Genomic DNA, 140,121 nt, shown 5'->3' with positions numbered 1-140,121 from the left:
GGAATCACAAAGACAAAACATACAATAAATGAAAAGATCAATCAATAAATGATAATGTAAATAGCATTGTATGTTAGACATACTGATTAAATGATCTAAATATCTAGATTATGAGTATTGCTTAATGATTTGAATATAGCACTTTTTAGTCTGGAGACATTCATATCCTGGTCATATTATATTGCCTTACTGTTGTCCAATTGGTATGAATATATCAAAATTATATGAAGAATTATCAATTACCATCTCAAGTATTTGGATAGTAATGTTTTCAAAAATATTGAATACTGAATAACTGAAAATTGAATACATTGCCATTTGATACATATCATAACCTATTCTGATAACATAAACAATATTGTCTACAATAGGACTTTACTACAATCATTTTAAAATAGTAGAACTTTCTGCACATAATGACAATAACATGAAATAACATGATGCTGAGATCACTTATTCTATCATAAGTATGTAATGTTGCATAAATATGGAATACAGCAATTTAAAAAAAACTCACTTAATATTAAAACAACAACAACAAAATACAAACTTAAAAAGGTTTGAGCAGATTCATAGAAAAATTATGAGTGGTTTTAAAGTTAGACCTGAATGCATTGTTTCCAAAGAAAAGTCAAACACAATATTCAAAAGAGGAAAGTAAAAAATTTGAAAAACCAAACTGATTATATACTTTTTCTTATAGGGTTCCTAATTTTAAGACTTGTCAAATCAAAATATCGATCCCTGAATTTTTCAATTTAAAACTTTTTTTTTAAAATACTCCTTTTCAATAGAATTTCTTAAAAAAACTTAAAAATCAGCACTATTTAGAAAATAAAAAATCAGCACTTATTAGAAAATGTACATACTCAGCCATTTACAGCATCATATAAATAGCAGCTGTACAGACAGTCAAAAACATTGTATGTTTTTTTTTTAAATTTCTATATAAAGAGAGATAAACTTTTTAGCACTATTTTGTGAATATGAGTATATTGCATAATATTTATAAAAAGTTACAACATAATTCACTACATTAATAACACTTAAAACTGGAATTATTGTAAAATGCACAACAATGAAAAAATATGGTTTAACTTGTTACAAATCAATCATTCATTGTCAAATGTCAAAGCATTTTGAAATGCAACAAGCAATAGTTTTTCAATACAAAAATATCACTGTTTACAAATGTTCCAAGAATTCTCCTCAAAATAACATTGGACTGATCCAACATTAATGAAATGGTAAAGTCAATTTCGTAAGTTAGGGTGTTTACTGCTCAGATTCTTCTTCCTCTTCCTCAATCTCAGCGTAGCATTCTTCTGCTAAAGCAAAGTATTTATTTGCCAGTCTCCCCTTCATTGAAGCCATGGCTGCCTCAGCTGCTTCATTATATAAATCACCTATAAAAGAGAAAGATGCTAAGAATTTTAAACATTCAAATATTGATAAAAAAAAACTTTTTTTAATACATCCAAATGCAATGAATTTCCAAATACCTCAATGTCAATTGAACTTCTCCTTTATTAGCATGATGGTACAGCTAAAATTTCGAACATGTATTTAAGTGTCACATTTTTGAACTAACAGTGGAGCATCTAAGTAAAGGTAAAGGAGATGAAAATACAATGCAATATTATATACCCATCTAAGGTAATATAACTCTCTATCCCTATTTTACAAAATTTCCTTTGATCTTATTGACTGATAATATTTTTTCTCGGCACAGGTGAGTGATATGAAAAAAAATCATTGCTAGAAACAAAGGGTGCACATGCCTTTGACATTGTAAAAGTCTGCAAGGATACTAAAATATTTTGTATTTTGTTTGATACAAAATGTCTCTGTAACTTACCAGCAGTACTAGGGTCTTTCTTTAGACCATGACCTCCATATCTGTACAGCTCTGCCTGTTTGGCCTGTATCTGATACAGAGGATCATTAATGGTACTATCATACTCTCCACCTTCATCATGGTTGTCAGTTTTCACTGCCAAATCATAATAATGGATGGCATCCTCCCAAGATATGCTTCTGCAATTAAATTAAATAATAATAACATCAAATTACAGTTAACTCTCGTTGCCTCGAACTCGGATGACTCAAAATTTCGGATGAGTCGAAGTTTTCACGTGGTCCCGAACTTTGCTCCGTATAAATGTATGTAATTTGACTCCTGATGAGTCGAAATTGGATGAGTCGAAATTTCGGTTGAGTCGAACTAAATTTACGATCCCAAGGTTAATATAAGCATTCAAAGTTCATTATTTATCTTCAACTAATACACATATGTCAAAACATGCATTTAAATGGATTGAAGAGTTAATCTGACAATACACGTGTAATTAAATTTCCAGTCACTGACCATTGTATTGATTTATGACATGTTATTTCCACGAGTGTTTACCTAAGATTATCTTTTAAAGATTTTTTAAATGTTCACAAGAATGTTTACAAAACAATTAATTGTGATTTACACTAATGAGCTTGGGTGTGTATAAAGTAAGGATTATGACTTCCGTTGATGATCACCTCAAAAATACTCAATCAGCGTCTTTAATCTTGTTGTACTTTCTTTCGAAAAGAAAGAGTGCGATAAAACATAATGAAAGACCATCACATACAAATACATCGATCTGATATCAGAATATCAATCCCCTTCCCATATTCACCCGGATTTATTTTAGCTTTACCAAGCCAAGCAAGAGTTGTGTCCCTTGTTCTGTCAAACTTCCAGTTTTCGTTTGAGTGGAACTACATGTATCTCGAAATATTTCTCTGATCCGGCTGACTTAGAGATAAAGAGAGTCGACTGTATCTTACTTTGGAAATTGTTTCATTAAAGTTGCTTGCAACCATCATGACAGGATAGGGTAAGGATTGCTATAATTATTCATTTGGAATTGAAGATTTAACAATTAAACAATGCAATATTGTAATTGAGTTATCTCCCTTTGTCCATATTATTGGTGTTATACATGTACCAACATATCATAGTAAGTCACATGTTGTAAGTGTAATTTCAAATAAAACAGTTTTCTTGGTAAGTAGGTAAAGCACATTCACTACATTGAGTGTATATCTGAGTATAGATAATTGATAAATTGTTTGGAGAGCATCAATTGTCATTGCTTTTTCAAAAGTAACCCCTTGTCACAGACACATATCTCTGTAAGCATCTCTAATATACCTCAATATAAATCATTAACAATTTTGAGAAATGACATTCAAATGCAAACTTTTGTTATATTTTGAGTCCCCTGGGTTGTCTTTCCTACTGAAAGTTATCAACAAAAAGTGGTGTAAAACACTTATTTCTGTTAAGGAATTGATTTATACCAGGCCTTACAAGAAGGTCAATCGTAAGTATTTCGTAATCTAACAGAGAAATTGATATGTTGAGATACTAAATACAAAAATTATCAGTTTATGAGGTTATCATTACCAAAGTGCCTTTACATTAAGGGTTAAGATGCTCTTTTTCAATTTATGTAGTATACTGGTACATGTATAATACCTGTTGGTATTTAGTCCTTCTCCAGTTTCAAAGGCTTTAGCCATGTATAACATAGCTCCTCTATCTCCTGCTTCAGCAGCCTGTATCATATACTGTAGGCCTTGTTCTCTATTCTCTTCTGTTTGCTAAATAAAGAAACAAAAAAATACTGTGGATTCATTATTATTCATTGGATACCAATTTTCGTGGGTTTCCTAGGTACAGGTGAACGACAAATTTTAATGTTCAACAAATAACAAATTTAAAATAGGCTTTGTTTTCAGAGGTCAGCAAACCAAGAAATCAAATATCCACACAAAATGCAAAATTTCCTCAATCCACGAAAATTGATACCCACGAAAATAACTGAATCCACAGTAGATTGATTTCACTTTTCTTTCATAAAAAATATTATTTTTATTGAATTTATGTTGGTCTTTTCATTTCTTTTACAAGAAAGGTGGCAGTCTTGTAATGAGAAAGGATAGCAATGAAAAGTCATTCATTCAAAGGGTTAAATGAAAGTCAGAAACTTGTATCAAATATAATCATGTGCATGTAGTGAATTAATGCATTACTTAACTTATAATAGACCTTATAGTTTGAATGTTTTTAAAACAAGAAATGAAGATAAACCGTTTTTCTAACTTTCATTTTTTTTCTTAATATTTCTTTTTCTCTGTAAAATTGTAAATGAATAATGTGTTTTGTATGCAAATAATTAATAGAATATGGATCAGATAAACCTATTTACTGTACCTCAACAGTGCAATTAGCAAGTACATCTCTTTCCAAATCCAGATACAGTTTAGCCATTGTAAGAATAGCTTCCAGCTCCCCAAGTTCAGCAGCATGTTCTTCATGAAAGATGGCTGACTCCCAGTCTATATTTTCTCCAGTCAAGTCGTCACCAATTACAAATCTTCCTACTTCATGGTACTTAGCCATCTCATGGTGAACCTAAAAATAAAACAGAAGACAACTTAATTATAATTTATAAATTGAAAAATATTACTTGAGGTTTTAAAAATCTCATTTAATGGATGGAAACATAGATGAATTATGGCCAGCCCAAAAATCTATTTTTGTACCAATTGAGAAATTTTAGCAGGGATTCAAAAAATCGTGCTGGAGTTAGATTCTGAAAAAATAAAAATTCACATTAAAACTTTTAACGATACTATTTTAATACAGCATTTCCTGAAATGGTAGTTATGTATCTCTAATTTTTGTCAGTTGTATACATTCACAATAAAAGTCAATGCAAAATTACTAAATTTACAGTAACTTAATCTTACTTTAAATGTTTAAAACTTCTAAAATCACCACTACTTTATGTTACCTCTTTTTTTGGTGACTTCTACCTGCTGAGATTTGTACAATATTTTGTGTAGCACATACCTTTCCAAGGATAGAATCTCCTATTCTGAGATTGTTTAATTTTCTAAGATCTTTCTCTAAAGCCACACATGATGGTCTCGCTCTCTGTGCTGCCATTCTTTGGAAAATAAATCTCTCTTCCTGCAATTACAAATATAATATTGTCCATAAATGGATAAGCTTTGAAAAGAAAAATTGGCTAAAAAAAATCAAAACAGAATTCAAATTTACACTTCTAAAAATAAAATATAATTTCAAAGGTTAGGCAATCATACTGTTTTGAATTTTAAAAATCAATAAATAAAAGAGATGATTTAAAACTGTCAAATATAAAGCAACTTGCAGAATAAACTTTTTCTCACTTTCTATTGTAGCATTTTCAAATAGCAACTTCATCTAAACTTCCAAAAATATCAACTTAATATTAAGCTGTTATGATATATTTAAAGTAGTTTTTAGGCTAATTTGGTAAGTCATTTATCAAGCATCTTTTCAGGCTTCATGTATGTTGAATTTAGCTTCAAAATAGGTATAGCAAAAGAGTTTAATAACTAACGTAATGGATGCACATCATTCCAACAGTACAGTTACCAAATTACACAACCGATGTTCTCAATGCATTGGCATAGACCTTAAAAACCTTTTCCTGTTAAGCTTATCACAATTAAAAAAAAGTTGGGACATTTAATGTGTAAAAAAATTTAACAGTAAAAGTGTATATATTTTACACATTATTATTGAAAACATTTTTTAAAGAGACAACTTAAGTTAATAGACATAATAGTAATTTACATTCTACAACTAAGGTCTATGCCCAACTATTACAACCAACAATTCAGTCATGCACCTTACCATCCAACAAACCTATCTAAAGAATGAATTAAATAAGTCATATACATGTATCTTTTTTTTCAGAGTAAGGATATACATAATCGTTTTGATTTTTATAGGTCAAATACAGTTAAATTTTGTCAACCATAAAAACTCTATGCATACAAAAAATTTTGGCTGTTCTGTTGTACCACCTTTTGTGTTTTTCAATAATAATTAAAAAAAACTACCATTTTTTTCCATCTATTTTTTACAATCTGAGATTTACAAGATGCCTGAAAATGCCCAGTGGTATCATTTGATGTCAAAAACATACATATGACGTCACTGAGTTCAGTTGCCAAAGACCACAACATTATTTAGCCAAATATTCTTTTTACACCGAAATAATAAGGACTGATTTGTTAATTTGTCATTATAGCAGAGACAATCATATTATATTTAAAGCTTGGCTTACGTAAAACGTGGGTTTTAATTCCCAACCTGTGTTTACCTGGATGTATGAATAAGGTGGGGTTAAGCAGAATAGCCAATTTTGTATTTTAAAATACATTTGTGCTAAAAGTAAATATACTGTAATTATACTAGTTAATAATATATAGGTAGCCATATTAGAATCATCCTTACATATGTAGAGATATAATTACATTATAATTATATGTTAGATTTTAGCATTGAGCTTGGCTGTTGAATGGTACAGGAACACACTAACTTTCAACCAACATTTACAGGGTAACACAAAACCAGACAAATCTAATACCCAGTATATCTAGCTAGCTATGTAACAGGATACCTTATACATGTTATGCAATTATTTAAAGATTTTAAGGATACAAATATTATGTTAAATCTAAATATACATTTATTACAATTTTTTGTCAAGGAAGTGAAAGATTTAGTTTCACTCCTTCAGTTTGACATGAGTGTAACTGTGTTTTTTAATAATGTACGGAAATGTACTAATGAAAAGATCAATGAATCTTAATATTCTTCCCACATATCACAACAAAGTTCAAAGATACTTTCTAACTCAATTTTTATACCAGAAGAACATGATCTTTATAGCTAGGCACTCAGTGTAAAAGTTTAATTTTGAAATGTTACAAAAACACCACTAACATGTAATACACAATGTTATTGGTTTTTTTTGTAAAAAGTTGCCATTATACGGTATACATATTTTTAGAAAAAATCAAAAGAGTCTTTGATAATTCAAACATTTTTATCATAATTTCATCTTGGAATTTTTATTTGGTAGTAATTTAAATTTTGGGATATTAAAACTGTTGATAACAATACCTTTTACATTTTTTACGTAAATCTAAGTTACTGAATGCCTAAACAAGGGATTTTTTTTTTATTTTCTAACTCTATCCATAAGTGCACTTATTTTCAGGACCAAAAGCAAATTAGTAAGAAAACAATGGTGAGAGAAAATTGATAATCCTGTAAAATGTGAAAATAAAGTTACAAAAACTAAAACATCTCAATCAATACTAGTTTATGCAGTAATGTATGTAAGTAGGTGTTCTTATTTTATCTAAATAATAAATCGTGATTTTTTTAAAATTAGGATTTAAACATAAAGATATGATGTGAATAATGCAAGCAATCAGGAAATCAATAGAAATTCTTTTAGGAAGAAGACTACACCTGAACTTTGACACAATTTTGTGTATTTCTACCAAAAATATTCAAAAAAACTAATAAGTACGATAATGTTTTCTATGCCAGATTTAAAATACAAAATTGCAGCAATCACCAATATAAACTGCAAAATTGTTAAACATTTGAATCTAAAACTTTTAATTCATGAATTAAAATTTGTGTACTGTAAATATAAATTCAGAAATGATTGCTATGTTTTATTATTGCAAATAAAGCGGCAGGGTTAAAATCGCATTAATTTATACTCGCATTTTAAAATTAAGAATATATGACTTTAATAGGATTTTTCTCAATATCGCAAACATTAAAATTGCATATTAGTCTAGAATGACAAAATTTAATTATAAATGCACACAATAATTTCTGAATTTACGTTATTTAAAAAATCATAAAAAATTTAACAAATGCCTTTCATTGTCAAAGTTCAGTTGTACACAGAAGTTGATACAGATGCAAATATTCATTCTTTCTCTATTACCTTTTGTTTGTGTAAATCCTGTTGCTTAGATACTGAATTCTCCTTTAAAACATCCAGATATATATTGGTAAGACCCAGATATATGTTTTTAGCAACCTTGAAGTCAAAACAAATGTTCTAAATACATGTGCACTAGTGAGTAAGAGATATATGAGCTGTCTCTAATAGATATACCTTATACAAAGTGCATGCATACATGTACATGTATAAGACTTCCATTGATTTTAAAACATGAAAATTTGAATAAAAGATGAATTTAGTCTGATTTGTAAGGTTCTTTAATATGTTTTATGAACTCAATTTACAAACAGCTACTGACTTTCCGTAGAGATTTTTTACCAGCAAACTGATTTATCAATATTCATTGGCTTAAGGTGGCTCGTGGGTACAAAAATTTTAGCAAAAAATTAAACCTTTATTTTTTTCATTACAAATTTTATTTTTTACACTATTAGTTGTTACTTTATGATATGGTACCAAAAAAAAACCAAAAAATCATTTGGTTTGGTCCTAGATGACTTTAAAAATCGAAAAAAGCTCCAAATTATCTCCCTTTGGTGCAAAAATGCCATTTTTTTGCCTTAAATTTGAAATATCTTTTTTAACTCATCGGTGACCTACATTTTTTATTATTGTTTTCAAATAAGCTGTACATAAACTAAATAATTGTAAAATTTAAGCGATTTCTTATATTAGGTTATTTTTTTATTTCGATATTTCCTCTTTTTCTCCTATTAGTTCAACAGAAAAAATGACATTAACAAAAATGTATGCTTCTTCCAGAGGCAGATTTTAGCTTAAATGAACCGTGACCCCACTTTTTTATTTCATTTTTCTTTTAAGTATAGGATAAAGTTCATTTATGAAAAAATATAGCGAAATCCTATATTAGAAAAAAAAAATCATTTATACCCAGGAGCCCCCTTAAGGGCTATTTGTATCTGATACAGCTCATATAAAGATTGCAGCAAGAAGTAACTCCATGAATGAAAATTGGATTGTGGAAGAATATGAATTGCTAAAAAACAAAATCCCATCCTTTTATTATTCTCCCTGATACAATCTTTGTAGTGCAGTTTTGTTTTGACAATTATAATCTGGCTCTTTCTTGTAGCAGTACGCAAACAAAAGTTTACCCAATAAATCATGTAAAACGAAAAATTTTCAGGGAAGCAGAATATCAGAACATCTTAACTTTATGGGACTACAAAAAGGTTTAAAGCTAACATAACAAAAGAAATGAATGTAACTTAATACATATAAAAAAATACCAAAAAAAGAAAAAGAAAAAAAAAAGAGCTGATTGTTTAAACTCAAAAGCTTACATCAGCAGTTATGGATGACTGACTATCTGATTCACTCATGCATCTAAATCTAACATTGCCAGGATTGGACATGTTGACTGGACTATCTATTGACATTGGGTCATCATCAAATCCTGGACTAGGACTATCAACAGCAGAATCACTGATGTGAGACGATGTTGATCGTTGCCTTAGGAACTCAGTGATGTCAACACTCATGTCTCCTGGTGACCTTGACAATGAATGACACTGTTCCTCTGTTCCTCTTACTCGCGTCATCATGAAGGATTTTCTCTACAAAATTATAAGAAAATTAATCACACATTCATATACAATAAACACAGGACTTGAATTAGTTAGTGAGTGAATAGCCAGAGTTTCACGATAATTAACATTGATTTCTATAATAAAGTTAGTTATATTAGAATAATCAGTGTCTCAAACAATGTTATTTTAAGAAACAGTTCAAGTCTGTCCATTTATTGGTGGTTTTTTTATTCATGAAAAAAAATGTCTTCCTCTAAAAAAAACATGGCACCCCTGCTAGTTAAATAATTCATCCCTAATCTGATTTTTTTTAAAGTTTGGCACCATTGTTAAATATGTACCTGCAAACCTCATTAGCTTTTACAGCTAATACATTAATGCTAGCAAGACAAATCTTCGTTTGGCTTGCTTGCTTTGCTTGTATCAATGTTTGCTCAAGCATGGCAATTAAGATAGGCGGGGCTTCAGCTTTGTATACATCATACTTAAATTCTATTGGACGGTTTTGTTTGAAGTTAAGGAAACTAAATTTTAAAACATCACAGGATGACAAATATAAAGCGCAATCGTAGAAATGGAAGCCAAAAAAATGTATTTGTTTTTTTCTCGAAGATATGCATTTTCATCATCCAACTGAAAAGACTGTCGTCAAGTGCTTTTATGTCTTCGACTTGATATCTAACTGTTCTGCTTAACTATGTAAAAGATAAATTAAAAACTTATGCAAATGGTTGATTTTTTTACAATAAAACAGTCGTATTTGCGAAGAAAATTGTTATTCTATTTGTTTTTATTCACTTTAAAAAAAAATCTTATTAAAGTAAACATAACAGAAAGCACTTATCGCCTCCTCTATAAACAAAGAATAATCAGTTTGAAGGTTTACAAGCAAACATTAATCCAAAGTGCGCAATATTCAATAACAATAGACATAGTAAATAAAATAATTAAGTCATCCCCCCCCCCCCCTAATTAATTTATCCCTTTTATTAGAAAATCAAATGCACCTTCTTTATTAGGGTGTGTTTGAGATGAATATTTTGTGTTGAAAACGTACAAAGAAAGAATATTTGATACATCATCTCGCTTCAGATTCTATCATTTTTATATAGCAAAGCTACAGGTTGACGTTATAACATAAAAAAGTCTCAGTACTAAAAGATGAAATATATGGGTCAAATGAAATAACTATGTAATGTATCACTCGAATCACTAAATCAGAGTAGGTGTGTTCGAATAGCTTTTTTTTACTAAAAGTACTTGACGACAGTCTTTTCAGTTGGATGATAAAAAAATGCATATCTTCGAGAAAAAAAACAAATACAATTTTTTGGCTTCCATTTATGTTTTAAAATTTAGTGTGACTGTCCTTAACTTCAAACATAACGTCCAATAAAATTTAAGTATGATGTATACAAGCTGAAGCCCCGCCTATCTTAATTGCCATACTTGAACAAACATTGATACAAGCAAAGCAAGCAAGTCAAACAAAGATTTGTCTTGCTAGCATTAATGTATTAGCTGTAATAGGCAGACAGGCATTTAGTTTTTTTATTTACCCAAACATCATCATTATTTTTAAAATTGATTTACAATATTTAGACAAACAGGTGATGACCAGTAAGCAGTTTTAGTGGATGCCAGGAAGTGGAAAAGCATTTGACAGCATGTAAGGTATCTTTACAAAAAAGAAAAGTTACAGTAAACATATTAAATCAATGCTTTGCCAAGTAACAACTAGAAGCACTTTTTTGTTCATAGTGTTCTTGTTGTTTTTTTAACACTGTTGTTGTTTTATCCATTGTCAATACTTTTTCTGTGTACTTTACCCCATAATTTTTATATACAAAAAAGATTTTTTTTTTTTTTAAACCTAATTTAACCTGTCATTTTTCTACTTTAAAATGCCTGTACTCAGTCAAGAATATAATGATTGTACCTTTGACAGTTTTTGATTCATAGGTGTAAGTGCTCTTTAAATTGCCTTTGGTCTTTGTGAATTTTCTGTATTTATCAGGTTCTGTTTTGCTATCTCCCTTTTTGCAACCCATTGTTATTTGCAGTTTATGGCTTTAAAAAATCATGCAAAGATGATTCCACTTCTGTAGCAAACAGAGGTCATGAACTATGTTATTGCCTGAAACCATGGAAATACCTTTTTCTTTCTAATGAAAACTCAATCAAGAACAAAGATAAATAGAAACATTGAGGGAAGTCTCTAATTTGTATCAAAAACATACTAAAAAGTAAGCATCCTTAAAAAGCACATAAGCTATTTAAAATTTTGACAAGAACTGCTGGATTATAAGCACAAAAATTCCTTTCTTTACAGTATATCAGCTAGCTTGGGGTTGCTGGAAGTGTATAGCAAATGAATATTGGTTACTCATACACATCATTGCTTAAAAAAAATTGCTAATTTCCCATCATTAAAAATGAAGGAAGAAAGGTGAATATACAAGAAATTGTACATCAACTATGTTTAATCTAAACGAAATAGCAATCAGCAATATAGCAAAAATTCAAAGTTGACATGAACAGAGAGAAATGTAAACAAATATTACATCCATTTATCCCTACAACATGTGGGGTTTCATAAGTAAGCAATGTCTGCCACTATTTAGCTTGCGACAAGCTGCTCATAAACTTACCCGAGCAATATACTTGAAAAGCATAAGATAACAATGTACAAATTAGATTTTCAAGATTTTGAAAAAACATTAATTGTGGAGAAATCCAGTTTTAAGATCTGTGACATCATGAGCCAAAAATTTAAATGTTAAAATTATAACTTTGAAGAAAACATTACAAATGATATTGTTAAAAAGAAAATAAATAAAGCATGTTGTATTCATATCATCTTGTAAGAACTTTTAAAATTACACAGGGAAACAATTTGTTTGATTATTCTTAAGGGTCATTTGATAGGCATATTGGTGGAAAATTATGATTCTTAGTTTAACCTCTACTCTAACTTGCATACTCATTTAATGGTAAAAAGCAAATTGCCCAAATAATTCATATTGTAATGTTTGAGCATAAACAATATCTTATTTTTCAAAATGTACACAATTATACAATAGAAATATACCGTTAGATATATAGGGGTTCTTAAACAAGAAGAACTTATACATTTACAAATCTGTTTTGTTTAACCTTTTCAGTTATATTTCAGGTCTATAATGTAATGGATTTGTCTTTGGGAGCACATACCATGTGTAGAGAAGACCATGGGACCCGCAATGTATCAGAAGTCACATTGTATCTAAGGTCGACATCACATGGCGACGTCACCTTATCTTTTTCTTGGTAACTAGTAAATGTCAAACTACAAAACTGTTGTGTATTTTATCAGAGTTATATTATAAGATACCGTCCCCACACCATGTGCCTTGTAAAACTGAAAGAGTTACAGACTAGAAAGAGATGAGCAATTGCCACTGTGAGAAAAGCAAAGACAAAGAGAATTGAACTTAAATTCAAATGTATGTGAAATGTTCTTGAGTGCACTACATCAAAGCAGATTATAATAAATTTTTTTATGTTAGTTGGTCTTTTCATATTTTGATATAGACATCATAAGTCTGGCACAATGTAATAGTAATGCTATTAACCTGTTTTCTAAGAAAATCTTGATGATTCTGTAATTCTTTTGGTGACAAATCAAACTCAGTAAGACTCAAGCTGTGGCAGATCTCATTACAGACATGTGAATGGAAAAAGAGAGCAATGCCTTTAGCTCCCAAGTTACCCTCGTTATACTCTGTACCATCAATAGTATGAATCTGGGGGTCAGTATATAGGTCACCAACTCCCTGGATATCAACAACAATAAGCTGGTGGTCAGATCTCTCAAATGTAAAATGACTCAAGGCCTGCAACAGATTGTTAGATCATGTTATCACATGCTGTTTTGAATCATACAAATCAATGACATTGGGTTTTGTTTTTATTATTAATATTTAACATACATTAATATATGTAATATAAAGTTTATTACACTTGTGATAAATCAATAAAGAACATATGTACTGATTTTGCAACATATGCGCTCGGTATAAACACTTGTTATGAAACTACATAGATATTAAAAATACTTTGAAAAGTGTAAAAAATTCTCTGATTTTTATTCTTTTCAGTTATAAGTTAGATATAAGAAGATTTGGTATGAGTGCCAATGAAACTCTCCATCCAAGTCACAATTTGTAAAAGTAAACTATTATACCGGTAGGTCAAATTACGGTCTTCAACATTGAGCTTTGGCTCACACATGTAGTGAATGTTTTTAATTATATTGACCTGTTTTTCCTTCATATTGACCTAATATGGACAATAAAATGCATTCTATTATTCAGGAATTTTTCTATCCATGTCAATATGCTAAGAAAATCATTAACAAGGTAATAATTTGTACAAGGTAATACTCTATAATCACCTGAGGAGTGTATCTTAATGAATCTTCTACAAATCCTGAGTTGGAATTATACTTGACATAATTGCCTTCAATATAATGTTCCAGGTGGTATAGCGGTGATCCTTTCCTATTCTTGAACTCCAAGATGTACATTTGCATCATATCAACCTGCAATGGTTAAACAGTTGTTTTATTTCACATTTTTTAAACATTTTATTGGTCCAAGTATTAAAGTTGAAATTCTTTCCATTTTTTAAAACTTAAGATTCTTCAGAAAAAAATAGATCAACAAATGAAATGAAAAGATTTCTTTATATTTTTGATATGGAAAACATTATTTTTTAAGGAATTTATGCTATAGGTTGCAGCTCAGTTTAGTCAATTATCATGTTTATATATAACAAATTTGGATAATTATAGATTATCACTATTTTGTGCATTTTTCTTAGATCTTTTTTTGTGATAACTTTTCATATCATGCTACTCGCTTGAGATGGAAAATTATCATCGCTAGAAACTAAGGAGCCACATGGCGTTATTATTGAAATTGACATGAAATTGACGTAGTCATAGGTAAAATAGCAATAAACAGATTATCATTGGTCATCTCAACTTGATTACTTTTCTCACATTCGCCTTAACCGGCTCAAGCAAAAAAATCAATCTCGTTGAGATAAAGTTGTCAATTTCATTGGCAACACCACGTGCCACCTTAATTTCAAGCGATAATTTTCATATCACACAACTCTCCTGAGAATTGGAATTATCAGTCAGCAAGATCAAAGGAAAATTTCGTTAAATAGCGATAATAATAATTTCTGAACATGTCAAAGAAGATGCTTCATGTACAATGCTGACTTCCATAGAGTCTTTTAGGTCAAAAGTAGCAGCATTCTTACTTACTTGCATAGGTAAGTAATTAAGTTTGTGTCAAAAATTCTAATTTGCTCAATAAAAGGTGGTGGGATGGGATTAACAATAATTAATTCATGGATGGAATCACTGGTTTGGACTTTGTTTTATTTTTCTAACCTTTTTAGGTGGATTATGTCTATTAAATTCCTCTGCCCAGATTTTAGCATCCATCTGTAACTTGACATCTTGGAAGTACACATCTCTATCAACCTCCTCTATGTAACGTTTGGATACATAGTTCAAGGCATGGTTCCAGTCTTGTGAATGGGCTGAAGAAAACTTGGACAACTTCTTCCTGCAGACAGAAAAAAATCTTAATGTTTGATAAAATGATCAAATATAATTAGCAGAAAAAGTTTATTGTAACAATTTCATAACATAAAAGAAATTGGTACAAGTAATCGTATTAGATGTTAAGAGCCACATTTCCTCTCTTTGCTATTTAAGTATTAGTCTGACATTTAGGACTCTTTGTAACCTTTTTTTCATATGAAGTTGTTTGGGCTAAGCAGTCAACTTATAACTATCTGATCACAATTTTTCATGCTGGGTATAACAAGCTATCGTAAGCCTTATTTTGAATCATCCTTCCATTGTACTGTTTTATGCATGTAAACAGTTGACTATAGTTTCTCATTGTTGAAGTCTGTTTATAGTTGCCTATTTTTGCTAACATCCTCTTCATTTGAACTTTGCTGGATAATTATCTCATTGGTAATCATACCACAACTCCTTGTTATTATATGCATCCTATGTTTGTTAATATTGTCTTCTATGGTATTGTCATTATTTGTATTGATTAAAATATGCCCATTTGTAAATACTTTAAATAAAATTTGACACCAGTATCCAGGAGGAATGTTCATGGGGTTGGAACTTCCCTTTTTTCTGTTGATCAATGCTTTTGAATGTTAAAATAAAGTTAAACCCCTCCTTATATAAATGGTTGGATCTGCCCCTTCTATTTAAGTAATGTTTGGTGAATAATAAACCGGGTTAGAGACCCAATTTCATTTTCTTCAGAAAATAGAAAAGTCTGGACCGGTATTCTGACACAAGCTGCTCCATAAATTAACAAGTAATGAATCACCTATAAATAATTCAGTCAATTGAAATACCAATTTTTAATCTTGTTTAGTCTCTAAACAAAGTACACTTAAAGCTTTATTAGAAATGACTAAGTTACAAGATGTTACATCTATGTACTGAGTAGTATGGGTAATACATCACATTATGTAATAACACAAGAATAACAAGCATGCATCAGAACTTTCCATTATATTACCTTAATTATTACATGACATGGCTGACGAAGACATGCATATCAGCACAATCGTTTTGTACTAAGTTTCAAGTTGATGTGACCACAACATTAAATAAAATTTAAACCGGATACAGGACCGAACTAAAGAATGTATAGACCAGATCAGACCTCAAAACATATTGTTACTATGGGGCATGAAAGAGTTTTTAATACTCCGGATGTAGCCTTAGTCTTGAAGTATGCTTTGTTGATAACATGTGTCTCTTGAAATAATTACATAATCACTTATGATCAGAAGACCACTAAAAATGTATTAATTTATTAAAATAGAAAGGACAAATCAAACAATCTCTCAGTCCCATCTTCTGAGTTCAAATGTTTAGTGTCTTCCTGTCATTTTATCTATATTTATATATGTACTGAGTGTATGTTTAACACATTTTCTAACTAAAAATAAATATGGCACAGAAAATTTAACTCTATTAAAGAAAGCTCCTTATAGGGTTTATAATACATCAATAAACAATGATGTTAAAACATAATCTTCTTAAGTTTAGTTTAATTAAAACGTTCATCGATTCATAGCTATTTAAAAGTATGACAAAATCTATTTCACATTAAATGTATATGATATTTAACACAACATTTTACTTCATTATTCAAACATGAAAGGATTCATATTTATTATGCATTTCGAAGGTTATTGATTGTTCAATTTCAACAAATTTATATAAAACATGCAATTGGTAAGCAAGTTGGATTGTAAATAAAACACTTACTACCTGCTATTGACATTTAAGTTTTCAATGCTCTACAACTTCATACTTTATTTGTTCTTTTGATTTTTTTTACTTAAGCCTCGCTTATGAGTCTTTTGTAGACTAAATGCATGTCTGGCATACAAAATTATAAGTCTTGTTTCTTTGAAGAGTTTTTTCACAGCATCAAACATAAAATAATTTTCCTGCATATTCATTATGGCAGAAAAACAATCTATAAGACATGTACACTGTCCTTGGACTATTGTCAATCAATAAAGCAACCAGCCAAGTTATGAGCAGAAAAAAAAGGATGAGACTAAGTATTAACCAAACTAAATGAAGATTTAACCATCACAAAAGCAGACAATTCTTTATCAATAGTACTAAGTCTAAATAATCACATTAAAATGAAAACTATTATACAGTCCTCAATGTGACATTCAAAAGGGTAAAGGATTTTTTATGCTGAAGTAATTTTAATATTACACGTTCTGATAATCTCATTCATGACATCAAACAACAATATATTAGTCGGTGAACTTTCTTGATGAATAATGCAAAAAGCAATCATATCTCACTTTACATTAGTGATGACTATTGAAGATGTGCCTGCTATGTACAATTATATAAGTTTCTGCAGGTAAACAAATACATTACTGCAGATGTGCCTGCTAGGGAAAATTATGTAAATATTTGCAGGTAAACAAACACATTATGGTAGGCTTACTAGTAGTCTTACTCGGTTTCTGACCTCAGTTAACATGCTGATCAACATGTTTACCATCACAGGTATACTGACATGTGTATATATCAATAAATGTATTAACCAACATGACCTATCAGGGGCGGATCCATGATTTCAGATTAGGGGGGGCGCAATATTTATATTAGCCAAGCGAAGCAAGGCGAAAATTGTTTTGAGGTAATTTAAAAAAAAAATATTCATCTAAAGGGGTGCAATGTAGGTATTTCGAACTATTGTGAGGTACAATCAGCAAGAAATTATAGTTTCAAGTAGAAACCACCTAAATCCAACAGTGACAACAATCTACAATCACTAGTATCATGGACGGACAGATGTAAAACGATATGTTCCTGTTCTGCGAAAAACCTCTCAGTTATGATGGCAAGGTCTCCTACAAACTTGAAAAATCTTCAACAATCTCCTAACACCATGCAATAACTTACGCACTACATGTAAGAGATTCATTCGGCATATCTATGATTGAGTTTATAAAGCTGCAGCCCAAAACAGAAGCTGAAGATCATGCGAAATTTTTATTTTGATTCTGTGTTCCTATGCAAACCAATCTACACTTAAGACACCAGCACTTCTAAAATAATCTATATATCAATATCAGGTCATAAATATCTGTCAACCAATCCTTGAAAGACATTGGTGCTGGTAGTTGTGATAAACAGAAAAAACAGAAAAACAGAAACAAAAATAAGAAGCCCTTGTTTGCAGATCGTCAATGTGCCATTCAAAATGGTTTCTGTTATGTGAAACGAAACCGGTTCACTTAAGAATTACTTTAACACTCATAACACCATCCTCGACAAACTTGGTTAGGACGATGGAAATGTAAAGAGTTGACAGATAGACGGACGGATCGACGGAAGCAAAGTGAGACAAGACAGATCACATCAGCTCACATGACCAATACTAGATACTAGAATTAGATTTTGCAAACGAAAATTTTCACTTTTTGCCGTGATTTTAATTGTCCTTTCATAATATATTTTTAATTTTTGGATTTTCGGAGGTCGTGCCAGACTTTATATATACTGTGTTCACCACAAACCACTAAAATCAGAATGAGATGCATTTACGAAGTTATTTTTATTTTGTGGGGATCCCGGCCATGCATGTAATACGATATACATAATTCGGCACTTCGATTATCAAAGAAACTGATTATAAAAACGGCAAATACAATGTATCAATTTTAACTGCTAAAACATTTTTTTTAAATTTCAGTCAGACACCTTCCTTTGAAGTATATAATATTTATAGAACTTGAATAAATCGTAGGTCAGTTGATTAGTAAACACATTGATTCTTATACTAAGTTACTTAGCATAGAATATACTTTGAATGTTAAAAGGAATGGTCTCTTCTGATACTGAAACAAGTTGAAGACAACCCATTCTTTGCAAATTTTAGGGGGGGCGCACGCCCGCCACGCCCCCGCCTAAATCCGCCCCTGCCTATATCAATATATATATATATATGTGACCTATGTCTCTGATTAGAGAAAGACTATATATCTGTTATACAAATAATCTGAATAAATTTATTGTCCGTAAAAAAAACTACTGCTAAAAAAACTGAGGTCCTTCATTTTACAGACTTTAAATGTCATACTGTCAATGTCTAGTCTTTTTAAATCCAAGGGAGGCAGAAATCATCTAAAACAACACTAATTAATCCCGAAACTCCAAGGGATTTTCATATAGAGCTGAAATAATTTTTGTAAATATGCACAGGGAAGACTATCTTTAAGTTTTTTTACCATGAATTTCACTGTACAGTTTTCTTCCTCGTATGAGACACACCTTCTAGTAGCGATTAACAGCCATGCCAAGTTTTCATTACCCATCCACCTCCAAGGAAATTAAAAGTAAGAGAGCAAAATATACATATCTTCCAGTATGCACAGGGGTAACTAAGTTAAAGTGATTTTTTAACCATGACTTTCACTGAACAGTTTCTTCCTTGTATGGGATGCACCTTCTTGTACAAAATGTAGTGTTTAATAATCATGTCAAGTTTAGTTACACAACTACAATGTCTTTGAAAGTTAGTGAGCAGGAACACAAACACAAACACAAGCTTTTTACTATAGGCTGTGTGCCACTATTATCAACAGGGCCCTATTAACTTTATTCTTACCCAAATACATATCCTGAATAAAATTTTTGAATAAACAGGTCTCCCCATACCTTCAGGGGCATTTTACATCACACTTGCCTGTAGCATATACTTTGGGACGTACAGACTCTTTTCATAAAATTTAATTAATATTGCAGTGATCGATTTAAAAAAAATATTTAAGGGCTGTCAAATCTAATTGCTTTCCATATTATTAAAAATGTAGTGTTACATCAGAGAAATCAATTTCCAATCCAGTTTTACATAGCTAATAGGAAATTCATATCAAGCTGATGATCGATTATAACTAAAATAGACATAAGGTATTGTTACTGGGTAATACTATCATTATCAGTTTAATTCAATAAATAAATCTCATTAGTTCTCATTAAATATCTTTGATTGTACTTGATAAATAAGACAATGTTGTGATGTCTTATATTGTTTATTAAGTGGCCTTGAATTGTAATTGACTTCTTTAATACCTACAACAATGCAGTATGCCTTGCATGACTATCAGTTAATCAATACAGGATAAAAATAGATTGCTATAGATGTTGACTACTATTTCAGGTCAATGGAAAAAACTTAGCAGTCATCAATATCATCTATGGAAAAGAAATGACATCTGGTGACAATGTCTGAGTTTTAATGTTTACATTTCACATAATATAAACACAGAAAGTGTACTTCTTACTTTCAGATAGTTTCTTTAAATAGTGCAGTAATGCAGATGATATATATACAAGTACATGTAGATTTGTCCCATTGATCACCTTGTTAGGTTGTTGCTCTTAGAGATGTAGAGATCCTTAGGAAAGTTAACTGAAACTTTTTTGGCATAATGATTTTCAAAATGGATTTTCAAAATAGGTGTGCAATATATTGCTAAAGAAATGTTCTTAATTTTAAGAAACTGACCACAATTGCCTCTGCTGATGTTTGGGCATCAGTTATTAATCTGAAGTATGGAATCGTAAGAGCATGGCTCACATTAGCATTGATATTGAGACCATTACCTTTTACTTTTTGCACTCTTTTTGATAGAAATAGCAGTCTCATCTGTTGGTTGGTATGGGAATAGTCTTAAAATAGACCCCTTGGAGGCCGTTTAATGCACTATAGCTGTTTTGCACTGTAAAGGCAATGCAAATTTGGCATTTATGTCCCCATGGTTTCTTAGAAAATATAGATTTGAAATAGTTCATGATAAAAGCAATTCATAGCAAATGGCATCAATCAATTACCTTTGAAAAGTCAAAATTTGCCAATAAAAACACCTTGATTTCCAATTATATACGCAAATTGTTTACATCTATTCTAACGAACATTTTATAAACTCAAATCAATAATATATTGAAGGTGATACAGGATCAATCATTCTAGATTCCCTAGAGCTAACAAGCAATGGACAAAGTTGTTTATACCTGAATTATAAAGACTGATTGCCTGTCACTTCAATTTAACTAATGTTACTTTATCATGCAATATAAGAATTGACTTCACAGAATCTTAAGATTGAATGGATAACGGGAGATGTGGGATATACATCAATGAGGCAGAAATCTAACAACACAACAAAACCTAAACAAAACAACATTCTTTAAAACTTTCAACTAGTTCAAATTTTACAGAAATTTCTCTATTTTCAGAGACAAACTTATTAGCAAGGTTTTAGTTTTTATTGTCCTTCATTTTTTTCTTAAAGATCACATTATTCAGGAGTTACTTCGCAATTTTTTCTTCATTGAAAAACTAGTAAATTAAAGGGGCACTAGCTGTCAAATTCATGGTCACCGGTTTGACTGAAATTGTCATATTTGATTTCTAACAATGTAAAACATTTATCCAAACTATCAAAAGTCTAAAATAAACAGTTTACAGAGCATGGAGTAGATAATATGTAGGTTCCTAACAGACACCATATAATTAATTATTGATTTGACCTCAGATGACCATTTAAGCGATGTAAACATAAATAACGATATGAATAGATTAAACCAACACATGCAATTGGATTTTTATAGGTCTGTTTGGTTTTATCTTATAGATTAAAAATTTATGTTTATTATTGTTTTAACCGTATAAAAATGATTTTATATAAATCGAATCAGTAATCAAATGATTTACCGTAGTTTCACTTTCATTTTTTCTTCTTTAAATAACCTGTACACGTATTATGCATGTGTTGTCAATCTCTAGCTAGGGGTTAAATTGAAGTTCACATGAATAGGGATTTAATGAGGTCGACTAATTCACTTGCAAGTGAATGAGTAATTATCAATGTTTCTTTGCTTAATATGACAAAATTAAACTATTTTGGCTGCTTAAAGCAAATTATCATTTCACTATTTCACTTTCATAATTGATTGAACAAAAAAAAATTACTTAAGATTTTTTAGATATCTTGTAGCTAGTGCCCCTTTAAAAGACAAAAAGATCCCAATTATAGTAAACAGAAATTTAGAAACGGTTAATTTCTTTAGCAGTAGTCAGGTGCCCATACATTTGTACTATATAATCAAAAAGTCAAATAGCATATTATAACTTCAAATCAACAAATATCAAACATGAGTTGCTTCTGTATTAACATTGAGCTTAGATTTTCAGTTTTCTCTTCTCAATGTCATACATGTATATAATAAGGTTGCAATGACCCATCTGTAAGTATCTCCATTATGCTTTGCTTTAACTACATGCATCCAATTAACAAATCAAGCTTACACACAGACATGATGTGGTATAGCACAAGAACATATGCACTGTAAGAATAAACAAAGATAATTGTTATTTTCTGCGACATATATATGCCAACAAGTTTTAAAGGTCAATCTGTCATGCTGATAGTGAAGATGACCTATTTGTAGGTCGCATAGATATAAAAAAAAATATTTAAAAATTTTAAAGAGATAGAAAATACCTGCATATATGCCAAATTTCTTTGATATGCCAATAATTTTTATTAACCTACATGTATGTCACTTGTTTTCACTGTCTTATTTTATACCAACCTAGCAAAGTTGTAACTTTATAAATAGAAATCTAACTCAATTTAATCAGAAAAATGGACAGTAAGTATATAAATTTACATATAACTGCATTTTGAAAGATAACAATACCTAGTTCAAACACTGCAGAAAGGTAAATAACCTGTGGACTTGTTTGTTCATTAAACTTCAGCCAACCTGAACCCTATTATAGTACTAAGTAACCACCGTTAAAACAACATGTTTACTTACAAGAAAGTAAGAACATGAAGAAGAACAAGTACTCTACATACTGATCTATGTGTTAATATGTTTGACCTGTTCATTTGACTATTTAATCTAGAATATATTACCATGCTTGAACATTTACATTTACATCTACCTGTAGGAAATGATTGATGGATGTTCTTATAAAGTTCACTAAAAAATTGTGCTTACGACAGCATGTCTATAAAAAAATAATATTTTACGTCTTTAAAAGTGAACAAATAAAGTTGTTTAAAATCATATTTAATCACTGAACATCTCATATATCAAACTAGTTTTGCTTAAAAAAAAACCAAGCAACTCCTTCATAATGACTTTCAACCAATTCACAAGCAGAAAGTTCCCGAAAAATGTACCTGACCACAGAAACATGAAAATGAAGTTCATGTTGGACAGACAATATCCCTAATGGGCCTAAAATTTATATGGACTAAAAATTGATATGTAACTGTAACAGCCAACCTGAAATGAATGGGGCATATTGACCCACATATTCATTTATTATGTTATATACATAATATTAATACATTAAATATGACCAGTGCTATTTAATGTACATGTATTGTAACAGACAAAATTACATGTACAACTCCAACTTTTATCCGTCTTAAAAACAAAAATACTCTGTGGTAATGTATCAGAATAGAAACTTACGTTCTGTAACACTGTCTCATTGCTCCTCTTGTAAATGCCTATAACATAAAATTAAAAAAAATTCTAAGCTTTTGATTTTTAAATTTCAAAGTACCGGTACAATGTACATGTATCTCTTTGAAACCAATTATATACAAATCCATATCAAAATTAAACTATTTTATTTATTGTAAATGTATTGGTTTCAAAATGTAACCATAAGTTGTAAAGAGTACTGGTAGATGTGAATTAAAAAATATAAAAGCATAAATTTCAAAACCTGAAAAAGTTTCAACAGCAAAAATTAGAGAACTACTAGTCTAAGATAAAATTGAGAATGGAAATAGTGAATGTGTCAAAGCGACAACAACCCAACCATAGAGCAGACAACAGCCGAAGGCCATCAATGGGTCTTCAATATAGCCTGAAATTCCAGCACCTTAAGGCGTCCTTCAGCTGGCCCCTAAACAAATATGTATACTAGTTCAGTGATAATGGTCCTGTTTCAACTGTATTTAAAGAAATAACAGAATGCGTATAATGTTAGAATATATAATTGCAGTATTGAAGTTAAATACGTGTATAAATGAATTGCAAGTATTTACCTTTGTTTGCATTTTGACTTGGACTTCATCTGTACTCCATATTTTCTTGTGTGGATTATATCTATGTCTAATACACATTTCCGTTTGAATTTGTTCAATGTGGAACTTCGACCATGGATCATGTTCATACTGATCTCTTGCTCTACGAATTGCTCTTAACCAATTGATTTTTGCTCTACTAGCATTTAAGTTCTTGTTTATATCAAGTGTAATACTTGGTGCACTTAAAAGCGCTCTTGATAATCGTCTTTGACGAAGTGTCATAAAAGCCTTTGGCTTTTCTTCATTCTCACTTTCCGATTCCCTTTCATCAGATGCGTCACCTCCTCGGCCATAATCATCATCATCAAACAATGATATAGGGAAAAGCATAATCTCCCCATCACTACTGGCAGAAGATGATAGAGACATATTTACAAGTGAAAAATTAATTTAAAGAGACTAAAATTCCTATCGTTTGGAATACCATCCAGCAATTGGTTCTTTCTTGTATTCTGTTTCATTATTAACTGCAACCCATTTTGCTGAAAATAAAAATCAAGTTTTAACTGTTGTAGTGTTACTTGTCTTGCCTGAATTGATTAACATGTACACGTAATTCTGATATATATATTATCCATTTCAAAAATATGGACTTTAAGGCAATCGAAGGACAAGGTAAGCTTAGAATAGATCTGTAATATTACATCACGGAATAAAAATATTCAAGCAAATATTTCATTATATAGATCATTTCTTACATTTTCTGTTACGATAAATTTGCTTAAAACAAGGAATTATTTGAATCTGGAATAATTTTGATTTCTAGAAAATTGATTAGAAATGTATGATGAAAACTAACCCAACAAGCATATTATGATTATGTATCATGTACATGTACACACAAAAATAAACTGAAAAACCAAAATTGCACCCAATAATAAAAAACAGCAACGGAAATCTTACATGTTTTCTTATAGACTGAACAATTTGATTACTCCTGATCAACATTTGCATTATGTCTGTCTTTCAATATAGATTAACTTATATAAATATAAACAAAAAGCTCACAGTAGATGTCAATAAATATAGTTTTCACTCAAAAAGTACTCTACAGAAACATCGCCATACGTCCACAAAAAGTCATCTTTGTAAAAAATGAGTCATCAAAATATGTTACAAGCATCCATTTCTTAATAAATGAATAGAAAGTATGGAACTGTTATCAAATTGTTTTGAATATTTAAAGAAATAAAACAAAACATCAATTATTCAATTACTTTCCATGTGAATTTAAGCGAGAATGCAATTCTGATACTCCTCATTATAGAATTACATGTATGGATCGTTTGGATGTTGGTTCCAATTTTTCTATGAATCTGTATGGATTCAAAGTTAAATTGGAAGAACTATGTAGTAAATATGGATACACCTACTTAAGAAACACAGAAAAGAAACTATTATCTGGAATAAAATAAACATAGGTGAAAAAACTGCCAAAATAGGTGCAATTTGGGTACCCTCACCTAACTATGACAGTACACCTTTGTCACATATATATGACACAATTCTTTATTTATACATATTGGTATAAGGGTTTATTCTTATTTTTCTAAAGGTCCTATATATCTACCAGTAAAGATCCATAGAAGTACATGCGTAAACAAATGAAGGTTCATATACCGGTCATAAAAAAAACATAAAAGGCTAAAATATTTAATTATAATTCATGGAATTAATCCCACCATTTCCAAATAGGAATTTCTATTTAAAGAATTTTCATCACACTAAAGTAAATATAGGGAAGTATTGGATAAGTATTACATGAGCTGTGGAAAGTTGTCACGCATGCATGGAACTGTTAACGTGAAAAGAAATATATGAACTGATAAAGCATGGCCTACCATCATCAGTACCGACATAAAACAAATGCCTTTATTCCTTTACAACGTGGGTCTACAATTGACAGCAACAATCCAAATACACTGAAGTAATGTTTGTATTTCCCAAGTTTCAGTTCTATTTACAGTTTTGTTGTAACCAATAAAAAACAGCCGAGTAAAGCATGTGGTTTCTGTCCTCCAAGTTGTTTACGTACATTCGGTATATTCGGTTTACGTGCAACGAAGGTCAATGTCGATCAGACTCGAAACATCCCGAATGTTGAAAGTGTGTAATCATGATTAATGATTGTGATCTATGATTAACAAGAGGCCAACGTGTGTGAACAGAAGTAACAGCCTGCGTTAACTACGTTTTACCAGAGACATATAATAGATTATAATACGTCTCTGTTTTTTCTTCTAAAGTCTGATATTTGATTTATAACATTATAAAACATTTAGACGAATTATAAAAAAGCTAAAATAAACAATATATCGGGCATGCATGATGGGAGGACTGGGATCGAGAATATCAAGAATTTGTATAGTCCTTTAGAATATGTAGCTTCGTTTTGTGCGTATTTCAGTCTAGACAGCATCTAATTAACTATCGAGTTGACCTCCGAATACCACCGATGACCATATACGCGTAATATAAACTTAAATAAAGATATAAATAGACAAAGCGAACTCGTGCAATTGGATTTTTCTGGGTCTGTTTAATTTATATCATAGATAAGGGTGCGGGAATTCTCGTTACATTGAAAACCCATCGGTGGCCTTCGGGTGTTGCCTGCTCTGTGGTCGGGTTGTTGTCGCTTTGACACATTCACCATTTCCTTTCTCAGTTTTATTTATAGATTATAATGATTATAAACGTGCATTCATTTGACTCTGTATGGTAATTCGGACTTTTCTATTAGCTTGTAAAGGCTGGTTTCGGTTCAAAATTGTATAATATACTGAAGCTGAGACTAGAGACAACTATAGTAGTCCCAGACTGAAGTGAGTGTATAAAAACAATTTTAAAAAGATGTGTGTCAATATCATTCTTTTGGAACACAGTTTTTTTTAGTCTAATAATGGTGTAAGACAAGAAACTAGCTTAAGCCTAAATTTATTTGCTGTACACTTAAAATTCCATTTCATTGAAAACGATATGTGAACAAAGAAGTTATCTAATCATTATGTTTGTTTTTCCTCATAACAGGTTTGAATATTTGTGTTATCTAAAATAAATTATTCAGATGAAAAAAGTATATGATAACAAGCTTTGTAAGAGTCTATTATAATGGGTTCAGAAAATAACAATTTCAATCCTGGATTACTAATTTGTGTATAAGAAAACCCTTGTCTCAGTATCCAAAACTTGATTATGTATTCCACATCCCTAGTTCATCTAATTATATTCAACTTATTTGTTTAACCTATACCACGACATCAAACATACAAAAAAATCCAATTGCACGAGGTCGCTATCAATTTATATTTATGTTTATTTTTATATCGTGTGATGTTAGTTTTTAGAGGTTATCTCTATAGTTTATTTAAAGATGGCGTCTAGACTAAAATACACACGAAATTCTGATATATCTACATGATATTTTATATAAAACTGAGAATGGAACTGGGGAATGTGTCAAAGAGACAACAACCCGACCAAATTAAAAAACAACAGCAGAAGGTCACCAACAGGTCTTCAATGTAGCGAGAAATTCCCGCACCCGGAGTCGTCCATCAGCTGGCCCCTAAACAAATATATATAGTTCAGTGATAATGAACGCCATACTAATTTCCAAATTGTACACAAGAAACTAAAATTAAAATAATACAAGACTAACAAAGGCCAAAGGCTCCTGACTTTGGACAAGGCGCAAAAATGCGGCGGGGTTAAACATGTTTGTGAGATCTCAACCCTTCCCCTATACCTCTAACCAATGTAGAAAAGTAAACGCATAACAATACGCACATTAAAATTCAGTTCAAGAGATGTCCGAGTCTGATGTCAGAAGATGTAACCAAAGAAAATAAACAAACTGACAATAATACATAAATAACAACAGACTACTAGCAGTTAACTGACATGCCAGCTCCAGACTTCAATTAAACTGACTGAAAGATTATGATTTCATCATATGCATTGTTAGCTGTTTATTTCAAACTTTTTGTAACTTGGATATGCGTTTCATGTATTTGGTTTTGATGCTATATTTGTTATTCCCATCGGATTTTGGCTTATGCTTAGTTTGTTTCTGTATGTGTTACATTTTAATGTTGTGTCGTTGTTCTCCTCTTATATTTAATGCATTTCCCTCAGTTTTGGTTTGTTACCCCGATTTTATTTTTTGTTCATAGATTTACTAGTTTTGAACAGCGGTATACTGCTGTTGCCTTTATTTAGTATGTTTTTTTTATAAATAGGCAAATATGAGTATTTGAGTCATATCGGTGAAAATGATTTTGACAGCTAGTGCCCTTTAACATGCTTAATAAAGGAATTCAGTTTGATATGTGTTTGGTAGGAACACTTTTATTTAGTTTCAAAATAAAATACAAACTTTTTGGTGTTTTGATATTCGCTGCAAGTGAGTAAATATGTGTATGGTGATTGAGTTTTATTTGTCATCAGGTAGTGAATTAACTAGTCCAGATTTCGTGGAATTGAACTGCAGGTTATTGTTGTTGTTGACAAAATAGAATAATAATACTGAGTAAAGTTTGGGATGAAATTAGGCATGAATTGGTAATTGTTGTTTATAGGATTGTAATTCTAAGTTTTTTGGCTGTTATTTTGATTTTTGAATTTGTGGTTAGAATTGATATCAAAAGATAACATAATGTTGTGTGTGTGAATTATTTCTCTTTGAATAGAACTTTTGATATGTTTGGTGGTGAATCTTTTTTCCTATAAAATATCACCCCAAAGAGAAGACATGCTTACAAGCTAAAACATTGTAAAGGAGGTAACTCTTTGTGTAATTTAAAAGTTAGAAAATTAAATTGATCAAATGTAAGCAAATAAGCATAACAAAAATCCTTCTATTCAATTCTTGTTGAAATCAAACAACTTGAAATTTTAATATTTTCTTATTCAAACCGATCCACATCAGAATCCAAATAATCTAAAATGAAGGGGTTACTACAAGTATCACATAAAATTAACATTATCAATGAAGTAATTGTTGTATGATCACGAGAGACATCTTCTCAAAGTGTTATTTGGGTACTATGTGACATCTGATTTTCTTTTGAAGTGTCACCAAATCGATATATTTATGAACATAACTATATATGAAATACTTAACCACTAAAAAAAAAATAATTATCTTATGCAAGATCTATCGAATAAGTATATATGTGCTACACCTGGTGAAGAATAAGACATCTACTTTCACTCTGACATCCAAATACTCAGAGATTACAGTAACATAAATCCTCAAATACAAAATGGCCTTATCCAAACCCATGTTGGCCATACATTCTCTAATACAGTGTTATTATGTGAACAGAATCCTAAAATGTCATCGAAATGATTTGAATAGCTAGAATCTAGGAATAGAAATACCAAAAGTAAGAGAGGTTCATTACCTGTCAATATCCTTCGATAATTCTTTTTGGATTGGTGATTGAGACCATCAAAATGGAATGAGTTTAGTTACTTCCTATATAGAATTGCAGAAAGTGAAATTGAAGTAAATAAGCTCAAGATGATATCTAGTTTTAACATTCATTTCAACCGTAGCCATTACTTCCGGTAATGACTTGCATTAAGGTACTAGAGGACCAATATTAAAACAGATTTAAAGTGGAACAAATCAAACATTTATAATTTCGATCCATATTGGCCAATATGTATTAAAAAGATACCAGACGATCATTTGCACTCCTAAATCGAAAATAAATCGACAACGCCATTGCTAATAAAGAAAAAGACTCACAAACAAATAATAAAACACATGACACAACAAAGAAAACTAAAGACTCTGCAACACGAACCCCACCAAAAACTGGGAGTGATCTCAAGTGAAAGGGTACGCAGATCATGCTCCACATTTGGCAACCGTCGTGTTGCTCATGCTATTAAAAACCCTTAAATGGTCTTATTTGGTAGGTCACATTCGTGGAAAGGTAACGGGATTACAAAAAATTGAAAACAGCACGTTTAATAATTTGATGCGTCCGAAGCGCTTTTCTGGGTTTACCTTCATCAGGAACGCTCAAAGCCAAACATTTCAAATCCGAGGATGTACCGAAACTGTTGAAGAGCTATATGACAAAAATACATAAAATTGATAGCCAAATTCATCTAAAGTCAACTTTGCCTTAGTTTCTTAATAATAGTTACGACGTAAGAAATATATCCGATAACATCTGTGAAACGGATATTTCATAAAAGAGGGACGAAAGATACCAAAGGGACAGTCAAACTCATAAATCTAAAACAAACTGACAACGCCATGGCTAAAAATGAAAAAGACAAACAGAAAAACAATAGTACACATGACACAACATAGAAAACTAAAGAATAAACAACCCGAACCCCACCAAAAACTCAGGTGCTCCGGAAGGGTAAGCAGATCCTGCTTCACATGCGGCACCCGTCGTGTTGCTTATGTGATTACAAATCCGATAAATAGTCTAATTCGGTAGGTCAAATTCATGAAAGGGAAGGGGATTGTATTTACGACGTAAGGAACATATCCGATATCATTTGTGAAACGGTTATTCCATAACGGTCAACCAACTCGTGATGGCGTCCGTAAAATTTACGAAGGGATGATTTCAACTTCACCATTTGGAACTCTTGATTAAATAGCTTCCTTGTGAGCAGTAACCCTCTATCAAGAAAATCATGATAGGAAATACAAACACGGGAATATCGTATCAATTGAGAGATATATACCCCGAATGCAGGTGCTGCTGGAATGTTGCTACTTAGAAATGGAAAGTTCACAATTTGAAAGCTGAAATCATCTCTTTTGTCGTAAAGTTTGGTCTTGAACCGACCCTCATTGTCAATTTCTAGATATGAAGCTGACTTAACTGTATCTGTAGTATCCTTTATCTCCAATTCGATGGGATAGATGCGTTCCACATAGTCACCAAATTTTGAATTGTTTAGTGAAAGAACGTCATCTATATAGCGGAAAGTAGAGTTAAAGAATATTGCTAACTTTTTATCTTTCTTCCTAAGAAGTTCCTGCATGAAGTCAGCCTCATTATAATAAAGAAACAAGTCAGCAAGTAGAGGGGCACAGTTTGTTCCCATTGGGATGCCGACAGTCTGTTGAAAAACGTCCCTCCGAACGTAACAAATATGTTGTCAATCAAGAAATCAAGCATCTTGATAATATCGGTTTCAGAGAATTGTTTTTTTTTGAATCAGAGTGATTCTTTACAAAGTAGGATTTATCCCTCCCTAAGACAAGATACTTGTATCTACGTTGGCCATTCTTTTTTATGAAGCAAAGTAGTACCAACTCTTTTAATTTGTCTTTAAGTTTGGAATGTGGAATACTTGTGTAAAGAGTAGAGAAGTCAAATGTTTTAATACTGTTACAAGATGAAAGAGAGTTAGATTGTATGTACTCTAAAAGATCTTTGGAATTTTTAAGTATCCACATCTGATTCACGCCACCTCTAGAATAGGCAGTTTCACAATAACTTTGAAGCCCGTTTTTGATTGCTGATAAAATGGATGTTAATAATTTAGAAAGAGGTTTTGTGGAGCATTTGGAAGACCCAGCAATATACCGCTGTTTGTAAGGACACTTATGTAGTTTAGGTATCCAATACAGTGATGGAAGATCCAGTTCTTCATCTTTGGTTGAAATACCAAAGGAACAAAGAACAGACCTATGATTATCCAGGATTTCGTCTTTGGTAAGTGTCGTGAGGGTATATGTTGAGTTTCCAAGTGAATTGTCTATACCTAATTCGTTTATCAAGCAATTAATGTAATTACTTTTACAGACAAAAACGATGTTATTTGGGGCTTTGTCTGCGGGGACAACAGCATATTTATCATGGAGGTCGGATAGGTGTTTAGCAACATTTGGGTCTTTAAAGATTGACGTAGCATGGGCATTGATGGACCCATTCAGTTTCTTAATTCTGATTTGTATTAAGGACCTCACTGCCTTTATCCATTCGGATAGAGTGTCTACGTCTTCCTTCTCGCGCTTAGCCCATTGCCTGGCATAATCCTCGACTGATTCCATCAAAATTTTAAAGTTGTATTTCCAATTGATGGATTTAGGCTCACGATATTTCGGACCTATCGATAACACGTTTCGTAGAGAAGTGTTATTAACAATGTTAAGGTCACCGGTAATAACGTGGCCAGCAGGATTATATGTGAATAGGGAACTAGCACAAGTGCAATCAGGAGGTTTAGACTTGAAGTCGTCAATATCGAGATCCTGCAAAACGCGTTTGTAATTGAAATTTTTAGTTGCAATAGGTTTGGTATAGGTATAAGAAATTATTGGTACAGACTGGTCTTTAAAATAAGGAGGTATTTTCGATTGAACTAATTTATGATGAAGTATATTGCCAAGGTTGACGCCATCGAGACCTATTTGGCAAAGGACAGATTTAGAAAAGATCTTTTCTCTTTTTCATCTTTTCCAATGCGAACTGGCTTGAAAAGTCTGTGACTTGCAATATCCGAAATTATAGCTTGAAGTTTGTATTGGTTTGAATGAGGGTTTGTAACAGTGGATTCCAAACATAAATTGAACAGAGAATGAAGTTTTGAAAGGGGTAATGAATAAAGTTTCGTGCGAATGGGATGAATACCTAACGGTTTTTGTATGAATGGCAGCAAGTCATTAATAGAGACATCATGCAGAGAGGGTGATGTATAATGACGATGACCATGACTGCGTCTACGTCGAGGAGTCGAGTTGAAAATATTCATCACATTCACCGAGTTACACGAAGGACTAGATAGAATACCTATATCATCAATTTTGTCATTGCAGCCATACGGTGTTGCAGTTCCCAATTGTCTAATCCAGTAGTCTTCATAACAGTTAACAAACTCGTGATGGCGTCCGTAAAATTTAGGAAAGGATGATATCAATTGGGAGATATATACTCCGTATGTAGGCGCTGATGGAATGTTGCTACATAGAATGGAAAGTTCACAATTGGGAAGCTGAAATAATATCTTTTGTCGTAAAGTAGTTTTGTTTTCAACTGACCCTAATTGTCGATTTCTAGATGTAAGATATGAGGCAGACTTAACTGTATTTGGTGTATCCTTTATTAACTAGGGGGAATGATGACAAAGTGTAAAGTGAAGACCAGACTAGGTATTTCCTTTTGTTATCCATGAAAAATAACTGTCACTAACAACTCTGTTTTGAGATTCATTCAATTGAAGATCAAGATCAAAATATGGTGGTAGTACTGAGAGAATTTGAAATAACACATATCTATTCTGGACATTCGACCATCAAAACTGGCAATTTTACACCAAGTTGTGGACATGTATTTCACACGTACATCAGTTTTCCTCTTCAATTCTTTTGGTGGCCTTCTCACATATATCAGCACTTATGAAAAAAGAATACTGCAAAATCCACTTTAAATAAGACCTGGCATTTCAGGAAGTTTTCGTTGTATATCGGAACAACTACTGAAGAAGGAAGTAGATACAAAGTCACCGTCACAAAGACAAGCTTTATGAACCTAAATTGACTGATTGTAAATAACCAAGGATTTACTTTGTAATTTGATTTTATATAAAAAAAAAAAAAAAAAAAAAAAAAAAAACCAGCAACAACATGTAAATGTAAATTACATTTTCTACATTTGAAAATGCCTGTACCAAGTCAGGAATATGACAGTTCTTGTCCATTCGTTTTTGATGCGTTTTGTTTTTCGATTTTGCCATGTGATTATGGACTTTTCAAATTGATTTTCCTATGAGTTCAGTATTTTTGTGATTTTACTTTTATTGACAAATTCGTCCATGATGTTATTATGAAAATTTGATTTATTTTTTTGACTTGTTATTTAGTCTCTTAATACATTTAGTAAAAGTTGACAAATGTTCCTGGTCGTGTACTGTGATTAAAAGAAATTCGATGTCTGACAGTTGTTTTTTGCTTTTTAGAAATTGAAGTTGAATTCTGCAACTCTTGTTAGTTCTCAGACAATAAAAACAATAATATTTGTTATGAATATACCTTTTAATATTTGTAGCGACATTATTGGTTGGTATGTTTTCAATTATTGGTTTCAAACATTACTGGCAACAATCAGCATTAATTGCTATGATCATTTGAAAAAAAATGTGACATTTCACAGATACAAGTAATTTTCAGTACTCAAAGATATATGAAAAGATGCATAATGTCAATAGTGGAGAGGGTTAATCTTAAACTATAACATGAGGAAGATGTTAATCTAATATGAATATGAACAACCACATTAAGGTTATGAGGATGTGCAATGAAATCATCGCTAAAAATTTACAGTTGCTATCATAAGTTTGATGATTACTACGTTGTTGAAGTTTCTTAACATACTATTTATATGTATTTGTAAAGTGAGCATCTGGGTGACTCATTACACATTAAACTTGGATTTTTAATGTTCTTGACTCTCTCCCATACTACTGGAAATAATAGGTATTATATGAAAAAGAGAACAAAGGAATATGCAAACGCATGAGTCAAAATAAAGGCAACAGCAGTATACAGGTGTTCAGACATAAATCGATTGAGTGAAAACAAATCAGGGTAGCAAACCAAAACAGGGAAACACATCAACTATAAGAGGAAATCAAAGGAACTACAGGAACACTGAAGTGCAACAAAAACAAACGCCAGCATTTATAGAAACAACTATTTGATAACAAATGCCATTCCTGATTTGGTACAGGACATTTTGGCTGAACATGATGGTTGAACCTTGTGTAATGGCTACTCAAACTTCCTGTTTTATGACAATGTTAAAAAAAAAATTGAATGTTGAATGTTGAAATCGAACGTTGAATGTTGAAATGATTGCAAGATAAAAAAAAATAATGTTGAATGTTGAATGTTGTTCGTGTTGTTTATTCTTTAGTTTTCTATGTTGTGTCATGTGTACTATTGTTTTTCTGTTTGTCTTTTTCATTTTTAGCCATGGCGTTGTCAGTTTGTTTTAGATTTACGAGTTTGACTGTCCCTTTTGGTATCTTTCGTCCCTCTTTGAATATTGAACCAACTTGACATCCATAACAGGAACACTAAAATGCAACAAAAACATAAACAAAACGAGAAAAGACTAACAGCTGTAAACAAACCACAACATAGAAAACTTAAGGCTGAGCAACACAAACCAAATTTTAAACGAGCTGATATCAGATGCACTGGAAGAATCATCGAATCCTGCTCCTCATGTCATACCCTTCACATTGCTCATTGAAGGGTGATTCATGCTAAGAAGGATATGCTTATTATTTGGGCTTTTACCAGAAACGAAATATTTTTATTTTTTTAACTTAAGAAATACTACTATTGATTTCCTTTTCACCTGACACAAAAATCAATTCAGATATATTAACTTAATACCTTGATCTCTTACACTCAGCACAAGCAAGTTCCACTTATATCCCTGCTGTCAATGTTGCAAGGTGACTTTATTTGTACTAAATGCCATTATATCGAAAGCTAACATAGATCGGTGGAACTTTAATGATATTGTAAATAATTAAAATCTATTATATATATCAGCATTTCGTGTGTATTCTAGTCTAGACGTGATATAATTCATCACCTTCGAAGACTGCCGACGTCCACCTAACCGGAATTAAACGTAAACATGAATATAAATAGATAGTTACCCTGTAAAAGTGGACATTTCTGGGTATGTTTGTTGTCAATTAATAGGTCAACCATCGTTTTTACCTTTATAAGAATGATTTTTGTTTGTAGATTGAATAAGTCAACAAAATGGTTCATGTTTGTTTCAGTTTAGATGTTGCCATTCTTTTCCTTTTGTTTGCTGAACACGACAAATACATGCGTTACAATGTCTAGTTAATGGATTAAATTGAAGTTCACTTGATTCAATGATGTCGAATTTTTCGCCTGCTAGTGAATAATTCATCATGCCTGTTTCATTGCTTATTTTGACAAAATTGGCTGCTAAAGCGACTTACTATTTTTAATCAATGACTGAACAAAAAATGTATATTTCAACTTTCTCATATCTCGTAGCTCATGTCCCTTTAAAAAAAAATCTGACTGGATGAAGATGTGGTCTGAGATACTCAACATAACTTATATAAAACAAATGAGGTATGTAATCAATAGTACGGTAACCCAAAAATATGTTTAATAAAAGCAACAGTAGTATAACGCAAGTACGAAAGTCATAAATCGATTGAGACAAGAAAGTTAATAGAAAGAAACAAAATTACATTTTTTTTTCTCAATAACGAAGTGTTTTATTTTAAAAGAAAATATATCAATCTATTAGTTCAGTAATTTTCGTGTCTGCCCTTCCATTATGTTACTCAAGAAAAAAATCAAAAAAATGGGTTACAATTGTATCGAAAGAGAAAATCGAGTGTATCTTTTTATGTTAGGGCGTGTTTGAGTTGAATATTTTGTCTTGATATCGTACAAAGCAAGATTAATTCATACATCGTCTCGCTTCAGATTCTATCATTTCTATATATCTAAGCTACAGGTTGGCTTTATAACCTAAAAAAAATCACTGTACTTAAAGATGAAATATATGAATCAAGTGAAATACCTATCTAATGAATCACAAAAAACATTGTAGGTATGTTCGAATAGCTATTTTTTTTACTGAAAGTACTTGACGACAGTCTTTCAAACTGGATGATGAAAATGCATATCCTCGAAAAATTATAATTTGTTGTGTTTGATAACTAGGGTCTATAGTCTTTAACCACTAAAAAATCTAGTCTGCCCTTCCACGACATATTTAAGTAGATTTTTTTTAAATGTTTATGAATTTTCGAAAATTCCACCTGACAACAGATCAGACAATAGTTTTAAGTTGAATCAATGCAGACAAGATCATTAACTGATGCTCATTAGTTGATACATTTGTCTTTTAAAATACAACTGACATATATAAGGATCGTAATGGTGCCATGTGGATAAATTTATCGGTTTCAGAGAGCAAAAATTGGCAGCGCGGCATCCCTACAACGCCTTCCATTTCTACGATTGTAAAAATGAACTGGCGTAATGGGGAGATAATTTTGACGAAGTAGAATCCTGACTGAAATCCTTCAAAGAAATGATAAATTTCTTTTCGTAATTTACTCCATATTTAAGCAATGATCTTCAACAAAAATATTTATTAATAAGCTGACAATTTGGCTACAATAATGCCTCGTTATTTCTTAATGCATACTACAAATCAATGTGTATATATATACGATTCAGATCATTCATCTTCATTGTATTCAAATGCAATGAATACATTGTTTTATTTTATGATAATTCAGTCATATGAAAAATCAAACTATTCTAATTAACTACCATTTAAATCTTTAACACATATGTTAAACCGTATGTAAACAAACAGTCTTTAACAAAATGGCTTTATCAAAATCCGAGTCAGGACCACAATCAACAACTCAGTTGGAATTATGTGAGTCTGATCCTAAAATCTCCAGGACATGTTTCAACGTATTTATGTGTAGTGCATGTAAGAAAAACATTCATCCTGAAATTGAAATTGCTTGGAAACAAAAGGATTCAGATACTAGTATCAAGCAAATTGAGATTCGGGATGCCAGAGGCAGAACAATATCAAACACCCGCGACGGTCCTGCCTGTGTAGATATACGATTTGTTGAAGTATATCAAACCACATTGAAAGGTGTTTTTCAGTTAGAAGTAAATACCTTAGATGGTTCATTTTGGATTGGTGATGGAGACCATAAAAAGGAAACTAGATTAATAACTTCCCATACAGCATTGCAGAAAATAAAGACTGATGGAAATATGTTAAAAGTGATATCTAGTCTTAACGTTCATATTTATGACATGGCCATTACTCCTGGTAATGATTTACTTATAGCTACTGACGGACCAATACTGAAACAGATCAGTGGGGAAAATAAAATTAAAGATTCTGTTTATGATTTGAACCCATATCAACCTTTGTGTATTCATGTTACCAAAGACAATAATGTCATAGTAGGAGCTGGAATTGAAGGAAGAAAAGAAAGAATTGTTATAGTGATGGACCAAGAGGGAAATAACAAAAATGTATATGATGAAGACAGGATTCATGGTATTTCATTTACATCACCTTTACGATTAACTGTAACTAAAAATGATAATATTTTTGTGATTGATATGATGCACCAAGAACACAGAGGAAGAGTGGTGGTGCTTGGACAGGATAACATTATTAATACGTATTCTGGACATTCCACCATCAACACTGAAGATAGACCATTTACCCCAAGCGATTTGACAGCAACCCCTGCCAACAACGTCATTGTTGTGGACATGTACACCAGTAGTCTCCATATTCTAAATTCCTCAGGGAACATGATAACATACATTAGCACTGCAGAAAAAGGGATTGTGCAGAATCCATTTTCAATATGCCTTACAATGGAGAAAAATGTCTGTATACTGTTTATGGGAACAATTACTAAAACTGATAGTAATGAAAAAAGCAAACTATATAAATTGAGCTTAACAGGATGTTAGTTAAAAATTATGTAAGCAAATGTTTTTATTGGTAACATATGCTTAATATTAAATGTGTGTAAAACACTTAATTTAAATAAACTCATCATATATTCCATAATAGTTATCAAAAGTACCAGGATTATAATTTTATACGCCAGACGCGCGTTTCGTCTACATAAGACTCATCAGTGACGCTCAGATCAAAACAGTTAAAAAGCCAAACAAATACAAAGTTGAAGAGCATTGAGGATCCAAAATTCCAAGAAGTTGTGCCAAATACGGCTAAGGTAATCTATTCCTGGTGTTGTAATTTCTGCTTCTTGCTATGTTTTGATATAGTTATAAAGCCAGCAAATACGAATACTCATAAAACTAGTAAATACACGGGATAATAAATAAATACGGACGTCAAATATGTTGTCTGTTCTCTCTCATCACTGGTAGCGTGAATAAATGATCAATAGTAAAAATGATACTTTTATTAAACAGCCGATATGTTTCCATACAAGTACAATATTCCAACAATAATATATAATAAACATACGGGGCGAAGCTGCTAAAACAATAATCTTTCTCGTGTATTTTCGTACGGGTCAACTGGGTTTATCTTAAATATTATGTACAATAATAAATACGGTAAATAAATGCAAGGCATACAGCTAATGCGCTGCTTCTTACCTCTAGGACCCCCCGGGATGAGCCTTGCTGCAAGCCAAACGTAAACACAGCAAAGACTAACGAACGTGACGTTGCACTGGTATTTATTTCAAATTACCGGAAGTAAATATTCTAAGCAGGAAGAAAAACATAACGTAAAACGCTTACATAAAATATAGGAGTCCTCGACTCAAAATGCTTATAATAATACAATCTTATGAATGATCAAATCTAGACATATTAATTCTCCCAGTTAAGAGCTCGCAAATGAACACTTTTGGGTTCACGCTTAAAATATTGACCCAACGGTAACGTTCTGAACAATACGTGACAAAGTTGCGCCATATACGACGTAATCGATACAGCTAAATAACATAAAGTAAAACGTACGTTAATTACTCATTCAATATACTAAACACTAGAAATGACTTCTGACAACTTATATAAACTCTCTTAATATTACAATAAATAACAATATTCCTTTACTTGGAAATAACCAAAACACACATTTACAACACTGGGGTAAGAAAATCCTTAGTTTTTCGAAAAAATGAGAGGTTTTCGTTAATGTCATGCCCATTTTTTAGTTGTTCTAGCTTTATCACTGCATGGTTGCTGTGTTGGACTGAGGATGAGGTGTCAAATTAATTATTTTTTTACTTCTTGAGGCTCTTATGTTGCCATTGTCTTTTAACCCAATAAGACTTGATTTCACCTCTTTTCATTTTGTAGATTTATCTGTCAATAAATAGGTGTTTATTTGACATAACTGTGAACCCTGCTTACTGTCAGAGTTTGTTATATTTTTTTTAATATCCTATAATAATAATATAAAAAAGAAGATTTGGTATGATTGCAAATGAGAGACCAAATAACACAGAAATTAACATTTATTGGTCATCGTACGGTCTTCAACTATAGGATTAGCCCATATCGCATTGTCAGCTGTAAAGGACCCCAAAATGACAAATGTAAAATAATTCTAACGATAAAACTTATCGAATGAGTAATTTCCAAACAAATAAACGAAAAACAAATATGATGAATCGAAAAAAAACCGACCACCACTGATTTACAGGCTTAAAGATTTGAGGTTAAACATGTAAGGAGGCGCTCAATCCTCCCCATAACATGTGACAGTGATGTAACAGTACAACATACGAAACAAATAATGAAAAATACAGAGTGAACTCGGAAGGGAACTTATACATTCTCATAACAAACAGAAGTTAACTACATATCTGAGTAGTTTACAATATAGTTGAAAGACATGTCATCACCTTGTGTAAAGGGTAGATGCTACAAAGGGACAATCTAAAATCATGTCAAAGAAATTCTGACAAAACAAAAAAAAATTAAAAGATAGGGATTTTATATTATAGTATGCCTACTGGGAGACAAAGTCTTGAATATTGATTCATCCAAAAGATGTAAAATCATTTAGATTTTGGAATCATGGAATTGTCAGGAATATTTCTGTCATTAGGTAATGAAAAGCCAAGACATTGACCAGATAACAACTTTATTACACAATATGCATGACCTAAACTGCAAAGGACTTACGTCAAAAGGGATAAATGGACAGACTGTGAACGGCATAGACCCGACAGAGACAAAAAGGAGTGAAACTGTAGTGAAAAAGCTCAAATTCCCCACATCCTAACATAACATGACATATTTGAGGTCCCACTGCTGAATGCATCCAAGGTTTCATTGAGTGGGAGCATCGCACAATGTAACGTGAACCTGATGTAAAACTAGAGACTCTTAAGAGTCTGTGTTGCTCATCTGCGTTTTCAGCAATTTTTTGTTGTTGTTGTTGATAGTAAAACCACAAAAATTACGGGGAAAAAATCAAAATAAAATGTCCACATTCAAATGACAAAATCAAAAGCTCAAACACATCAAACGAATGGATAACAACAGCCATAATCCTGACTTGGTACAGGCATCTTTTTCATTTAGAAAATATTGAATTGAACCTGGTCATATAGCTAGCTAAACCTTTCACTTGTATGACAGTCGCATCAAATGTCATTACTTTAGTATATTGACAACGATATGTGATCAAAACAAAAAGACAAAATAGATAAAAATGTCACAAAATATGGCCACAGCAGTCGACATTGTTTAATAATCTTAATCACTATAAAAACAAACAAATGTACAACAAAGAAGCAGAAAAGGGCATATAGACAAGGCACATTAAAAAAAAATGAAAGAGAAGAATACACAAATAGCACAATTACATAATGGGGGATGTATAAGTAGCCACGTCGTATCTATCAAAGGAACATTAAAAGGAACAAAGACAAAGCATATTAGCAATAAAATGCTTCGCTGAGCACAGCCTGATACGACAGCAGTGGTAGAACCCTGAATAGTTTGGTTGGGCAAATTTGGACACAATATTCAAGCTTGATACTATCTGAATTTGGATTGTGATCAAATCTTTGACATTAAATATAGGTTTCATAAACAAAATAAATATGGTCAAAGATTTGACAAATTGAATGCGCAATACTGTGTTATTGAAGATTTTTCTTGGAACTTTTTAAAAATTTGATATTGATCAATTTTGAAAAAGATATGAACCCTGAAAAAGATGGACCCCCCTTTTTTAAACTTTTAGAATCACCGTTGGAGCATGAACAATCAAACTCAATCCCAGTCTTACCTTTGTAGTATGGAACCTTTTAGTACAAATTTAGAGAGATCCATTCACTTAAACATAAGTTATTGCCAGGAAACTTTAAAAATGCTTCTTTTTGGCTCCTTTTTTCCCACTAATTCCTACATGTTCGGGGCAATTACCCCTAAACTCAATCCCAGTTTTACCTTATGTGATACGGAATCATGTAATGCAATGTCAAATGTCCAATGGACTTTGCAACCCCATTTAAGTACACCATAATAGTATTTAAATAGAAAATGACTTCACAATCATGGCTAGAATTAAACAAGAGTGCACACGCTGGTATGTTTCGCCTACTTTATCAACAATTTATATTATGTTGATAGTCCTAACTATAATGCTTTACTACAACTATCTCATAAACTAAAAATGATCCCAAAAAATTAGGTCAAGGTCATAAAAACCAGACAAGAAATAGATGTTCACCTTACAATCATTCAATGCACTAAATATAGTTGACTTAAAGCTTAAAGTGTTTTAGAAAAAGACTTATCAAGAAAACTAAACATTGGAATGTTATCCCACACACCAGTCTAGTTGACCTATTGCTTATGGTAATTGAGAAAACATACAAAAACTTAAAATTATCCAATGAACTATGAAAATAAGATCAAGATAGATGATACCAGCCAGGCAGACATGTACACATTAGAATATTTTCCTTCACCGAATATAGTTGACCCGCTGCTTACAATATCTGTGAAACGGACCTAATTTACTAACTTCAACCTTGATATTAAAACTAATCCATGAAATTGGATCAGTTCATGCGATGATGATCCCTATCTGGCGGACATATAAACATTGAAAGGAAACAATATGCATAAGATATTTATCCTATTATTCATAATAAGTGAGAAGACTTCATGACATGAATTTTACCATAATGGGAACAACAACTTTAAGAATGTAAAAAACGCGCGTCTGAGTTTATATACTACCACTGGGTCGATGCCACTGCTGGTGGAGATTTATTTCCCCGAGGGTATCACCAGCCCAGTAGTCAGCACTTATCACTTTTGTGCTGACATGAATTATCATTGATATGGTTATATTTATAATTCTAACATGACGTCCTTCAAACGCTTTGAGTACACACCCGTGGTAAAATATGAATATATTTCATGGGCTGTTCCCATTGTACCCCCACGTCATATGTTTTTTAATGAATGAGCGACTCGACGTCATAGAACAATGACGTCAGAATATAAGCAATTTACGGGAAAATACACGCTTGTGAAACAGAAAATCATCACAACAAGGAAACGTTAACAAATGATGCTAAAATGAGTTATATTAGCCGTTTTTGTATACATATGAGACATATAAGTACAATAATAATTAGATTAATCTAAAATTATCTAATTATGTTATCATAAATAGTTTAAGCATCATCATTTATTCAGTTTGCTCCGTTATTTTACGTCAATTTAATAGTGCGTTTATATATTGGAACGGCAAATAATGCCATCACCTAGAGCGCTTCGATCCAAAATAATTGCCGTATTTGTCCTGTTAGAATCGAAATAATTCATGGGGGCTTGAATATATCTAGATTTTACCACGGGTTGTCCCTTTATGCCGATATTTTACCCCTCGCTATCGCTCAGGGTAAAATATTTGTCATAAAGGGCCAACCCGTGGTAAAATCACGATATATTCAAGCCCCCATGAATTATTTCTTAAATTAACTGTTTATAAAATTTTAAATTTTGGAAATACTAAGGCTTTTCTACCTCAGGCATAGATAACCTAAGCTGTATTTGGAAAAAACTTTAAGGAATGTTGGTCCTCAATGCTCTTCAACTTCGTACTTTTTTGGGCCTTTTTAACTTGTTTGGATTCGAACGTCACTGATGGGTCTTTAGTAGACGAAACGCACGTCTGGCGTATATACGAATTTTAGTCCTGGTATCTATGATGAGTTTATTTACTACCACTGGGTCGATGCCACTGCTGGTGGAGATTTATTTTCCCGAGAGTATCACCAGCCCAGTAGTCAGCACTTAGCACTTTTGTGCTGACATGAATTATCATTGATATGGTTATACTGTGGATTTATTTATTTTCGTGGGTACCAATTTTCGTGGATAGAGGAAAACTTGCATATTCATGGGTATTTAAATTCGTGGTTTTGAAAAAATTCACATGCATTTCTTTAGAAAATTTGCATTTCGTTGAAAATTTAAATTCGTTGTTTCCCTGTACCCACGAAACCCACGAAAATTGGTATCCAACGAATATTAATGAATCCACAGTATTTATAAATTAACTGTTTATAAAATTTTAAATTTTGAAAATACTAAGGCTTTTTCTACCTCAGGCATGTATTACCTTAGCTGTATTTGGCAAAACATTTAGGAATTTTGGTCCTCAATGCTCATAAACTTCGTACTTTATTTGGTCTTTTTTAACTTTTTAGATTCGAGCGTCACTGATGAGGAAAATATCAACCTCTAGTAATGATGTAAGTAGCACATCATCCTCCGAAAAGGGTGTTTTTTCTACCCCATATAGCAAGGATATTGGTAGAACCTCAGGTTCCAGTGAGATTTGTTTTAAATTAAAGACGTTTCTCAAATGGTAACATCATTAGATGATTCATTATGGCTTAATGAAGGAGGCGCTCATAAAAGGAATAAAATCATTCACTTCCCATACGGGATTGCAGAAAGTAAAATGCGAGGGAAATAAGCTTAAGCTAGGTGAAATATAGTTTACATTTAAAATATATGACATGGTAATTATTCATAGTAAATACTCACTTATAGCCAGCATCTATGTGTGAAACCATATAAAAAAAATTAGGAGCATGGAAAGGTATAAAAGACAAATGCATGGTGATAGGCATGAATCGAGTTTTTTTTAAGGGAGAAGGTATCATTGGAAGATACATGTTGAGATTAAGATAAAAGGTATCTCGTTTACCTTCCCAACTAGAATCACAGGCACTAGCAATGATAACAATTTGTCTGTCGATACAATGAATAATTAAGGTTAAGGAAGAGTTGTATAGTACTTGAACATGAGATCATGGTCAGAAATAAGCAATTTAAAAACAAAATTTAAAGAATTGATTGTTTTTCTATTCATTCCAAACCCAATATAGTTATAAACCACAAATTTAAACCAACATTCCGTATGTGTTATGTGATCTTATTGGAAGAATTTATATTGTAAAATACTGACTTGTGGTACATGTTTGCTTTTGGCTCCTTTTTGCCAAAAAGTCTTAACGGTTAACCCATAAAATCAATGCACTTGCTTTTTTTGGAACCTTTTGTTACATTTTTTATAGAGATCCATTTGTACATATTGTTATTGTCTGGAAACCAAATGTCTTCGAACGACGACGATGACGACATCGCCATATCATTATATGAGCCAAATGTTTGTGGTCGTATACAAATAAACAAAGCACTCATACAAAATTTCTCGCAGTTACTAAATCAAAACCATTTACCACTACACTGGGTAGATGCCATTGCTGGTGGACGTTTCGTCACCGATGGTATCACCAGCCCAGTAGTCAGCACTTCGTTGTTGACATGAATATCAATTATGTGGTCAATTTATAACTTTCCTATTTACAAATGTATGAATTTTTCGAAATACTAAGGATTTCTGTTATCCCAGGCATACATTACCTTACCTATATTTGGCACAACGTTTTTGAATTTTGGGTCCTCAATGCTACTCAACTTTGTACTTTTGGCTTAATAACTAGTTTGGTCTGAGCGTCATTGGTGAGTGTTGTGTAGACGAAACGCGCGTCTGGCGTATTAAATTATAATCCTTGTACCTTTAATAACTAATTATATATAAATCCGCTTCTCCCAGGTTATGTTTTGATTGTTGTTAAAGATAGGGTACATTTTTACGCTAATGAATGATTTATACAAGCTCACACGCCTGGTTTACCCTTTAAATTGTTATACCCGTCATGTTTCTGATGTAAGTACTAAACCGGTAATAAATTTAATTCGTTAAATCACGGTAAAGGGGACGGGATCGTAGTTACGAGTATTATGACATATCTGTCGTCATTTGCGATGCAGATATTCCACAACGGTCAACCAACTCGTGATGGCGTCCGTAAAATTTACGAAGGGAGGATTTCAACTTCTCCACTTTGAACTTTTGGTTTAGTAACTTCCTTGAAAGCAGCAATCCTCTATCTAGGAAATCATGATAGGAAATAAAAGTCTTGGTATTTCTCAAATACAATGTTATTGAATTGAAATGGTTGATTTTAAATTTACTCGGTAGATTAAATATCATAAATCAAAAGAAGTTTTAGATCAGTAATTTTCTTTTCATTTGAAATACAGCTTTACTAATATTGTCACTTACAAAATTTGGCATAATTAAAATAGTTAATGTTTTAATCTATAGGAGGAAACTTTTTAACACCATATATAGCTGAAATAAGAAAAATATTCTTTATACACATGTCTTTATCCTATTCGCAATTAGGAATATAGTCTTCAATACGTGTCAGTTATGAGAACAGGATAATATAAAAAAAATCTCCTGGATGAATACCGTACTTTGATATTTCAAGAAAATATGACTTTTTCCATTCCACAATTAATACAGTTTGCGATTAAGTGTCACTTATGTCAAAAGGATCCTAAGATATCCTACAAATGTTTAGAATGTGACTTGCTGATGTGTAGTGAATGTGAGCATAATATTCATCCTAAAATAAAAACTGCAGGGGTACATAGGATTATGGCTATCAATGATGTCGGGAGTACACCGCCACCAAATAAAGATATTGGTAATACATCATCATCCAACAAAGATTATGCTAATGTTGATATGCCTATTGTTGGAGAATACCAAACCAAGTTAGAAGGCGTTTTTCACCTGACATTATCCTTAGATAACTTATTATGGATTGGTGATGGATATCATAAAAAGAAAATAAGAGTTTTTTCCTCCCATAAAGGATTGCAAAAAGTTAAATGCGAAGGAGATAGGCTACAGTTAATATCTAGCTTTAACAATCAGATTTACAACTTGGCCATAAATTCAGGTAATGATTTACTTTTAGCTACTGACGGACCAATACTGAAACAGATCAAAAATGGAACACATGAAGTTGTGAACACTGTTTATGATTTACATTTATATCAGCCTATTTCCATTTATGTTACCAGGAACAATAAGGTGGTAGTAGGTGCTTCGAATAGCCATAATCAGGTTGTTATTGTTATGGACAATAAAGGAAATCCTGAAAAGGTGTATGGGAATGACCAGAATAAATACATTTCATTTGCCTGTCCCTGCAGAATAACTGTAACTAGCAATGATAATATCTTTGTAATTGATAGAACAGGGATGAATATGGAGGAAGGGTAGTGCTTCTGGGACAGGAAGACATTTTACATACCTATTCTGGAAATTCAATTATCAACTTGTTGTCCCTTTGATATCTTTCGCCTCTATTTTGACTTTTTTTTTACAGATATGTATACCTTACAATTATTCCCTGCATCAAATGTAGTTGACATTTTGATAATAGAACATGACAAAACTCAATAAATTGCTTCGCTGAGCGCAGCCTGATACGACCGCAGAGTTAAAACCCTGACCGCATAGTTTAAACACAAAGGGGCAAATTTGGACACAATATTCAAGTTTGATACTGAATTGGAATTGTGACCAAATTTTTTACAAAGTATGTGTTCTGACACATAATAAATGTCAATTTCTTAAAAATGTATTGCGCAATACTGCGCAATTAAAGATTCTTCTGGAAATTTTTTTAATTTGAAATTTGAAAAATTGAAGAAAAAAAAAACATGAACCCGTTAAAAACTTTGGAACCCCTCAAACTTTTTGAATCCCCCTTTTAGCAATTACCCCCAAACTCAATCGTAGAATTTCTCTTGTAGTAAAGAACTTTGTAGTATAATCTTAGAGAGATCCATACTCTTAAACACAAGCTATTGTCTGGAAACTAGGAAAATGTTTGTTTTGACCCCTTTTTGGCCCTTTATTCCAAAACTGATGGCACCATAACCCCCAAATCTTCTACTTGTGGTATTTAATAGTGTGACTTTAAAGCAACTGAAATACTTATACACGACTAATTACTTAGTATCCTGAATAAGAAAAATGCTTGTTTTGGGACCCTAATTAATAAACTATGAAAAAACATCACCCCCAAAATCAATCCCAACCTTCTCTTTGGGGTATTGAAACCTCTTGAAAATTTTCATAGCTAGATCCATTCACTTACACTAAAGTTATTGTCCAGAAACAAAATGTATCGTCATACGATGACAACGCAGACGCCATCGTGTCGTATTCAAATTAACATTGACCACCGAACCGTGAAAATGAGGACGTCAGATGACCAGACAGACAAGTACGCATAAAAATTATTCCATATGATACACGAAATATAACTGACCTTTTGCTGTTATAATTTAAAAAACAGTCAAAAACACAACACAACTGCACAAGGCGATGAACCATGCCAGACATACGTGGTGCACCTTATTATTACAGTCACCAATCATTCCATACGCCAAATATAGTGATCCTATAACTGATAGAACCAGGAAAATGTGGCCAAGGTCATAAGAACCTTTCCAGACAATATGTACCCATCACAATTGTTCCATAAACGGAATAGGATTAACCTAGTGCTTATAATATCTGAAAATAGTGCAAACCACAAAAAATAAACATCATCAAATGAATGATGAAAATGAGAACATCTTTAGATGAAGTCTGTCAGACGGACATGTTCACCTTACAACCATTCCATACATCAAATATAGTGGCATATAAACTTTAAAATCTTTCGAAAACCTAAAAAAATGTCTTATCCTATGCAGATTACCGTAGCCGTATTTGGCACAACTTTTTAGAAAATTAGGTTTTTAATGTACATTGACATGTAATGGTTTACGTTCATGAATAGTTATTTGGATGAAGAGTTGTCTCATTGGCACTCACACTCCATCTTCCTATATCTATCTTAAACTTTATACTTGTTTGGCTTCATAAATTTGGTCTGAGCATCAACAATGAGTCGTCTGAAGACGTAACGCGAGTCTGGTGTATTAAATTATAATCATGATACCTTTGATATCTATTTGCTGACAGTATCTTAGAAAAAGACAAAAACAACAAAGATTAAACATTGTCTAATGAGCCATGATATTGGGGTAAATGTCAGATAAAACCTACCAGTCTGACATAAACAACTTACAATCATTCCACAAACCAAATATAGTTGACGTATTGCTTATAGAATCGGAGATAGGGACGTAACTTTGATCAGTGAGATTGAGATCAGGTGAACCCTATATGACAGACATGTTTATATTTGATACGTTTCCCTCAGTTTCAGTTTCTAACCCGGATTTGTTTTTTTCTCTATTGATTTCTGAATTTTAAACAGCGATATACTACTGTTGCCTTTATTTATATAGATGTTACTAAAAATCCCACTGTAAAAAATGTAATCAAGCATTAATTCAACCATAAAATTGAGGTCAAGGACCAATTACAGATGGAATCCTCTCAACATAAGGTATCTATACACAAGGTATGAAGTATCCATATCTTCGACCACATTAAACCTATAGCGTTAGCCATATAGTTAATGCCTTTACTGTCACAGATGCTGCAATGTAAAAACTTCATTGCAGGCAAAACAAAAACATAACATTGACCAATAAACCATAAAACTGAGATCAAGGTCAGATGGTTTTAGCAAGACAAACATGTTTAAATTTCAGTCATTTCGTACATTAAATTCATTTGACCTATTGTCTATAGTACTTCAAAAGCAGACCAAAACACAAAAACTTAACACTGACCAATGGACCACAAGAGACTGACATATACCCCTAACGATAATTTCCAAATGCCACATATTATTTACATACCACTTACAGTATCTTAGAAACAGACCTTATCACGTAACTTAAACATGACAACTGATCCATGAAATGAGGTCGAGGCCAGGTGACCCTGTCTAACAGACAGTGCAGACGTTGCAGGGAACCCATATCTCAAACATAATTATCCTTTTACTCATATGTGAGAAATTTTCATGTCAAAAATTATTATTTCTCAGGCAGATGCTGCAACATGAAATTGAGGTCAAGGACAATGGACAAATTACAGACAGAAACTTCGTGACATAAGGACGATAAGTTGCCTGCATACATGATAGGAAGCATCCAAGTCTTGTACCTTCAGAATATAAAGCTTTATAATACAAGAGTTTATACGCTGAAATGTCTCGCCTTTTTACTAATCATTGATATTAGGTTGATAGTCTTAAATATAAAGCTTTATTACCACAGTCACATAAACTTTACATTAACCATGAAAACTAAACATTGACCAATGAACTATGAAAAATATGTTAAGGTCAGATGAACCATGCTATGCAGACATGTAACGCTAACAATTTTTCCAAACAACAAATATTGTTGACCTATAGTTGAGTAAGAAAAACAAACAAACCAAAACACAAACACTCAACACTGAGCAATGTTCGGTGAAAATGAGATCAAGGTTAAAAAAAAACCTGTGCAACTGACATGTTGATTAGAAAATATTTCCATCAACCAAATATAGTTGACCTATTGCATATAGTATTAGAAAAAAGACCAAAACTAAAAAAAAATAACTTTGACCACTGAACCATGAAAATGAGGTCAAGGTCAGATGACAACTGTCAGCTAGACATGCACACCTTACAATCATTACATAAACCAAATATAGTAGACCTATTGCATAAAGTATCAGAAAAAACAACCAAAGCACAAAAACTTAACTACAATGTATAACCACTGAACCATGAAAATGAGGTTAAGGTCAGATGACACCTGTAAGTTGGACATGTACACCTTACAGTCCTTCCATACTCGACTTATTGCTCCTATTATCTGAGATATAGACTCGACCACCAAAATCTAATCTTTTTCACTGATCCATGAAATGGGGTTGAGTTTAAGTGAAAACTGGCCGACAGGCATGAGGACCTCGCAAGGTATGTACATATAAAATATATATATCCTATCACTTATAATAAGAAAGAATTTGACATTACAAAAAAAGATTACTTTTTTTTCAAGTAGCCACTGAACCATGAAAATGAGGTCAATGACATTTGACATGTGACTGACACTAACTTCGTAACATGACGCATCTATATACAATAAAATTAACGGTACCAATTTTCTTGCACCAGATGCGCATTTCGACAATACATGTCTCTTCAGTGATGCTCGTGGCCAAAATATTTGAAATCCAAGGCTTATCTAAAAGATGAAGATCTATAATAAAAAAGGCCCAAAAAGTATAGCTTAATACGTGAAATGAATCAGAGCTTTGCATGAGGGAGATACTAGTATATTCCTTAATTTATAATAATTTCTAACATTTTGTAACAGCAAATACAAAAAGAGGGACGAAAGATACCAAAGGGACAGTCAAACTCATAAATCTAAAACAAACTTACAACGCCATGGCTAAAAATGAAAAAGACAAACAGAAAAACAATAGAACACATGACACAACATAGAAAACTAAAGAATAAACAACACGAACCCCACCAAAAACTAGGGGTGATCTCAGGTGCTCCGGAAGGGTAAGCAGATCCTGCTCCACATGTGGCACCCATCTTATTGCTTATGTGATTACAAATCCGGTAAATAGTCTAATTCGGTAGGTCACATTCATGAAAGGGAAGGGGATTGTAGTTACGGCGTTAGAAACATATCCGATATCATTTGTTAAACGGTTATACCATAACGGTCAACCAACTCGTGATGGCGTCCGTAAAATTTACGAAGGGATGATTTCAACTTCACCATTTGGAACTCTTGGTTTAATTGCTTCCTTGTGTGCAGTAACCCTCATTCAAGAAAATCATGATAGGAAATGCAAGCACGGGAATATCGTAACAATTGGGAGATATATACCCCGTATGCAGGTGCTCCTGGAATGTTGCTACTTAGAAATGGAAAGTTCACAATTGGAAAGCTGAAATGATCTCTTTTGTCGTAAAGTTTTGTCTTCAACCGACCCTCATTGCCAATTTCTAGATGTAAGTCAAGATATGAAGCCGACTTAACTGTATCTGTAGTATCCTTTATCTCCAATTCGATGTGATAGATGCGTTCCACATAGTCACCAAATTTTGAATTGTTTAGTGAAAGAACATCATCTATATAGCGGAAAAGAGTTAAAGGATATTGCTAACTTCTTATCTTTCTTTCTAAGAAGTTCCTGCATGAAGTCAGCCCAATAATAATAAAGAAACAAGTCACCAAGTTTATATGCTGAAATGTCTCGCCTTTTTACTAATCATTGATATTAGGTTGATAGTCTTAAATATAAAGCTTTATTACCACAGTCACATAAACTTTACATTAACCATGAAAACTAAACATTGACCAATGAACTATGAAAAATATGTTAAGGTCAGATGAACCATGCTATGCAGACATGTAACGCTAACAATTCTTCCAAACAACAAATATTGTTGACCTATGGTTTATAGTTGAGTAAGAAAAACAAACAAACCGAAACACAAACACTTAATCTTTGGAATCTTTGGAATTTTTAAGTATCCACATCTGATTCACGCCACCTCTAGAATAGGCAGTTTCATAATAACTTTGAAGCCCGTCAAAGTATGCATCCAGGTCTTCCACCTTCTAAAATATAGATTTTTTAAGAAGTTAGCTACTATTGCTGCTGCCACCGCCAGATCACTATCCCTATGTCGAGCTTTCCGCAACAATAGTTGCAGGCTCAGCAAAATTGCTTTGCTGAGCAGTCTGATACAACCGCAGAGGTTGAAGCATTAACAGCTGGGACAAATTAAGACACAATACTCAAGCTTGATACTGTACGAATTTGGATTGTGATCAAATTTTTGAGATAATATAGGTTTTTGACACAAAATAAGTTTGGTCAAAAGTCTTACAAATCTATTGCACTATACTGTGCAATCGAAGATTTCTTTTTGAAAATGTTTTGGTCCACAATTCCTAAACGTTGGCCAAATAACCCCTAAAAGGAATCTCAATCTTCTACTAGTAGCATTAAACATTGTGAAACAATTTCAGACCAATTGAAATACTTGTACACCTGTATTATCCTGAAACTAGAAAAAATACTTGTTTCGGGGTTCTAATTCCTAAACGATTGGGACCATCATCCCAAAATCAATCCCAAAGTTCCTGTTGTGGTATTGAACCTTCTTCAAATTTTTTTATAGAGATCCACTCACTAAAAATAAGTTATTATCTGGAATCTAATGTGTCTTCGGACAAAGACGACAACATGATATTAATTTTTTTTGAAGTCGTATAAAAATAAGCTAAGACCAGGCTGAATAACAGTTGTGTTTCTTCACAGGTGATACAAAAAAGGTCAAGCCCTGAAAAGTTGGGGCAAGTATGAACACAACATTCAAGCTTGATAAAGTTCTGAATCTAGATTTTGAAATACTAGTAGGACATATTCCTTTAATGGTAAAATATCAAAAGACACATCCTTCTTTTTTAGGTATTAAACCTTGTGGTACAATTCATAGAGATCCAAAGACTTATACTCAAGTTATTTCCTGAAACCAGAAAATCCTAGTTTGTCCCATAACCTCAATGATTAATCCCAACCATTCTTTTCAGGTATGAAACCTTGTGGTTTAATTTCATAGAGATCCATACACTTATACTCAAGTAGTTATCTTGCAACCAAATATCTTCTGACATTTGGCATGCCACAAAACCAGGTTCAACCCACCACTTTCATTCCCCTTTAAAAGTGTCCTGTACCAAGTCAGGAAGATGGCCATTGTTATATTATTGTTTGTTTATGTGTGCGTTGCATTTTAACGTTGAGTTGTTTGTGTTTTCTCTTATTTTTGAGATATTGAGATAAGACGTGGCACGGTACTTGTCTATCCCAAATTCATGTATTTGGTTTTCATGTTATATTTGTTGTTCTCGTGGTGTTTTGTCTGATGCATGGTCCGTTTCTGTGTGTGTTGCGTTTCGATGTTATGTCGTTGTTCTCCTCTTATATTTAATGCGTTTCCCTCGGTTTTGGTTTGTTACCCCGACTTTAAATTTCTTCTAAGAGAAATCTATCACTCATTGATTAATTTACCTGAGTAAAAAATTTATCTGCTTAATTGATGGAAATAACATGTTGACTATTAATATTAAAACTGTATATGAGTTTGAATGTATTATATTTTCCAAATGTTGAATGTAAACACTGATTCAAACATTAATAAAAGTTGATTTCTCAAAAAATTCAACATTATTCCTATCTCCCCCAAAAAAATAATATAATAACTCTAAAAATTGTGATTTTTATATATTAAGGCCTTCTTAAAAGTATTCTATAACTAAACAAAAACTAAAAGATGCAAATTTTCATACGAAAAATACTTTTTTTTTAAAACAAACTTTTTATGATTAAATTATTATCTATTTGAACAGATTGAAAAAAATATTATAAATGTTTTTAATACACCTGAAATCACAGGCATTTTTTTTTAATTTTGAAACATGTAATTTCTATCAGTTTAACAGATAAACTTTTTACTCTGGTAGATTAATCAATGAGTGATAGATTTCTCTTAGAAGAAATTTAAAGGTCCTGGTGAATAAACTATACAGAGAACAATACCTGTTGTATTTGTTAGATGGGACAATAGAACTGCCAAAAATTTAAATGGACAGGTAACTATCAGGTGAATCTATGGAAAGGTTCAATAGGGTGCGCAATAACAACTTGTTTAAAGGGAAGTTTTAGTTGTTGTTTTTTTTATAGCTAAAATGATTGTGATATGAAAATTGAATCCAAAACTTGATTTAAAGTTATCAAAAACCTAAAGCAGGATCAATAAACATGAAAAATTCTCATAATATACTTTTATGGCACATAATTAAACAATCTTATGTTCATCTCCATACTCAGTTTTACGTTTAAATTAATACTAACTGCACTGAAATAGTCTGTTTTTTTCTCTATGAAATAAAACAAATTTTTTATCATATTTCTCATTAGTCTTTTATTGGTATCATTTCTTAGAAAAATAAAGTAATAAAAAGACACGATAGAAACCCTTTTACAGATCAATGATACAGTATTTTATCATTGTGATAGAAAGGTTCTTTATAAAGAATCCAGGCTATGTTTTTCAATATAATAGTATGTATATAATGAATTGTGTAAATGAATAAAAATAACTACACTGAAATGTTCACAATGATAAAAAAAGAATGAAAACTTAATATAGCAAAGTACTATATTGACTAATTAAAAAAAACCCTCTTTTTTCATTTTTTTTTTATCATGTTCTAAAATCAAATATGTCTGTTTTGGGTGTTTCGGTTTTATATATTTTTTTTATATTGAACCTTACAGAACTGGAATTTCTTATTAATATTTCTTAGATCAATTAAAATATAAAAGTCATACACATGGATAATCATAATGTTAACTTAACAACCAACTGCAGCTGTTATATGTAAGGTAATGAATCTTTATAAATGTTAACTTAACAACCAACTGCAGCTGTTATATGTAAGGTAATGAATCTGTATAAATGTTAACTTAACAACCAACTGCAGCTGTTATATGTAAGGTAATGAATCTGTATAAATGTTAACTTAACAACCAACTGCAGCTGTTATATATGTAAGGTAATGAATCTGTATAAATGTTAACTTAACAACCAACTGCAGCTGTTATATGTAAGGTAATGAATCTTTATAAATGTTAACTTAACAACCAACTGCAGCTGTTATATGTAAGGTAATGAATCTTTATAAATGTTAACTTAACAACCAACTGCAGCTGTTATATGTAAGGTAATGAATCTTTATAGATGTTAACTTAACAACCAACTGCAGCTGTTATATGTAAGGTAATGAATCTGTATAAATGTTAACTTAACAACCAACTGCAGCTGTTATATATGTAAGATAATGAATCTGTATAAAAACCAATTCAATTTTTCATCCTCTATGATAATCACATATTCATACACAAGTCAGTATTTATCTTTCACATATTACTCAGTGGTCTTGGTAGTTCAGAATGAAGACCCTGAAAGTAAAAAATACAAATGCATTTACATAAAATTCAAAACTCAATTGTCCTCAATGAATAATAAACAGACTGGCTGTAGCAAATTTACATGTATAACTCCGATGTTGTATGTGAGGTTGTATTTAAATGGTCAAAGTCATCCAGAACTATGATCTTGAAGTAGGAGAGATGTCATGTCCTATTAGATCATTTTAATTTTTCTTGTATGCTAAACTTCTAATTGTTTCTCTTGATTTTAAAAGTAAGTAACAAATCATTTTTTTGTGGCAGTAAGTATCTACTTATTTTCAATGTTTATAAAGATATATGCCATTAAAAAATGTGTAGTCAGAGTGACAGAAATTCAATTTCCAAAAAGGATAATATCCCTATCCACTTCATTATATACCTTCAATATGTCTTCCTTCCAGAAAATTTTCCCATCAATGGCATCGGACCACCTTTTCCTCCACCTCTCTGTTTATTTCCTCCTCTCCCTCTCTGGTTATTTTGTCCTCCCCTTGTTCTCTGGTTTTGATTTCTGCCTACTATTAGTGACATGTTTGGTTTCTTGAATACTGAATCGTTCCTTAAGGAACCTACAAAGTAAATTTATAATGAAATTCACAATCTACACAAACAACAAACGCATATATTGTATATCAAACTTAACCTCCAATTGCTGAAAAATTCATGTTGTGCCTTGCATGTGTGTATCCTGAAACTTCCAGTCATTGTGTTATTGTTACATGGTACAATTTTTGTTTTCTTGTCTTTCAATTTTGCTATAAATCTGCTTTGTCTATATGCCTTATTGGGTTTCTTTGTTACATATGATGTGGCTCTGTTCTGATACATCCAATCATTGTGTTATTGTGCTATGGTAGTTTTTGTATAATCCTGGTTATTTTGATAACTTGTGTATCCTTGTCTTACATTTTTGCTATTGTACTGTGTCTATATCATGTTTATTACTTTTTGTGCTTCTTTGTTACATATTTGTTTGTTTTTATAGCAACACAATGTTAAATGCTGTACCCTGCCTTTTGACATTTTTACATACTATGTCTATATCATATATGTTATGTTCACATTTTGTTGTCAGTATAATAGAATTGAATATGACTGTCATACAAATGAGAGGTTTAGCTAGCTATAAAACCAGGTTTAATCCACCATTTTCTACACAAGAAAATACCTGTACCAAGTCAGGAATAAGACAGTTGTTATCCATTCGTTTGATGTGTTTGAACTTTTGATTTTGCCATTTGATTAGGGACTTTCCGTTTTGAATTTTCCTCGGTGTTCAGTATTTGAGTGATATTACTTTTCAATGCTGATGTTTGGTTAATTATTTTAACATTGATCAACATATCATCATGTATTTTGTTTCATATCTTTGGTTGACTTTAGTATCTGTAGAACCAATGATTTCTAAACTACATACAAGTACTTGGGATTTAAGCTCTGCCTTTTTGCGAGTGTTGTATACAGAATCTGTTAAGACTGGGCAATGATCAAGTTTCATATGTAAGCTACTGATTATATCTGCTGTTTAAGTATAAATTGACCAACTATGAGTATTAAAATACGAATAACAATTTATATGTTACCTTACCACTTACCTTGCATGGTTGTATCCATTACATAATCATTATATGTCCTTTTCATTGGTTCTTCTGTAAATTTACGTTTCTTGGGTGAAAACATTTCACTCATACCAGATGACCCCTTACTGCTGTATATATCTGGATAACTAATAGGTTGATTTCTATCAGCACTCAACATGTCTGATTTATCGTTGTAACCTGAACCTACATTTGTTCTCCTCTGGTACGTGTCACCCATATCTCGCTGCATGTTGTCCCTACGCCTTGGGCTAAAATCATCTCCAGTATCTCTAACATAATCATCATATTGACCCCCACCCATACCACTGTCCATTTTTTGTCTATATCCAGCATCCATACTTCTTTTAGAACCTTGATTATAATTATCCATGCTCCTATCATCTGCCATGCCTCCATAACCTTGACTAAGTCTATCAGCAAACTGATCTCTACCACCTGAACCACCAAAGTCATTGCCTCCTCTCTGTGTTAACCTATTGCTTCCTCCATCATTATATGTCTCATCACCATATCCAATATGTATATTAGGCCCTGCACCAAAATCACCACCACCTTCCATGTGTAAATCATCCTCGTTATAATTCCCAGCAAGTTTAGCAAGCCTTTGATTAGCAGGAGTATCAAACTTCCCTCTATGACTTTGAGAATTACCCCTCATTCCCATTTCATTATCCATCAGACTGGTATGACTTTGAGAATTACCCCCCATTCCCATTTGATTATCCATCAGACTGGTTATTTTTCCCAATCCTGCTGCATTTCCCTGATTTCTGCCATCTCTTCCTCCTGATAGATTCCTTGGATTACCTCTGCCTCCTCTGTTTTAAATGAAATAAAATTTTCTGTGAAAAATCTAACACTTGTATCCAAGTAACTGTTTCTGACAGTAGGATTTCCAAGAAACAATAACTTTCAATTCTTAATTTTCATCAACACCTTACATTCTGCAGTTGAACCTTTCTTGACAGTTTTCTTAAAAATAATGGGACACCCGTTTATCTTCAAGGAGGGTTTTGGAACCCGCCTTTTTTAAGCTGATCAATGCATTTGAATGGGGGCATGTAGTTGGAACCCCCTTTTAAAATGGCTGGATCCACCACTGTAACAGTAAGACTTAATTATTTGTTTAAGATTGCTAACAAAATTTGAAGTTATATTTGTTTTATCCATGTCAAAATGTTTCTGTTTTGTCCCATCTATTTTTTCCTTGTTCAGCTGTACAATTGTCATTTTTCATTTGATGTGTTTTAACGTCCCAATCCATTACTATCAGATATTTAGGAGGTACCTAACACAACAGGGAGATCACTCTGTTAAGTCAGCTAAATGTTTTAATTACGTTATATTGTAAAAGGATTATTAAGCTTTCCAATGATCAAAATTGGTGTTTGTCAAACTGCTATATAACCAGTGTAATTTTTCTGACATAACAGTTGGTTCAAAATTTTTGAATTTTTGATATTGTTGTTAAAGGGTCAAAGTAACATAAAAAGACAAAAGTTTTGTGAAAATTAAGTGAGCCAAATAAGTTTTAGTCAACATGTTAGGTATCACCTTAAAGGAGCCATGTAAATATTATTTTTGTGTATGTACATTTTATACCAAAATGGCCCCTTTTATTTCAAATAAACCGTTTAACATATATATCTTACCTTCATGTGATCAATTATAAATACGGTATGTATGTGTATACTTTTTCCTCATCATAACATCTCTCTGCATACAAAGCTGCATCTTATAACTGAGTATTTTGCATAGGGTTAAAATCCAAAATAGGTATGTTTCAGGAATTGTTTCATTTGGTCTCAAGGATATCATGAAATAGGTTTTGGAATCAATCTCATTCAGACAGGCACAGTTTTAAACTTAAAAACAGATGCTAATTTAAATGACCTGTATATTCCATATGGAGAGGAATTTATGAATAATGGGAATGAATAATAGTCCTTTAAGATTACTGCAGGAGACAGATGGAAGCAACCAAGGTTTAAACTTTTTCTCCAAAAACTATTGAACATTCATCTCTATTGAATCCGTTGGTGCCTTTAAAAGTCAGATTATTCTTAGATTGATTGATTGGTGTTTAATGCCACTTTCAACACTAATGTGCTATTTTGTGGTGGTAAGATTTAATTGGAGAAAAACCACCAACCTTCCGTAGTAAAACCGACTATCCTAGTCAATTAAGATTGGAGTCAAGTGCTCCAGCTGATTTTGATCTCACAACTACAGTATTGACTGGTTAGTGATTACTGTAGTTGAAATACTTAACCACTTGGCCACTGAAGCCCCTTAATGTAACTGACTGTGCAAGGGCTAACCAGCCATTCACCACACCAGTTAGTTACTGAGGTCCAGATTATTTTAAGACGATATATTCTTTAAAAATCTTTGTAGGAAAGTGGAAAGAATCTTCTACAGAAATTGAATGTCCCCTCATGGAACTAGCTACCCATTTTGCCATTGTATAATGTAGCTCTTTAGATAAATATGTCATCATATACACCTTATCACTAATCCCAGACGCTTGAACTTTTGACGCATACAACAATCACTTTTTCATTGTGGCGTCAGATATTTTGTTTTAAGACGTCAAAATTTTACGGGAACCTGTGTGATATCCAGTAATGGCTGACAATAGGGATAAGGGGTATTATAAAACAGCATCATTTGTCATGTAATCTAGGGCTGTTTTTCTCCATACCTTCTTTGACAGAAGTTTCAGCTTGCATGTAAATGGAGAATTTGACGTTAATCAATTATTTCTTGGTGACATAGTCTATGCTGTTGAAAGTGGTAGCTTTCATGTACTTTCCATTAGTCATAGACATTAATGTGATGTTTCACATCATTATTAATTATATATGGGTAATCTGATAATAAATGGGTTAATAAGTTTGAAACAACCTAGTACCATGTATCATAAAAGCAGACAAGTTTTCGCATTCAAATCCAAAATCACCCTCGTAGAACAGTTCTTGCAAATTGTTTTCTTGAGGAATCTTAATTTTAATGTATTTACATTTGACTATCAACTGCATCAAGGGCCGACTCAAACAAGTCCACAACAGAATCTTTCTGGTCGATTGGTCCACTGTAAAAATAGGAAAATCATGCTTACAGGGACAATTCATCAGATGGTTTAGTTAGATGTTGAATATGGTAACAGTTGCTGCCTTTTTACAAAATTTAAGACCCATGTAATGGAAAGGCTATAAAAAAATAAAATTGTAAATATTATATCCTAGAGGTTTTTAATGTGTCCAATATGTTAAGTTGTAGTCTGCACATATGTATAAAGCTGGCAAACAAACATTCAAAAATCTTCATGAAAGATATGTAAATATCTTCATTTCAGATACTACCAGTATGTGTGCCATATGCTGATGGTAGCGAGACTACTGTATGTAAATCTTTAAATAGGGATCAGTATTAAAGTTACATCAAAGAATAAAATAGTATTTGCCTAACACTGGCAAATAATTCATTCATATTCAGGATGAGTAACAACTTAAAAGAAGTTTGGATTGCTTCATGAAAAAGGGTCGTAAGTTTTGCCTTGCAATGTGGTGTCTTCTTACAGACCCATGAATGAACTATTGCTCCCCTTACAGACATCTAAATGAATCATTGCAAAGTTTTTATATTCCATACACAATAAAAGAACACCTTAATAGCCACTGATGGATTACAAATAAACTCTTAATTTAAGTTAATTGCAAATGAAGTTTTTTTCCCTATTTTGAGATGCATTGCCAGTTCATAATCACAGATCAACATCAACTGTTTATTGCAAACAATGTATTCTCACATTGATGATGTACTTGACAAATTGATTATCAAATAACATAAGTCTTCATTTTTTTCAAATTTGTAGCATTCCTATTTAGCAACTTCATATATATTGCTACAAGGCAATACATGACACATGCAAGTCATGCATTTTGTTGTATGAAATTATAAGTGCTAATGTGAAAACAATTTTTAAAACAGAACAGAGACAAGTCTTGTGTTCTGTTTTATGAGATTTATATTGCTTCTGTGATAACAATTTGGTTACAAAGAACACAGAGAAGTTATGTGTTTTGTTTTATTTAAGAGAAAATATTTCCCTCCAGGAACAATAAACATAAATGTAAGCATTCTGATAAGATGAAGTTTCCCAATCTTATCAGAAAAATACAGAAGCACTCTTTCTTTGACCTGAATGTCATAGACTTCAAGTGTTATTGGAAGAAGTGGATCTACCAATTAATATAGTAAATTATTGCTTCTTCAATGAGCTAAAACTGCACAGAAATGCAATATCCATGTAAGTTTCACTTGGTGCTTTGTATAAACCAACACAAATGAAACTGAAGAAATGTTTCTTTGGCCTTAATACAAGAAGGCATTCTTTCTTTGACAAAGAATATAGACTTACAATTATTTTTGAAAGAAATGTTTCACTTGGTGGTATTTAAACCAACACAAATGAAACTGACTGATGTTTGAACCTTAATTATATCAAGAACTGATATTTTTATCAAATCTTGCAATTCTAGACAAAAGTGTCTAGAAAGAAAACCCAAGCAACTGTTACCAATAAATGACACATAGATAAAATAATTTATTTATTACACAATTTCTTTCACAACAATGATGAAACAATGAATATTATTTTAAGAAATGAAATATGAAAATTTGCAAGACATTCTATATAAATGTTGAAAAAAGAAACCAATTTTCTTAAACAATGTAAATTTGTTCAGAGATTAGTTTAGATTAAATGGAGTTGATGTGTAGTATTAATCGAAAATTTGAATTCAAAACTATGATTTCATATATTGAATATTTAAAAAATGAAACTGAATAATGTACAAGTATTATTATATAAACCACACTTTTAAAATAATTAAAAGTGATAACATTTTCACAGGTGACAACATGATGACAATAATCCATTAAAAGTCTTTATAATCCATCTGTATCAGATAAATGTCTGTAAAACCAGGCAATATTTCACATTTAATACCTTCCAAATGATCCCCTTCTGTTGTTACCCTGTAATAAAACAAGACTTTCTAAAACATCTTTACACAGATTAAACTATTATTATGTCTTTTTCTACAGCCATTTTATTGTGTTTAGTTTGTATATAAAGGCATGCTCAGAACGTAGCATTGATATATTATTGAGAAATGTTTTATTTATTTTTGGGTGTTTTTTTATTGGGTTGCTGTTTCTTCATTGTTTAACCCCATATCTCTTTTACTTATATTAAATAAAACTTAACTAAAGTTACTCAAGTGCGAATGTCAATATTGTTTGGTAAGTAAAACATTTGCTTACAACATTACACCCTGTCAGAGAAAATTATAATTAACTTCAGTTTTTAGTTAATTTTCATTATACTGACACATTGGATGGGGGATTAAAAACATCAACATCAAACTTACCATTAAGCTCTGTGGTCTTCGTCCTACAAAAGTTAAAATTATTAAACAAAAGAACAAAAGAGTAAATACAATATTTGCTAAAAGCTTCCGATTCTATTTTGTTTTGTATCTTAATGATAGTTTCTTTGGATTCAACCATTTACAACCATTATTTAATGTTTTTTTTTAATTCTAATGTGGATAGTAAAGTGCAGGTTTTTTTTGGGGGTGCAACATTATATTGGTTGACTGTAACAGAATGAAATTTAAAAGAATGTTATTTTTGTACATCTATAATATTTTTCTGAAATTATGTTGCTATGCATAAATGCAAGTCAATTTACATGTTTATAAATGTTTTGTTTCATCAGTATAGTCAAAATCTATTAAAAACACTGGACACTTTTAATTTGCAAAACACTCATTTGCAAATCCGCCGCCGCCTCAAACAAAAGCTACAATATCATGTATATAACCAAAATGTGCGGAATTACATGGGATTCAATAATTTCATTGGTTTTCTACTGTTTCTTTCATATTTATTTTGCATTTTGAATTATAAAAACATGGGATTTTCAATATCCCATGGGACAGGGCAAAATCCCATGGGATTGACCATTATCCCATGGGATTTTTTTTGGTCCCATGGGATAATTGTAGTCCCATGGGATATTTGTTGTTCAATATCCCATGGGACAAAATAAAATCCTATGGGATTAAAATTATAATTATATATATATAAATATAAAGTTATGTGTATGTAACAATGAATGCTGTTTGGTAGTAAAATGTTTTAAATGTATACAAATTTTTTTTTTAATATATTTTTTATATATACATGTATATATTTTTTTTTTCATTTTGTCACATACATGTTTTTTATTTGTTTATATGACAATAAAGATTAATCTTATTTTGGAATGTATAATAATATTTACAGTCGAAGAATAAAGTCCTTTCACTGAAACAAAATGATGAAATGTCTAAATGAATGAAAAAAATATTGTTTTGAAATCTTTGTCTTGTTTATTCTATTATGAAAAATAGAACTGAAAAAATATTTTATATATATATAATATTTTTATTCTGACTGAATAGTTTACTCTTTTCATGAGGTAAGATTTTCTTTGTTATAGTTTCATTGCAATACTTGTATAATTTGAATTATATATACTTTTGTGGTGTACATAATAGTATGCTTATATTTGCAAATTTATAATATAAACACTTTTTGTTAAAGTTTTTGTTTTCTTTAATCACAACTTGCTATGTACAATTATTCAGTCCACTATATAAGAGTGAAGTCAATAAATAATTTCATTCACTAGAATATTCCTGCAATTCTTAGACAAAACATTTTTTCAATCTGTTCTTCAAAGATCTTCCTCTGTACATCTTTATTGAATGGAGAGATTCAAATGAGAAAACAAAGCAAGTTTATTTGGACAACAACATTCTAATATTTTGTTCATTCCTTCCATCTTTCAATTGATAATTACATTGTCGTATTTATATGATCAAGTTCTTGTGCATCAATGATCGTGATGATATGACTCCTTTTTGTTTATAGTCATCATGTTGAAATTTCCTCTTTCAAATAAATGTAGGAAAAAACACGTTCCATTTCAAATTAATAAAAAAGTCGCAATATGGAGAAAAATATCAGCTTTAAGTTTTCTGTTCAGTATTGATCTGTGAATGATGACCATGAAAATCAAGATGTCTGACCTACAAATACACAAACTCAAAAATTATCAGTGAAGAGATCAATAAAATGGCTATTTTATCATGTTTATGATTATTATGATAAACTTTCATTTGAATATTCAAGTACTAAATTACAGAAATCGCTTAACTTTTATAAAAGTTTAGTTAAAGTACAGCTTAATTAAAAATTATAATAAACAAGAATTCGTCCAAAGTACACGAATGCCCCACTCGCACTATCATTTTCCATGTTCAATGGACCATGAAATTGGATAAAAAATATAATAAGGCATTAAAATTAGAAAGATAATATCATAAGGAACATGTGTACTAAGTTTCAAGTTGATTGGACTTCAACTTCATCAAAAACTACCTTGACCAAAAACTTTAACCTGAAGTAGGACAGATGGACGAACAGACAGACAAACAAACAGACAGACAAACGGACGCACAGACCAGAAAACATAATGCCCCTCTACTATCGTAGGTGGGGCATAAAAATAAAGGCCACTGATGAGTTAAAAAAGATATTATATTTCAAATGCCAAAAAATGGCGTTTTTGCACCAAAGGGAGAAAATTTAGAGCTTTTTCAATGATATATATATACATTTTAAAAGTCATCTGGGGCCAAACCGAATTGATTGTTTTGAATGATTTGGTGTACCATATGATAAAGTAATAAATAAAATGAGTTATGATAAAAAAGTAATAAATATTTTTCTGAAATTGTTATACCCTAGAGCCTATTTAAATGTCATTTGATCTCTATTGGAGAAATGTCTCATTGGAAATCAGACTGCAAAGTGTTTCTTATTTTTATATCAACCCAGCCATATTATACCTGTCCAATAAGGAGCTTGTACATAGTTCAGTGGTTGATGTTGGTTCATATCCGTCATTTTTATTTTTCATATTTTTTTGTTTTTATAAATTAGTCTGGTATATTTGACGTTTGAATTGATGCTCTGTTTCAAATTTGGTTAGTGTTGTCTTTTAAAGATTACTATAACATGTATAGGGTATGGGTTTTCTCATTATTTACACATGTTACAGGTCATCAATGGCCTCTAATAAGTAATTACAATGGTTACATCCACTAAATTGAACTCTGATGGATAGTTTTCTCATCTTATTTTAATAAATATTTAATCATTATTCACGGACAAAAACTTTTATAACAGTGGACTTACCATTTAGGCTTTGTTGACCTCTGTAAATCTTATTTTGTTGATAATTTCTTCTGTTTATAGTTTCCCCTTTATCTTTAATGTTCTTGCCCTACACATAAAAGGGTAAACATCATTTAATGACAAAAATAACTACTATATCATAATTAGTAGGCAACTGAAAATTTTGCCTTATTTGTATATAACATCAACTTACTCATCATTCTTGCTGTTCAATATCATGAATATTATCATTATTCTATGAATCAGAGGTCACAGTAAAATTAACCTTGGCAGGCAGACATCTTTTTTATATGATACCTTGTATTCATTCCATTCAACAACAAGTAGACCTATGCTTAGAAAAACTGATAAAATGACAAAACAAAGAAAACTTATCATTGACCAAAGAACAATAAAATGCGGTCATGGTTTATATATGAATCTGCCATTAGGACATGCACAAGGGGCCTTATTGCTTACAGTATCCGGAAAAAAGACCAAAGCACAAAAACTAAACATTTTCAAAGTTCCTTATACCCTGCCATTTTGTTATGGATGTGCCTGTTTCAAGTCAGGATCCTATAATTCAGCACTTGATTGTTGTTTGTTTATGTGAAACATATCTGTTTTTTATTTTTTTTTGTACATAAATTAGGTTGTTAGTTTTCAACTTTCAACTTGGCTATCATCATGATCATGTGTAAATTCATACAAGTGTTCGGAAAACAGGAAGTTGTGGAGTGATGAATCTGAAAATGCATCACACGGTATAGCTGACTTATTTATTAAACCCTGAAACCAAATTTCAGAAATCCTTCTATTGTAGTTCCTGAGGAAAATGGGACGAAAAATATTAATTTACTGACGCAAGGATGGATGGACAGACAGGGGTAAAACAGTATACCCCCCCTTTTTTAAAGTAGGGGTATAATTTTAATATGGGGGTATAAAAACCCTTGCAAGATGTCAAAACAAAAAAGAAGTAACCTATTAAATTCTTACTTGTTAGGGGCTATTTATTTATTGTCGGTTATATATAACAATACATCATAAGCTCTGAAGAGCTTTTATCCGACATACATACATGACAAGCACAATACATTTGTAGATGAAACATAAAGCTCATCAATGAGATAGTAGTCTCAGATAGAGAGAGACAGGGTGAACCAAACTCCCCTTTTCAATCTGAATGTAGGACAGAAAGTCACATTTAAAAAGTCACACACTGTCACAGGACAAAAAGTCACAATTTAGTTTAAAGATTATTTTTCTTTGAACAAGAAATCACTCTTTTTATGTATTTTTCTTGAAGTTTTATACATGAACATGATGTAGCAACTTTGTAATTAAAATTTATTAAAAACAAATAAATCAGTGCTTTAGGTTTGCACACATTACCATTACATTTGCACACAAAAATCAATACGTACAATGTGTGCAGCTTTTGATTACATTTGCACGCATTTTTTGACATGTAAATATAAAAAAAAGATATGGTATGATTGCGTTTTACAGCTGACTATGCGGTATGGGCTTTACCTCGGCTTTGCTCATTGTTGAAGGCGGTATGGGCTTTACCTCGGCTTTGCTCATTGTTGAAGGCTGTATGGTGACCTATGGTTGTTAATGTCTGTGTCATTTTGGTCTCTTGTGGACAGTTGTCTCATTGGCAATCATACCATATCTTTTTTAGATTGGCTCATTGTTGAAGGCCGTAAAGACCTATAGTTGTTAATGTCTGTGTATTTTGGTCTCTTGTGGACAGTTTTCTCATTGGCAATCATACCACATCTTCTTTTTTATAATATGAACATGATGAACAATCATGACAATTTCCTTAAATTAAAAATGAATATATGTAATAAAAAGAAGATATTTCAAAATCTTTTTTAATTTACATTCAAACAATTGTCAACAAATTGTTTGTGACTTTTTGTCCTATCAACTTTGTTACTTTATGTCCGAGTCTGACATGTGTCTGACTTTTTGTCCTCGGACTTTTTCTCGGAATGTCCTGTGACTTTCTGTTCGTTTACCTTCCATCTTAATCAGTGAACTGAATAATTGTTTTTTTGCAGAAGTCCGGGTAATGTTAAAAGATCTTAAAAAATCACATGTGCAAATTAAGAGTCAACACTTACACAGGGACTACACAATACTTTTTCAGAATGTCAGCAAAAAAGGATCACTGGTGACAGGGGAGTGTAACCGATGAATTGATTTAGAATCAGATAAGATTTTCCCGGTACGTCAAACACCGCTCAGGAGGACCTCCTGAGTGATTACATGCAGTGCATACAAAGTGCACTCATGACAGACCCTATATAGTCGCCGTATCTGAACACATGATGGATGTACATATTCGTTATAGATCGTTATACACTTCTCATTTTAGAGTTAAATTTGCAAGTAACGGCCGGGGAACCTCTTCAGATTTTAAAATAATAATGCTACTAAAAATTTATTATTTCCCCCAATTTTCGCAATTTCTTCGCTATAATTATTAAATCTTTATGCGACTGTGCTTTTAGTGAATCTAAATGATGACGAGGGCCTCACGAATAAATATATATATGAAATATACTGGAACATCGATTAGCATAGATCGGACAGAAGAGTAAACTTCCACATAAATCTCGAAGTTATTTATGACGGATAATATAGACTGTGCTCCTGAATAAAGTTGTCAAATACATTAATTTGTGTTTTTTACTTCTACAAGAAATTTGATTCAAATGCTAATTACGCACCATTTGCTGAGCAGAGCATCATTCTAAGCCAGGAACAGTCTATACTAACTGATAACAGTAAGAATAGAAAGTCTCTGTAAAAAGGCAGTCAAATCCTAACAGAACTGTAACTTAATGATACATGTACATCAAGTTCCAGCACCTCACCAAGCACCCTTGCCTTGCATACTGAGATGGCAAACTGGTGTGTGTCAGTATTTTGATATATAATTTTACAACGATCCTTAAAAAATAACCAAACAAACGTTGAATCAAACGATATGAACCTATGCAGTTTTATCTAAATCTTTGTTAAAATACGATTTTAAATTGTTCAATTCTTTCTATTTCATAATTTTGTCAAAGTCTGCTTTTTAAAGTTTTAAATTTTAAAGAAAAAATTAATATTCCATTTTGATTTGAAGAAAATCTTTTTGAGCTGTTATGACGGTGTTGCAAAGCTGATTACAGGTAACTAACATACAGTATTTTTCCATTACGACAGTGCGTGTATTCTCGGGTGTGTATAACGTATAGTTTTCTAGAGAACATCCTGTCTACGTGTAATACAGATTGATGACATTATACAACATTTGTTTTGTTAAATGTGATAAGGTATCTGTGTCCATTCGCTATTTCAACACTTATTTTTCGACGAGAAAAAAATAAATAAATAATTTATATGAAATTAAGAAGAAAAGTAGCAAATATATATAAACTTCAGTAATTACGCATTGATTAAACATAATTTCATTATTGCATGAACAAATCCGTGAGAAAACGTATACATGTATGAATTAAGATGTGTTTAAAAAGACCCATTGGCTTTATTTCACACTAGGACCTAAGATAACTAGAACTAAGCAATGTTTGATGGTTGAGTGGGGACTCATTGACTGCCTTAGATGGGTCACGTCCAGTCATGCTTCCGTGATTCCCTATATAATCTACCATTTGTTTCCCAAGATTAAGGGGGGGGGGGGGGGGGGGGGGGCGGCTGGAAAAAAACGAAATCCGCCTCTGCTAATTGGCAAGTCATTTGGTCTGATACACACATATATATAAATATACCTCTGTGGCGGATCCAGCAATGTGAAAAAGGGGGGTCCCAACCCAGGACAAAAGGGGGAGGGGTAGTTCCAACCATATGGCCCCATTCAAATGTATTGATCGTTCAAAAAAGGAGTGGTTCCAACACCCCGAATCCCTCCCCCTGGATCCGCCACTGATACCTAGTATGCATATGATTAAGAACAGCTTTAAATATATGCATATAAAATAATGGTACGTCTAAAAACCGTTCAGGATCTCTTGGTTGCACACAGGACATTAAGTAACTTAGGACATGTATATATAATAGTGAGAGTTCAGGGTATACATTCGATTGATATAAACTTATTTTATAATTTTGTAATTTTTGTTTTGGTAAAATCAGAGACATATAATACATGTATTGAGACATATATTATACACGTACATATAATACATGTGTCTCTGAAAAATCAAACCATCTTTAAAGAAGTTATTTCAGTTTGAATCGACTGTCTTTTGCATTATGATTCCAAAACGTTAATGTTATTTACAAATGCCAAAACCTGCAAATATATTTTAGGCAGAAAGAAACATTTATATTCGGTGATTTTTATACTAAACGTTTTTGTAATTTGTTTTAAAAATATTAAAAAGTACATGTACATCGTTTTTTCCAGATTTGTATAGTAACTGGTTTAATTAAGTCCCCTTGATGAAATTTAAATTGCGAGACGCTAATTAATAAACTATCTATCGGCATGCGCCGTTATTTGGGATACGTCACGGATGACCTATGGTCATATTCAATACGATATACCAATCATCATTTGAATTTGGTCAATTGATCTTTAATAATTAGGACTAATTGCTGATGGCAGAGAATATGTCGCTGGTGATGGTTAAAAACATATAGAAGTAAACTTTGCTAGAAAAAGGAAAAAATTATGAAAATATATGAATATGCTAAATATTTTTTTATTTCCGAAATAATAATTAAAGACGTTTAGAAATAAAAAATTTCACAGTTGGGAAACTTTCAATTCAAGTTATTTCATTTTGAAAACGTTGAAAATATAGATCTTATTCGATGTACAAAAATGTGGGCCGCTTGGATATCAACTTGTGAAACCCTGCTTAATTAGGGTTTGTCTACTTTCGTTTGCCATCTAACAATTCAAAAAGAAATGTTGAGTCGAAACTGAGGTACCAAATCTATAAAAAGAATCACTATTTTAGTCGAAATTAAACTGTATATATTCTTTTTTCAAAACTCCTGAAATAATTTAACATTATCTATAGAGAGCTTACGTATGCAAATCTTTTTAGAAGTATGTGAGCGTAAATATAATTTGTTTATTACCCCCCCCCCCCCCTTTTTCCCTTTTATAAAATTTAATTGTAAACGATTTTCTTTCTTAATTTGTGTTTGCTCATTAACTGGGGTTCATGCTGTCAAAAAACAAAAATGTCTCCTTGTGTTAAAGTTATTGAAAATAATTTTTTTTTTGAAGCCGCCAGAAGAATAACGGTACGCCTTAACACCGCTTGAAGAACCTCCTGATTGCACTAATGACATATATACGAAGTGCACTCAGGACCCTTTATAGTCATCGCACACAGGATGGATGCATATATTCGTTATACCAGAGACATATAATACATATGACTCTGGTTATACGCTTCTTATTTTACAGTTAAATTTGGTAGAATTTGAATTCGAACTTAGATAGATATGTTAATTCTTATAAAATAATGAGGGCACGTGTCACTGATTACACAACTACTGAGCCATGAACTATCCAATCAACCAAATTGATTTGATTATCTTTATCGTTGTTTATATATTGTGTTGTTAGTATACAGTGTGACCATGCGGGAAGTAATATTGTGACGTTTAAAATGAATATCACGATGTTTTAAGATTTTCGTATTTTATTAAAATTTCGTTCCATTAATTTTTAAGTTTTATTCTTAATTTAATTATCCTGTCCTGGACCAGTCATTAATTCTTTGTACGATTTTGAAAAGGGAAATAAATGTTCATACTTTTAAAGAATTTATATTAATTAAAGTTTGTATATGGAATCCGTTCTTAACTGTAAAAGCCGTACTTTTCAAACAATCAAACTAATATACATGTAGTTAGATATTATTTGTCATGTTTATCGAACTTGTCCAGGAATTTTATTTTTGAGTTATACGAATGTTTTAAGAAATCCGCATTTATTAAGGTTTTTTTCTCTAATTAAAGTCGTTTTGTCCAGTTTCACAAGCCTGAAACGAATTTCAATGTGAACATACATTCTGAAAATGAACTTGTCTCCGTTTTCGTCTCCTTTTTTGAAAATTATGATATTTTGGGTATAATTATTTCTAAACAATATGTAAGTTAAATTGTAGTAAGATTCTAAACTTAATTTAAAAAAAATGATTTTTGTTACAGCGAGAAAGACTTTTTCGAAGACAGTTATTGACACGAAATCCGTTCAAACCACAACTAAGTCTTCGTGCACAGATTTCCGTTAAAGTTAAACTGAATATTTTACATAATTGTCTTCTCTTGTATAATGGTTTGTTGAGAATAAAGATATACAAATTCAATAAAATTTGATATTCAGTCAACATTGTGTTTGTGAGTGAGAGAGAGAGAGAGAGAGAGAGAGAGAGAGAGAGAGAGAGAGAGAGAGAGAGAGAGAGAGAGAGACAAAAATCGAACTTGTTACAGAAAAAAACTATAAAATAATTTTCTTTATTCGTGAACTGCAAAACACAACAAATTAATTTACCCGTCATCATGAAAAATAAACTGAAAAAGTACATCGCATGAGATATTTTATTTTTTTCTATATATATGCAAATTCATGTTAAAAGTAAAACTGAACTAACAATACAATTCCTAAAAAAAATCATGGCTCAGTAGTTGTGTAATCAGTGACACGTGCCCTCATTATTTTATAAGAATTAACATATCTATCTCAGTTCGATTCAGGCGGGGATCCAGAGGAGGGGGGAGGGGTTTTCGGGGGTTGGAACCCCCCCTTTTTTTTTGGCCGATCAATGCATTTGAATGGGGACATGTAGTCGTCCTAAGTGCACTCAGTAGGTCCTGAGCGGTTGTTAAGACGTACCCGAAGAATAAATCATTTCCTGAACCTAAAATACATTTAACTGTAATTAAAGAAAATTCGCCTAAAACATTCTCTCATATATGTAAACAATTGTAAAATAATTAATTCAACGACTTTCTGTCTGTTTACTTATACTTTTCTTGTTCAGTGTTTGTTTATACCCCTAATAGATGAAGTTTTTTTTTTTGGAAAATTTACAACTAGATGAACGGAATTAAGTACTTTTTTAGGAAAATTTACAACTCAAATTTTCAAAAACAAAATTCTACACTTTTTACCTAGATTTTTTTCTCTGTCTCGAAGCCGCAACCGGTGACCCCGTATCAAACATAGCGACCAACACCTCACATGACGTATTCTCGATGTTGAGGTATTGACAATATACAATCAAATTTATCAATATACAGCAAGTAAGTAATTTGGTGTTGAATGCCAGTAGATCAGAATTTATTAATTGAACTTTACCTGTTTAAGGAGCACTAGCTGCCAAATTCATGTTCTTCGTCGATTTTAATAAAATTCACATAACGTGTATATATAGTGTTGAATTGTTTATTAAAATGTGACGCACAATCTTGGCTGATATGCATAAAACCATTATATTTCATGACACTGCATGAAAAAGAAATTGACTTATCGCATAATACCAGAACCAGAGACATATATATTGTATCTAATATCTCTGCCAAAACTAAAAAATAAACTACCGTAAGTCAGAGACATATATACACAGTTGCCAATCTCTGTATATATGTCTCTGCGTAAGTCCACATAAGAGGGTATGGATGTGAATTAACAGAATAGAGAACAAAGGACAAAGAAAAAAAGGAATAAAGAATAGTGAAAGAAAGAGAATAATGGAAAAAAGTGTAAGTTATTAAAAATATAACTAAAAAAAGACAGAATAAAAGACACCCAGCCGAGACGAGCCTTACATGCAACTGTTATTTGACGTTGCCGAGTTATTTTAAGATTAAGACATGTATTAGTAGTCAGCCCGTAAAGCTTCTTGCACCAATTTGAGGAATACCCAAGGTTAATTTTACGGCGGCTCATTTTATTTTGGCTTAGAAATAATCATAATTGACAAGTTTCCTTCCCCTGCACTTTCGATCCCACATGTAAATAGCACGGTGATTTCAAATAAGACATTGATACATTACAACACTTGCCGTCAGTATTTGAATATATTGATTAAGAAGGTATAGAAGATTAATGCACGCACACTATTATCCACCACTGGCCTAAATAGTTAGTCCGCAAACAACGAGGGTCATAAAAACCCAGCACTTTGAACACAGCCACCGGCATGGTGTGAATCTGAAAGCTTCCCACTATCCATTTCTACCAAAACTTTTGCCTTTCATTTATCAAAAATGAAATATGTTGATATTAATGGTATACATGTATAAGAATTTTTGGGGAATTCAAACCATTCCTATTGTAAGTGATAAAACTAAATTTATATCAGGGTGATTGAAATGAGGGGAAAAAAGGGGTGATCAGGAGTTAGGGCCCCCTGTTTGGGAAAAAAAATGGTTGATTAAATATGGAATCACTGTGGCATGGCAGGAGCAGGCCCCTCTTAGGCAGTCGGCGGGCCCCCACTTATGAAAAATTCTGGATCCACTACTGTGGTCTTCAGTTGTATTATCTTTTAAAAAAAAAAAATTACACCTGTCATCCTGTGTAGTGTATATATCTAAAGTGTAAATCAAGGGAAAATAATGTAAACTATCTGTGCAATGGGACCTATTAAAAGGTATGGGGGGGGGGGGGGATTAAAAGGTATTGAGTCCATGGGAGGTAATCCCCACCCCCTTCAATTTGAGAATATGCTATTATCTTGTAAACGGTACAGATCCCCACCCCTAAATCATATTAATTCTTGAAATGGGACGATAAAACAAATGAAATGAAATTAAAAGGAGGTCTTTGGGGGTTACCCCACCCTGTTCAATTTGAGAATGTGCTCTTATCTTGTGAACGATCCAGATCCCCACCCCTTAACCATATATATTCTTGTCGGGGACAATAAAATTAATGAAATAAAATAAAAGGGAAGTCCCACCCCCTGTAGTTTGAAAACTTGTAAACGGTCAAGATCCCCACCCCTATTATAAAACCATATATATATTCTTGTATAGAACAATAAAACAAATCAAATGAAATATAGGGAGAGTCCATTGGGGTCACCCCCACGGTCCACCCCTACATGTTTGAGAAACTTTTAAATGGTTGAGATCCCCAGTGGTTAGGTGAAAAAATTTCCGGATCCCTGTTCCCCACCCTCAAACCATCTATATTCTTGTATGAGACAATAAAACAAATCAAATGAATATAGGACCATCCCCTTTGTCTTGGGTTGGGAACCCCCGCTTTTTAAAATGGTTGGATCCGCCCCTGCATACCATCTAGCTAGCTATAAAGGCTTTAAAAATATGAAATCAAACAAGGAAATTAACAGTGTAGGCAACTGTTTTGAATTTAAAAAAAAGCCTTTTACATATATAACAATGTTAAATTTTTTGTGCATTTATTTTTGCTTACCATATTTTTAATAATGGACAAAATTGCATGATTCAATATTGTAATTTAAGAAAAATCAGAATACATGTTATAAAATGGGAAGTGGAAACTAGGAATTTGACAAAGAGACAGCAACCCAATCAAAGAGCAGACAACGACCGTATGTCACCTATGGGTCTTCAATGCAGTGAGAAGATTTCAGCACTGGTCTTCAGCTCATAAATATGTATCAGAAATGAAAATGAGATACAGCTTTCAGTTGTATTAATAAAAACCTCACAATAAGTTCTGACTATCAGAATATACAGTATTGCAAGATTCTCTCAAAATGTACACACAGAGCTGAAAAACTGTAAAATTAATCATGCTTATTTAACATTAAGGTCCATGGAGTCCATCTAAATATGCATACTCTCGTACAAAGGAATATAAGTATGCAATAGACATCAAGTTTTCAAAAATAAGAGTATCTATGCCATTTTTTCAATCAAGTAATAATTTCGGTTTGTTTAAATATTTTGGAGGTTAGTATGACCTCCTTTTTGGTGATGATATTTTCGTTTTAAAGTTGAGAAAATTGCTTGTACCAACAAAAATAAAAACGCAAAGTCAATCTAGAATTATGTTTTTATCATTTTTTTATGTTTAGGTTGTCAGCAAGATGAAAAGGACAAGTATGCAGTTCAAAATTCAAAATGTGGATAAGCTGAGGTTCAAGGTCTTACCTTTGCAGATTTTCATATTTTGCATGAATGAATTCAAAGGTTATATGATGGATGGCAGAGAAAGAAAAAAAAAACTTTTCAATTATCCTGCTCCTGGATAAATGTAAAACATCTTGTTTTTCAGTAAGTTTTATGCTCTGTTTTGATAGTGTTAGCGCATTCATCTGTTCAGTCTTTTCTCTAAATTGTATCCTCTTTAAGCTTTTGGTGAGTGTTCGCCATGAATTTCAGTAAGTAACTTGTGGATTTACATGTATATACTCAAAATTTAGTACTAATATTAATGGGATTTTAGCATGACATCCTGCCAAATGCTTGTTAATCATGTTTATGTTCCAGAACATACAAGTATTTGGACTGTACGCATACAGTCTGCCCAATTTTAAGAAGTTGGTCAAGTTTATTAGAAACAAATGTACAGCACAGATCAACATAACTGAAATCTTTGACTTTAATAGATTAATACAAAAAGTTTAATTGCAATTAAAATAAAAACACATGTTTGGTCGAGCTGGTACCAGACAGTACAAGTATACTTAAATGGTCTGACTGTACAAATATGGTGGGACTGTAAGTTCTGGACCGTAAACGTAAGATCCAAATACTGATATGGTCTGGAACATTGATACATGTCTTAAAATTAATATCAAACAGTCATTGGTGTTTTTGAACTTGGTAATAAGTTATTTGATAGAACTATAATGTTTTGGGATATCAAAATCAAAAATATCCCATTTTTACTTTGAATAAAGAAGAAGATTATTGATGTATGTATAAATGTATATTAAAATGAGACAGCAAGCCAACAACACAAAAAATAAGGATGAAACATTTTTTTGTATCAATGTTATAATTTCCAATATGTTCAAAGAGTTCAAGGTATTTTTTCATTGAAATAAAACACAAATTGTAATCTGTCAGAACTTCAAAAGCTTAAAGAAATATTGTTTCTGTTGTCTACATTTTGTATAATATATTACAAATTCTTGTGAAGATTATGAATAATGGAATGTTATTATAGTTGTCAGTTTTAACATTGATCTTTATACTGTATATTCATAAATATTGCGTGCATTTATTATTGCGATTCTGTCATTTTAGACTTAAATGCGATTTAAAATTTTACGATTTTGAGAAAAATCTTGTTTAATCCATATATAAGAATATTTCATAATGTGAGTTTAAATTATTGCGTTTACAACTCCGTTGCATTTTTCCCAATAAAAAAAAAACTCACATTAATTCTGAATTTACAGTATATATATTATGTATATAACTTGAGAAAATACCCAAATGTTATAAAGAAGAACAAATTAATTGATTGTTATATGGTATTAGAATAGGAAGATGTGGTATATTGCTAATTTGACAACCCTCCATCAGAGACCAAAGGATGTAGGCCGTTAGCAACTGATGACACTAGACAACCTTTAACAATCAGTAAAATCCATACCGCATAGCTATTTTTATTGAAAATCATATTATTGCTACATGTATGCAAACAATTTTGTATTATAATAATACAAAATTGTTTGCATACATGTAGCAATAATATGATTTTAACAGTATAATACATTACTTTAAATTTTATTGGTTCTTTTTCAGAAGGATTGAAATTCACCACCTAGAATAAATGGAGAAAACATAAAAACAAGACCAGAATAAATATAAAGACAAAAGTTGGATCAGTTATTATTTTCATCACTCAGTCAATGATTTGAAGTTCTTTTAAATACAAAAAAATATTGAAACCAAAATAATGTCAAAGTTCTGTGCTGAATGACCAAAAAGTGGACTATACCATCAAACAACTCTGGATGATAAGAAACTATTAATGTTTTGTGTTGAGGAAATTGTGAAAAAAATTTAGATTTACTTAAATAGCTACTAGTACATGTAGTATTTTAAGCCTAACAATAGAGTTTTTATTGATTTCAAATGGGAAATAATTGTGTTTTAAGAAAGTATTCTATAATTCATGAATAAACATATATTGATACTTACATTATCTGCTTTGTTGTTTAAAAGTTTAGTTTTGAACAGTTATAGAACAATATGCTAAATTAACATTTCCCAAGAAAAAAAGATATTCAATTAAAAAGATTCATATTATAATAATTTACTACCAAATAGAATACATTGTAACATACACATTACTGTATGTTTATATCTATATATTTACAATTAAAATCCCATAGGATTTTAATTTGTCCCATGGGATATTAAAAATCCCATGGGATTTTTTTTGTCCCATGGGACAACAAATATCCCATGGGACTACAATTATCCCATGGGACCAAAAAAAATCCCATGGGATTTAACCAAAATCCCATGGGATAATGGTCAATCCCATGGGATTTTGCCCTGTCCCATGGGATATTGAAAATCCCATGTTTTTATAATTCAAATTGCAAAATAAATATGAAAGAAACAGTAGAAAACCAATGATATTATTGAATCCCATGTAATTCCGCACATTTTGGTCATATACATGATATTGTAGCTTTTGTTTGAGGCGGCGGCGGATTTGCAAATGAGTGTTTTGCAAATTAAAAGTGTCCAGTGTTTAAAGTATGAATTTGGCAAAATGCAAAGAAAAATAATTATCCATTTTTCTTCAACCTACCAGAATAACAAGATGCAAAAAGACTCCCTTCATTTTTTTCACTTTTCATTAAAAAAAATTATGCAAGCAAAGTGAAAAGGTTTTTTTTTTTTTTTTTTATAATTTTCACAAACATTTTCAAATGACAAAAAAGTTAAACTTGCAAACTTGATATCAATGATTAAACTTTTCCTTCAAATTTGTTATTTAGTGATGCTATGCATAGTCAGATTTAGACAAAGAAACAAAATATTACAGGTTCAACAAGCTGGTCTAAAATTTTTAAAATACTTACCACCCATGCCTCCTCCTCCTCCACCTCCACCTCCCATATTTCCCATACCACCCATATTTCTGCCTTGTCCATATCCACTCTCGTAATCGTCAAATGCACCATAATCTCCATAATCCTCATATGCCATTCGTCCACCTCCCATTCCTCCTCCTCCAGCTGACATGGCTCTCTGGTTACCCATCCGTGACATGCCACGACCCATACCACTGCCTCCTCCTCCCATACCTTCACCTCCCATACCCTGACTCATCCTCATCATAGCCATCATCTGATTCATCATCAAGTTTGGACTAACCTACAACCAAATATTCATATTAAAAGGGGCATAATAATTTGTTCTACTGAAGTGAGCCAAAAGAGGTCCATTTCTTTTTTTTGGCATTTGAAAGATCCTTCTAAATATGTAAGGGCACATAACAAACAAGTCAAACATGGCATTGTTTATAATAGGATATGAGCTGTCAAATCATTTTTTTTTTGGAATAACAGTCTTTGTAGAACATTCCTGTGGGGACAATAAGCTGCATGGAGATACATTTTGGTTGCAATACTGTTAAATTTCTAAGACCCAAGTTAAGACTTCTGCCGAACAGTAATTCTCTTAATTACAATGACATTTTTTTGTGTCCATTTTTTTTACATTTTCCAAAGAACAATTCAAATGAAAATAAATAATTCAACTATCCAATGAACAATAGCAATATGCTTGTTTTAGACCCTTTTGACTTCTTATTCCTGAATGGTTTGGGTAATTACCACCAAAATGCTTCCAAACCTTCTTCTTGTGGTATTGGACCTTGTGGTGCAATTTCAGAGCAATCAAAATACTTATACACAAGTCATTGTCCCGAAACTAGAAAAATGCTTGAAACTACCCTTTCTGCTAAACAGCTGGGACCCTCTCCCTCAAAAACAATCCCAATCTCCCTTTTGTGGTATTGAACCTTCTGGTTAAATTCTATAGAGATCCATACACTTAAACTATAGTTATTGTCCAGAAACCAAATATCGTCAGACGATGACAATGACACATGATAGCAATATACTACCAAATTTGTTTTGCTGTTGTATTAAAGTTGAACTGCTACTTGTACTCACTCCTTGGTCTCCTTGGCCTCCTTGGCTCATATTACTCATTCGTCCACCGCCCATGCCACTACCACCACCATAATTTCCACCACTGGCACGGGCACTGGCACCATAGTTTCCACCACCACCACTGTAATTTCCTCCACTGCCACCATAGTTCCCTCCTCCTTGTCGCCCTCCAAATTGTCCCATTTGTCTTGCTTGATTGAATTTCTGTTTTATAGCCTGTCTTTTGTTGTTGGCTTTTCCAGTACCACCCCGAGCTCTTGGTTGGTTCTGAACTTTTTTCTGTCCTGCCATAGCTTTACGATCCTGTTCTTTCTTTTGCTTTTCTTTCTCTTCCTTTTCATATGCATCATCTTCATCTGCAAAAATTAGAAAAACTATCCTTATTGGCCAAAAAAAAACAAACTATTCTCGTCAGAAAAAATATAGAATTCTATCATTGATTCAGACTATCAATTGACTGATCTGTTCCTATCAGTCTAAGGAAATGGTATACTATGTAAAATACCAAATGCAGGTATTTTATTTTGGCATAGAAACTATTCATGTTGTTTCTTCTACAAATCCATAAACATTGCAAAATGCACCTATGAACTTCAGAAATTTTGAACATTGAATACAATGAACAAGCCTTGCTCAATACATCCTACAAAATAAACTCTACTGTGGTCATTCAAACAAATATACATCATACCTATTTTATTGTAAAACCCTGCTGATTTTAAAGCACACACTTTATATCTTATTGTACTTAATATAGAATGACTTTTAGATTATTGTTTTTGTGCCATTGAATAGCTGTCTCATTGACATTATCGCTATATCTTCTTCTCTTTTATATTGAAAATACTTGTCTTGAAATTAACCAATTTTCCATAATAAAATAACTAACCTTTGGTTCCACCAACCAGGTATCTGTTGTACAACTTGCATTTCTTTTCTCCAATCTCAATGTCTGTGTTGTCAGTATGGCATTGTTTAGCTGCCTTCTTGGAACGGAATTCTAAAAATGCTGCCCTAAAATCATTGGGAGAAAAACTTACTTCTGCTTTAAATACCGATAATACATTGTGTTATGATCAGATAACTGTTATCACTTGTTAACATTCATTGCATGTATAGAATAACCATTCAAAATTCAATAAAGTAATCAAAATCAGTATACTTATTTTAAAGTTGTCTTGTCACAAAAAACACACTAATTTATAACCAAAAAAAAAGAATTATCAAGATTAAATGATGTTGACTTTCTCGTGAAAACATTTTAAACACATTTGAATGAACTTGCATAATAATTGTAATTTATGTGAGAAATATGACAACCTCTCGAAACTTAAATGTACTTTTTAGGCAAAAGAATTTTTCTTGTTGGTAATGGATGTATTTATATAATGATCACACACTTATAGTTAGTTTTTCTTTTATCTTATTTTTTTAATTGGAAGTTAAGGATGTCTGCTGCTCTAATTTAAAATAACAAGGATTTCATGTGGTTGCTTAATTTGAAAACAACTTTGATATTTAAACAAAATAAAGTAATAAAATCATTAGTCTCGTGTGTAGTTTTCAAAATCTGAGACATTTAGAAAATGGCGGGAAAAGGGTTTTCTTCAGACTTTACTATTTGTTAACATTGGAATTGTTTTTTACCCTTTAAACCAAGAAAAAATAACAAGGATTTCATGCCGCCGGATCACTAAATCTGAAATGATCTATTGAACAGATTTATGAAGACAAAAGTGGGGTGTCGTGTAAAAATTTTTTTAATACATTTGGATGGATAAAACCTGAGAAAATCGAAAATATGACAAGAATTCAAAAACATGACCAGCAGACATCCTTAAATTATGTTTGCAAATCTGTTTTCTCCAAAAATTTCATCGATGTTTTACTTTTTGTATCTGTCATTATCATTTTTAGAGTGATGTCATCGGCTGTATGGAAAGTTACTCATGTTTATACTTTAAATTATACTTACCAGTACTAGAATGTTTCATAAATATCAAATCAATAAATCAATACATTGTCCCTTATTTCAAATATACATAAATCTAAATTGATATGCTTTGAAGCAAGACCATAAATAAATAAGAAAATCTTATTTTATAAAATCTAAATACACTTTATAGTCCTGTTGGGTGAAAATACCCATAATACAAAGGATAATAACCCCTTGCAATGCAAATTCACCACAATATCTTGTATCAAAAATTTGTTGTACTGTTCAGTGTGATTTTGTAGAGGATTCAAACCCCTTGCAGTATTATCAAAAAACTTTTAAATCTACAGGCACCCTAGCTGAATTTTTGCAAAATTTTAGTTACATTCTGTTGGCCAGTAGATAGGATTTTTACAGGGCGAGAGCAATGTTACAAGCCTGGGCTGCTGGGCCTTTGGTTCAGTGTGATGACTGCCCTTGGATGACGTGGAACAGTCTGAACAGTACTTAGTATCTCTTTAGTACAAGATGTAATAAAGGACTCATGGTCATATCTAGATTATAGAAACTTCATGCCAGTTTACAAAATCTAAACTGCATTTAAGGAATTCTTAACTGGATTGCCAGTGCTGAGTCTAAACATTAGAGAATTCTATGATGCAGTCATTGTCTTATGACTGAAAATGTCAGCCATAATTCTGATGCAAAGAAATTGAAACAATAGAAGGTCATAGAAGTTAGTCATTTTGAGTAATCTTTTTCTGCAAGTTATTATTCATCCTCTAGAAAGCACATATCAAATTAATATTAGGTGTTTCTGGAGGGATATCTTTTCATGATTGAAAAGAACTGAAGGTCCAGTAAATCAAAAGCAGCTGGTTTCAACTTACCCCATGTTATTGCCCTCTTCATCAAGAGGGATTATGCAAATTGGGCAATCAAACATTGCTCTGAGAACTTCTTCAGTAGTTTCAGGTGGAATATCATAAAGAAATAATACTTTATCAAATTGAAGTGCTGAAAATAAAAATCTCTTTACATGACTCATTTGGTTCAATTGAACCTATAGGCTAAAACTGCAATCATCTTCCTTTCAGAGACAAAGCTATGTGTTCAATGGTAATTTCGCCCAAAGCAGTTATAGTCAGTCCAACTCTAAATACACAAATTTTAGTAAGTGCTAGCCTTTTCCCACAAAATCTTATCCGTATTTGAGCAGGACAGTGTACAATGTACATCAAATACTTTTTTCATTTTCAATATTTTGAAGAAACTGGCTAGCCTATAAATAATATTACATGTAATTTAAGCAGAATAGTGTATATTTTAGTAATATACATGCATTCCAAATATATTTTCATTGAAAACTCAATGAAATTTGGACCTGTTCCTAGCACTGCTGAGTGATTGGGAAGTCCTTTGTGGTATGGATCATGATGTACATTATATGTCCTTTAATTTCAGGTAACAATTCCAAAACCATGCAGTCATCAAATGAGTAGAAACTGAGTTTTGGCTATTGAAACTGTAAACACTGATGTAACAGAAATTTACTAAAACAGGTTCAGAACTTCTTTGATAATTATGTCAGAAACTGTGTAACTAAGAATAGCTAAGATCTCTCAAATCAGAGAATCCACTGCTCTGGTGACAAGCTACTTTCAAATAAAATGTTCAAGACATGTAGAAGTTCTATCTCAATTATACATCCTTTAGGAATCTTCCCAATCACTAGCTGTAAATTGATCTTACAGACATTTCAAAGACATAGAGGATGATATAGAAATGATGAAATATCATTTCATGAAAATTATATACATATAAGTATAAACAAATGATTTAATATATAATCTAACATTTTTCTGACTAAAAATTTACCATGGATCCAGTTAAATCTAATGCAGTGAAAAACTGGCACACATGTACTGTACATGAGTGATCATAAAATGCATGACATAATGTGTGTGCATATAAATGTCCTGGATCTCATATTATGAATGGTTGTCATCAGGCTTTACTTAAACACAGAGAGATTTTTTCTTTCATTCTTTTAAAGGGTATTGATCAGATTAGATAATATTGCATAAATAGACATGACGAATAAAAAGGTAATTCCAGCCTACACTATTTTTGTCATGCTGATGTAAGTGATGTGGGCACCTTTCTTAAAGAATGTATGTCCAGAATGAAGTCTCCAGCATTCAAACAAACAGAAACTGTAAACATGTCACCAATATAATTTGGTTAATGTGTCAAGTATCAAAGGAGTATGCTTTAGGTACAGTATAAATTTTGTATGTAATTGTGTTGTCATTTGATCCTCCGTCAGAGTTCAAAGCTGGATAACTTACTTCCTGGTGGTGCTGGGCCAACACCTAGTCTTCTTAATTCAAATCCTGAAACAAAGGAAACAGTAGGAAAATAATATTTACAGTAACATTTTTTTTTTAAATGAAATACTTTATACATTTTTGCTGTCAAAAATGTGTACTTTCTGTTGATTTTATATGTACCATGATGATTGTTCACACCTTTATTACTAACCAAGAAAACAATGTCATTTCTGTTACTTTCAGTAGTTCTATATTTTTAAGTTTTTCGTTTTTTTTTTATGGTTCATGTTTGATGAATTGTCCCTTCATTTTTACAATTTTAATAAATGCTTCTTTCCACACTATATCTACATGAAGAAAATAAATGATAATATATCAGTATTCCTTAAATAGATAAGTCTAAATTTTTAATTGATTTTTCCATTTTCAAGCTTGTTTACAGTAACTGAAACTTACCAAGTAAAGCTGCTACAGATCGGGAACATTGTATTTTAACTTCCTTGTTGGCATGCTGAAACCTCGCCAATCTCTTCAATACATCAATAGCAAACCTGTCTTTATTTGGTGTAAAGTTTAAATGTATGGTTCTGAAAATCACAAAAGTATAATATTTACAAGAGGCTGTCACAACGACAGCAAACCGGATTTATTAGCATTTATTTGTGTCCTGGCAATATCACAAGAACCATTACTCTGAAAAGCATTGCAAGAATTCAGTGTCCTGAATTCAGCACAAGGTAATTACATCTGAAATCAACACTGAACCAAAGGGCACCTGTACATGTGAGCCTAAATAAAAGAAAACGAAGGGAGTGGCAGGACATAGGAGAAACAAGGTGATGCACAAACAACGGAGTTGGTAAGCATTCTTTCAGAAAAAATTGACATAGCTTTACTCATGTAACCTTGAAACAGAATTGGTTGAATAGTTCATGAGAAAATGCACGGACACGACTGGAAACACCATTTTTCAATCTTTCAAGAACCATAACTCCTGAACTGTAAAAGTCAAAATCATCATTATTGAACTTGACCTCCATTTTGTCACAAGTAACAAAATATTAAAATTTGGGAAGCTTTGGTAGAACAGTTCATGCGTAAATGCACAGACACGACTGGAAACGTCATTTTTCAATCATTCAAGAACCATAACTCCTGAACGGTAAAAGTCAAAATCGCCATTATTGAACTTGACCTTCATTTAGTTGTCAGTAACAGCATATTAAAATTTAAAAAGCTTTGGTTGAATGGTTCATGAGTTAATGCACGGACAACATTTGATTGCAGCCCGCCCGCCGAGCATCCCCAAATCAATAACCAACATTTTTGTCACAAAAATCAGGTAAAAAATAGTTTCACTATAGTTTAAGATCAAATCGCACTAAAATGAAAACTAAATACAATCATTTGTTACAAAGTTGACCTACTGCTTATTCAAGTTAATGTACCTGAGAAACAGATTTTATCATGAAATGAGGTCATGTTCAGGTGAACGAGGACAGAAATGCATAAATTGTTATAATAATCGAAGATTCATCTAAATACAGTCTCCTGATAAATTGCTGAACCATGAAAATTAGGTCAAAGTAAGACAAATGCAGTACAGATACTTTGTAGTATAAGGCAAGAAATGTACTATCCATGTTTTCTAAATTGTTCTATCCATGTATTCCTACATCTCATATTATAATTGGATAACTTAAGTCAATCAATCCTATAAGAAGTTAAGAAGCGGCTTTGCTTACTGTTAAAAGCTGTGTAGTAACCTATAGCTGTTAATTTCTGTGTCATTTGGTCTTGTGGAGAGTTGTCTCATTGGCAATCATACCACATCATCTTTTTTTATAATTAGCTGATCAAAACTTGACCATATTCTTTTGCTGTTGATTTTTGCTCTTTAAGGTTTCTCTCTTGTTATTGTCAATTTCGAGAACAGAGCCAAAATACAAATAAATTATTTCAAATAAGGAAAACAACTTACCCTTTTTTTGTTTGGAAATCTATTTGTGTATTAAATGACTTGTGTAACACACCCTGAAGTTCCCTAGATGACAAATCTTTGATCTGTAAATTTGTCACCTTTACAGGTCCCCTTAATACTGAAATAGATTAAAATACATGTATTTACATTTTGTAGTACAATATGAAGTTTGTTAATTTTCAAATTGAGAATTCACTTGCACTTAATTTTGACAGGATGATTTATTACTTAACAATAAAATTATTTTAATCTAATAAAGTCAATGGCTCATGGCCAATGAACTGATTGTCAGGGCTGAGGTAGTATGACCATAATAATGATGTGAAGTAAAATCTTATACAAAAACAGTCTTCCCCCTGAACCACAGGCCCAGCAGCCTAGGCTTGTAGAACTTATATCCCTCCTGTAAACGGCTACAGGCCAAAAGTATCGATTTTTTTTTTTAATTTAGTTTCAGGCCCGTAGATTTAAAAGTTAAAAAATACTGAAAAAGGGAGGTATAATTACAGTACATGATACACTTCAGTTATATATAATTATTCCATCTCAGGTGGTAACATAATTAATGACAATTATAAAGAACCATTGTTTACCATATGTCAACAGTGTTTTAACCCATTCATCCTTTTTCTCTTCAGAATCTTTGTTTTCACTTGTATCCATGGATTCATCTTTTTTTTCTTCTGTCTTAACTTCATCTTCTGTCTTTATGTCTTTTTTATCATCTTCCTTTGCTGCTTCTTCAGCTTTCTTTTCTTCTTCTTCCTCTTCTTTTAAAAGTTCCTCTTCATTGGACCAATCTAAAGTTACCATTTCTTCTGCCATTTTGAAAGTTTTGTTTGTGCACTGAAAGAACAATTTCATATCAATCAACACAAGACTTAGTTTTAACTAGGGATGTCAACTTACCGAAGATTTACTAATCAAGTACTTGCTAGGACAAACATCTATAAAAAATAGAAACACAAAATTTTCTTTTTTTACCTATTATGTTGACATACAATGTATGTATGTAAAACCTTCAATATTACTACAAAGGATCTGATTAGTCCCATTACTTAATATGTGCACTTAGTAATTATATAAGCACATGAAACAGACAATAATCTAATCTATTAATTACATGTAATGAACATCTATATAGAAAACTGTAAACTCAAACAAAAGTATTTCTGAATCATAGAAAAAGACATTTTGTGATCAACAAAAGGGTAATAATTAGGACTTACTAATGACTTAACCATTCTGCAAATTTTTTCTTATTTAGAGTTGGTCTAATTGGGGTCTAAGTGTGACGCAGGATTGCCGAATTTTTGTAAGCGTGACCATGAAAGTCAAATTATTGTGTTGTGAAATGGGAAATGAGGTCTAGCGGGACCCGAGAAATGACAAAACAAGAATTGCCTACGTACATACATGTAGTGTAAGCGGGATACTGGAATCTGACAAAACAGTAAGAGGGATCAATGAGACCCCCTTTGTATGTATGTATGTATGTGCGTCGATCCCTCCTTTTAAGGAGAACCCCTCGAGAACTGCGAGGGTACAGTGGAATTCGTGTACACTCCCTATTGGGATTAATAGAGATGTGTCACTAACGTATTTACAATGTTCAATATTTACAAGGACAATCCCCACCCAACACCAGGGAGTGTTAGGACACCGGGCAGTCTGTTATTATGGTGGAGGAAGCCGAAGTACTCGGAGAGAACCACCTGGCTGCTCGGCGGGAACATACAAACAGAAGAGATATCAGCAGATTGATCTCCAGGTCAAAGTCGGGAGCAACTTTGACCAACCTAGGCCCCCATAGTACCCATCCTAGTTTAAACTCCGGTCTGGGTACCAGAGATGTGTGTGAGAGGAAGAAAATCGCCCTTCTGCTGTACTGATATTTTTAGCACCCCGAGTGAGAATCGAACTCGGGACCTTCAGCACTGTAGCCATCGGTCTTAACCACTAGACCACGAACTCACATTAGAATTTAATCATGGACTTTCCTTTTTTTAATTTTCCTCAGAATAAATATTTCTGTGGTCTTTTTAACTTTTTCTGGGTCCAGTCAATTTCTAGATTATAGAGGGTGAGTGTTTGGCGGGATCCTTCTCCCGAAGTCCTGCCCCCTCATAATTTTATAGAACCTGAAGTTATTCCTGATTCCTGTAGTATAAATCGAGGCAAGCTGTTTAACACCTTGTGCAGTCAACAATGATGTTTTTTATGGTTTTTTTCCTTTATAATAATAAAAAAAAAAAAAAAAAATAGATACAAAATAAAACAGTCTGTATATATATATAAAAACAACTTATAAATGAAAGAAAACCTCCTACATAGTGTGCTGTACATAGTTATCTACATACAACCAAAAAAATCTTTCAAAATTTACCCCAAATACTCTAATAATATATGGACCATAATTTGGTATTCGGCCTTTGGTTTCTTTTTGTATCCTTTTTTATAAGTTCTAAAATTTAAACTTTTATTTAGTGGGTTGTGTTGGTGTTAGAATAGTATGAATGGAACAATTGAGTTTTTTATGAAAAAATTAATACATTTTGATTCACCGTTTACATGACATGAAACCAAACAGGAAACCAACCTTTATTTTCTTTATTTTGCACAATATAATTCAAAAGGCATAAATAAACACCATTACTAGTGTTACTTGCTTCATGTTAATATTTAAAATCTATTTTCAATGTTATATTAAAGTTTTTTTTAAACCTGACAGGAAACCATAAGAAACCGAAAGCATTTTTTTAGTTTTATTTTATTGCAAAATCTGCTTAAATTAATCTGAACAGTATACTTTTTCTTAAAATCCATCTTAAATGTAACAGTATTATAAAACTCCTAAATATGTGCTTGTTTTGAAAACAATTAGTACATTTTATTCAGAATTTTCCATATTTTCTCCATTGATACAGGATACCATAATCGTTGAATCATGATGTTTAAGCAAAAAAAATGTATTTATATTTGGTTTTGATTTTCCAGTTAATATATACAATTTATTCCAAATCATTGGCAATGTAACATTCTTTAAATCCAGTAAAGAAAAATCCTTCAACTTGGAATTAAAATCTTTAAAATAGACACAATGTGATACTTGTGACATGTACAACATCTACAGGGTTTCCACATTTTAACCTACTTTAGTGGGCTAAAATCAATAAAGTACTTCCTTTGAAGTCATGCATGCTAAAAGTTTACTTCTCCTTTGACAAATTTATTGCGTTTCTGATAAGTGTTTGCAGAACATGAATAAAAAATATTAATTAAAAACTGTGACAGGATTCCAACTTTGTACATCCAAGTGTAACGGTATATTAACATGTATTTTTTATCAAATTATATTTATTCACCTAAAATATCCAGTAATATTTACTGCTGAAGTTAAATCAATCCAACGAGCATTGGTACAATGATAAGAGACGTAATTTCGATTGATTTTTCCAAGGACTCTTCACGTCATTATCGGGAAACGAAGTGTGTTCTAACGTCTGTCAAATATGAAATCGATTTTGTCGTGTCATTGGGCATTTATTTTCACACAGGATCGTATGTAACATTATGCACATAGGAAAAATAACAGACCACCGGCGCAATCTCTTTGACAATTGTATTTTCCCCTTTTAAACAAGACGAAAAAAGTCTACAGATTATGTTTGCTAACATCCCGTTGGAAACAACAACAATGATTAGACCTAGTATTTCGTACATCCGGCCGTAATGGCGTGATCACATGCTAGTCACATAATTCACGTATGACCGGAAATGGTTAGAACTTAAGGACAAAAACAATTTTAATAAATAATTGGACTTCTGTTTCGTGTGAAATGTAACGCATAACGGCAAGGTAATTTTCTTACTTAATTATTACGAAGATCAAAACAAGAATGTAAATCATCTCGGATTTACCTGTTAGAACATCTCGCGAGAGTTCATATTTGCATATTGTTTTTAAGAATTCTATTACAACAAAGCAGATTACATCATCTAAAAATTGCGTTATGAAATCGGACGCAAAAATCACGCCACTGTTCTTACATCTGCTACATAAATACTTATAGTTCTCTGCATTTTCTTCTCACTATTCTTATTGGTCGATGTTCTTTGTTATTTGAAAGCAAAAGTTACGAATTTGCCAGTGACGATTATCTATAAATCAGTCAGCGTTATGCTCTTCGGATGCAATAAATAACGCGAGAAACGACACAAAAATACGGTTGTAGAATCTTTGAAATTCGTATCTTTTTTTTCTTTTCTAGGGAATGTAGCATACACTTGTATGTTGATAAAAATAATGGCATCTTTAGATGTAGTTGCAACTTTTCTTACAGTAATTCACATTTTATCACTTTTCTATAGTTATAGGAAACGGAGCCCAATAGCAAATTATGGTCCATATATATTAGAGGTGTTCCTATTTAAAGGAAGCTAATACAAACAAACAAACAAACAAACAAATATTTTATTTGCCAATCACGGCGCCCAGAATGAGCAGAATAATTATAATACAATTTTCAAACATAATGTAAAGTAAATTCAAAATAGGTTAAACAAAGTACATAATATGATTGATTTTGATTTAGTTGATTGATATAATATTAAAGAAAATGAAGTAGGCAATTTGTAAATAATACACATATATAATACAATATGACCACTAGTCTGTTATTCTGGTCCCTTTATTGGACAGCACACCTCGTAGTATAAACTAATAATTTATCAAATGTAAAAGAAATAACTTATGTAAATGCATACATAATTTTATATAGAGAAATCTTATTTAATATTGTATTTCTGTTTATATTTAAAACCTCTAATAACTGACAAATTATTATCAAAATGTTTTTATCTTCATTTCCCATTAGCCAAATAAAAAGAGATTTGTTATCAAGTTTTGAAATATTTTTATTTTTACTATATATTTTGCTTAGAAAGGGATTTCTAACATTATCCAGAGTTTTACATGTTAAAAGAACATGCATCTCATCTTCTATTTCCTCATTACAGAGTTTGCATATTCTATTTTCTAGTTTAATATTAAAATAACGACCTTTTCTATTTCAAGTTTGTGAGCTCCAATTCTAAATCTTGTTAAAACACATCTTTGAATATATGGTAATTTCAATAAGTAAGGCTCAAAATTAAAATTTGGTTTAAATAATCGATAAGTTCTAAGTTTATTTCCAGAGGTCTTATTTTGTCTTTTATCATTAAATAATTCTGTCTTCCATATGCTGCAATACTTTAAATATAATTTCTTTTTCACCATATTTCTAATGTTTATTTTAGATGAAAGCACCTGATACTCTTTTAAATCAAGTAATTTTAAGATAGCATCAATACTACTAGCCCAACAATTCTTCCCAGCTTTAGATAATGTATTTGAGAGAGAGTATGCATTTGTTAATAAAATATTATTTTTAATATGAATTCTTTTCCAATATTTAATCATGTTTGTTAAAATATCTATCATTAGAGGATAACGACCTAATTCGCCAAATATGGCTAAATTTGTTGCGTGCTTATTCACTCCTCATGTAAATCTGCAGAATTTTAGATGCACTTTTTCATTTTTTAGATCTTTACATAATCTATAGAAATAATTAAGTTCTGTGTCATTATTTAACTTTTTTGATTTAAAACAGCCCCATATTTCTGAACCATATAATAATACAGGTTTCACTGTGTGATAAAAAATGTGCATTAGAGTGGAGATATTAGGTTTATAATTAGTAAAATATTTTGTATATTTCAAGAATGCTTTTAAGCCTTTTTTATATAACATGTTTTTGGCTTCTGAAAAGCTGCCAGATGCACTAAAAGTTACGCCAAGATAAGTATAATGTTGGGTACTTTGGATGTACGTGTCTTTATATGAAAGCTGTGCATTTTTAATACGGCCAGATGTATTAAAAACTACAGACTTTGTTTTTTTTAAATTAACTTCTAACCCCCAATTTTGACAATAAATTTCCAGCTTATTTAATGCATTCTGTAAGCCTTTTTTAGATTCAGAAAGCAGTACAAGATCGTCAGCATAAAGAAGACAATTTAATGAAACATTTGATAGCAATATTGGGTCACAGGTTTCATCTAATAAAGATTTATAATACAGAGAAGAAGAAGGTTAATTCATTTTTTGAATTGAAAAACAGATATTCAATAATTTGGGAATTGGAAGTGGAGAGGCCGGCGTCACAACCCTCCCCCTTTTTTGTGTATCCTAAATGCAAAACACAATGGCTGTTTATGTTCAATTGAATTGCAGATGTTGCATAGTTATGTAATCCTCAGTAATTTATAATTTTAAAATATAGTAACTCATTGCATTATGCATTACTGAAAAAAATATATTTCTTAATTTTCTTTGCAAATCACGCACCTTGTTTTGTTTTGACCAGTTCGAGGCTGTATGAGGAAATTAATGCACCATGCACAAGAAATAAAAAAAAAAGTTTATTTTAGACAGCTCATTAAAAAATATTGAATACATCAGTTCAAGTCTTGATTATTCACAACTATTACAACTGTAAAATATGAAACATCTACTCTTTTATTTGATAATTAGCAAAAGTTTTGCGTTCTGTACATCACGTTAAGGCAAAGTCCAAATTAAACTGGATCCCTGTTGAATATTTACGGGATATGGTCTGTAGATTTAAAAGTTACCAGTCATCAGACATTGACGAAACCGGCTAATTTCCCTACACGTTCTTTCCATGCTTGTTGTATCTTAACTGTCATTATTGAAACACTAAGGTGCGTAGAATTGGTAGATAGTTTTATAAACAATTTCCAAGACTCCAGAAAAAGAATGTTGCTGTCTCAGTTGACGTTTATCCCCTTATAAAAGTCCGGTAAATTTTAAAGTTGACGTTTAACGGTTTATGTCATATTTAATAATTTATGGGTTATAATCTTATTATTATTATTATTATACAATATTTATATAGCGCATTATATAATTTGAAAAATTACCCTAAGCGCTTAACATGAGTAAACAAAAAATAAGATACATAAGGTAAAATCAAAATATACAATCACATAAATACAATTTCTGAGCAGTGGCGTGTAAAATGAAAACATTGATTGTCGGTTAAATAGAATAATATAAAAGAATGTACAACCCACACAAAAAATATCAAAAATTTAAAATTAATCAAAATGAAAGAAAAGTAAAAAGTTTCCAAAAAATAAAAATGAGTTAAGAAAATAAAATTTCCTCTGTATAAATTTAAAATAATGATTATCATTAAACCACAGTGACTCAAGTATTAAAAACTATTAAGTAAAAGTTCGCAATACAATCAACTGGTAAAACAAATTGTTCATAAATTTCAAAATTTACAAAAAATCAATGAAAGCACTTCGGAAAAAATATGTCTTAAGATCCTTTTTAAAAACTTCAAGAGATTGTTCATTTCGTAAGGATGAAGGTAAGCTGTTCCAAAGAGTTGGTGCGGCAATATCGAACCGTCGTTCACCATAGCGTTTTGTCCTAACATCGTTTGGTAGTCGTAACAGCATGCTTTTCTCCGATCGCAAGGCTCTACCAGGTTTGTAATGTTCAACTAATTCCTGGAGGTATGATGGTGCCTTGCCATGAATTGCTTTAAAAATGTATAGCAGGAGTTTGTACTGACAACGAAAATAAACCGGTAACCAGTGCAATGAAATGAGAACAGGTGTTATTGAATCGTATTTTCTCTTGCGCGTTATTAGCCGTGCTGCTGTATTTTGCACACGCTGTAGTTTTGTTATTACACAGCTATTTGTTCCATATAACAGCGCATTACCATAATCTAGTCGTGATGTAACGAGTGAGCACACTAGAGTCTTACATGCCTCATCTGTAATCAGGGATCTAATGCGACCAATATTTCGTATCTGATGAAAACATGCTTTTGTCGTTGCACTAGCTTGTTGTTCCATGCTGAGTGTTTTGTCAAAATAAAATCCAAGATTTTTCACACAAGAAGCATCAGTCAATATAGTTCCATCGAAAGTTAGTTGGAAACTGGATAGTTGCTTTAGTTGTTGTTTTGGTGCAAACACAATTAATTCGGTTTTGTCTTGGTTTAATTTAAGCATGTTGATACTCATCCATGCACTGATATCCGACAAACAGTTCTCAAGACGATTGGAGAGGTCAGACCAGTCTCCAAGAGGTTTAATGACTTGATACACTTGCGTGTCGTCAGCGTATGAATGGTAAGACATCCCATGTCGCCTGCAAATTTCTCCGACTGGTTTGGCAAACATACAGAAAAGTTTTGGTCCCAACACAGAGCCTTGTGGTACACCAAAATCGAGTCTGATATCATCCGATTGTACCGATCCGATAGAAACACGCTGAGTTCTATCTGTCAAATATGATTTCAACCACAACAGTGCCTCATCAGTTATCCCAAATGAAAACTCTAAACGATTGAGAAGTATTGTATGGTCGATAGTGTCAAATGCAGCAGATAAGTCAAGCATAAGCAAGACGACACAACAGTTTTTATCGAGTGCGCACGCAATATCATTATGGACGCGCAAGAGAGCGGTTTCCGTAGAATGGTAGGCACGATAAGCTGACTGAACATGATCATAGAGAGAATAAGACGTGATGTGATTCTCAAAACGAGTGGCAACGACTTTCTCAATGGACATCTTCTTTTTCATTTTAAATAGAGTAGCATTATACGGTTTTATCAGTACATCAAAGCTATAGACCACAGGAATAGCTCATAGACTAGTCCGAGATTACTCTGACGTTCGACGGCTGTTTTGCCAGACAAGCTGGGCCAGCTTGTCTGGCAAAACAGCCTTCGGACATCAGAGTAATCTCGGACTACTCATAGACATGTGTTGTGATAAAGACACCATCAATAAAGGAGGATGGCAAATTATGGGGTACCTTCATGACGAACAACGATAAAAATTCTTGACAAATAACATGACAGTATTTTTTGGTGCATGATGATAAAATATGCACTTTCTTTTAGACTATAAAAAACAAAATGATTTTGACGAATCACATTAATTTTATTTCCAAAAATAACGGTAACGATAATTTTTGTGACTTTTACAAATCACAATAAGGATACTTTGATGAATCACTGGAAAATTTTAATCAATTTGATGCTTACAGTAGCCAAAAATGGCTACAGTAAAGGGCATTACTATCTTTTTATCTACATGTATAACTAACAGATTCCATTTATATTGACTCAGACTTCATTTGAAGTTAAACTGACTTTTACTATGCATATTGCTATGTGTTTCTGTACTCTGCATTGGCTAGTGGTATTGGGAGAGGGTTGAGATCTCACAGAGTATGATTGACCCCACCACATTTTTACCCCTGTCTCAAGTCTGGTGCCTCTGGCTTTTGTGAGCCTTGTATGTTTTTTTTAATTTTAGTTCATTTATATGTTTTGAAGTTAAGTATGATGTCCATTTTCACCCTGTTAAACCTTAAATGTATTGTTTTTAAATTACAAATTAATTTTAATTTTGGTTCATGCAAATAACAGCAAAAATAGTTTGGTCTTAATTTGAAATAAAAAAAGAAAATTTAGTACACAATTTTATTAAGCATGGCCAGCTGAGGACTACCTCTGGGTGTGGGATTCTATCTCTGCATTGAAGACCCATTGGTCCTATTATCTGCTCTTTTGTCAGGTTGTTTACCCTTTGACATATTCCCCATTTCCATTCCATTCTCAATTTTACATGCAGATGAGGCCTAAACTTAATATATTATTTTGTTTCCCCAATCCCGACCCTGCCAAGCCAGGTGTTGGTAGGTAGGTAGGGAAATAATTTTCAAATTTTCCCCAAAAGCTTGAACAATATCGTACAATCCGGCAAGCCAGGAAATTGGAAATGAATAAAATAATATTTGACTTAGTTTTGAAAATAAAATTTTATGAGTAGCACTGTTTTTGCAGGGTTGGTCGGGATTGGGGAAACAAACAACATTTTATTTCAGGCCTGACTATCAGTATTTTGACAGTTTTCAGTAAGCATGTAAATTAGTATGAAAGAAATGAACATGATGAAGATGGGAAAATATAGCAAGTCTAAGGAAACAATGGTCTGCCATTATTCTGGATCAGCTTTTGATAATCTCATTGAATCAATTAAAGTCATATTCAGGCTCTACATTAATTTCTAACTGTCAGCCTGATATATCATAAAACATATCCTGATTTAAAAGATGATGTACATTTTTCAAACAGTTTGTTTGGCAATATCCCTGATTGCTGTTACTAATAATTGTAGTACACATACTTCTAAGCTTGTAATTAAAGACAAACCATGAAATAAAGAATTTATTATTATTATTATAAGGCAAATTTTATTTCTTCTTCATATGTTCTTCATTTCTAGTTTTTCTATCCCACAACTGGCATGACTGGGATATCAATTGGTCCAATATTTCTATCACAACTGTTATAGAATGTATGTTTAAGAAATATTGTAATAATATTCCAAATACATTGAACGCTTAATTTCTTTTAGGATGCATAACTATTTCCCGTGTCTCTTTCTTATTGTAAAATATTAATAATTGTTATTATGTCATATTGTGTTGATTTTAGCTTTTCATCCACAGTTACATTTAATTTATATACATGTATACATATACATTTGTATATCTTTAAAACAAAAATATGACCAATTAAAATACTGGATTTGGTGTTTCAAGCACAAATTTAATAATCAAAGTACTTATTAGTCCCATACCAACAAAGTCTGTCTGTCTTTCTTTCTGTCTGTCCATCCGGCATGTCCAGGCAGTTGTGCATTGCAATGATTTGTGCAGATCAGATAATTATTTTCTTTAAGGGCATACGATACAGTTTTGATCCTGTATTTACAAGTTCATGAAAATTTGCATATAGGCTATTTTTTACCTGATTAATTCAAATATGTAATGAAAAATATACCTTCATGTGCTACTTTTTGAGTAAAATGAGGTCGAAATTTTGAAGATTTGCTCAAAATTCAGATTTGTGGCCATAATTTCTTTTTCGAAAGAAAGACATAACTTTTTTGTTATAAAAGATAAACACAAATTGTTTTTTGTTAAATAATCGATAATTTCTGTATTTTATAAGTATCCTAGAAAATATGCATTTTTTTATTCAGAAATAACACATATTTATCAAATATTCATGAATTGAGGAAAAAACGTCATTTTTAGCTCACCTGGCCCTTCGGGCCAGGTGAGCTTTTCTCATCACTTGGCGTCCGTCGTCGTCCGTCGTCGTTAACTTTTACAAAAATCTTCTCCTCTGAAACTACTGGGCCAAATCAAACCAAACTTGGCCACAATCATCATTGGGGTATCTAGTTTAAAAAATGTGTGGCGTGACCCGGTCAACAAACCAAGATGGCCGCCACGGCTAAAAATAGAACATAAGGGTAAAATGCAGTTTTTGGCTTATAACTCAAAAACCAAAGGATTTAGAGCAAATCTGACATGGGGTAAAAATGTTTATCAGGTCAAGATCTATCTGCCCTGAAATTTTCAGATGAATCGGTCAATGGGTTGTTGGGTTGCTGCCCCTGAATTGGTAATTTTGAAGAAATTTTGCTGTTTTTGGTTATTATCTTGAATATTATTATAGTTAGAGATAAACTGTAAACAGCAATAATGTTCAGCAAAGTAAGATCTACAAATAAGTCAACATGACCAAAATGGTCAGTTGACCCGTTTAGGAGTTATTGCCCTTTATAGTCAATTTTTAACCATTTTTCGTTAATTAAAGTAATCTTTTACAAAAATCTTCTCCTCTGAAACTACTTGGCCAAATTAATCCAAACTTGGCCACAATCATCTTTGGGGTATTTAGTTTAAAAAATGTGTGGCGTGACCTGGTCAACCAACCAAGATGGCGGCCACGGCTAAAAATAGAACAAAGGGGTAAAATGCAGTTTTTGGCTTATAACTCAAAAACCAAAGCATTTTGAGGAAATCTGACATGGGATAAAAATGTTTATCAGGTCAAGATCTATCTGCCCTAAAATTTTCAGATGAATCGGTCAATCGGTTGTTGGGTTGCTGCCCCTGAATTGGTAATTTTGAGGAAATTTTGCTGTTTTTGGTTATTATCTTGAATATTATTATAGATAGAGATAAACTATAAACAGCAATAAAGTTCAGCAAAGTAAGATCTACAAATAAGTCAACATGACCAAAATGGTCAGTTGACCCCTTTAGGAGTTATTGCCCTTTATAGTCAATCTTTAACCATTTTTCATAAATCTAAGTAATCTTTTACAAAATCTCCACTGAAACTACTAGGCCACAATCATCTTTGGGGTATCTAGTTTGAAAAATGTGTCCGATGACCTGGCCATTCAACCAAGATGGCCGCCACGGCTAAAAATAGAACATAGGGGTAAAATGCAGTTTTTTGCTTATAACTATGAAACCAAAGCATCTAGAGCAAATCTGACAAGAAGTTAAATTGTTAATCAAGTCAATATCTATCTGCCCTGAATTTTTCAGATGAATTGGACAACCGGTTGTTGGGTTGCTGCCCTCCAATTGGTAATTTTTAAAGAAATTTTGCCGTTTTTGGTTATCTTGAATACTATTATAGATAGCGATAAACTGTAAACAGCAATAATGTTCAGCAAAGTAAGATCTACAAATAAGTCAACATGACCTAAATGGTCAATTGACCCCTTAAGGAGTTATTGCCCTTTATAGTCAATTTTTAACAATTTTCATTAATTTGGTAAATTTATATGTAAATTTTTACCAAATATAGTTCTCTGTTACTTATGGGCAAAGTTCATGATAGATATAATTGTAAGAAGCAAAATCGTTCAGTAAAGTAAGAACTTCAAACACATCACCATCACCAAAATACAATTTTGTCATGAATCCATTTGTGTCCTTTGTTTAATATGCACATAGACCAAGGTGAGCGACACAGGCTCTTTAGAGCCTCTAGTTTACTGCATGTTTATCAAAATAAAAAAAAATCCTCTATTTACAGTTTTATAAAATTTGGGTCACACAATCTCCCTGCAAAATGAAACAAATTGCCGTTTTGGAAAATAGGGGTCCATGAACTAGTTTTCAAATTAAATCAGTTCGAATGATAAAAATCAGTCGAAAAATGCATCTTTTCCCAATATATATGTCACAGTTTGACGTCGCGAAAATAACATTTTACGTTAGCAACGTCATTACCTCCCCTGTAACTGTAATGTTTGCCCTTAATTAAGATGTTCATTTGAAGATGTCCATGATATCATGGTTATAGATTATGAGGCATTGGTCTCGTTGCTGAAGACCTGTCAAGGCTAAACTTGATCTGACTGTTATAAATTATGAGCTATTGGTTTCATTGATGAATAATAGAAATTCTGCTTACTCAATACTGGCAAGTAGAGTACTCATGCCAAAAGAGTCAAACAAATAGCCAGAATCAATAGGATAAGTAAAGGAAGTAGAGCTTAAGGGTGGATTCTGGCTATTTGTTAATAGGATAAGTAAAGGAAGTAGAGCTTAAGGGTGGATTCTGGCTATTTGTTTGACTCTTTTGAGTATGATTTATTTACACAACCGGTCAGAAATGCATAAAATAATTTACTGTCCAATTGATCCTTGACCAGTATAAAGGGGAAATTGTATTGAAAAGTTATACTTATTTACCTTTAAGTATAAATGTTTTTAGCTTTTTGCTGTGGTGTATTTGTGGTCGGCTTCATGGTTCACTTGTCTGGTTCCAAAGTTCACATGCATGCTAACTTCCTGTCTATCCTATCTATAAGTACATTGTACCTGTGTTATTGATTTGTAGGTATAGAATTAGGGGTATCTATTACCGGTAATTAGGTTAGATAAAACCTTTCAATATAGTACTTACCAATAAACAACCAGAAGGCCGTTTAAGGCCAATTTTCAAGATTTATCGTCTGGTTTATGACATGATAACATCTCTAGTGTCTTAAAGTCAAACTATCCCAGATTCTAACAAATGTGATCGTCTACTGTAATCAGTCACACATATTAATGATTGTCTTTTATTAAGAACATCTGTATAACTTGTATTTCTTTTAATATGCAATGCCAACCTAATTTTTGTTTGTGTTCTTTTTTCAATTGTTCATGAACATTAATAATGTGTTAACTGTTGATATTTATAGCCTTTTTTCTTCTTTGCTGTGAATACCACTGTCACTCTAATATAATTGTAATCAATTTAACTATTGTAAGTTTATTGTCTTAATTTTGTATGCCATAACCATTTAATGTAAATGTGTTTGTGCAAATAAAATATTGTCTATTGTCATATTCATTTGTTTTTGGCTGTAACAGACACCTTCTCTTTGCTAATTATATCAAATAATAGGTATCTGATCTTTGTTTTTTTTCTTCAACAATGCATGTGCCATGTATGAAATTTATATAAACAGGTACTTTCACAATATATTTTTTTTTTAACATTTTCTTAGTATTACTCCTCACTTATGGTGAGTAACTTATAATAGACTATTGAATCTTATCAGTGATCTGATATAAATTAGGACAAATTATATGCTTTTAAACTAATGATTTTGTGATTTTGGTGACTTTTTTTAACGGACCCAAAAATTAAGATATTAGAGGAACATACATTGAATGAAAACCATTTATATAACAATATAACACTCTTTATGTAAGAGAAACTTTTGATTTTTTTTTAAAAGAATGGAAGGTTTTACTATTATATTTCTGTATAGTTATTTACAGAGATTTTGTAGCTTATTATTACTAGACAATTATTGTTAACAATTTTCACACAAACTTTTGAAAGTCTCCTTATAAAGGGATAGCATGCTGTTTACTGTTTCTATCTCTCTTTTTGTGTGAAAGTCCATATAATTGTTATTTATATAAGTTGTAATTCAATGATAACCTATTTCTGATGGTAGATAAAACAGTTCATTAACAAAGTCCATTCATACACCTATATTAATTAGATTATTAATTAGGTCAGGTGATATTATTGGGGATGAAAGACTAGTTGATTTTGACCCCATTTCGATGGTAGGTGACAATGCCAGATATACTTGTTCTGTGATAAAAGTTCATGAGGAATCAGAATCTCTGTATATTTGTCTGTCCTTTTTTTTCCCTATAAGATCCACCATTGCACCAACCAGCTAATTTCGTAAAGCGTAGAATGCCATGTAAAGGGGCTGAAATAGTTTGGAAGTGCTTCTGATTTTTTTTATTTCTATTTGCATTTTGATACAAAAATTTACAAAAAGATTAACCAGAATTTGTTTTCTTGATACAGTTATTAAATTCAGTTCTGGTGGATAAGACATTTATGATAGAAGGGATTTGCCCGCTATAAATTCTTTTTTTAGGTGTTATACCTACGTTGGTTTTCCCCTTTATGTCTTTGTTAAATTTGCCCTTTTAAAATTGTGCAGACTTTTTTTTGTCTCAAATAAACAAATACTGGGCATGGGTAATGTATTATCCTGCCCAGCACTACAGACAAAATTATACATAACATTTCATTGCACTGGTAGCTAACCAATCAAAGTTCCACCCCTTTCTTTCCTGTTTACAAGCTTTAGTAACCACTTCTACATGTAACCTCAACTTTCCAAAATATTTTATAGAAATTTCAAATAAAAAAAATAATGTTTTGAAATGCCCAAGATATATGTTATGAAATGTACATATTAATTTCCTTCTACTGTCAAATTCAGGGAAATGAGTTTTTTTCATCCCTTTTTCTGTAACGGGATGTGATGTACTATGATTTGGTGGTATAACACCTTTTACTGTAGAATAAATGCAAACAAATATGAATGTTAACTTTGGACTGAGTTCTCTGTTATCACTAGGTTATTTAATTTTAGTTTTTTATTTATCTAACTTGTTTCAACAGTTTGATAAATGTCTTTAGACTGGTTACTTGTTGTATACCGTGAGGTTATAAGGTTACGTGTAGTACATGTATATATGGAAGAGTCTCACGTTGTACAGGTGGCTGTTTGTCTTAGTTATCTTTACTTTGTATAGTGTGAAGTGAAAGAAAACATGAATCATTTTAAGTTCAAGATCAAGGTCATAAAATGGTATGATTGTAGTATTAGTAACCTTGAGTATCATTGGCCTTGCATGTACATGTGACCTTTATAAAGCTCCATCGTACTTTTGATAGTAACATTTTGATCATATATGTTACAACATAGGGATGTTAATAATTTTCTAAAGAAATTTGGCAATGGTTTGTATAGTTTCACCATATAGGAATTTTTTTTAAGTCTTTTGATAATTCTGTTTTTTATATATTCAGAGATTTTTATTGGTTAAAACTCAATTATGAATAATTGTAAAAATCAGCTGATGTGTTATTTCTTCTGATGTCCATTTAAACATTGACTGTATAAATACATATCTATTAAACTTTAAAGGTATGTACATGTATATACCACAAATTTAGGATTATAAGATTTAAACTTAACAGGGAGAAGAATCTATGGTAATAAGATTTATACAAATGTATATACATGTACACGTAGATGAGTATTTATTTACCAGGTAATCAATTTATAAATAATATATACTTTAAATCTGTTAAACGTTTTAAAGTTTTTAATTACTTTACATAAATATTTACATAAATAATCCAAGATTATTGGAATATAGTCAGTTTATAGTTTGACGAGTTCCTTTAGACATGACATGATGTACATGTAGTAAAAGGTACAACTTTACATCTATATAACTTGAACAAGGATATAACCTTGACATTTGTCTTCTTATTTCAGAAGATAACTGGACGGGACATGGACTATCTGAAATTAGCTGGAGCAGGGGCCATAACTCTGAGTGCTGTTTCCACAGCCACATATTTATATCTGACACAGAGTCCAAATCCTGTTCCGTCAGCTGTAGACCTGAACAACCAAACCATAATAATCAAGGTACGAATAAAATTATTCTGAATATCAAGTGGCTACCAAATGTCAGAGTTACTTCATAACATTACAGCTAAAGGAAGAGACAGCTCTCTTCGAGCTGCAACTCCTCTGAAATCATACAAAGTTGGAAATATTTGTGATATGACTATACTATTGTGTTTTGTACCTCCTAAATTTGTCTTTAAAACAATCTTTGTTTCACTGAGAATGCCAATTTCCAAAGATTCAAACTTCGGAGAGCATTATCGATCTGTGTCTTCTACACTTTTGCACATGCTCAGAAGTTCAGAAACTCGAGCATGATTTCTGTGGAATCACCTCTTTTAAGTTTAATCCTGTCTTCTCGTGCATGCAACCCTGCTAAGTGGAAAGGGATGTATTTAAGTTGCAATAACTTGTTTCCCAATCCACTATAAATAAATATGTTTAAACAAATGCCACCCTCTTCAAGTCAAATTGTAGTAATGCCTATGGATTTTGAATCTCATTCCAAATGTCACCTCTGATAACGTCAGTTTTTCCTAGTTTAGACTAGAGGATGATCTTTACACACAGATTTATCTGTTAACCCTAGGCATTAGTCTCAGTAAACTCTTATATTAGTACTCAATGATATATATATATTTCTCTAATTCTTCGTCAATTTATCCCTTTCTGCTCCCATTGTATAAAAAAATTAAATCAACGTGTGGTTCATTTGATCTCAGTACTTCATTGGTTAAAATCCGATTATGATGTCGAATTTTCTTGCTTTCCTCTAAATTTCCTATTGCGACGGCACAAAAAAGGCAACCATGCTTGATGACGTCACATAGAAAGAACACCTCTTTTTTGCAGATCATTCGAAAAGAAGGAATAAGTTTGCCTGCATAATGTTAGAAAATCATAAGAGAAACAGATTCCATCACCAAATCTCGTGTAATATGATATTTATCCACTCTCGACAGTTAAATTTTAAATATTTAAAACACTCGGGCAAGCCTCACTTTTAAAATTTGAAAATTTAACTGTCTGGAGTGGATAAATATCGTATTAAACTTGATGCAGTGGTAGAATCTATATATATATATGCCATTGCAATGATAAAACTGCATCGTGTAAATATACCAAGAGTTATCTCTCTTAGTATAGTTTTCATATCATATAGCTTAATTTCTTTTTAGTAAATCCTTTTTGCACCATAATTTTTAGCATGTACCAGTAGTTTACTAATCTCAATATTTTTTAATGCATGCAAAAGTAATATGACAAAAATACCAATTTCCAAGGAGAATCAAAATGGGAAGTCCCTGAACAAATGGAAAAAATCAAAAGCACAAACACATTACAGCAAAATGCATTGAGTGTGTAAAGGTAATATCTTTGGTTAGTTTGCTTGTTACCTGAACCATGAGGTCATTATTAGGTTAGGTATACTACACTCCTTTCAGTGTATTCTAGTCTTACAGGCTGATAGATATATGTTTATTTGTTGGACTATTCTACTCTTAAAGGAGGGTAGTATTTGACTGGACTTTCTGTTTTGAATATTCCTTGTAGTTCAGTTTTTTTGTTACTTTACTTCTGTTATGTATTAAGCTTACAGGTGTATAATCATAAGAGGGTGTCTTGCATATTGTCATTATCTTCCTGTGACCATGGCCTATATCCTTGGAAGTCTTTAACAACTTTTTTTATTTTCCTGTCAAGAATAACTTCTTATCTGTTGACTCTGGCTTTTGGTCTTTGGCACATGGATGCAAAACATCAAGACAAGACCAGACATGCCATGGAAGGTGACATCTGATTTGGACTTTTGACATTGATATGTCCACCCCATTACCATGTATATCATTGCATGAAAGGGTAAGTCTTCGGAAAATAATGCCCAAACCCTCATATTATGAACCATTGAAACATCAAAAAGGTTCAGGTTCACAACCCTCAACTATATTTATTTTCGTAATTGCCTTGATATGATTTAGTAACCAACATTCATCAATCAAAATAATATGCACGTTAGCAAGAAGTCAGAAGTATTTAGAATTTTTCTAATTTTCAAATGCTGTAGTTTTCTCAGATAAATTCTATACTTTAGTTTCATTTTAAGCAGATTATGAACCCTGGCCTCTGTGAAACATCAACAGTGGAGCAAAAAATGGATCAAACGTTTAAATAAAACAATTAAAAAAGGTTAAGTATGCAAAAAAATCTGTATCTGGTTATAATATTTAATTCAACTTCCTTATTCATGTCATGAATATCCTTTACCATTTGAAATGAAAGCTGTCTATATAAACAATTAGCATGGCTATTGGTATGCATACCTTTTAGAAACTATTTTACTTTAATGCATTAGTTACAACCATTTGATGGTGGTATCTTTTGGATCTATGAATACATGTATCTTACAAGAAGGGGGGTCTGTTTAAAGTTTATTTGCTTCTTTTACCATTGAAAAGATAGTGAAGTATGATTAGTTATCACCTTGATGTGTATTGGTGGTGAATTTGTCCTCAGGTAAACTGACCATTTAATTACTACTGGTAGTCACTTTTAAAAGAGTTGTTTACTTTACCTTGAAAACAGTATTTCTGGGTTAAGAAAATAAGTGGTCACAATTCACACATGATTTATTACACGATTGATATTACACATAAACTTCATACCAGGATATCTACCTTATTAGTCAACTTAAGTTGATAGTAATGGGACAGTCAGAATCTTTAGAAATTTCCCAGGATAAGTTCAGTTCCCAGTCTGAGATTGCTCCTGTAAGTAGATTTGTATTGACTATTGTTCATTTTTTATCTCTTATATACTTTGAAATTATTTACAAGTACTTATACAGCCGTGGCTTTCAAATTTTTGGGTCTAAGAGTAACTTATTTAAATAAATCAAGAAAAGTGCTTCTAATCCACAGAATTTTAGAAAGTGTTATTTTTATTTTTTAAATGTAGTTAGGACTTTTATATTTCAATTTAAAAACCTTGAGAATATAAAGATATAACATTGTAAGATGTTTACATACATTTTACCTTATCTAGCCGTAGGGTCCTAAAGTGTTAGCTATAACTATCACTTACATGTATCATCCATTTTTAAGATTTTTTAGTGCATTTTTTGTCACTGAGTAAATTCTTGACGCTTGTTGCTACATCTGCAAACTAGGCCCTGCTTTATTCTGGGGTTTTCTTAAAGCAGGAGTCACTTTTTTTTATCAATGAATCAATTCATCAATTTGATAGATTAACCTTATAGTTAGGTTTCTTGTTATATATTGCATGTTAAAAAGTTATCTTAGAATTTTGTATAATCTCTTAGGATGTCCCTTTGGGTTGAAAGAGAATAAAATTATGTCTTTACACATTTGTTCTTTAATGGTTTAATACTAATAGAATCTATATTTTTAAAGCAGTTATTCTGACAGTCAAATTCTGTTAAGTAAACTGTAAACTCAGAAATTTTTGTGTGCATTTATTGGGGTTTATTTAAGAATGGACAAAATGGGAGATTATTTAATTATTAATTTTTGCTCACTCATATTAGCTTCTATAAAACATAAGTGTAGTAAATATTGGATAGTTAAATTCCACTTTTCCTGATATTATACCAATTTCTTGTTGAAGTAGCCTATAGGGATTATGAATTCTGTTCATTCCTACATTAATTTTTTGTCTGCTTGTCTGTTACACTCTGTACCCTCAACTCCCTGTAGACGGGAGACAGGAGAAACTTTCACTGAATCTTTAGTTTCTAATCTTATTTGCTTTTTGATTCAATTGCTGATTTGGATTTCCCTGGACAAAACATGGCCTTGTCATACCTATAAAAGTGGAAGACATCTTGATTCTGCAACTCTTTCAGAATACCACAATATTTGTGGAAATGAAACATTCATAAAATCTTTTTCACATCATTGTGAATTTTCTTACATCTGTTCTGTTCATATATCAATAATTTTGGTGGTTGTTGCACAAAACATAGACTTTGCTTTAACTATGCAAAAATGTTGGAGCAGTTACATGAATTAGTTATATCTTCCCAGTTTTTCTTATAATAGTGATTATACTAGGTGGAAGCATTAGCGATGATTCATGTTTTATTTACAGAAAGATGTAAGATATTAGTGGAATTTTAGAGTTTATTTATAGAACTGGTGTCAATATTGCTGCTGTAATTATCACATGGGATGTTAGACATACGTAACTCTTATTGAATGGCTAAAATAGAATGGCATGATATACATCCTACTTGAAGTATAAGTTGTGATAAACATTTACATTGATTGGAAGTGTGTTGGTACTATTATTGATACTCCTTTCATTGCTCTATTGTTACATAGTTATTGGATTGCTGCTGTCTTATATTTCATTGTATTTACCTGTGTCATTGTTGTTTTCTACCTGTCGCAGAAAAAAATGAAATCTTAGTCTTACTATGATTGTCAATTGTGGAAGCAAAATATAAATGGCTGGAAAATGGAACTTTATAGTATACCAATAAATGGAAGTTTTTTATTTATGGTTATGAAGTAGATAAACATTCTCTGTTTACCTGGAAAACTAATCAATCAATTAAGAATTGACATCGTTTGTGAATGAATTGTTGGATATGGGACATTCAGCTTCAGTTGTTATTACTAAACCTAACAGTCGATTCCAATCACAGTCGGAAATTGTATTTGTAAGTTGTTTTATATAGGTATCGATTCTGATTTAAAAGTATCAATTATTGACTATTTAAAATTTAAATATTTGTGGTCTAGTACACTTTGCCTTCTGTTTGTAAGTAATACAGAAAGAAAGAAAAATTTGTGTTGAATTTGTTGATTTTCTTTTCTTACTTCAATTGTTACTTTACTTGATGGTTTATAATCTTGTTTATATTTTAAATAGAAGTTTGTAAAGCCTGTTCTGTTTACATGTAAGCTTCAATCATTAAGAAAAGCAATCTGTTGCTTAGAAAACTTACAGATACTTCTTTCTTACATCATCTATTTTAAACAAGAAAAGCAACAACTATAATGTCGTTTGCACCCTTGTGAGCCCAAAAATTCTTCATTGACTCATGCTGGAAACAAAAATTAATAGGCCTTTTGAATTAATTGCACAAAGTGCTGTGTTTAAAGGTGGGGTGGTTATCTTATAGTTATAGACTATTTCATATAAAAATGAGAAGCCAAATGAGACAACTCTCCACAAGAAACCAAATGACACAGAAATTAACAATTTTAGGTTACTGTATGCCCATCAACAGTAAGTAAAACCCATACCACATAGTCATCTTTAAAAGGCTCAAATGGTGAATGTAAAAAAAAATCAAAAGCCCAACTTACGTACAAAACAATAAAAAAAAATGTGATATACAGTAACAACAGTAACAAACAACAACCACTGAATTACAGGCATGTACATTTGCAACCTATCACTAAATAAAAGATTTTTTTTAGCGCTTAGATGTCTTAAAGATTTCAAATAAAGACTATGTTGGGTAGTAGGGTCTTTTGAGAAGCAATTCTGAATTTTTGTGTTATTTAAATTTGCTGTTACAAAACATTAGAAATTATTATAAATTAAGGAATGTATCTCCCTCATGCAAAGCTCTGATTCCTTGCACTAATTTGACTATACTTTTTGGACCTTTAGGATTATAGCTCTTCATCTTTTATATAAGCTTTGGATTTCAAATATTTTGGCCACGAGCATCACTGAAGAGACATGTTTTGTCGAAATGCGCATCTGGTGCAACAAAATTGGTACCGTTGATTTTATTGCACTCTTAAGGATAAGTTTTGATTCTGCTTTTAAATTTATTTTTTTAAAGTTTGACTGACAGCAGTTTCAAAGTGATGCCATCAATCACATGGTATGGACCTTAACTCCAGGTGTGCTATTATCATCCTATGATGTGTAAAAAATGGATTATGTATCATAATGCTACAGAAAAATAAAAAATAAAGTAATTGAACATATAATAACAATACTTTTCTGCTACTAGTAATTTGTAACCATGGACATTTTATTAGATTTTTTTCCTGAATGATGGTGAAAATATATGTTTATTATATACTGATACAAAGAAATGGAGAATCAATAAATTCTTTTGACTTGGGAATTAAAGATAGAAAGAAGACACCTATACTAGAATTAATGTAACATAAGTTCATCTGGTATATAATCATATAAATCTATTTAACTATTATAGATGTTATGTTCTGAAAAAAAAGTAGTCAATTCATTACTTATACATGTTATACCTGTAACACCTAAAACCTACTGTCATCTTAAGATTAACTGGTTTGAAATAGAAATACTGAATAATTAATACATTTCCATTCTCAATTTTACTGTTCATATCTGTTAATTGTCATACTGGGAGTGAATTTTATAGATTTGTCAGTTACTGTGGATTCATTTATTTTCGTGGGTATCAATTTTCGTGGTTTGCTGAAAACTTGTATATTTGTGGATATTTGATTTCATGGTTTTTCAAATCTCTATACAAAGCCTATTGATATATGATATTAGTTTAACATTTGAATTCGTGGTTCACCTGTATCAAGGAAATCCACTAAAATTGGTATCAAACGAATATTAATGAATCCTCCTTACTGCCTTTACAATTAGAATTACATTCATAACTTATCCCTTTTTCACCCAGTTAGGTGTAGTTCATGTAGATGTTGCTTGTTAGCCACTTATTTTGACCTGACCATGATATTTAGTCCATACTTTTGTCCTTATCTATGTAAGATTTTTTTGATTGAGCTGTTCTTCACTAGGAAATACATGTAAAACAATAATTGATATGGAGTTTTTTACTTGCATGTTTAGTTAGTATAAATTCTCATGTTTGTTTCGTTGTTTGTTGACTAATACTTGGCTTATCTTATAGAAAGTAGTTACTTTAAAATTTAATAAGAATTAAACTTTGCTTTAAACAAGTGGTGTTGTATGCCTCTTACCTCTTGGCAAAAGTTAAATTATTGCTATATTTTCAGATGTTGAAAATCCCACATTTTTTTCGGAATTTGATATTGGGTGATGTTAAAGAGACAATCAACTCATGCAGTTGCAATTATGTTATGTTAATATTTGTTTACCATTTAAGAGGCTTGCTGTTAAGAAGATTTTCTTTGGTCAGGAGGATTAAAGTCAATATCAGATTTTACTGTCAATTCTTTTATAATTACATTTAGTAATAAAAGTATTTGTTATGAAGCAATCAATGGCAAATGGAATTGACATTTATTGACATTTCACTGTTAAAAAATATGTGGAATGAAACAGTGCAATTTTGGTCTGTTTTTGTCTTGCCTACGAATGCTAGACACAGTGTTAACTATCTAGCAGTGACATCAGCGCTTCCAATGATGTAAAAAAATGTATTTCAAAAGGAATACTTCATTCAGTATATGCTGATGCCTTATGGAACAAAGTTTCTATATGTCATATGTCCATTGTCCTTGACAACATACTTATGGTTCAGCAACTGATAATGTGTTAGGATTGGAATGAGTGTTAGGGTTAGATGTTGGACATTCACCTGACCTTGAATTCATTTTAATGGTTCATTGGTCAATGCTATATTTTTGTGTTTTCAGTCAGTTTCTTAAACATGTTAGATACTATAAGCAGTAGTTCAACTGTATTGATGCATGCAATGATTCTAAGGTTTACAAGTCTGTCTGGCTGGTTTTATCTGACCTTGGCCTTTTTTATGGTCAATTGGACAATGTTAAGTATTTGTGATGTAATCAAAATACTTTGCACATTCTTTAAAAAGCAGTAATTATAAAATGTCTTTTATCTTAACATGAGTGAAAGGGTATCTTTTACCAGATATCAATCTATGATTTGGTGGTTGCAGAAACTGTTAATTATCCATGTCTAATACTGCATTGCCAAATGATAACAATTACCAGTATAAAGTATAATCTTATCAGAACTGATTTATAGAAATGTTGCACTAAATTATAGTTGTGCTTTTTTTTTTAATTACAGGGTAAAGACAAAGCCAGAATATCAAAATTATGTAAAGATGGTAAACTTCTAGAATATCTGGATGAAAATGTCCAAACTCTTTATGAAGCCTTCAGAAATGGAGCACAAGTATCAAGTAGGTACACTATAACTCTGATGATAGATATATTTGTATCCACTATTGCTATAAATTTTCATGGTCTCAAACATCAAAATATTCATATGGTATGAAATCACAGTTTCATTGAAGGGGAAATCAGATTAATTACCAAGGAATATAGATATCTCAAATTATTCCTCTTCTGACTGGTAATGAAACACTTGTCAATGTGTACAGTCGATTTGGCTATGCAGGAGGTACAAGTTCGCAGCCACTTCTGGTCAGCAGAGGCCTTGTTTAAAGAGAGTGCCACACTCTATGCACTTTAAGAACCATTGCAACAAATCTTTAAGGAGTGCATAGGTGGCCTGTTGCAATGCAAAGTTCTGTCCCTATCCAATATAAGATAGTTTTCCAGTTGCAGTTCAAATATCCACTACTTTCATCCAGGAGAGCCTTTATTAAAGGACCTACCTATTGTTTTTGTTGTTAACTTTTTCATGAGTATGCATGGCCGCATTTTTGCGCCTGTCCCAAGTCAGGAGCCTCTGGCCTTTGTTAGTCTTGTATTATTTTAATTTTAGTTTCTTGTGTACAATTTGGAAATTAGTATGGCGTTCATTATCACTGAACTAGTATATATTTGTTTAGGGGCCAGCTGAAGGACGCCTCCGGGTGCGGGAATTTCTCGCTACATTGAAGACCTGTTGGTGACCTTTTGCTGTTGTTTTTTTGTTTTTTTATTTGGTCGGATTGTTGTCTCTTTGACACATTCCCCATTTCTATTCTCATTTTTATGAAATATTTGACCTTAACTTTTAAAAGCAACCAATAATCAATCAATTAGAAGAATACCATGAGATATAAGGAATTCCCTTATCTAAGAATTTTAAAAAGGAATACACCTGTGTAATGAATTCAGAACAGGTGGTATGTAAATGTAATGATGCTACTAGTATACATGTATAATTTACATTATTGTTTATAATTAAGTAAGAGGAAGTTTATATTTTTCAGGTAACGGTGCTTGCTATGGATGGAAGCCAAGTAGTAAAGAACCATATAAATGGATATCATATAATGATGTAAATATATAAATTGTTTTATAAAACTTTTCAAGGTTTGATGTCTGCTAATAAACTAATAAATGTCATAGAAAACTACTATTTACCCATATCTTTTAACTTTTATAAGTGAATAATCCAAAAATAGTCGGTTATAAACTACATGTGTATTGTTTAAGAAATAATTTAGGGTATTCTAAGTTTATGGGAAACTCGACTTTATTTTTTTACCTTTTGTGTAGCATAGCATTAACCAAGATAATATTTATCTTATTTCAAGGCTACCACCAATAAGTTAAAGCTTTGAAATTCGTAGAATGCTTAAAACCATTTTCCCCCCTACATTTGTATATACAGAAATATGGCTCCCATATTATACATTTATACAACTTTTGATGATGTTAGAGTGAGGATAAACTCTTTTGTTAGGGATTGAAAAATAAAGACAGGATAAAACAATGAAGTAATGCTAGTTGATATGTCAATTACGGCACTAGTTTAATGAGTATATTTACTCTCACTAATAGGCTATTTGAACTGAAGCCATAGCTAGGCTTCTGTCATCATTCCACTTGGCTGCTACAAATTTTATATGAAAAAAGGTTAAAAATGAATATTGTGCATTTGTCATTGCTAATTTTTGCAAAATGACGGATACAGACTTTGGAGTCTTTAGTTTAAATAATTCATAGAACATTCTTTGGTTTGTGAATTCTTTAATTCATGGAAAAAAATTCTAAGTAAGAATCATTATCTTTGACCAGTGTGACGTTTCAAACAGATAAATCTGATGTGTAAAAGCAAAAATGTGTAGGTGACCTTAGGAAGGTGTTGTAGAATGAAAGAAAGACTACCGTAATCAAGAAATTCAGAAATAGAAAAGTAATTAACAAGTGACCAAACAACTTTGATGAAAATATTTTTCTATTTTTGAATTAGTCGATTTGCTATTCTTTTTATAACATTGGCTTTTAATGTAAATAGAGAAGAAGATGTTAGGAATATTTCGGCTTTTAACATGTTGTCACTTCATTTTGATTCTGCATAATTAACAACTATTGTTGTATGACATCAGTGTAGTGAAAGATTTGAAATTGTCCGTTTTTCTTTAATGTGGAAATCTTGGGATGTTATTGCATACAATGTGAAAAGTATATTTAAAGGCTTAACAGGTGCTGGATAAAGAAACATGTTTCTTATTTTTGGAATATTAATTTAAATCGATATGAGACACTAGATAATAAAAGGTTTATCATTTATTACAGTTGTTTGTTTAAAAAATGAAGTTGAAATATGATTTGTTTTTTCTTAAAAATTATTTTAAACAATTAAGATAGGTACTAAGAGAAAATTATTTCTTGAATTGATTAGCAGGACAAAATCATCACTTTACTCCTTCTAGGAGTTATTGCCTTTAAATGATAAGTTTTACTTATACTTATTAGTTTTTTCTTGGAAACTTTGTTAATAGAAAAACCTCAAATGTATATAAATTTATCCCCCTGCTTAGATGTATATAGGTAAACCACTTGCTTGAATGTATATAAAAGAAAAACACACTTCAACTAAATGTAAACAAATGAAATTCATTTCAGGTTTTAAACAGGGCAGCAAGTATTGGTGCAGGATTAATAGTAAATGACCAGGCAGCTAAAAATTCTACAAGAATAGGCTTATATTCACAAAACAGAGTTGAGGTAAATCTGAAATATTCATATGTAGTTAAAAAAATTAGCACTAAGATAGAAATGATGTGAATATACTACTATCTGAAATGCAGTTTTGATATGATTTATATATAATTATTCTGATTAGTCTAAAAGTTTCATTTTATAGAATTCATGTATTTCTCATTTGACTTGATATGTTCTTTTTGTCTCCTCTGTATAAACTTGCATGCATTGTATTAGCAATGGGGCATTTTATTTCATTGAAGATAATTTAGCACATGTTTTGAAACTTTTACATTGTTGATATGTTAAGTTTATAATTAGCAGATATAGGAAGATGTGGTGTGAGTGATATTTCGTGTCTAGTAGTATTAGCATTGATAGTTTTCATTTCATTGGAGATTATTTTGTCCTGCAGCTTCGGTCATGGTTCACTGACTTGAATGTATTGATCTTTTATTTTAACGTTTGCATGATACCATCAAAATTACATACAAGCAAGATGTTTAAATCTCAGTATGGTATTGTGGAATAAGCATGTGATAATGTGTAATTGTTTTATTTTCAGTATGGTATTGTGGAACAAGCATGTTTTTATGATTAAATGTTTTATTTTCAGTATGGTATTGTGGAACAAGCATGTTATACATATTCTATGGCATTGGTTCCATTATATGACACATTAGGACCAGAAGCATGTACATATATCGTCAATCAAGGTTAGTATTTATTTTGTACATCAATATTTTTACAATTACATTTGCAATGGGAACAGAAAAAAGCTTATAAATAAAAGAAGATGTAGGGTTTAATTACATCATCAAAAATAAAAAAGATATTTAATGTCACCTACAGACTTCAACATTACACAAGTGTCTATACATTAGGCCAAGCTATAAATTGTTCAGGGATTAAAAAAATTAATAAATTTAATAGTGACTATCAAAGCTATACCAAAATACCAATTCCATAAAGGACAAAATAATAAGTAATAATAGAAGACAACAACTTAGCTCAACATTGAATACACAATTGTTTTAAATAGAATGTAGAGTTATATATGTACCCTATGTTCACATTAAAAGGAACCTTGAGTAGTATCATCAATGAAAAGACAACCTGACCTTAGAATAAAACATAAAATGACTGTCTTGAAAAAGCATCTCTGTCTGTTATTAAAACTCATCATTCTTTATAATAAGAAGAAAATAACTGCATTGATGGCTTTAAGTGCAGGAGGTAGCAGGAACTATGCCCTGCTAAGTCATATCAAAGATTTATGTATTGAGGTATAGAGTGACAAGTCTCCCTTGTGAATTGGCATGTCTCAGCGTGTTGGTCTAGAACAAATTAGGTTTGATACAGAACTGATACCACAAAAACGTTTTAAAGTAATGAATATGCATTTAGTTTGATATTGGACATTTAACAGCCATCCCTCATCAATATAATTGATAATATCTGTACAATCATTTCAGTATATTATTTTATATTTCAGCCAACATAAGCCTAGTTATCTGTGATACATGTAAAAAAGTTCAGGAAATGTTTGATAAATATGAGGAAACACCAAACCTTAAAACAATTGTAGTGATGGAAGAACTATCTCTAGACTTACAGACTAAAGCACAACAATTAGGGATCAAACTCCTATCATTTAGTGATTTGGAGGTAAGCTCTTTACACCTATAGTATTAAATGATTGTGAGATTTAGGGTCATATGATCAAGTAAGGTCAACTGCTATTTGAATTTTGTTATTCCATTGATCATGAACAGAGACTTGATCTTATTATTTTGTTTACCATTTTAATGGGCTTATTGATAAAAATAAATTTTAGTTCCTTCATAGCATGTGTAGCATAAAGAAGTAAATTGCAAAAGACACTGAAATATGTGACTAAAAATTAGTTACTAGTATAGTTATTAATGAATGTTTGGTAATGTGTGTATCATACAATGTTATTGAGTTTGTCAGTAATATGAAATTGTTCAGGAGAGAATTGGAAGCAATCTTCTGATGATAATCTTATAAACAGTAGGAAACAACAATGTTTAAACTTAGAGAAATGGGATATATTAGAAAGATAGCATTCCATTAATGCAATAAAACTAAACAGACATCCAGAGGTTATCATACAGTCTTCAAAATAGATAATTATAACCATATGTGTAGTTGAGAATAAACTCAAAAGAGCCTAAAAAAGATATGCCAGGAACAACAAATTCTTTAAAGGATAATCTTTAAAGGATAATACTGAATGAATTTGTTTTTAATTGGTTAGTTCTAAAACAAAAGATAGAAATGTGCCAATACAGTAAAATCTAATCAGGCTATAGAAATGTGCCAATACAGTAAAATCTAATCAGGCTATAGAAATGTGCCAATACAGTAAAATCTAATCAGGCTACAGAAATGTGCCAATACAGTAAAATCTAATCAGGCTATAGAAATGTGCCAATACAGTAAAATCTAATCAGGCTATAGAAATATGCCAATACAGTAAAATGTAATCTGGCTATACTACCAACTGAAAATTTTACAGTATTATAGAAAACAAAAAAACAGGAGGGTGTAAAACAATACTATAAATACTGGTTTACATCATATTATGATTTTATATTTTTAGGAACAGGGTGAAAAATCTCCACAAGAACCAAAGGTAATTGTATTATGTTTATATATATGATAAGAGACATTTTGAATTTATTTCTTTCCAAATGAAAGACCAATTGGACTTTTAAGTGCTTTTGAATTTGTAGCTCTTTCTTAATGCAAAATCACAGTAGATTTTATATTTCAAAGTTATAAGATTTTTTATTACTTTCCCTAGTATACTGTGGTGAGTAGCAGAACATGTGAAAGATAGATTTTTTTCGATATGCTAAAAGAATTTTTTTTAAGTAAAATTGACACTTATATGATTTCAAGTGTTTATAAAAAGTTCTTATAATGACACACCCATATCCTTAACATATATTTTATATAATTTGATTATATTATGTAACATTTGTTTATTTTACAGCCTGCTAAACCCGATGATATATGTGTTGTATGTTATACAAGTGGAACAACAGGTGGGTAAAACAAACTTTCTTACTTTGAAACATAACATAAATAGTGAATGGATAATCAGTAACAAAACTTAAGATGCTTGAGTTTATGAACATGATATATACACATGGAAAAAAGTATTGCAACACCAAATTGAAATTGAAATTAAAAAAACACTCTTCATTTTTTTGGGATATAATTTGGTAAAATAGAACAAGTTAAACATTATTTAAGTATCACCTGAGTTTAATCAATAAATATCAACTCGATAATTTTTTATCTGCACATGCAGCTACAGTACCCGTAAACAGCAAAACAGTTGTTTTTATCCTCATTGTTTTCAACCCTTTAAATAACCAAATTTTTAAAGTTATGTCATTGACACCTTATAATGGGTCCTTGACAACTCTTAACTGCAGCAAGATGGCAGATTATCAGCGTAAGGGAAGCAGGGATGTAGCTGTAAAAACTGCACATATTGTTGGTCATCACCATTTCACTATAAGTCGTTTTGAGAATAAGTCAGGCAATAAACGCTGTTAAAGACATTCCGAGATAATGAAGACCCCCTAAACCATTTGCTAAGGAAAATCAAGCATAATGAAGGTTGGTCAAAAGGAAACCCATTGCATACATGACAATCCTAAAAAGAGAGTGGTGGCCATACAGGAGCCTTTTAACAAGAACTGTTCGAGATCGACTCATTGCTACTGGTTATCGTGCGATAAGACCATTTCGGAGACCTTTGCTAATGAACAGACACACAGTTTTCCGTATCCAATGTAGTGCAGAGCTCGCCAAAGTTGGAAATTAGCATCGTGGAGGGAGATCCAATGTTCAAATGGAATTCAGTTCATCTTCCTTGGCACGATCGTAGCCTGGATTTCAACCATATAGAGCATATTTGGGACACTATTGGGCAGAAAGTGCTCGAAAGGACACCACAGTTCAAACACATCATGAAATAAACAATGCCCTTCATCAGAAATGGTTGCTGCTACCTTAGCAACAAATTAGTCAATTTATGGCAGGAATCAGAAGACGTTTCGATGCGGTTATCCGTTTGAATGGAGACTGCGCTCAAAGTACTAATTCTTTTCGTATAACGATCAACCATGATGTGAACAGTCATCTAAGGATTAATTTTGAAATGTCTGACATTGTTAAGTTTGACTACAGTAATAGTTGTAAAATGCATTTTTTTGTAAAAAAAACACTCCATTTTGGTATTTAAATTGTGGTTTTATAAATCATTTTTTTTCAAACATTTTTTATTCATTTCAATGCTAATGTTATCATAACCTATGTTTCAATGATATTATACACATATTTTATTATATTTCATCCAAAAAAAGAGGCTGATTTTTCAAGTTTTAAAAAATCAAGGTGTTGCAATACTTTTTTCCATGTGTATAGAAACAATGTGACTGGTTAAAAAGATCGCAAGTTATCACCTCATAGTGACCTATGACCTCACACTTTTGATCATGATGAGTTTAATGTTTTTGTCTTTCCTGTGATGAACATTTAGAAAATAAAGGGAAACTGAACCATGATGGCAATTAAAAATTATAATTCTAAGAAAAACCGGCAACAACAGGGGCAATAGAAAAAACAAAAATACAACACAACACAGAAAAGACTGAGCAAAAGGAACCCTCCTTTGTAAGAAAAAAGGTGCCACTTTTTTAGTGCCAAGAAATAGATATCTAGTGACAAACTTTTAGCAAGTATTACTTCCCTTTGTCTACATGTTGGATGTTCAAGTATCCAAAAATCTTCATAAATCTTGAGTATTTGCACAATTTGTATTTTCTTGATTCTTCACTCTGATCTAACAGTATTTTGTCAGACTTGTTAGTACTGCATATTTCAATTTTGTTAGTCTAAAAGAAAATTTAATCCATTTATCCCTCCAAAATGGGGTCCAAGGGAAATAATTCAAACTCAAAATAACATTATATCAAACCTATATAAAACATTGTTCTCAAAGCCAAAGGTGAAGTTTTTGATTACATTATTTAAGGACAAATATTTATGGTTAATATAGTTATTGATATTTTAAATACAGTTGGGAAATCTAGACACTGAGTGTTCTTCAAATTTGACTAGACTCCAGACACTACATAATGATGTACAATTCAGTTTTGTTGATTTGATCAAGATGATATTAAACATAACTTTATTATTCATTTTTTTTAGGTTTACCTAAAGGAGCATTGTTAACACATAAAGGAACCATTTCTACAGTGTGTTCAGCATTTGTCACACTTGTGAGTATTTCATCAGGAATATTTTCTGCTATAATAAATCTATGAAATCAGTGCTGTTGATAAAGAAACATGACTAGGAAGGAGACCTTTAAGAAAAAATTGTGTACCTTTGTTATCTCATGCTTTCAATGACCCTAATATTAAAAAGAAGATGTGGTATAATTGCCAAATGAGACAACTCTCCACAAGAGACCAAATGACACAGAAATTAACAACTATAGGTCACTGTACAGCCTTCAACAATGAGCAAAGTCCATACCGCATAGTCAGCTATAAAAGACCAATGACTTTTTTTGTAAAGGAGTTCTCATACAACAATGTGATCATTCAAATATATTCATTGGTTCTCTCTCGTCACTCTGGCTGTCTCAAACTAAAACTGGCCATGCTGAGTGCTCGATCAATCAACTATACAATCACAATATGTTCTTGTGATGACATGATCTAGACACTGAGGCTTCCTTATTGTAACATAAAAGTTAGGTAAATGACTTATTTTATTGTCTTTTTCTAAAACAAATCCAAACAAAACAAAAAAGAAATAAAATAGCATGCTCCCTTCATATAGGTACATCTTGTAATAATAATCATTTAAATTAATAATTCAGTGTTTCTTACTAAATGCAATGATTGTTGTTTTTTGTAGGAAAATGGTGGTGTAACACTAGGACCAGAAGATGTTTTAATATCATATCTACCATTAGCCCATTCATATGAAAGGTTGTTAGAGGTATGTCTTCAATGGAATGAAGAATATTCATTGTAAATGCATATTCATTAAAGATTAAAGTCATATTTGTTGTAGAGTATACGTAGTCATATTCATCGTACAGCAAGAAAAATATTTTTTGGATAAGGATAAAGCTAGATTTTAATATTGAATGTTTTTCAGACTAAGAAAATTTCCCAAAAATGTTTCTATGCCAAAAGAAAAATACTGGTTAATTAAAAAAGGAAATACATGTAACAAGCAAACAACACATCATTTATATGAGATTATTTTTTCTTTTGTTAGGTAACAGTGACAATGTCTGGTGGAAGAATAGGATTTTTCCAAGGTGACGTTAAATTATTGATGGATGATATCAAAGAACTATCACCAACATTATTCCCATCTGTACCCAGATTACTCAATAGATTCTATGATAAGGTAAAAACTTTCGTATTTTTTTTATTGTTATACCACAACTTTATCATACGCCCACTTTAAAAACTTGGGGGAATACTGTTTTTCTTCTATCTTAGACTTGCTACAATTCCCTTTCTTTTACTTCTTTCCTACTGATTTATATGTTTACTGAAAACTGTTAGTATACTGATTGCCCTTGTACCTTCCTCAGAAGATGTCAGTATAATGTTAATCTCTAAATTATAGCAGTAAAATTGTTAAAGGGGCAAAACAATAGTAAGGAAGGGACATGTAACAAGTCTACCTCTCTCTGTCTATCTGTCATGTCTGTCAGTCCATACTTCAGTCTGTCCATTAATATCCCTGCTTTAAGAGGCATACTGTTAACCTCTATCTGTCCGTCTTTCCATCTGTCAGTTCGTCCGTTCCCATGAAAATTTTTGTCACATCTTTCTCAGGAACTACATTACAAGGATTTCAGATATTTTGTTTCAGGGTTTATATGATTCAGCTTTATCGTGTTATGCGTTTTCAGATTCATTACTCAACACTTCCTGTTCACTTTATACTTTTAGTGGGGTGGATGTATCATAAATGAGCTTCACTTGTTATTACTGATTTAACAATGTCAAAATAAATATCTGAATTTAATTATAACACCTGCAACAGTAATAACGATAAACTTTACCACTGCGTCTAGCAATTTATTTGTAGATGTATGACAACTTTCAACTGACAGTTTTTTGCTACAGTTTAAGATTAAAATTGTCTTTATATTTCAAGGTTGTAGCAGGTGTGAATGAAAGTGCAGTTAAAAAAATGATGTTTGATATGGGCATGAAAAGTAAACAGAAAGAACTTCAAAAGTAAGTTAAAATTTACTGCATTTATCTTTCATCTGATACAGTACATAACATTGAATACACCTAAAGTAGTTTACGTAAAAAAAAAAATTACAATTAGGATGAAAGGTCATGTTGATGTTGCTGTTTGGCAAAATAGGCACTATAGTCGCCGTCACGTAAAATTGGCACCATGATTTTTGTCAAAATTTTCTTAAATATCAGCCGCGTTTTAATCGAGATCATTTTTTTTGATTGGCGGAATAAAAATCCAATCCAAATATATACTACTGTCCTACCTTTCATTGTGTTTGCACTGTATAATACTGACCTTCACAAAATCCAAGATTATTTTGTATGGTGGAATCCAACATTGTTATTACCGGAAGTGTTACCATGGAGTCCACGTGCTCTCAATTTTCTTGTGTCTCTTGGAGCTGTTCGTCATCTTTATGTAAAAAGCGCGGGAAATCGTATCATCAATGACAATTTTATTACCGGAGAGTAACGAATGTTATGTAGTAAGGGATCCTCATAGAAACCAAGATGGCGGTTTTACAATGAAAACAATCTCGAAAAATGTGAAGGTCAGGATTATACAGTGCAAACACAATAAAAGGTAGGACAGTAGTATAAATTTGGATTGGATTTTTATTCCGCTAATTGAAAAACATGATCTCAAGTAAACGCGGTCGATATTTAAGAAAATTTTGACATCATGGTGCCAATTTTACGTGACGGCGACTATAAGTGTGATCCCTGACTGTCCATTGATTTCATTGCCATCCTTTCTTATTCAGTAAGATAAGATGAGTCAGTTGATATGTTTAGCATTTTCAGTTCTGTAGATGCAGATGATATTGGAAAGTTGATTTTTTTTTTTTTAAAGTAGTGATGAACTGAATTTATTTTTAAGAAAAAAAAAAATTTACTCTTACAGTCATGATACTTGAAATAAAAAAGTTGTGTTATTAAATTTTTTTTAAATCAGTCTTGCGAAAAATTTATTGTTTAAAAAAAACAATATTTTTAATATTACAACTTCTTACATACAAAATGTATTATGTATTGTTGTACAACTTTATGCTTTATTTTTTCCAGAAATGTAATAAGAAATGACAGTATTTACGACAAGTTGGTATTTAAGAAGATCCAACAAGGTTTAGGAGGAAAAGTTCGGCTTATTACCACAGGTTCAGCACCTCTATCAGCAACAGTGTTAGAATTCCTTAGATGCTGTGTTGGTTGTCCGGTAAGTGCTCTTTAAGGGTAAGATTGTCCATGAGGTACCATTATATTGCTTCTACTTTCATTTTGTTTTTTAAGGTTCTTTAAATGTTGGTGATTTTTACCACTTTCAGCAGCCTTGGCTATATTATGGAAGCTTCATATTCATCATATCTCGAATAACGAAATCTCATGGTTTATAATTCTTGACCTCACTCTTTTATGATTTGGCAACTGCTTAAAAAAAGAACCTAAAGTCTTTGTGATGTTTTGTTCAGTATATATAATCAGAACAATATCTTTTATTTAGAATCATTGCAAGGCATAAAAGTTCCTCTAACAGGGTTCACCTAACCTAATGTTACACCAGATTAACTATCAAATATTGTTCTTTACAGATAATTGAAGGTTATGGACAGACAGAATCTCATGCTTTATGTTCCATGCAGTTTATAGGAGATGCATCATCAGGTAAATTTAATATCTTAATGTTATTTTGGCCATTTTATAAAAAAAAAGTTGCAATTACATACAATATTTCAGTTTAAAAACACAAAAAGACTTGTGTAGTGAAAGATGGTTCAAAGGTTGCATGTAGCAGTAGTTTCAGTACAATTCCATGAAATTGGATATATCGGATACATATTTGTTTATGTATATTTATTGATTTTCTTTTGGACAGTTTTGAAATTAGCTTTATTATATTGTAAATATCTCCAAGATATATAGATATATAGATGCTTAGAGAGCCATGGTGTAGTGGTTAGTGCATCTGACTACTAACACGAAGGTTCCTGGTTTGATTCCCGTTCGAGATGAAAATTTCAGGAACTCAATTTTCAGCTCTCTTTACACCATTTGCGAGTATGGTCTTGAGAAAAATGATGATAGTCCGTCAGATGGGGACGATAAATGGCTGACCTGTGTTAAGAGAGAGCCATATCTCTTGCACGTTAAAGACACCCTTGTAGATTTCGAAAAAAGAGTAGGCTAATGCTGCTACAAGGCAGCACTCCCAGCCACAAAGTGGAAAGGGATTAATATAAGTTGCAAAACTTGTTTCCCAATCCACTATAAATAAATATATTTAATCTTAATATATAGATGCTTAATGATTTATATTTTTCTTATCATGCCCTCTCCCTTTCCTCTTGCCAGACCAATGAAACATTATAGATTTAACACACAGAATGGTACAAAAATCTACATAATAACATTTTTTGATTTTTAGCAAAGAAAATAGACATATTGTCTTATCAAATCAGGAACACTCCCTACTATTAAAAATGTATTCATTTTGATAATAAATGACCTGTTTGGTAACATTGTACCACTATGATTATATTATTTTAGGTAACGTTGGACCACCTATTCCCAGTAACCTTATCAAACTAGATGATGTACCAGATATGAACTACTTTGCTGACCAGAATAAAGGAGAGGTAAGACATACAGAACACTCATATATGAGTAGCAAATGTCACAAATTAGTTAAAAAATTAAGGGAAAAAATTATTTTTCGTACGTAAAACAATAAAATAGGATAATTACAATTATTTAAAAATAGATATAAAAATTTGTTTTTGTTACATTTTTGAATATACTTTGTTTGTCATTGATTTATCTCACATTTTGACCGAGGGGCCTATATGGTCGAATGGGTTAACTATTCTAAGTACTGTATTACGAGACTGTCAACACTGAGTATGTGAGTTCTTATGCCGCACATGGCAGGTGCGCTTTTCTCCAATCTTAAATTACTTGGGTTGTTAGTTTTCCTATCAAAGGTCAAGGTCCCACTCTCTCCTCCCAAAAATAATGTCTGTCTGCCAAAAAATAGCACAATAGTTGGGAAATTGGCACTAAACAATCAGTCAATCACATTATGACTGGATTTTTAGAAGGTGGCGATAAATCAAAATTCTTTTGTCCAACTATCTCCAAATAACATCCAAAATATACAAAGTCAATACAAATTTCTTATCTTATTTTGAACCATTAATGGTTAAATTGTTCCAATTAATTGATTTATATTATATGGCTTCACCAATGGAAGAATTATTGTCAGACATTTTCATTTATGATGATTTAAAATTTCTTAAAAAAGGTATGCCTACAGGGTCCAAGTGTTTTTGTGGGTTACCTTAATGATGAGGTCAAAACAAAAGAAGTTTTAGACAAGGATGGCTGGTTACATACAGGAGATATTGGAGAATGGTTACCGGTAAGTTTGTTAATTCAATAATATATCATTGTGGTATTGTAACACTTCAATCAATTGAAAGATAATTTTGATTTTGAAAGGAACATATATAGAATTCTTCATGCAATATAGATTGTTTGTTTAATGTCCAGTAGGAAGCAGATTTGATAAAGATTAACTTTATGGTTCAGTTGCAGATATAAATGTATGATTTATTGTTTTCTCTTCTTTTTTTTACCTGTTTTCTAAGCATAAATATACTGGCATTCTTTAATTATTACATTTTGCTGAAAATTAAAGTTTGTCTCTTTGACCATTAAAGGGAAATGTGGTTATATAAAAGTTGAAGCGCTGTATTTTCATTAGTCATTAAAACTACTATTCCATGTATCAGACAATAAGCTTGTCTTTTTTCCAGAATGGAACCCTGAAAATTATTGACAGAAAGAAACATATATTTAAGTTAGCACAGGTATGTAATATTTATGACCAAAATATTTGATAAGTGAATTTTCTTCTGTTCTAAAGCATAGATTCAAGAGATTTTAAATATGTCTCTGATAACCATTGATACACTGTAAATGTATTGTGTGCAATTTTTTTGGATATTCAATAATAGACAAAATGTGACTAATTATTGCAATTTTTGCAATTTTGAAAAATCTGCACAATGTTCTATGTTTCAGTTATCAGAATGCAAGTTCTTATTTTTGCGTTTCTCACCTAACACAGTCACCTTATTTACATAATAAAAACTTCACAATGATTTCTGAAATACTCTGTCAGGGCTTTATTCTTTATGATTAGATGTAATATAAAGTGTTTTCAATGTTTCCTTTATTTGATAGGGAGAATATATAGCACCAGAGAAGATAGAAAACATTTATGTTAGATCAACATTGGTAGCACAAATATTTGTCCATGGTGATAGCTTGAAGGTATGTATATAAGGCATACACAAAACAATTACAAATTAGAAAATACTTTGTTAGACTTTACTTTCTCACCAAATGACCTTCCAGAGAAGCTGCAAGTTCAATATTAAAAGTATCTTGTTTTGTCAGAACATTGATGCTAAACATATATATAGACATATAAGTATTTAATTAGATACACCTTTGAGTAACTGAACATGGGATATAAGATAACGGTAACATGATACACATATATATATATATACCACAGTTGAGTGTCTGACCATTATCAGATACTTAATGACCTTCTTGATGAATGATGTGACTAGGAGTATAACAGTCTTCCATAGACATGAGATGATGCTGACATATGCAGGTAGTCATGTTTCAGTGACATAAGTTAATTCAAACTTCAGTTGTTAGATACCAAGTGGTAATAGTCATAAGACTTTTATGCTGATGTATTTTTCATGCTTGACTGATTTGGTCCAATTTTCTGAGATTTATTTCTCCAATACAGTTTGACCTACAATATTCTTAGTGTCCTGAAAATTCATGAAATAATTGACACAAAAAAACTGTTTTCTTTTACAGTGTATTTAATACACGTTTTTAAGAGAAAAAAAATGGGTAAAAGTTCTATTTTGAAATAGATAATCAAAAGATTTTATCTTTTTATCTTTTCTTCAGGCAAGTTTAGTAGCAGTTTGTGTACCAGATCCAGAAGTGTTACCAAGTTACGCAAAGTCAAATTTTAATATAACAGGATCAATGGAAGAATTAGTCAAAAATCCAGTATGTATATTTAGTTATATTAATGTTAGGGTATAAGATATTGAAAGAAAATGAATAAACTTTTTTCAGACGTCAACCTGAATTTTATTTTAGGTTGGGCCAGGTGGTAGACTCTTTGTTATTGATGGCAAACCTGTCTCCTTGGAGTTTATGTCAGCAATTTCTACTCTAGCAGGAGTTAATTCATATCTTGCTAATTATTTGCATAAAAATGACATGGTACATTGGATCTTTTGGTAGTGTAAGAATTTAAATATACTTTGTTGATGGCTTAATGGTTTACATCTACTATTTGAATTGATAACTTTAACTAATAAACTAACCATCATGAAGTCTCAATAATGAGTAGACAAAGGTATGATAGCACCTCCAACAAAAAGATCAAATACAAATTATTTTTTATTCTTGTCTACATTACAATATTTGCTAAATTAGGGTTTATGACTCCCATTTTGCAGCTTACTAAAAATGGAAAAAGAACACTGTGAGCAACCTTAGCATGGTGTGCCATGGCCACATATTCTTGTTTATTCTTTTATAATTAAGGTAAAACTTAAATAATCTCTAAACATATACTAATTACAAAATATTTTATAAACAAACATTGAACTTTTTTTTCTAGGAAATAAAGAAGGCCATATTAGCAGATCTGACAAAACTAGGAAAGAGCAGTGGCTTACATTCCTTTGAACAGGTTTGTTTACTTCTTATTTTTTTTAATTTCTGATATTGCACCAAATGTGATTTTTTGCCAAAGTTTACCTTGTCATATATTTGTATGACTCAAATCTATGGCGGGTTCCAAGTCTATAGCAGATTCCTAATCTATGGCAATTATGACGTTACAAATTTGTTTTTCTCCAAATCTATGGCAGATTTTTGTTTTCTCCAAATCAATGGCAGATTTAAGACTTACGTAATTTCCGGGAAAAAGGGTAGAATATAACGTCACAATAAAAATAACGCCATATAAGTCGTTGCCAACTTCAGCAAAGTTGTTGGCTCTCCAAAACATTCTGAAGTCCTGTGTTTAAAATCATCAGGAAAAAACTTTTCCGTTTTTTCTCTATAACAATTTGCCGACGGTTAAAGCTCTTTTTAGTATTGGATATTTTGGGATTTGAGTTATATATTAACATTTTAGCGTCTACCGCTGGCAAAGTATTTTAAGTTAGAAAAGGAAATACAGGATACGCCCTTGACTTAAATCGTCCCCAGTTAAAACAGAGTGATTAATGCTGAAATAGATTTTATGGGAAAAGTCAAACTGTTTAAAAAAAAAAAACATGTTCAGATTAGGAAATGCTTATTTTTCCAGGAAATATAAATTTAATCCTGATTTCTGTACTAAAGTTTATCACTTCTATACTTTTTTAATGGTTGACATTAAGTTGAACATTATGGAATTTATTTTATTAGTAAATTACAAAACTCGCCATAGATTAGGGTTTAAAGAATATGCCATAGATTTGGAATCTGCCATAGATTTGGAACCCACCATAGATTTGAGTCCTACATATTTACATATAGAATTTTGAGAATTAAAACTGGGAATGTGTCAAAGAGATAACAACTCAACCAAAGAGTTTAAAACAGTCCAAGGCCACCAATGGGTCTTCAACGCAGCTAGAAAAATCCTGTACATGGATGTGGGCTTCAGCTGGCCTGTTAACAATGTTTACTTGTTCAGCTAAAGACAAGCAGCACTTAAATTCCAAGACATATAGATAAACAAAGGTTTAAAGAAAACACACTTAACAAAGGATTGAGGTTCCTAACATGGGACAACTGCGTAAATACAGCATGCTTATTTAATATGTTTGAATGTCAGATTAGATGTATTAAATGCTGAAAATTATCAGATATTAGCTTTTGAGTCATTTTTTTCTTTCTTATTATGACATCAAGACATATTAGAATATACATGTATCTTTCTTTCACAAAAATTTATTTTCAAAGTGGTAAGGATACAAGTCTACGGAAAAGATATTGTTACTAAATTTTTAAATTTGATAGTGGAATGAATGAAATACATATCTTTATATTTTAATAAAACATTTTTAGTCCTGTAGAAAGATTTGTGCATGTAGTTTTACAGATTTATCAAGAGAAACAGGGCTGCAAGATTATGCAGTCAATTATTTGCAATAATAAAACATCCAAAAATTTGTAAGATTTAATCAATGAACTTCCTAATAAAACGATAACACACACACACACAAAATGATAACACACACACACAAAACGATAACACACGCACACAATTACAAAAAAGAGTCTAGTAGGTATTAGTTAAAAATTCATTCCATGGTTGGTTTAACATGAAGTCTTTGTTCTTAGAGAAGTCAATTTCCTTTTTTTTTTCAAATAAATTCATTTTATTAATATCTTTTTTTACAGGTGAGAGATATATATGTACATCCAGAATTGTTTTCTGTGGAGAATGGACTATTAACACCAACATTTAAAACCAAAAGACAGGATTTGAAAAAGGTTTTCCAACCTCAGATTGATGAAATGTATACAAAATTACAATAATCTCGTAGTCAAATTTTTATCACGTGTTAGATTGTGTTCACATGTGGTATACAAACAAATAAGTTAAATTCTTCTGTGTTAAGATTTGCAAAAGTTGCATGTATTCCATTATGGTGTATAAGTATCTAGTATTACGATTTCTTTATGTCAATACTTGCATGAATAAAAATCAAAATAGTACCTACATCCATAATATATTATAATTTATGACTCACTATTGACATTTGCACAAAACTTAGCTAAACATTATTTATATTTTTTAACAACTTTCACCTGCTTCAGAATTTAATAGATTTAATTTTTACATATCAGTAGTTTATTAATATTCATATGATACAAGTGTCTTACTGCAGAATCAAACTGTCACCTTCATATTTATCTCACTTGTATGTTGAAAGAAATAAATAGAAAAAAACATTGATGCTGCAATAATTTTGGTGTACTTGATAGAATCTTTGTTAGATCTATCAGCCAGCAACAATTTTTACAAAAAAAAATAGAATTTTGTTGTCTTTAAGCAAGAATTAAACTTTCACATTACCTGATATGGTTCATTTGAAGCATTTTTGGGACACTGTTGTATTTTAATTCAGTTTGTTGTGCAATTAAAAAAGGCATTTGAAAAATATTATGATGAGTATAGTATTATAATGCATTCAGATGCTTGCATAAGAATTGTCTCAGAAATGTAATATATGTGTTTGTAATTTTTTTTTTTTTTTTAAACATATGTATATGGAGAAATATTCATGAAAGTTTGCTACACCTGTGATACCCCCGGTAGATAACATTTTTAAGAAAATCAAGTAATTTTTTTGGATTAATTTCTAGTTAGTGACTTACAACTTAGTGACTTATACAACTATGTTCTGTGCAACGAAAGATGGAGGTTGTAAATTCAACTTATAATATCATCTACAATGTTTTATTAGCATTAATTAGTCATTCCATATGTAAAAATTCTAAACATTGGCATCTATATATAATCATACAAACATGCACATTTCAAGCTGATTATTGTAAAATTTAATTTTGTATTTAAAAATAGTTTTGAATCATTTTTTTACCTTTAAAGCATTATTTTCGTTTCAAAAGCTTTTAATATATTCTACGGTTTCCCCTAGCATCTCATAAAAAAAGATAATTTTAAACATTACTTGGTCTGCTTTTTACTTCAAAATTTAAACAACTTACAAATTAAATGTTTAGTGTCCATACAACTTTGACTGTTATGAATGTTTTCAGATGAGAGGTAAAAATTCTGTTTTAAAATACATGTAATGTTTGGGAATTCTAACATCTTATGAATGCTAATGATCTAAGTGACAATAGGAAGGGAAATGTCATGAAAAAGATGGTTACACAGATAGTTTCCAATGTAATACTTTTTGTAAAATGGCAGTGTGAACATTTAAAAACTAACATTTAAAAAAAGGGTCTGTTAAATTATTTGAGACCAAAAAATCCTTGATATTTGTTGTGATAAGCATCATTGTAAGTAATACTCTGTTTTGTACTATATACAATACTAATCTGAAAAGTTTGCTCTACAAGGGAGTTTTTTTTTCTAGGGAGCTATGGAGAAAATTTTCTCTAAGTGGGTAAGGGACATAAATTAATGTATATTTCTTGTTATTTTTATTATTTTTATTAATTTAACTATTCATTAAATGGAGACATCAATTGTTGTGATGTTACAAATTTTAATGTAAAATCCTAAAAGTGCTATAACTTATTATTGCATCATTATGTTTTGGTTGGCATCTTTTGTCTAGAAAATCCCTGGCATTTGTTTTTGTAAAATGCTTAAACATGTTTGTTTTGGTTTTCATTAAAATTCAATTTGTTAATTGTTATTTCTTTACAAAAACTTGAGTGTTTCAATAAATATTTAAAGTGAAAGGTGTTGGTATGTAGAGACTTGGGAGTTCAATGTATCATGTAAAATTCAAAAGTTCGAACTTAATGTGCTCGTGTGGGTGTACTCGACGCCAATCTTAATTGACTAGGATTGTCAGTATTCCTATTGAAGGTCTGTGGTTTTCTCGGGGCAGCTAGCTTCCTCCACCAATAAAAACTGGCCCCCACAAAATAGCCTACATGCGGTATCAAAACCAAATCCTTTGTTATATGGAACATTGTGGTACATTTTCAGAGAGATCCATATACTTACACACAAGTTATTATCTGGAAACTTGAAAAATGCTTCTTTTTGGCTCTTAATGGCTCTTAATTCCTAAACTGTTGACCTCATAACCCCTTTAAAGAATCCCAACCTTCTACTAGTGGCATAATTATTGGCATTTGATATTGTGGTCCAATTTCAGAGCAATCGAAATACTTCTACCCAAGTTATTATCCTAAAACTAGAACAAGAGTGCACATGCTGAAATGTCTTGCCTTCTTTACTGATCATTGATATTATGTTGATAGTCCTAAATATACGACATCATACCATTATATGATCCCAAAATAATTTTTACTGTTGTATAAAAAATGAATGAGTGCTGAGATTTACTTTTAATTGGATTGGAAAGTTCATATCATAGTGAATATGTGTACTAAGTTTTAAGTTGATTAGACTTCAACTTCATCAAAAACTACCTTGACCAAAAACTTTAACCTGTTGTGGGAAAGACAGAGGAACAAACAAACATATGCACAACCACCAAACAAAATGCCCCTAGGTGGGGCATAAAAACTCTTTTTCTAGAGTTTGATCGGTATCAATATAACTAGTTGGATTTGCCTGATTTACAAAGTGATTTGCACACTTAAATCTCCAGCATGACCACAAAAGGGAAGTAACACTTGCTCAATTGTGTCAATCGAAATCTATCTACATTTAGCTATATACATGTAGTAGTTAGTGTCTAAAGAGGGATTAAATTTTACACAAATTCAAACTGTGCAGGGACTTGTTAAAATCTGGCGATCAACAAACATAATAGCATGTATTTTGATTGCTTTTATTATGTAACTATTTTTACAGCGTCTAAACAATTGTATGTTCTGAATATGTTGACAGTAATTATCAGTATTAAATGCACGTTGATTATTTCGTTATCATAAATGCATCACCGTATACTTCAGCACATAAACTGAGCCAGCATGATGTCATCAAAAATAATATTTAAACCAAAACAGAAATGTTGAGTTGATATGATTGAAGAATGAAAATAAGCAAGATACTATACAATCAGTATTCCTCTTTTGGCACTTTACAATAATGAGATTAAGATTGAGAGAGTACATTGTAATAAGTCAAATACATTGTAATAAGTCAAATACATTGTAATAAGTCAAATACATTGTAATAAGTCAATCACATTGTAATAAGTCAAATACATTGTAATAAGTCAATCATCTACAGAATCCTCTATATGTAATCACAGGAATGTCTAACAAAGCCCTATTTAGAGATATACATATAAATGAACAGACACAAGACAGACAAAATGAACTGTTTTATAAAGAGAACACATTTCAATAAGACATCATTGTTTTAGTAACTGGTGTTTTAGTTAACTGGTCTTATAAACAAGTTAACTGTCATTTATCAGTTATTCAGAAAGTTAATTTCTTTAACTTTTTTTGTTTCAAATCAAGCTCCTACATTAAGTCTAAATTCTTCCCTAATAATGTCTTAACATTATGTATTACAGAATTATTCCCTAATAATGTCTTAACATCATGTATTACAGAATTAAATTTTAAAAGAAATAACATAAATTCCTGTGGCTCATTTAACCAAAAATCTTACGAGAGAAACTAATTGTGAGTTAAATTGATATGTGTAGGACTTTGAAGAGTTTTCTGGTTCAGATTTTTGTGAAAAGAGTTTCAGAAACATATCGTCAAAATTTTATCAACATAGTATGCTAATCAGTTTTCACTTTTTCTGTGAGATTTTATTTCCAATACCATGGTGAATATATAAAAAGTTACCAAGGTTTTCTACAACAAAAATCTTGCATCGGAAGTTAACAAATCTATTTGATTTTCTTAATTAAAGCTAATCTGTAATTATTTAATCAAACCTAATCACTATTCACTGATTGTATTAGTCTATATTTTCTACTCTATTTTGTGACATGATTGTAGCATAACAACAACTTGTATAAATATCACAACCTGGGTTAACTTTAGTATAAAAATACAGTTATGTACATCATTCTATTCATTCCATTTAAAAAATATCAACTATACAAGTGTAATTTAAAAGTTACATAACTATTCTAAACGTTCTGTAAATTAGAAGTTAAAAAAAACTTATCATAAAAATTCACTATTAATAATGCCTGTAGGTTGCAACACTTATCTAAAAATGCTAATCATATATCAAAGGTTATAATTTCAATAATTTTTTAAACCAAACTCTAAAGTATAAAGAAATAATGAAGCTTTCCTATAAGTAAAAGTTTTGTTACAAATACCATCTTCCTATGAATAATGCTTGAATTGGTGGTCTCATGGTTTCATAAATGCCTAAGTGTGTTATCCCAGCCAGTCATACTAAAATCTTAAAAAGTTAGAATTTTCCGCTAAAAATTGGAAACTTTTGGTCAACTTATCTGAAAACTTTAAAAAAAAATCATTATTATTAAATTGCATGGTGCTAAAAAAGCAAAAGTTCATAACAATAAAATAATATAACTTAAAACCCTGAATATCAGTCTAAAACAGGTGGTCACCGTGTCCAGCGATGTCACCTTTAAAGCAATAATTACATAGTAATTTCTCTAAAAAAAGGTTTTATCCAACTCTTCTATACATATACTTCAGTGCTCCTTAGATAAGATAAAATAATAATCCATGTATTACTCTTTTCATAATTCATTGAAAATAAAAAATAAGTACAAATTCTATGTCAAATAAGACTAACAAATTTTATGATATTTTTAAAGAAAAAAAATCAGTTCACAAAAATTTAATTTGATACAAAATTAGATAAATCTCTACAAGGATCAGATCTGAACATATTTATAAAGGGTATACTACAATTTCAATACATAAATTAAAAAGTGTTTTTAATATAAAATTAAATAATGTGCATAAAACTTATGCATTGAAAAATACATTGCTATATGCAAGTTTAAAATTTGCCTATACTTCACAAATTTAATTTACAGGACTTGTAATTTTTAAATAATTGTAATTACAATTATAGTATGACTCCTATCAGCTATGAACTCCTCCATATCTCTAGGTGGGAATTATAAAATACAATATTTATATTTTAAAAAAAAATCATTAGAATATTATAGAATATAGCGAAGTATAATTTTAAACATATCCAGAATGTCTACCATATTCTTAAACAATTATAGACAGATATGATAACAACGTTAGTTTAATATCAAAGCCATATCATTTTGATAAATAAAAATATTGAATTGTATGAGGGAATGATAAGCACATTAATATAATGTGTCAATATTCTAGCTCAACAATTTTGTATTCATAAACAAAACAAAGACACACACAGGATATGACGTACAATTTGTTTATTGTGTATTTCTTTCAACATGCTGCCTTTCATCGGTTCACATTTTTTAATCATTTGTTCGTTATATTGCGTTTCAAATCAAATTCTACACCGGTAAAAATCTGGAAATGAAGAAAGGTAATGTTTAAAATGTTCACACATGTATTAACTTTAAAATTCAACTGTTTTAATTTTTCATAAAAAGTTAAACATGTCAAACTTATCCTTGTTAAATAGGTCTTTTTCTTAATTCCAAACCTGAAAAAATGAAAACTTAAAAGTAAAGCCAATACATTGTTAAATATCACATACTAATTTTATTCATTTTAAAGCTTTATTCTTTCCATTGAGTATTTGACATCAATATTCTTTGTTAATAAATCCAGAAATTGCATTCACCATATTCAATTGCATGATGCACAGAAAAATATAATCATTCTAAAGAGAAATTTGTCATATATATATACAAGTCACAATCTTACATTTTCAGATACACAGCAAAATTTATTATAGGCATAGAAGCACCATAGCAATGGTTCAATATGAACAATTCCATGAAATATAAAAAAAAAATCTATAACTACACCGAGTTCACACACTTTTCTACTTAATATACTAGTATATATGAAAACTTAGAAGAAATATTAGCAATACACTAAAATTAAAATTTGTCAAATTACATTAAGGGCATACGATACAGTTTTGATTCTGTATTTACAAGTTCGTGAAAATTTGCCTATAGTCTATTTTTTACATGATTAAATCAAATATGTAATAAAAAATATACCTTCATGTGCTACTTTTTGAGTAAAATGAGGTCGAAATTTTGTATATTTGCTCAAAATTCAGATTTGTGGCCGTAATTTCTTTTTCGAAAGAAAGACATAACTTTTTTGTTATAAAAGATAAACACAAATTGTTTTTTGTTAAATAATCGGTAATTTCTGTATTTTATAAGTATCCTAAAAGATTATGCATGTTTTATTCAGAAATAACTCATATTTATCAAATGTTCATGAATTGAGGAAAATACGTCATTTTTTGCTGCATGTTTATCAAAATTAAAAAAAATCCTCTATTTACAGTTTTATAAAATTTTGGTCACATAATCTCCCTGCAAAATGAAACAAATTGCTGTTTTGAAAAATAGGGGTCCATGAACTCGTTTTCAAATTAAATCAGTTTGAATGAAAAAAATCAGTCGAAAAATGCACCTTTTCCCGATATGTCACAGTTTGACGTCGCGAAAATAACATTTTACGTTAGCAACGTCATTACCTCCCCTGTAACTGTATCGTATGCCCTTAAATGCTTGTTTTAGTGTGTAAAAAAAAACATAAGAAGCTTATAAGGGTATTAAAAAAATTGTCGAAAAATAATGTCTTCATTTTTTTTTTTAAATTAAGAATAAACTGCATACTTGCTAAAAAATAAAAATAAATCTTAGGCTATACAAAATTAACTGGAACTCCGATGCTGAATTAAAAAAAAAATTAACTGGAACTCCAATGCTGAATTCTAAGAAAACAAAAACAGGGTTGGGAAGATAGTCGTTATTTGTTCTAACATAGAATGGGGTCTTTGAATGTGATCATATTTTAGTTGATTTTGTGTCCTGTTTTAAAGTGAAAAAATGAAACACACACAAACAAAACATTTACACACACAAAAAATAAATAAATTAAAATGCATACATTTTAATTGTACAATATTTTTTACACCTCATAAAACATTATGTTTAGTATGTGAATAGTTCAAGTCTAACATACTTGAAATTTGAAAAGATTCATATAGCCACAAATTTACTTTACGAAGTATATGTATGACTATAATTTGTAGTTTGTCTTTTTTCCAGCTTTTGAATGTGACCCTTTATTAATCACCAACATATTTAAGAATATATTGAATGTTTCTGGAGTTACCATAAATACACACTCTTCAAACAAGTGCTGATAACTCCACCACTACCTCCTTAATGAAACTGCTAAAATATGTCAGCACCAAATTATTCCAATTTACAATAAGAATTTTCTAATATGATCATAAGTATTAGTCATAAGATTTCTTTAAATTCATTAAAATATACAAAAACATAAGGAATATTTATCCTTGCCATGATAGTTTCACTGAAACTTGTACAAAATTCAATCAACAGATTTGTTCACATTTTCCATGACAGGAAAACAACAGATTTCCCAACATGCATCATTGAGATTCAGAAAATTAATCACATAGGGTCTAAGGTATCAATAAAACTTATCATATTTCAATCACTTAATTCTTTTTCTAACCAGTCTGGTATCCTATACTTGTGTTTACTTAGAAGTTTAGATAATGCTACATTATTTTTTCTGTAAAACTGTTTTAAGAATTCCACTGATGTTTCGTTCATTGGAGGGTAATGCCGACCTTTGCTGCGACCCAAGCAATCACTTTTGTTGGCTGATGAAACTTGGCAGAAAAATCCTTTCTTTGAATCAAACCTGTTAAAAAGAAAATAAATTTGATTACATTTGAAAATATTTAATTATTTCCCCCTTATACCAAACTAACAGTCATTTAGGGGTAATAGTTTCAAATGGTATCTTTGAAGATAACCTATTTTCATGAATAATTCTGAATAAAATTAATTCTTATCCTAGCAGCATATACTTGTCAGATGTTTAAAATTGTGAATGGTATACAATAATATGTAATGTTTGAGATAGGCATAGAAAACCTTTGAATACAATAAATAAAGGGCTGCACTTTAGCGCATGATACGCCCGTTGCTCTTTTAACTTGTTCTTTTATGCTTTAAATGAATTTATATGATCAACTAGAAATAGTGTGAGCCCTGTCAAATACACCCCCCCCCAAATAAGAAATAAAATTGCACAAAAGAAATGGCACTATTAAGGTCAATAGATATAAACAATTTATCAAAGTTGCATAAAATTTTGTGAAAGTGTTAGTTATTGTCTCAAAATTGGAAAATCCCCCCTTTTTTAAGCATAAAAATTCATAACACGGAAATGTAAAATCTGAAATTTATAAAAATTGAAAGGGAGCTTACATCATTAGATATAAACAATTCACCAAAGTTTCATGGACATTGGTGAAAGCCTTTTGGAGTTATTGTCCGAAGTGTGAAAAATATCCCATTTTTTATGAATAAAGCCCCATAAATCCAAAACTTAAAATCTGAAATTTATAAAAATTGAAAGGGAGCTTACGTCAATAGATATAAACAATTCACTAAAGTTTCATGGACATTGGTGAAAGCCTTTTTGAGTTATTGTCCGAAGTGTTGAAAATCCCCCCTTTTTTATGAATAAAGCCCCATAAATCCAAAACTTAAAATCTGAAATTAAAAAAAAACGAAAGGGAGCTTACGTCAATAGATATAAACAATTCACTTAAGTTTCATGGAAATTGGTGAAAGTGTTTTTGAGTTATTGTCCGAATTGTGGACGACGGACAGACGGAGGGACGGACAACGGTATACCATAATACGTCCCGTCCCAGGCGTATAATCAAAGCGCGAAAGCGCTGTAAAGGCAGTTAATTACAGGTTGTGTGTATTTCTAGTCCAGTTATATCATTATCTTCCATAGAACAGAGGTGGTTTGTAGAATTTAAGATTTAGAGTTCTTTTGTACCTTAGTTCACCTATACATGTATCTATAGTCCCTTTGGTGTCTTTCGTCCCTCTTCTTTAGACATATAAGAACTTTTCCTTTTCAATATAAATAGACTATTTTTAATTATTGATTGTATACGCATATTCTATGACTCCCATAAAAAAATAGTTCACAAAGATTGACTAGTCTCTGTACTGTGTGTATAGCAAGAACATCAAGTAACATAATGGTAAATGTACATAGTAACATGTCAACTTTTTTTATGACCATACCTGCCAACTGTCAGTATTTGCAGAGTATTTCCCCCATCGAGCTTGAGGCTCCCAAATGGAAATTTTGTAAGAGCAATTTTGTCCACTATTTAAAGAAAACAATTAATTCAACAATGGCTATAAGCTTGTTAATGCAAGAAGAAGCCAAAAACCACATTAGAATATATTTGAAGGGAATCCATGACAATCGCCCCATTAGCAAATAGCCCCATTTTTTCACTAACTCGCCCCACTTTAAAAAAAAACCTGCCCCAACCTGGATTACCAAATCGCCCCACTTAAGAACTGTGTTAAATCCCGTTAATATTACTCCTGCCAACTCGCCCCACCTAATAGAAAACGATAATATCTAGATAAATATATTATTAACCAGGAAGAATTTAGTAATGCCAACTCGCCCCACGTATGGAAAAAGATGTATAAGTTCAATTCCTTATATTGCATTATGATACAATTAACAGGTTTCTTTTCAATTGTTATGCAAATAACTAAGCTTCAAAACTTACATTTATTCTTCAGTATACATGTATATCAATAATAGTAATTAAATTCATTTTCGGTTTGTTTGTATTCTGTGTAGATTAGTTTTCATTAAAGTGGTGCGAGTTTTTATTTTTAATTATAGATACATACATATTAATCTAAAAATTACCGTTTTTTTATAAGTAGGGCGAGTTGGCAGGAGTAATATTAAACAGGGTTCTCGCTAAGGCGAGTCCATGAGTCCTGGACTCAACAAAATCTGTCTGGACTCACCATTATCAAAACTGGTGATTCCACAAATACATCAATATTGAAATATTTTGTATAAACTGAACACAGTTACCATGACTCACCGTGGCCAAAAATGACGAGTCTCTGGACTCGCCTTCAAAAATCCTTAGTGAGAACCCTGATGTAAAATGATTTAACCAATTTCACATGTGGGGCGAGTTGGCAGGAGTAATATTAAACATGATTTAACCAATTTCACATGTGGGGTGATTTGATAAATCAGTTTGTGGTGTTTTTTTAAAAAGTGGGCCGATTAGCCAGTGGGGCGACTTGTCCTGCTTCCATTTGAAGGCCCCCTTGAAGGTTTTGTATGACTATATGAACCATCTTTCACGTAAAACCCCCATGTGCATTTTGAAAAGTTGGCAGATATGTTTCTTACTCCAGGCAAAATCTACCGGTATGAATGAAAAAGAAGTTTTCAATTAAGGCTCTGTGGCCATAACAGCTGTCTCATTAGCATTTTAACCACTTCCCATATTTGCAATTAAAACAATAGAAGAAAATTATTCAACGCAAAAACAAAACTTACTTGTAAATATGAAATTCTCTTTATGGTATGAGTTTTTCTCATTGTTTGAGATTGTACAGTAGTACCTGTAACTGCTTATACCTATTTCTTATTCACTTTTGCTTGATAAACTCACTAAATATCATATACATTGTACCACATCTCCTTATTTTTATATGCATTCCAATAACATGAACAATTGTAATTCAATTCTATATACCAAAGCAAAATGAACTGCACCACTTTCATTCACTAGTATGCATC

The 140,121-nt window shown here is 31.5% G+C and overlaps 4 protein-coding genes and 2 long non-coding RNA genes across 12 annotated transcripts in view; 2 read left to right on the top strand and 4 right to left on the bottom strand.

The window, feature by feature from the left end:
* Positions 1–797: 797 nt before the first annotated feature.
* LOC134725368 (eukaryotic elongation factor 2 kinase-like) lies at positions 798–26,291 on the bottom strand. 3 transcript variants are annotated; one of them, XM_063589128.1, is made up of 13 exons: positions 26,032–26,291; positions 24,149–24,672; positions 23,565–23,602; positions 14,874–15,051; positions 13,863–14,009; positions 13,042–13,302; positions 9,182–9,454; positions 7,857–7,952; positions 4,901–5,020; positions 4,259–4,459; positions 3,521–3,645; positions 1,859–2,037; positions 798–1,406 (listed from the first exon to the last, which is right to left on the bottom strand). In XM_063589128.1, the coding sequence occupies exons 2-13, from the start codon at positions 24,557–24,559 to the stop codon at positions 1,276–1,278; spliced, it is 2,160 nt and encodes a 719-aa protein (XP_063445198.1). In that variant the 5' UTR covers positions 24,560–24,672; positions 26,032–26,291; the 3' UTR covers positions 798–1,275. The 3 variants fall into 3 exon arrangements, with proteins under 3 accessions (XP_063445198.1, XP_063445199.1, XP_063445201.1); XM_063589129.1 differs by having other exon boundaries at positions 799–1,406; positions 7,857–7,898; XM_063589131.1 differs by lacking the exon at positions 7,857–7,952 and having other exon boundaries at positions 800–1,406.
* Positions 26,292–55,925: 29,634 nt separating this feature from the next.
* Positions 55,926–100,161, bottom strand: LOC134725365 (neurogenic protein mastermind-like). Of its 2 annotated transcripts, none has more exons than XM_063589122.1 (15): positions 100,141–100,161; positions 87,056–87,308; positions 86,463–86,580; positions 84,938–85,068; positions 84,500–84,544; positions 83,039–83,165; positions 81,102–81,226; positions 80,213–80,568; positions 79,115–79,409; positions 63,215–63,237; positions 62,791–62,819; positions 60,799–60,870; positions 57,771–58,594; positions 56,555–56,744; positions 55,926–56,163 (listed from the first exon to the last, which is right to left on the bottom strand). In XM_063589122.1, the coding sequence occupies exons 2-14, from the start codon at positions 87,285–87,287 to the stop codon at positions 56,557–56,559; spliced, it is 2,565 nt and encodes an 854-aa protein (XP_063445192.1). In that variant the 5' UTR covers positions 87,288–87,308; positions 100,141–100,161; the 3' UTR covers positions 55,926–56,163; positions 56,555–56,556. The 2 variants fall into 2 exon arrangements, with proteins under 2 accessions (XP_063445192.1, XP_063445193.1); XM_063589123.1 differs by lacking the exon at positions 100,141–100,161 and adding an exon at positions 92,857–92,963.
* LOC134727159 (uncharacterized) lies at positions 64,389–68,323 on the bottom strand. The gene is made up of 3 exons (XR_010108726.1): positions 68,213–68,323; positions 66,093–66,180; positions 64,389–64,921 (listed from the first exon to the last, which is right to left on the bottom strand). It is a non-coding gene; the product is annotated as an uncharacterized LOC134727159 (long non-coding RNA).
* Positions 74,067–78,152, top strand: LOC134727158 (uncharacterized). Its single transcript, XR_010108725.1, has 3 exons — positions 74,067–74,162; positions 76,139–76,337; positions 77,820–78,152. It is a non-coding gene; the product is annotated as an uncharacterized LOC134727158 (long non-coding RNA).
* Positions 93,098–131,039, top strand: LOC134725366 (long-chain-fatty-acid--CoA ligase 1-like). 4 transcript variants are annotated; one of them, XM_063589125.1, is made up of 22 exons: positions 93,098–93,233; positions 103,263–103,418; positions 111,402–111,516; positions 112,498–112,565; positions 114,140–114,241; positions 114,834–114,933; positions 115,713–115,885; positions 116,844–116,876; positions 117,240–117,291; positions 119,471–119,541; positions 120,188–120,271; positions 120,557–120,691; positions 121,454–121,536; positions 122,614–122,764; positions 123,138–123,210; positions 124,093–124,181; positions 124,847–124,963; positions 125,361–125,414; positions 125,791–125,880; positions 126,547–126,651; positions 127,274–127,345; positions 129,052–131,039. In XM_063589125.1, exons 2-22 carry the CDS (start codon positions 103,281–103,283, stop codon positions 129,187–129,189), a joined length of 2,043 nt encoding a protein of 680 aa, XP_063445195.1. In that variant the 5' UTR covers positions 93,098–93,233; positions 103,263–103,280; the 3' UTR covers positions 129,190–131,039. The 4 variants fall into 4 exon arrangements, with proteins under 4 accessions (XP_063445195.1, XP_063445194.1, XP_063445197.1 ...); XM_063589124.1 differs by lacking the exon at positions 93,098–93,233 and adding an exon at positions 102,585–102,718; XM_063589127.1 differs by lacking the exons at positions 93,098–93,233; positions 103,263–103,418 and adding an exon at positions 105,932–106,168.
* A 5,055-nt stretch (positions 131,040–136,094) lies between these two features.
* The window catches only part of LOC134725364 (bifunctional heparan sulfate N-deacetylase/N-sulfotransferase-like), a 14,111-nt gene continuing 10,084 nt past the window's right edge, over positions 136,095–140,121 (bottom strand). Inside the window, exon 12 of the mRNA XM_063589121.1 lies at positions 136,095–137,160. Coding sequence (XP_063445191.1) covers positions 136,944–137,160 — 217 coding nt within the window. The 3' untranslated portion in view covers positions 136,095–136,943. The remainder of the gene's footprint in view (positions 137,161–140,121) is intronic.

This window comes from Mytilus trossulus, chromosome 7, assembly GCF_036588685.1.
Source record: "Mytilus trossulus isolate FHL-02 chromosome 7, PNRI_Mtr1.1.1.hap1, whole genome shotgun sequence".
In the NCBI taxonomy this organism is placed as follows: domain Eukaryota; kingdom Metazoa; phylum Mollusca; class Bivalvia; order Mytilida; family Mytilidae; genus Mytilus; species Mytilus trossulus.
Note: the sequence above shows the minus strand (reverse complement) of the source record. Positions and strands in the feature narration are given on the sequence as shown.

What these genes read in the sequence shown, in the direction of transcription:
- LOC134725368 (XM_063589128.1), bottom strand. Translation starts at nt 24,559, where the DNA reads ATGTCTCTATCATCTTCTGCCAGTAGTGATGGGGAGATTATGCTTTTC. An exon ending in ATGAGACAGTGTTACAGAAC is followed by an intron (nt 15,052 to 23,564) that starts GTAAGTTTCTAT and finishes TTCTGTCTGCAG; the next exon opens with GAAGAAGTTGTCCAAGTTTT. An exon ending in GAAGGACTAAATACCAACAG is followed by an intron (nt 2,038 to 3,520) that starts GTATTATACATG and finishes ATTTAATTGCAG; the next exon opens with AAGCATATCTTGGGAGGATG.
- LOC134725365 (XM_063589122.1), bottom strand. Translation starts at nt 87,287, where the DNA reads ATGGCAGAAGAAATGGTAACTTTAGATTGGTCCAATGAAGAGGAACTT. An exon ending in TAAAACACTGTTGACATATG is followed by an intron (nt 86,581 to 87,055) that starts GTAAACAATGGT and finishes AATCTATTTCAG; the next exon opens with TATTAAGGGGACCTGTAAAG. An exon ending in ATCTGTAGCAGCTTTACTTG is followed by an intron (nt 84,545 to 84,937) that starts GTAAGTTTCAGT and finishes CCTTTGTTTCAG; the next exon opens with GATTTGAATTAAGAAGACTA.
- LOC134725366 (XM_063589124.1), top strand. An exon ending in ATATTGGAGAATGGTTACCG is followed by an intron (nt 124,964 to 125,360) that starts GTAAGTTTGTTA and finishes TCTTTTTTCCAG; the next exon opens with AATGGAACCCTGAAAATTAT. An exon ending in TCCATGGTGATAGCTTGAAG is followed by an intron (nt 125,881 to 126,546) that starts GTATGTATATAA and finishes TCTTTTCTTCAG; the next exon opens with GCAAGTTTAGTAGCAGTTTG.